Below are 144,179 nucleotides of genomic sequence, written 5' to 3'. Positions count from 1 at the left end.
TTAGACTTGCCAATGTACGAGTCATCAGTGGATACAGTAAGTTCATATTATTGTTTTCAAATGAAATATCTATGAAAAGGCGTTTCAGGAGTTGTGAAAATACCAATAATCATACTTACAATGGTTATTATTCTTATTTGAAGCAAGAATTTTAAGAAGCTTACTAGGCTAGGTTATTTGCAGTTTATTAAATCTAAAAAAGATTTTTTAATGTAATAATTATACCTTTTTTCTTTTCCCCAAATTATTCTAAGATGCTTAAAAAAATACTGTTTCCATACCCTGAGGGCCCATTGGGTGTCAGTTGCAGAACATGTCAAAATCCAAGGCTCTTAGAATTCCAGAAAAAAATGTATCTTTAATGCTTCTCACTGCAGGGGTCCTCTTTTGATGTGTTTCTGCCCTCATTTTCCATCAGTTAAATCTAAACCTGTGTTTCTTCTTAGAAAATTCATTATTCCACTGTGGAGCCTGAGGTTTGCAAGCCAGGACTACGGCTCCCATATATGAGAACTCAGATTCATTCTTATGTCCAACCATCTATTTGTATTTTATAAACCTATTCAGATCACAAGCCTTAGAGTCATTCCTCTAGGAATTTTATCTTAAATGGCCCTGACCCTCTGCATGGGCCTGTTACATTGAGGTCAAAATCTCTGGAAGACAAAAACACATTTCCCCCTGGCCTATGAGCTAGGTACATGAATGTTTTTAATGCCATAGACATTTAGTATTTACTCTTATTTATTTTTTTTAGTACTTACTCTTATTTTATGACCTTAAAAAACTAAGCTTTCAGGGGCCGGCCCAGTGGCGCAGCAGTTAAGTTTGCACGTTCCACTTCTGCAGCCCAGGGTTCACTGGTTCAGATCCCAGGTGTGGACCCATGCACTGCTTGTCAAGCCATACTGTGGCAGACTTGGCGGCAGATGTTAGCTCAGAGCTAATCTTCCTCAAAAAAAACCAAAAACTAAGCTTTCAGATTTTTATATAAAAATCAAGTAATATGCCAGTCAGTGTTTGCAAACCCTGTGCTGACCTTTATGCCTAGTCCTCTCACTCAGTTCACCTCTGACCTCAGGCTCAGGGAAGAGTGAGCAAGATGATGATGATGATGATGACGAACAGAAGGGGAAGAAGCAGCTCTAAAGTGCGTAGTTGGCTTTTTGGGTCTCCGAATGCCAGAGAGTCAAAAGGACCCCATTAGAACCTCCTGCTTCAGTTAAGGTAAGACGTATTCCTGGCATATTTTTCGCAAAGCAGTAATAAGTATGAAAACATTATTGCCTTTCTCTGCACTGAAGGGGCCCAGAATACTCCACCGTGGAATAAAAATTACGTTGAGCTGAAAGCATTTGAGAAGGCTTTTCCCTTACCTTCCTTGTCTGCCTAAGAGCACAGCCCCCCAAAGAATCAGGAGAACTCCGTGTCATGAACTCCCTCCCCAGGAGCGACCAGGGAAGCCTGGCTCTCATCACTGCTGAATAGAAATCAGCACCACACCTGAACAGACATTGTCCAAAACTATCTGTTCTCCTAAGGGTCCAGTTATCTTTCCTAAAAGTCATTCATTTTCCGATAAGTGTCTTTCTCCTCCTCCTCTTCCCCTGTTAAGATAGTCGATAAGCCCCAAATTCTAACTGCCTCCTTGAGTCTCATTTTTTTGTGAACTCTCATGTACATTGTACAAATGTGAATAGAAGTCTGTCTTTTCTCTTGCTAATCTGTCTTTTGTCAGTTTAATTTGCCGAGCTCCAATGACTGAACCTAAAGAGACAGAGGAAAAGGTTTTTCTCCTTGACAGTTTGGCAACGAGGATGCGATGGTGGGGACTTCTGTCCCTGTTTGCTCCGGAGACTGAAGCTGAGACCTGGGGACCTCTGATGAAGCTGGCAAGGCTAAGCTTTCTTTGCCAGTCTCTCTCCCAGATTTCTGCTTGAAGTCTGGCTGAAGACGAATGGTAAGAGCTTCTTTTTGTCTTTTCTTTTTAAACTTAGATTGGCAGGAGAAAACACTTGAAGGAACTAATTTTTAGGAATTATGGCTCTTGGGTGACTCTCAGTTTTGACCACTCTTGATCACAGATGCTTTCCCTCCCAGGAATAGCCATTGTGTCCCGTTTGCCTCATTTTATGTCCTGAGAGCTTGGCCGGGATTCAGTGAGAGCATCTCTCTGAGTCCCCACCTGCCAGCGGTGCAGATTGTCGGGCCTGCATCTGCAGGGAGCCAACCATCAGATCGGGTGCTCTGGGAATTTGTAGTCGGCTGAACAGAAATGTGGGAATCTGGGTACCCCATTTGTGTCTGGTGCCCTCCTGACCACTGCCAGCTCCCAGGGGGTTTCTGTGTCTTTCCTCGTCGCCTTGCTAGTGCTGAGATTGCATATGGCAATGAGGGCCTTTACTTTCTTTCTGTTTGGCTGTTGTTGGGGGTGACTTTGGATTGCGGGGGCTGCATCTTCTGCCTCCTTTCTGAGGATGCCTCTTGCATCCATAGTTAAGTCATTGGTTTTGGGTCACATTTTTCTGTGAACTCTTGCATATACGTATGTGAATAAAAATCTGTCTTTTGTCAATTTAATTCACAGGCCTCCAGTTACTGAACATAAGAGGGCAGAAGAAAAGCTTTTCCTCCCTGACAGCATCATGTGCTCCTAGAGAAATAATACTCACCTTTACGGTCCAGCTCAAATGCTGCGTTTTCCCTCATTAGCAAACGTTCTCTCCTGACCTTCCCAGAAAGTTGCTCAGACCTCTCATGGAGCATTTCCACAGGGATCACAGTGATGCACACACTTGGAGTCCTCCCTCGTAATCTAAAGGCAAAGACTGACTCTGCCCTGTCTTTGGGTGTCTGTAATACTGACAGTCTTTTGTGTACATAATGGATATCAGGTCAGAATGAAAACTTACCTAGTGGCCCAGCTTTAGGAATCTGCATAGTTCCTGAGGTGATCACTTCTTAACTGTTAGCCTGGGCAAGCCCCTTTCCATTCTCAGCCTTGGCTTCCTCAGTTGCAAAATGAGAATTATGGCGCCTCTGTGGAACCTTTCAATTCATGGTGATTAGATGTGTTATCCCATTGAAGCATCTAGCAGAATGTCTAGGACATCAAAGATACCCTGTAAGGTTAGTTCCTCCGCTCCCTCACACCCACCTGCACACTGGCTCCCTCACACCCACCTGCACACACACCTGCACACTGGCTCCCTCACACCCACCTGCACACACACCTGCACACTGGCTCCCTCACACCTACCTGCACACACACTGCACACTGCACCTCTGGATCCTACCTGAGTCTCGCTCTCAAGAGCCGAGCCCTCTCTCCTGCCCAGGTGAAAAGTCCCCCAAATAAGAGTTTCTCCTGACAGACAACAAATGCTGGGCTAAATCCCTTCCAGGGCCATATAGAGTTAAATTGCCACCGCTTCTGGAAGCTACTGTGCTCTTGTTCTAGGAAGATGGTTACATTAGCTTGGTCAGTAAGCTTAAAAGTCTCCTGTGTCAGCTGAGAGAGGGAGGTCTGAAGGGTGATGGTGGCGGGAGGGGACTGAGCTGGCAGAGCTGGGCATGGAAGAGGAGTGGGTGGAGGAGGTGGCCACACAAGATGGCGGGCCAGCGAAGGGAGGATGTTGGTCATGAGAGCAGTGTCCATCTCTCTGGGAATATATATGAGCATGTGTGGTTTGGTCCTCTGCATGAATCTGTGTGTCCAGGCTTATGTGTGCAGGAGAATCGCCCAAGAGGAATCCATGCATCTGTTCGTTCATTCATCTGTTCATTTTAATGAAGTTAAATGAGCTTTTTAAAATGCTCCAGGTCCTGGGGTAAAAAAGATAAATAGGATACCCCCTGCCCCAAAGGAGTGTGACTATATTGGTTTACAGTCTGTTGGAGGCAGACAAGTAAGTGCTTTCCAAGGGCTGCTCTGTGCTGGGTTCACAGTGAGCACCAGGCAGCAGGCAGAGGGGACCACAGAGTGGGTTTCTTCTCAGCAGGTCCTACAGTCATGTTGGGTTTCAGGTATTCCCATCCTGTCCCATCCTTTCCCATCCCCACCCCAGCAGTTGGTTTGGAAATAGAAACAAATTTCATAAGACCTGTTGTTTTCTTTTGCCATGAGCTAAAAGCCAGCACTAGGCAGCATTTCTGCTCTGGTCCAGGGGCCACCCCTTTCCTCCACCAATTTCAAATGAGCAAAATAAAAATGTGGCTTGTACTTGTCCCATTTCCCCTGCTAGTTGTGGTAGACTGGAAACTTTCTGAGGCAGCGGCACCAGGCCCAGCACATGGAAAGGGCTTTGCAAATGTTCTCTAACCAGTGGGTGAGGGAGTGATGGGGAGCCCCCTCCTGCCAACCCGTGCTGGGGTGACAGCAGCCCACGCTGGGCCTGGCCCTGGGAAGCACTGCATACAGGGTGGGTAGTGTTGTTATTATCATTATTAATATCAATAATTACAGTTTAGCGGAGTATACCAAAACATTTAAATATTTATTTTTGCTTTTAACCTGAAGGAAGAGAGAGAGAGAGAAAACACGTTTCAGCCCTAATTAAAGCCGTGTGGGGCGCTCCACCCCTCTTTGCCGGCCCTCTGCAGAGCACCACATGTCGTTTCCTCTCTGAGCCAGATCCCAAGATCTAAGAGTTACCCCCTGGAGAGGGCGTGCTGCTCCCCCGCAGTGGCCATTATCCTGCAACCTCTGTTATCTAAACAAACTGTCTCCAGGCTCCACTGCCTGAGTAGGAAACTACACCTGAGGACATCCCTCTGCTGTCTGCATCTGCCATCTACACAAGATTCCAGCCCCTTGGTCACAGCCTAGAGCTGAGGACCCAGGCAATGCCCCTTCCCAGGGCTGCCTCCCTCAGGACTCGGGACTCAAAACTTCCACTCCTTCCCCTTCCAGGCATTTGCTGACAGTAGACTTCTCCACGGCAAGAACACTCGGCTGGGACACAAGCCAGTGTGGCTCCCAGGTCTGGTCCTCAACCAGCAGCTCACATGTTCCTTTGCTGAGATCTACACTCTAAAGACAAAGGATGCGTCATCTGCACATGGCACTGTCGGATTTGTTAGTAATTGGGGAAGTGGGTGTAGAGGAAGAGGGAGAACCCGCTACACACACTTTCCCTTAGGATTCTCACGGCTGGTCAAATACTTAGAAAGGCAGGTTAGCAGGAGAAAATAAAACAGGCTGTAATAGCACGTACATATGGGAGAAACCCAGGAAAATTGAGCAACTCACCACAATGGCCAAAGTCATCCCCTTAAATATCATCTCAACTAAAGACAAAGGAGGATGTTGGGGGTAGTGTTTTGGGACTTCAAAGGGGAGGAAGGCAATTCACATGGAGATGGAAAAGCAAATGTTTGTTAGATGACTGTTGACTGGGCCCCCTGTAGAGAGTGTGGCCTGACAGACAGGATTTCGGTAACATGGGCTCTTGGTGCCTTTCCTATCACACCTATTTTACATTATACTGTAGTCGTCTCGTGGTATTAGCCCCTCCTGGATCAGGCCTTCTATCTTCAATTCTTTTCAGCAGTTTCGGGGAGGGAAGGCCACGTGTGCTTCCTGAGTCTTCTGAGTCTTTATCGTCTTCAGCTTAATCTGCATACCAGAGTGGCGCATCTTGGGGTGGCCCGCCCTGAACCCCATCTTGGGTTATTTATTAGCATTTGTGAGAAATATCTGGAATGCCACCTCACGTGTGGAGACCCCTTTAACTCCTTCACTCCAGCTACCTGGATTTTCATTCTGCAAAGCGGACTCCTGGGCCTGGTGCTACAGTTCTGCTCCCAGTTCAAAATCATCTCCACCACAGAAGGTGCACCAGAAATATTGTTTCAGTCAATGGAGAAAGTATCATTTGGGTCTTACCCTGAATGAAGACATCTTCCTAGTCTGGGTAGAGGGCTATGCCCCACAGGATCACTCGCCTCTCAGGCTGCCCATTCAGAATGAACAGACCTGGCAGGCAGTAGGCACTTTGAAAAAGTTTGCTTCACGGTAGTAGGACTAGAGGTATGGAGGACAAAAAGGAGCGTGTATATACACACATGACTTGTGTAATGGAAAATTCATGTACATCAATAAAGACTAAAGCAAATATGACAAAATCCTAACATAAATTAACTTTTCACTTGGTGGAAATATATATTATGTCTGCTCTTTATTCTATTTTTACATATTCCATATTTTTCAAAATTCTCAAAGTTAAAAAAATTATGTTGCCTGGATTTGGTCACCTAGAAGATGTGGATTGAAGGACACCAGAACTCTTTCACAAAGGTGGGCGTGACTGCAGCTGACTCTTTTTTTTAAATATAGGGCGGTTGCTACATCCCTCACAGCAACCTTAAGTGCCAGGTATTGCAATACTCATTTTAGAAATGAAAAACAAAGAGGCGCAGAGAGGTTAACGAGCTCAAGATCGCATAGCTGTACGTGGTCGAACCGGGCTGCAAACCCAGAAGCCTGTCTTCAGAGCCCTCCTCCTGGGCAGCGGTCATGATGAACGGGGACCACTGGAACTGCCCTCATAGAATGGAGCGGCAAGAAGAGGCCTGTCTCCTGTCTTCTTCCTGGAGTCAAAAACTGAGCTGGAGAACTTTCTGTTCTCTCTAAGGCAGTGTTTCTCAAGCTCTCTTCTTTTTCATTATCACCTCCCCTAATGAGCCTTTTTAGACTTTTTTTCCCCTAATCGTCCCCTCCCCGTGAACTTTTGTTACCACAGATCTAGTGTATATCTATTTAGATACTGTGAAGGGCCACCAACCATTGTAGTGTCTGGTTTTTCTCACCCCCTAACAACCAATTCTCACCTCCTTGTCCTCCAAAAACATTGTCCTCCGTGAAGAAGGCGTGTTCTAAAGAAGCCAATATCAAAGATTTCTATGCTGCCGTTGTTCGGCCACATGTTGCAAAAATATGGACAGAAACAAAAGCTGCCACGTAGGCTGAGATCACAGGAAATACAATAGTGGAAGAATTTCGGTTCTTTCTCCCTAGCTTCTGAGGTTGTGTGTTTGAGGGCCAGCTGCTGGTGTGTTTGAGAGAATGGGGAATGAGTAACGCCAGAGCGGCTGCCTCTGAGCTGGGGATTCCAGTTGTCCTTATTATCCAGAGCCAGTGTCAATTACGTGGGCTAATGAGGTCCAGCAGTAGGATGGGTAACTGAAGTCCACAAAGAATTCCCAAACCTCATTCAGAAAACTATTTCAAGCTCCCTCTTGAGCCTGTGAACATGAAGAAGCAGACTGGGATAACTGTTCATTTTCTTCTATTGTTTCCAGCCTCAGACAGCGTGGGACTAACAATAATACTGTGTTCAACTTGTATTCATATACTTGGCCCTTCTCTTTACCCAGCCCTTTGTGAGTCTCGTTCCCTGAAGGGTCTAGTTCAAGCCCACAGGCTCCATAGGTGGTGTCATTCTTTCTATTCTAAAGACGTGAAAACTGAGTTACTCCAGGTGCTGCCAGTAGGAAATGTGGCTCAGGATTCAAACTCAGGTATTTCTAATTCCAAGTACATTCCTTTGTGGTATCTTCACAGTCTTATGAAAAAGCTGAAAAATGTTCAATTTGATTGAATTCTGTGCATTTTGAATCAATCCAAATGTTAATTATTTGAGGTCTAAACTTAGACAAACTGGATTTATGCTCCATAAGCAAGCTTCTTAATGACTCTTGGGTTTCACTCAAGATCCTGATCAGTAAGACTGTGTTGTAGGGAGGGTGCAATGAGACAAGCACCTAGTACATCACCCGCATCAAAACATCCTGTTTTCTGCCCCATCCATCCATTTAGTCCTCAAGTCATTCATTTCGCTTTTGTCTGTGCTGCCCTGCATTGTTCTCTGTCATTTTACACTATCTGTCTGGCCTTCTTTGCTGAATTGTAAGAACTTCAGGATCATGAGCTGCTCTCATAAAGGTGGTTCTCAATTTTTCATATTTGGATCCTTTTAATGTATGAAATTGTATACATTGCACATTGACACTCCTAAAATGACAGCGCTAAGCTAATTTTAGACTTCTACACATCACCCAATGAGCGAGAATTTGAACTTTCAAATGGTGCTGACTCCTGCCAGGACGGTAACAATTTTGTTTTTCTTTTACGTGAATAGTTTATTGTATCTGCCCTTCTAATTTTATAAGGAGTGAAAAATAGTAACAAAAAAGCGATAAATAAAATTGTGAGATGATAGAAGATATCCCCTAATGGCAGATCGATAGCCTCCAATGGGTGTTTACTGGACTTCAGCCTGTATCTGTGTTCAGCTTTGAAGGGTAAGAAGAAATGAAAGGTCATTCCTGAAATATCGAGAGTCTGTCTTCCGAGACTCTGCCAAAAAGGAGAGGAGTGCTGGTGGGAGGCATGAAGAAATCTTTAGATGATGAATTGGAATGTGTGTCAAAAATCATTGCTAGGATTCAGATGCCCAAAGGAGTTCAAGGCTGAGGGAGATACTGCCAGGGGAAAATCTCACACAGATTTCTCACTCAAGGGGAAAATGCCAGCATTCAATTTCCTTCGACAAAAATTTCAAGAAAAAAATTGATGATACGATAAAATCATTATAAGCTCCTGCTCAATCTCTATAACCACATTTGCAAATCCTTTTTCCACAGTGATATGACTTGTTTTTTTCTGTTTACAAGAGGCCGTTTTTAGAAAGTGAGTTCTTCACGAGCAGGAAGATCTGTTTTCTTCACTGAGGTGCTCCAGCAACACAGATGGGTACCCGGGCACAAGGTCATCGCTTCGTAAATATTTGCTGAATTTAATTCAGGTAAACTGAAGTTGAAATAAGACATTACTTTATAAAATTATTTTCTATATTCAATGTCTCTATGTTTAATAATCATGTGAGCCTTGTGTAACCCAGGAGTTTAAGAAAATCTGAAATGGGGAATACAATTAGGATTTTATTATTTTAACTCTCTCAGGTCCAGAAAAGTTAAGTACCAGGTTAGGTTCCATCTTGCATTGTAATAGTGATCAAGTCACTAAACCTCCCTGAATCTGATTTAAGATGGATAAATAGTAACATATTTATGTAGCAAACTATTTATTTATCTATATATCTGCCTTGTGGAATTAGGATAGTTTATAAGAATACATACAATGAACCACAACAAAATAAACTGAATAAAGAAATATATGAATACATATAAGTTCCAAAGAAAATATACGTTAAATGAGAGGAAGATGTGACAAAGAAAAAAGCCTCTGCTTTTTCAGTTGTAAGTAAATAAATGGAACCAACCTCGCAGGTTGATGTATTGAATGATTTAATGTGATATTAACTTGTTAAGGTTGACACATTTTAGACCTTTTAGTTGTGGTATTGTTGTAACCATAATCTTAACTTCGTGTTTCCTACCTGCATGCCCTTTGTGGCATTAATCTCTCCTCCTCTGTAATCTTCATGGTGCTGTGGATGTTCACTGGGTCTTCAGTGGGCATTACTGAGGGTGACCTGCAGTGTGTGACAGATTATATGCAGAGATAGTCACCAACAACCCCTCCTCATCCTACACATCTGCTGGCCTCTCATCTAGAAGTGGTGTCTATTTTCCTTTCCCTTAAATCTAGGATGGCCTTGTGACTTGCTTTGACCAAGAGAAAGAACAGAAGTAGCACTGCACCAAGCTTTGTGAAGCATTGAAATGTATTTTCACTCTGTTGGAAGGCTTTGGGAGACACCATATAAAGGAGTCCATCTATCCTGCTGGACAGAGAGGCCATATGGAGAGAAACCGGCCCAACCATGCTTGGTGCTTCCAGCCACCCGCGCTGGAGCTCCAGCCATGGGAGTGAAGCCATCTGAGATCCTCCAGCCGAGGTGAGCCATCTCAGCCAATACCATACAGAGCAGAGATGAGCTGCCTCACAACCCCAGCCCTGCCAAAAGTGGAGAATTATGGGCAAAAATAGGGCTGCTGTTGTTTTAAGCCACTAATTTTGGGGATGGTTCCTTATGCAGTGATAGACTGACAGTGTCGTTTTCCTGGGCAGAACCCCAGCCTCAGAAGTGCCTCACCCAATAGCGGTTTGTTTTGTTAGTCCCCCCCTTTATCTCCTGCCCTGAGAAACTTCCTCTTTACTTCATCAATTACCACTTCACTATCTGACCTATCCACAATCCATGGATTTTCAAGAAAGATCAGTGATGTTGTGAAAAAGGCCTTGACCTTTGATTGATGCCTCAGAGAAGACCACCGGGTATGAGTACTAGATGAAGATAATACATAAAACTCAGAGTTGTTTGGCAATACAGAAATGGAAATATGGGCCCTCTATAGACCAAATACTAGAAATTGGATGTTGCAGTGGCTTGTGTGCATTAGGCAGGCAGGAAGGAAAATGACATCAGTCAGTCCCAATGGACCCCAATGAGATATTGGTATTGCACAGGAAATGCAACCTCATCCCCTTATAAAGTGATGAGGAAAACTAACTCACACCCAAACATGCCCTTTTTATTCCCAATTTGAATGCATTGTACAATCAATATTATAATGACAAAGAAAAGAATAAAATAAGCCACAATCTTACCACTAAATACAACTATTTTCATTTTGCTGAGTTCCTTTCCAGTCATTTTCCATATGCATTAACTGTAAGCCCTTATTTTTAGCTGGTTAATTACCCAACGTCTCTTGAACAAGAAGAAAGACCAAGATGAACCCAAAGCAATGAAGAAGGCAGGAAAGGGAAAATAAGGGTACTGTACTCCTTATCTCCATGGAGGCTTGGTGAGAAAGTGTTAATAGATAATTAATTTCTTCATTTATTCAGTAAATGAGCATTATTGCAAGTATTTTAAGTACTTTGCATTTCTTAACATTCTTCAGCTGTGTAATTGCTTGTTCATTGGTCTTCTGCCCAATTGGACTGTGAGCTGTATATGGCCAGATCTGTTTCATCTTATTCACTACTATTTTTCTAGCATTTAATATAATACCTAGCACTTCAGAGGCATTAAGTAAATATTTGTTGAGTTGAAGCAGAGGAATTGCAAGTGCAGAGAACACATTTACCAAACTAGAGATGGAAAGGAAGAAGTAAGGAGAAATGGTTGTTGTTAAATTAAATAGCGGGTGAAAATCTATATATTAAAAGAAGAGCATGCATGCCCTAATGTACTTTAAAATAAATGTGGTCTATTTGATTAATGCTGCTAGTTAGGATTTGGGTCTTCGGGAAAAAAAAATGATGAAACCATCTCCGGAGACATTGTGCATTCAGTTCATTTAATATTTATATCAAGCTTTTTAACTCAGCATCCTCATGGAGACCAAAAATGATTGTTGGAATGTGCAGAGTGATACTCAGGAGGATGGGGTGAGAGCACTCCCCACTCTCAAGGCCCCAGATAAATCAACATGGTTTGGGTTAAATTTAGGTTCTTTCCTAAAGGGTGGAGGGGACACTCCAGAATGTTCAGAAAGAAAATATCCTTTCTCTTCTTTCTCCACAAGACTCTGGCAGAGGTTTTAAAAATACCTTTGCTATTACAAGGCATAAAAACCTTTAAGTTAGGGTAGAGCTCAAAAAGAGACCCCAAAATTCAATGGGTTAAGTAAGGTAAAACTGTCTTGTGCTCTCTGATAACAGTCTAAAGATTGGAGGACCAGGCCGGCAGACACCTCTGCTCAACAAAATAATTGAGACCTGAATTCCTTCCATCCCATTGATCCATGACCCCTACAAAGGCAGTGCTTCTCAACTGTTAGTGTGAATTCAGATCACCTGAAGATCTTGCTAAAATGCAGATTCTGGTTCAGTGTGCCTAGAATGGGACCCAAGATTCTATATTTCTTTTTTTTTTTTTTTTTATTAATGTTATGATGGATTACAAGCTTGTGAAATTTCAGTTGTACATTTTTGTTAGTCATGTTGTGGGTACACCACTTCCCCCTCCGTACCCTCCCCCCACCCCCCCTTTTCCCTGGTAACCACCGATCAGATCTCCTTCTCAATATACTAATTTCCACCTATGAGTGGAGTCATATAGAGTTCGTCTTTCTCTGACTGACTTATTTCGCTTAACATAATGCCCTCGAGGTCCATCCACATTGTTGTGAATGGGCCAATTTCGTCTTTTTTTATGGCTGAGTAGTATTCCATTGTGTGTATATACCACATCTTCTTTATCCAATCATCAGTTTCTGGGCATGTAGGCTGGTTCCACGTCTTGGCTATTGTAAATAATGCTGCGATGAACATAGGGGTGCAACGGACTCTTGAGATATCTGATATCAGGTTCTTAGGATAGATACTCAGTAATGGGATGGCTGGGTCATAGGGTATTTCTATTTTTAACTTTTTGAGAAATCTCCATACTGTTTTCCATAGTGGCTGTACCAGTTTGCATTCCCACCAACAGTGTATGAGGGTTCCTCTTTCTCCACAACCTCTCCAACATTTGTCGTTCTTGGTTTTGGATGTTTTTGCCAATCTAACGGGGGTAAGGTGATATCTTAGTGTAGTTTTGCCAAGATTCTATATTTCTGAAAAGCATCCAAAGGATGCAGATGCTGCTGGTCCAAGGGCTGCACTTTGCATAGCAAGGCCTTAGGCACAGTCATTGTCCTCATGGTCAAAGCTGGGTGGCTGGCACATCTTGATTCCAGTACTCAGGAAGGGAAAATAGAACAAGTCAAGGGCAAGAATTTTTCTTTAAGCAAACAATGTAGAAATAATGCTCACATTCAAAAGTCAAAGACTTAAGAAGATGGCCATGCCTGGCTTCCAGGGGGCTGGCAAATGTGCTTAGTCTCTAGCTGGCAGCCATGTTACCAGCAAAAAAGTGTGGACTAGAGGGGAAAAGCACTATTATCATAGGAAAAGAGAGAATGGATGTAGGAGAAGAGTTAGCAGTCTGCACCACAAAAACTAAGGAGGCAGGAGCTTACAGTTGAGCAACAGAGATGAAATCAAACACCAAGAAGTAGGATGTATGAGCTAGCTATTACTATGAAACCTATGAAGACAGCTTTAGCAAAAAGCTGTTCGATCAGAAGTCAAGGGGCATTGATAGCATTCCATTTTCGGTGTTAACCCGAGCATCCTTTGCTAGCATGTTCTCTGTGATTGTTCTTGGGGGGTGCTGACAATGTGACACGCAACTGGGAATGACTCAGAGACTATTTTAGAGACACTGAGTGGGCTCTGACATCTGCCTATGGTTTGAGAAAATAAATGTAAACAAAAATCAAGAACATAGCTAAGATTTCATTAAAATCATTAAGCCAAATATTAAGATAATCCAAGCATAAACTAGAAACTTCTGGACGTTTTTAACAGAATTTATATCCCTATGACCATCAGTTTATCCAGGACGTATTTTGAAATTTCTGTGTTTCTGATGCTATCAGAAACAAAATTTATTGTCCAGCCCCTTGGAAATAGACACATTTTCTTAGAACATTCAGTTGAGTAATACATTTTAGGAGCTTCCAGCAAAGGAAATTGCATAACTTTTTCTGATATCCCCACTCCCTTTCAGTATTTAATTATACTCCATCTCACATAAGATCCCTTTTGCAACTAGTCTAGTTAGAGTGACCATATTGGAACACTTCTGAGCTTGAAAGGGGCTTTGTCAATTATGCCAGGACAATAGATGTAGACCAGGACTGTCCTGGGTAACCCAAAGGATAGGTAACTAAGTCTAGGTAATACCTATCATATTTTCTTTCTTAACGTATATACACTTATATATAAAATAACATTGTGTAATTATATATATAATTATATACAACTGATTGGGATATTCAGAAAGGAAATAACATCCTTTCTCATCTCTTTCTCCACATGACTCTGGCAGAGGTTAAAAAAGTAGATTGTGGATTGTGGTCCTTTATGACTGTAAAGCTTACTTGGTCATTTGATTATTCCCATGTAGGATTCTGTTACCAGAAAAAGGGGGTAGAATGAGTATGATGGGCAGACAAAAATACAAATACTATCATACTGGACAAGAGAGAAAAGCTGATAGAGTGATGGAGAACATGTGTGGAACTTACCCCAGTGATCCTGGCAGTTGGAGCAGGAGCTGCCCTCAGAGATGACAGTTTGAGTTGTGTCTGGAGAAGAATGTTACATGGAAGATATTAACTCAGAATCACCAAGCCTAGAGAACTACGAAAGAAAGCAAGAAAGCGTTAGGCAGGAAAGAGAGCTAACATGGATGGACCTTGAGGATATTATGCTGAGCAAAATAACTCAGAGAAAGACAAATACTGTATGATCTCAGTCATATGTGGAAGATAAACACACATATAGATACGGAGAATAGATTAGTGGTTACCAGAGGAGAATGGGGTGGAGGGAGGGAGGGCGAAAGGGGTAAAGGGGCACATATGTATGGTGATGGATAAAAACTGGACTATTCTCGGTGAACGCGATGCAGTCTATACAGAAACTGAAATATAGCGATGTACACCTTAAATTTATAGAATGTTGTAAGCCGATATGACCCCAATAAAATAACTTTTTAACAAATCAAATGCTGCCTTAAACTATAGAGACTCAAGTGGAGGCATAAATATGATGACACATAAGAGAAGGACAGTGGAGTGAGGAATGTGGGGTTGGGCGGTCAAGATCAGGCATTTCTGTATATGACTTCTCGAATATTCCACATCTGGTAGAGAATCTTTATTTTAAATATAGGCCCTGGCTTGTCTCACGGTAGAGGAAAATAATCCTTAAACAACTTGAAAGGAACCAAATAAGATGAATTTCTCACTTCAGGGAAGTACAAAACAGGTCTTGAGACAGGAGGTCCCTTCCATCATCTCCCTCTGCCTGGGGGAGAGAGGCATGAAGCCAGCAAAGAGGCCACAAGTAGACAAGAGAGATGGCAGTTTGAAGGGGAAATCCACTGGAGTACTCACTCGCCCATTCCTTGCTGCACAAAGTGCTGCCAACGCTGTCAGTAGCCTTCACCGGTGCTGCTGCCCAGTAGAGTGGAGATGTGCAACAAAGCTTTGGCGTATGAATGATGACTGGTGCTTTTATATCCCTTCCCCCCGCAAATGCAAACCCAGCCTGAAAGTCCAAGCATCCCTCTCGCTTAACCACCCTGCAGAAACCAAGCCTAGAAGTAGAAGCAAACCTAAGGAACGCCTTTCAGTATTTTCCGCAAACTAAGTCAACTTTCGTCTAGTCAACTTGCCACTGTCTAGACTCAATGAGTTCTCTTAATTATAGTCCCTTTCAGGGCAAACAGGACCAGCTGCTGGGATGTAAAAAGGAGCACATATAGTTAACCAACTTGCATGAGGGATACGGAACCAGCTCCGAAACATGGGCCAAGGGCTTACTGTGGCAGAAAGGGTAGCTGCTCACCAAATCTATTTTCACTTCTTCCTAGAACATTTTCCAGTCTTGTTTGCAATTAAATGTGATCATGTTTTAGCTAATAGAAGGTGAACAAAAGTGGTATGTTCTCATTGTAGACCTGCTCAATAACCTTCTCTCCCTCCATAACGTACAACCTTTATTTTCTTTTCTATTCCCCTGGCTTAGTGACAATAAGCAAGGTGACCTTGGAGGTCACAGGTTGAAGACAGCAGAATCACAAGATAAAAGAAGCCCTGAATCTTCATTTGGAGGAGAGCCACCTGCCAATCAGATACCTATTGTAGACTTTATATGAGCGAGAAATAAACATCTTTTATTATGTCACCGAGATGCTGGTGGCTATCTGCAACAGCAACTAGCATTACCCTAACTGACTCATATACCCTTGAAGAAAGAATCATGAAAATTAGAGCCAGAAAGGGCCTTAGAAATCATCAAATCCCATTCTCTCAATATTCAAAATTGGCCCAGAGAGGTGAAATGACTCCCCAAGACTAACGATCCAGTGCTAGAACCCATGTGTTATTTATTAGTTAGGATAAACTGAAACCATGCTAAACAAAAAAGAGTAATGTATTGGCTCACTTAACTGAAAAAGTCATGAGTAGGGCTGGATCCAGAGGCTGAGACATGTCATCAGAATTTGGCCTTGCCCTTTCTCTGCTATTCCTTCCACTGGGTGTTCTCAGAAAGGTTCTCCATTTCTGGGAGAAAAATGTCTGCTGGCACCTCCAAGATACAACCCCAACAGAATGTTCTTTACCTACACTTCAGACAAAAGTCCTGGAATAATTGCTTCTGATTGACCTAGCCTTTGTCATGTGCCCATCTGTGAACTAATTACTGTGGCCACTACCCTGGTTGACCAGCTAGGTGGCATCAACCCCAGTCATAAGATCCATGAAAGCCAGAGGTCAGGGTTATTATCTTACGTAACTAGATACACCATCTCTGTCTCACAAGAGTGTTGACCATGCATTTATTCACTGGGCATTTGCAATACGACAGGCTCTGTGCAGGATGCTATTGTGGATGGAAAGATCAATAAGACACAGATCCTGCACTCAAAACACTCAATTCTGTGTATCTGATAAAATATGTATACAAATAATTACCTGGCTACCCAACAACCATAGGAGCAAGCTGAGTGTCAGTCATAACTATGATATGCTTAGAGTTTATGATTGTGATTTCCTACTATGGGACCTCATCTTTGTTTAAATCCACAGAGAATTAAAGAAAGGTGAATGAAAACAAAGGTGGGGAAAGCAGAATAAACCTAGTCTTCACTTCCCATTCCAAGTTCAACTGCTAAAACAAAAGCCCAACTTATCAAAAGTAGTTTAAACAAGATAACAGTATATTTCTTTCTCATAGAACATTCTAGCAATAAAGGACAATAAAGCAGCTTCATAGGTTAAAGGCCCAAGTTATTTCTCCCTCTGCCATGCCTGATGGCGTTGTCCTCTCCTTGTGGTTGAAGGTGGATTGCCAATACCTCTCTGGTCAGCATCCAGGAAGCAGAAAGGGGGAAAGGTTCAGGGGAAAGACATGTTTTTGCTTCTAAAGGTGCACCCCTGAGGTTGCAAATATCTCTTCTGCTCATATCCCATTGATGACAGAGGAGGCTGGGGAGTTCTAGTAAAGGGCAAAGAGAATGGACACCAAGGGGCTACTAGCAACATGCCACACAGTAGGAATAATGGTCTAATCTGTCAATGAATGATGAGGGAGAACCTGTAGGCATTATTTAGTCAACTTGTATTACAGAAAACCAAGGTTCAGAGAGGTTGAGTGATTTACCTAAGGTCACATAGCAAGTTATTGGGGGAGCCCAGACGCAAATCTGCATCAGTCAACTTCAGATCATACACTGTTCCCCTCACATTGTGCCACCTTTCAAAGTGCTTTATCACATAAACTTGCAAAGAGGGAAGTAATACTACAAGGAGTCAATGAGAGTTTTTACAAGAAGCGTCCAAAAGCAGAAATACTGATTTTTTTCATTGCACAACTGATAGCATTTATATAGATTTTCAAGTATTTGCTTGTTATTTAATATAAACTGATACACAATCTTAAAAATTCAAACACTGCAGAAGTGTTTAAAAGTGAAAGTCTTCCTCTTCCCGGGAGGAACACTGCTAACAATCTGTGCAGATCTTCTCATGTCGATTTTCAAAGGTTCTTTCGTCTGTTCCCAAAGTGATGGGGTTCCCAGCAATATTTTTCCAGCAGGACCCAGGGAAAAGGAAAGCAAGCAGAGCAGCAGAAACGTTCTCAGTCACTGCACATGGGGGTTCTTTGGTGAGGACTTTGAGGGCACCTGAGGCCAGGAGCGTAAGGAGGGAGCCAGCCCTGGAGAAGAGGTGGGCACGCCTGTACTCGTCATCTTGCCAACACCAGGACTGGCTATTTGGCACCAATTCTTTCCTCCACCTCCACAGCCCAACTCCCCTCACTGAAGCTGATAATATCCCCAAGGCACTGCCTATTTCCTCCCAAAGACTGGCTCCCACAGTCAAGTTCACCAGGTGGAAAATAAAAAGGTGGGGGCATGGGGAGAGGAGGAGTATGGGATCTCTGTGTGCTTTCCTGACCATGCAGAGCTGATGGGCCCAGGAGGTCCCCTGTGTTCCCAGTTTACTCTGTCTCCCCATGAGATGGTGTGTGCTGGGAGGCAGGAGATCTGGCTTTTACACCTCGTGCCACCATTCAGTACATGTGCCTTGTAACAGTCCCTTAGCTCTCTGAGCCTAAATTTCCATGGTGACTGGGGACAATTAATCTCACAGCGTTGAGAAAATTTGTGAGATGCTGTGCATGAATGCCATCGTCACTCTAAGCCTTCGTGGAAGAGAAGTTTGAAGGCCCTGCTATGTCAATGGGCTAGACGACCTTTTATTCTTGATTCCAGTAATTCCTAGAATGAAAAAGAGTAAACAAACTCATACACCATTGACATCAGTGCTGACAAACCCATAAACTCTGATTTATAAAAAGATTTTGAGAAATGAGGACAGAACAACAAAAAGTATGAGACTAAAATCTAATATTCATAATTCTTTAGGGATTTAAGCTTCAGGTTATAGATTTGAAGTGCCCTGGATATATTTAACATTAATAATAGGATTCTTCTTCATGAGTGGCAAAAATTCTATCACATTACCTTGATCTCGCATCCAGTTCAGAGGGATTAGTCCTATTTTCTTTCTGATGATTTCTATTATTATTTCTATTTTCAGTTCTGAACTTATATGAAGATTCTCTGGGCCGTGGCTGTGTTGGCAAAAAGAGAGACAGATTGAGGAAGCCTACAGGTGGGGCTGACAGCCAGCAGGTGCCCTTCATGCAGCCTGAAGGCGGTGTTTTGAGGCTGGCCTTTCAGCTGATTGATGAATACAGGGGCTAATGGGAACCTTGGCACCAAAGAAGTCAAAGTCCATTTGGAAAACCAACTCTTTCTTGAGGAAGGTAGGGTAAATTTAACACATCTTCATTTTGGTTTGGTAGAGAGTTTTAAATCAAAGGCAGATATGTTATTCGACTCCCCAAAAGAATGTTGTTTACAAGTTGACTAAACTGCACAGACCGGCCCTTGAGTTTTGGTGCTGTTTTAATCATAGTTTGGGGTCGCTTATAAAATAAACAAACGAATGAATCAACCTTCTCCACTCCTACCCTCCCTACAAAGAAACCCGACAAACCAACCCAGTGGGTATCATTAATGCACTAACCATTGTTGCTCACAGACATGGGTGGCACGTGTCTCTCTTCCCAAGATCCATTTTCAACCAAGAATCCGCACAGATGCCTCCACCTAATCCTTTCTGTCCCCTTGAAGATATTACCGAACCTACGTACTCAGTTTAGGTTTGAAAAAAGTTCTAAACAGAGACAATATGTATATATTGACTCCAAAGGGTTTGAGGAAAGTGATTTGTGGATTGGTATATTAGTTTTCTTTTTTTTCGTTTTTGAAACATTTTAAGCTAGTGACTAATAAAACTAAAATTTTCCAGCTTTTTCAACCACATATTAGAAACCCTGCCCATTTCCTGGCCTCTGATCACTTTCCTTCCGTTTATAGGACACAAAGAAAAGACAGCATGGAGAAAGCAGCTAACTCAGAAATTATTTCTCTGTCATTTCTATCTATAGAAACCAGATATATAGACACATAGAAACTAAATTATGAGGAAAGCAAGAAATTCAGAGAACTCAACCGTTTCTATCATGACGGAGTCAAAACAATAAACTATTTAAGGCACTATATCTCGTAAGTCTAGGAACAACTTAAATAAATGAAGAATAAAGTTTGAATTACTCCAAACCATCATGTTATCCTCTTATTGATGTTTTTGTACAATACATTGAAATATTCACTTGTTATATTTTGGACATGAGATTGTGAGTGATCGGTTGTTTTCTTTTTACTTCAAAAGAATTTTTGACTCACATATTCTACTGATTGGTATTACTGTTTTAATTAGAAAAATCAATAAAATATTATAGTCATGTTTTATCATTAGAATGATCATTTTTGTATAAAATGTTGATTCCACTGCTTTGCAAATTTCAAAGAAATGTGAAATCTAAGAATTAATAGTTGTTGACTTTGCTGTTGTCCTCTACTGTTCAGTTCAATTAATCTTAGAATTTTTTGATGGAATCTATCTTTGTTGGCAAGATACCATAATTCTGAGCCAGAGTACTTTCATAAAATTGGAAATTTCTCTTATGCCTCTTAAGTCTCGGGGAGGTAAGAAGAGCCAAATTATTCAACCTAGAAAGAGACTGAATCACCTCTAGTGGAAGCTAAAATTCATGATTTTGTTTAATTTTGTTTTATTCTTATTTTATGAACTTTCTTTTCACCTAAAGAAGAGTCAGGTAACTGATTCTGACCAGGAAATGAAAGAAACTTAGGCACATTTGCCTTAAACGAGGTAAAGTTTCAAATTTCTGACAGTAATATAATGATTGATATAATTTGTTAATTTTACATTTAAAAACCAGATAATTTCTAAAAAAGATTAACTAAGTACTAACATTATTCAGCAGAAATCTAATACTCGATGAAAATCCCCAAAAGGAAATATCACAACAATCTTCCTCAGTCTGATTTATGAAATCAGTCATGAGACTGACATCAAAACCTGCCTTCATGGCAAAGATGGGTGGTTTATTGTGAATTCGGAATATTAGCAGTCAATCCACAGCAATAGTAGACAAGAAACAGTTAAAACGTGTTATCTTTCAGGGATTTAATTTATTCCCACCATTGAAATGATATTTCAAACTAGCATTTCTCCTAATGTTTCAATTTCCTAGGAAAAAAAGCCTATATTGACTATCTCACAAATGCAAAGTGTTTATGATCTTTTTCCCAAGAATTGAGGATAGAAGTTAGTAGAAATTTTTTAACAGTAAAAATAATACGCATGGCTGCAATGAAATCATGTTTTTTTCTGCGTTGTATATTTTTACTAGAAATTAGTACCATCTATGAAAAACAGAATAGCCTAATGTTTAAGAATACAGTTCTGGGTCAGAATCCAGGAATCAAATCTTGGCTCTCCCAATTACTAGTGGTAAAACCTTCAACAAGTTGTTTAACCCATCTGAGACTCAAATTATCCATAAAAGACTCCTCGTTCATAAAACGGTAATATCCTATTGGAGTGTTGTAATAATTATATAAAATGCAAGACTACAATTTCTTATCTAAAACAAGGCCAAATGTGTTTCAAAATTTAGAGAGCATGTTTACAAAGGAAGTATTGTGTACATACTGTATATTATGCAACACCCCCAACAGAGTCTGGGGTAGCTCTCCCAAATCATGTACATTGTATTAGTCAGCTATTGCTTTGATAACCCCTAAAAAACATTCCAAAACCCAATGCAAAAAGCAAACATATGTTTTTCTTCCTCATAGGTCTCCGGGTCAGCTGCGGTGACTGCTTCAGCTGCAGGTCATCTGGGCTCGGCCGGAATTGGCTGGGATTGCTCTAGATTGTAGTTTGGGGAGGCTAGTCTGCATTTCTCCTCATTCCTCTTGGATCAGCAGTTTCCGGGGGCTGGCTTTCTCAGGGTGAATCACAGGAAGGCCAGAGGCAAGCCAACCCAACCCTCACAGGCACATCTAAAGCCCCTGCTCTCATCACCTCCACTCACATTCCATCAGCCAAAGCAAGTCCTATGGCCAAGTCCAAAGGGAGGGAAATACACGTCAGGAAGAAGGAAGCGAATGACTTCTGTAAAATACTCAAATCTGTTATAGACATTAACATTTCTTCAGGAAAACATACGAATATATTCATATGAAGTGGGATAAGCACAAATTATAAATAACCTCGTGAGAGCTTGGTTTTCAGAGCCTTTTGGATTTCACATTTGCAGATAAGACATCGTGGATCAGTGATGTAGGCAGAGCCTCCAGCACAGTGCTTGATAATAGTTCTTTTCTGTGCTCAGGCATGTTTTATAATCCTTCTGGTACCTAGAGATTTAACTATGGGAAGCTTTTCCTCATGTCATGCCAAACATATTAAAATGCATCTCTATCCCCTCCTGAGTATATGAATGAAATCAAATTGCAGGGCCAGCCCCGTGGCCGAGTGGTTGGGTTCACGCTCTCTGAATCGGAGGCCCAGGGTTTCACTGGTTGGAATCCTGGGCGTGGACCTAGCACTGCTCATCAGGCCATGCTGAGGCGGCGTCCCAAGTGCCCTGACTAGAAGGACCCACAACTAAAATATATGACTATGTACTGGGGTGCTTTGGGGAGAAGAAGGGAAAAAAAGAGAAATATTAGAAATCGAATTGCAAGTGATTAGATGACGATTCTAGATTGTAAAGATGCCTAATTTTAATTAATTAATTTTAGTTTTATTTTCGAATGTTGAAGCTGGTAATGTTTCTTTAAATCTGAAATATGTAAATATAAATATAACTCAGTACTTACTATGAGCTGCGCAGTATTAAACTTCACATGTGTAGCTACTTTAATCCTCATAACCATTCTGTGAATTAAGCACTAGCGTTAACCTCAGTTTGATATCCTCAGATAAAGAAACTGGAGCACAGACAGCCTAAAACTTTAGTCAAGTGCACATACCTAGGAAGCTGCAGAATTGGGATTCGAATCCAGAGGGGCCACACTCTCTTCTCCTTTCTCTTAACTTTGTGCTAAGCATTTTTGTAAACACAGAGAAGCTCATAGTTTCTCAACAGTGGACCGAGAATCCATTTTGGATAAAAAAAAAAAAACACAATCCCTGTTTGTGTTTAAATCTAGGACTTCTCCAGGTATCTTAAAAAAGGATTTAGAAAACCAAGGCATTAGTTTACTTTTTGTCAATGCCCTTTATCTGTGAGCTCCTGAAAGTCAGGAAGGCCTTGTGACATATCATTTTATTCCAAGTGTCTGGCATAATGCCTGGCATATATAGGCACCAAATAAATACTTGTTGAACAAAATGAATGACCAAATGAATAAGCTACACATGAGTATCTAATGGATCCTAACCATGAGCCTTGAAGGCAATAGTCTGTAGAATTTCCCTCAAGTCCATGGTATTTCCTCTCTTGTCCTTTTACTCTGCAGTTCCTCCTCCTGAGACCAAAGTGCTGCCTAAGGACGGCCTCCCCGCTGCTCAAGTCTGGGAGCTGATTCTTAATGCTCTCCATGGCACCTCGGCCCCTTCAGATTTCATCTACATCTTTTGCTGCCCCCACAGGACCTAAGAGAAGCTCCAGCCCCATAGGAGGCCCACACGAAAAATGCTTCTTCAATTCGATGATAACGACAGTGAAGCCCACAGACCTAAGCAAGCCAGCTGTGAAGAGGCTTGAGGAGTTAGGCCCCAAGGACATTCCCGGGGCTCAGTTAGTGCCTCTCACCCTCTCCTATTCTGTAATCTCTCTGCTTAAAGAACATCTGGACAATTTTCAGGTGTGTTAATTAAACTTCATATTCTCCATTTATCAACTAATTCATACCACCATGTTTTTAACCAGAGTAAGATAGTTACTTAGACTTCAATGATATTGTCTTAAAAAAAGGGGAAAAAATGTTGGCATTAGAGTTATACTAACATCTAAGGCCGACTAATAATTAGTGCCTGTACCATTTCTCTATTCCCTTAGCTATCTGAGGATCATACCTCTAAGGAGATTTGAACTGGGCTGTTGATTTGTCTTTATAGTGGAATATTGCCCAACAGCAGGGCTGTCTCCTACGTATTTAGCCCTAACCCTTCTGACCTAGATTGTAATTAAAACGGAGTGTTATTATAACCGCCTGGTCATTACTTGTTTTGTGTTATATTACGTTGGATGATGTCTTCTCAAAAAATAAAGAACTCGGGGCCAGCTCCGTAGCCGAGTGGTTAGGTTCATACACTCCATTGCGGCGGCCCAGGGTTCAGATCCTGGGCGTGACATGGCACCACTTCTCAGGCCACATTGAGGCGGCGTTCCACATCCCACAACTAGAAGGACCTGCAACTAAGATATACAACTGTGTACGGGGGGGGGGGGGGGTTGGGGAGATAAAGCAGGGAAAAAAAAAAAGATTGGCATCAGTTGTTAGCCCAGGTGCCAATCCTTAAAAAGAAAAAAAAAGATAGGCAACAGTTGTTAGCCCAGGTGCCAATCTTAAAAAAAAAAAAGAAAGAATTCAACTTTAAGTTGAGGGATTTTTCTAAATACCCCAATGCAATTCTTGAGTGCACAAAGTTATAATTTCTCAAGTTTTGGAAGAAGATGAAATCAATGCAAAGATTTAGGAAAGAAAAACAAAAGAAAACAATACTCCTGAAATACTAGCAATTGAACCAACCAAAAGAGTCAAAATGAATTGCATTTATTTGTAAAGCTAGATCACGAAGAAATAGCAAATCAAAAATAAATAAGACGAGAAACTTTTTATGCTCTCAAGGGAGATTTCTTGGCAATTTTCCCAGGATTTAAAAAATTGACGCACACGCATCCACACAAAACTGACACAAATTCTCCGCTGCTTTTTAAAAATTAACTATTTTATTACAGTGGTAATACAGGTTGAATATTTAAAAAATTAATAGAACAGAAGGACATAATGGAAAACAAAGTTTCCCCGCCTTCTGTCCACCCCACTCTGCCATCCCACTTTCTGAGATAATCGCTGGTAACCTTGTCTTCCTCTTAGAGCCATGGAAAAGATTTCACATTCACTATCTGCATTAGTTTCCCAGGGTCCCCATAACACAACACCACATACTGGGTGTCTTAAACAACAGAAATTCCTTTTCTCACAGTTCTGGAGGCCAGAAGCCAGAGATTAAGGCGTTCACAGGGCAGGTTTGCTTCTGAGGCCTGTCTCCTCAGGTTGTAGATGACTGTTTTCTCTCTCTGTCTTCGTGAGGTCTTTCTTCTGTACACCTCTCTTGTCCTAGTCTCTTCTTATGGGGACACTGGTCAGATTAGATTAGGGCCCACCCTGACAGCCTCATCTTAATTTAGTCACCTCTTTCAAAGCCCTCTCTCCAAACGCAGTTACATTCTGGAGGACGGGGGGTTACGGCTTCAACATAGGCACTTTGAGCAGACACAGGTCAGCCCGTAACACAATTAAAAGCAAGACTACAATAAAATTGTGGCATTCCTGTACATGTACCTCTGAAAACTTTTGCAGGTATTGAGTAAGATAAATTTAAAGATGGAGGTGAAAGGATATGCTCATTAGCAATTTGGAAAGATGTTGATAGATTTCCTATAAGGGGTTTATAATAATTTATACTATCAACAATACATAGAAATACTGATTTCCCTTCAGTCTTGGGTTTACTTAATCTTTTAATTTTTTAATTGGATAGAAAAAAGTCAATTTTTCTTTTGCACACTTTAAAATATGAATATGGTTGAGTATCTTTACACGTGTTAATTATCTAATCGTATTTCTTCTGTCAACTCCCTTGCCCATTTTTTCTATGGCATTATCTTTTATTTACTTATTTGTGAGAATTTTTTGTTTATTAAAAATGCTTTGTCGTATGTATTGTAAATATTTTTTCCAATCTGTTTTTGTCTTTCTTTTTTTTTTCAAGATTTTATTTTTTCCTTTTTCTCCCCAAAGCTCCCCCCTACATAGTTGTATGTTCTTCGTTGTGGGTCCTTCTAGTTGTGGCATGTGGGACGCTGCCTCAGCGTGGTTTGATGAGCAGTGCCATGTCCACGCCCAGGATTCGAACCAATGAAACACTGGGCCGCCTGCAGTGGAGCGCCCAAACCTAACCACTCGGCCACGGGGCCAAGCCCTGTTTTTGTCTTTCTTTTTTCCCTTTTTTACTGCATAAAGTTTTAAAATTGATAAAAATTCAAAATATTAAGGTATAAATTTAGCTGTTAACTTTTCCTGTATAGCTTGAAAATGCTTAGAAAGACCTTTCTCATGCCCCAATTATTTATGAATTAATATTATCACATGTCCTCCTCTAGGTATTATATTTTTTCTCATTTAAGTTTCTTTTTCACATTTTAACGTAGAAGAAGAGGAAAATTCAGCTATATGTTCTTCAAATGTTCGACCAGTTTTACCAACACTATTTATTCAAGAATTCATATCTTTCTCATTTATTAAAGTGCTTTTACCATTTATTAAATTCTGATAATTATTCAGGATTATTATGGATTCGCATTAATCTGTTTGTCCAATTTAAGGTCAGGGAAACACAATTTTAAATACTTTATTGTTACACCCCTCATAATTCTTCTCCTTTAGAATTTTTTATGTGTACATTTTTAATATGAATTTTAGCATCATTTAGTTCCAGTTTCAAAAAAACCTCAAAAGTCTTGTTCACATTTGTGGTTGACTCAAAGATAACTGATGTCTTTTTAAATTTTGAGTCTTCTATTCAAATTAAAGATGTCTTTTCATTTACTTAATTCTTCTGTTATGTACTTCAGAAGAATTTTAAATTTCTGTTTTCTTGTTACATTCATTCCTAGAAACTTCAACTTTTCATAGTAACTGTGAATGAGACATTTCCTTCCATTCTACTTTTGGATACATAATCATTATTCTAAAATAAATTAATTGACTTTTATATTAAATTTGTGATTAGCCATATTAGCGAATTCTTTTATTGCTTGAAATAATTTTTTATTTGAATTGTTTGTATTTTTTAGGTTTATAATTATATCAATTACAAATAATTACAGGTTTGTTTCCTTCTTGCCTCTCCTTTTACTCTCTTGTCCAGTTGCACTGGCTAGCATTTCTAAAACAGATATCGAATAATAGTGGTGACTTTTCAACTCTACGTTGTACTGGAGGAACTAGCCATTACAACAAGGCAAGAAAACAAAATAAAAGCTATAAAGTTTTGAAAGAAAGAAATAAAATTATCATTATTTATATGTGACATGATTGTTCATGTAAAAAAATCAAAATAATCCACAAATAAATTATAAGAATAAATTAATTTTGCAAGGTCACCGGAGAGAAGGTCAATAGAGTACATTAATTGTATTTATATATATCAGTAACAAACTAAATAACAGTTTAAAATTTTTTTATATTTTTTAAATTACCATTTATAATAGAAGCAAAAAATCCAGATATTTAGGGGTAAATCTAACAAAAGAAGTTTCAGACTTCTTTCCTATAAATTATAAAATTTGACTGAGAAGCTCTAAAGAAGACTCAAATCAATAAAAGAGAGCCTATGTTTGTTGATGGGACAGCTTTAATATATTAAGACGTCAATTCTTGCCAAAGAATAATTAATTAATTAATTAATTAAAACTGTCCTTCTGGCAAACAACTCAACTTATCCTCAACACATCCATCCTGCTCCTTGTCACAAACTGGTCGCATAGTTCATCCAACATTTTCTGCACAGCTCATCACTATTTCTGATTGTCTTTTCACTCCTCCCTAGACTTTTCAGCTATAACATTTTGCTCTATTTATCCATGACAAGGAGAAAAATTGGGAGATAGTATGGAATTAGTATGATCTTGTTATTTTGGACACTTTGGTGAGCTGCAAATTAGAGTCTCGTTTCTAGATCCACCAATAACTTTTTGAGCAAGCCTGTTTTTCTGCCTTCCCTTTCATGTACTTCTGCTTTCCTATATGGAAAATGATGATAACTATAATTGGCCAGACCTCCAAGGTTGTGAAGATTACTGCGATATCATCTTAAAATTGTACAGAATTGGGGCTATACAAACACAGGAGAAGGTGTTATTATTCCCAGTCTGGTAGTAAACATGGTTTCAAATGAGAGCTTTCAAAGATCTCTAATCATAACGAGAACACCACCTCTTCACCCTTGCTATATTCCTATCTCCCATGGCTACAGGTCTCCAGAGCAATATGCTGGCGACACAATGACATACCATACCACCCATGTATGGGCTTCTGGAGTTACTGTCCCCTTCCCTGATTGTAACCTTGCCCATCTATATTTTCTTTTCGTCTACCTGGAGAACACCTACTCATCTTTTAAAGATCGTCTAGAGTTATTTTTTTCTCTATAGACTTATCTGAACTCCTTTCTTTCTCCAATATAAAATAAGCACTCTCTCTTTGTAAAGTACACTGTTTTCCAATGCCAGCGGATGCTTATGTGGTAATAGGATGACAATGACAACTTCTACCACTGCTAACTCTAGCTGCCCTTTACTTAGTGTTACCATGTTTCTGGCACTAATCAAAGTCTTTAAATATATTAAATCTTAAAATCTTGACAGCAATCGTAGAATGTCAGTGCTGAGAAAAAAAATGAGGCATAAATAGTTTAAATGTATTTCCTAAGGTCGCACAGGAAGGAAGTAGCAAAGCCAGGCTTTGAACAAAGTCTGTCTGGCACTAGAGTCTGTTCTCTTAATCTCTCTGCAATTCTACGTGTCATACTTCTTTGTACTTTTTGGCTTTAATGTCCTTTTCATTTGCTAGATTTTTATTTTCTTGAGAGAAGAAACATTCTCTGAAGCACTTAGTGTCTTGCATACAGTAGGAGCTCCATTAATGTTTGCTGAACGGGTGGATGGTCGAATGAGTAAGCAGACTCTGACTCTCATACTGGAAAAGTACCTGGAAGTTTGTATTAAACGATCTGAGAAATCTAAAATTCCAAGGAATTCTGCAACAAGCCTTTTTTGAAGAGTAAATGCATACTCTCTCGAAGTCAATATTCACTTCCAGATTTTTCTGGGTTTCCAGTTTGAATTTTTGTTTAGTTTTCTTTACGTGAACTTTATTTGCACAGGTAATCAAGGAGAAAAATAGCACCCACCTCTTAGAGGATGCTCTGAGAACTGAATGAAGTGATACATGTAATATATTCAGAGTAGTGCCTGCTACAGAGAGACCTTTGCGGGATGTTGCTATTACTGCTATTTGCGCCAACGGCAGAAGAGAGTAACTTAAGTGTGTGAACTTCGGTGCTACACTGATTGGGTGGAAGCTCAGCTTCAGTGTTTATTAGCTGTGGGACCCCGGGTAAATTACTAATCCTCTCTACGCCAAAACTTCCCCAGTGTCTATAATAGAGGCATAGCATGTATCTCCAACGCTTGTGGTGAGGAGAAAACGTTCTAGGTGATGTAGACAAGAGTGCATGTAGAACATTTAATTCGCACCGCAACAATCTGAGCTCCGTGTTTTTATTTTACTAGTTCTAAGTGTTATATATTTATATATTCTATCTGTCTGTCTAAATCACTCAAAACAGTGCCTGTCACATAGTAAGTATAAGCGTTTGGTGTTCTGATAATGATGTGTCATTTACGATGCCTGGCAGATAATATTCTCAGAATCTGTTAACTATATTTAGAAAGGAGAAGTCTAGGGTGATTTCTAGGTTTCCATTTGGGTCCCAGATAGCCAGACTCTGAAATAGTAATACAAGAGGAGGGATCTCTTGGAACCATAGCCTGGTGACACCACCTTGGGGTCAACTGGTCTATCCTAATGATTGTGTTATGAGGAGAAAGACGTGAACTAGACTGTGAATTATACATAATAAGGTAAAAAGAAGCGCCTTGGTGAGTCTCGGAACAAAAGGTAGTCCAAAGTAGCTGGATCTTAGAGTACCCAGTGAGATTTTGCTAGATACGGGCTTAAAAAGATAGACTTTATTTGTAGGCAGTAGGAATATATTGTGGAGTTATGTCCAGAAAGTGAGGAAAACAGATCTGTGTTTTCTCATGCTCACACTTCGGAAGCTGTGCAGACTAGATTATCTCTAGTAAGAAACCAGAGACTGGAGACTTGATTGGAAAGGTCTTCAGTAGTCCAAGTTGGAGAGATGATGAGAGTCTGGACTTAAAGAGAGGTGGGAGGATGAAGAGGAGAAGCTAGCTCATTATGAATAAGGGAGGCGGAATCTGCTCTGGATAACTGATTGGATGTAGGGACAATCATCAAGGATGGCCTTGAGATATGTGACCTGGGAGGGTAACTAACAGGTAACATTTACTGAGTGTATACTATGCGCTAAGTACTCTATCTAGTAAGTCCTTTTCATGTGCTAACTCACTTGATCCTTAATCTTACCTGGGGGGCAGGGGCTAAACAGAACACGTGTTCCTAACCGTTAGGTTGTGCTGGCCAGCTCTCTCAAACAGGTCTGAGAGCGTAAGTAAAGGCAGACGTGCACAAGCAAGTGTATGCTTTGCCCAGGACATGGCTCATTGCTCCCTGGGAGATCAGCCATAGGAACATATGGGTCAGTTGGAGGCGGAGAATGTTTACGCCCAATGGCTCCTTCCCCCAACTTCTCCAATAAAATAGAACACTTGTTTTGAGGGGAGATGAAGAGAGAAAGATCTGGAAGAATCACTAGAGAGCCTGGGATTCTACTAGAATTAAATAAATAGACTTCTGAGGAAAACACAGTCTTTTATCTTAAAAAATCTGTGACTTACTGGAGTAGATCTGACAAGTGCCCAAGTAACTGTAATATTGGGTAGCGTGTGGAGGGAAATAATAGACACAGCTGTGTGAGGGCTCCCCCTAGGGAGATCCCGCTCTGCCTATGAGGCAGGAGAACCAAGAAGTTTCTCCGTGTGTGTGTGATACTTGAAAGACAGAGTTCCCACAAGCAGGCCTGGAGGCTGCGTGTCCCGGCTGTTCGGTGAGAGAGTTGTCAACGAGGATACAGGGAACTGGAGTTGAGAGGAACGTGGCCGCCAGGAAGGGGTGGAACGGGGCCAGGGATAGAGGACATCGGACCTCAGTTTTCTAACTAAATAATGGCAGCCCCCTCTAAGGTTATCCCACTCCTCTTCCTACCCCCTCCTCTAGTTCTCATTACTGAGTGCTTATCAAAAGACTGGCACTTGGCTAAGTTCTTTCTTTGTTGTTTTTGTTAGTGCTGGCGCCCCCTATATACAGCAGGCCTGAAGCTGCCTGGTCTCTTTGCGTCAACTCTTTGGGTCACCGTCTCTACCAGACAATGCTCCACCACGATTCATGGGGTTTTCACGGACACGTTTTTCGGAAATGGGTGGCCAGGTCCTTCTTCCTAGTCTGTCTTAGTCTGGAAGCTCCACTGAAACCTCTCCACCATGGGGGACCCTGCTTGTATTTGAAATACCGGTGGCATAGCTTTCAGCATCACAGCAACATGCAGCCACCACAGTGTGACAACTGACAGATGGGTGGTGTGGTTCCCTGACCAGGAATCGAACCTGGGCCGTGGTGATGAGAGCGCCAGGTCTCAGCCACTAGACCCCCAGGGCTGCCCAGCCCCCATGCATTGAATGTATTCAGCCTTCAGCACAGTCTTTGTGAAGTCGCCATCATCTCTGTTTTACAGGGCACTTGGCCGAGGCTCTGAGAGGTCAAGTTACTTGTCCAAGGTCCCAGGATTCCACCCAGATCTGTTCAGTCCTTATCTTGCTTCTCACACTGCCTCCGGTAATTATAACAGCACCTGGCATACAGGAGATGCCCAATAAATTAGTAATAGATAATAGCAATGCTAATAATTACTAAGGGATAGATATCCAACAACATGTTTTGCTTTGGGGATTTATCAAGATGTTTAAGGTGAACAGAATCCAAGCTACCCTTGTGGGAGTGGCAGAAAAGGAAAAAACTTACTTTTTTCTTTTTTTTTTTAGCAAACACATTGACTTGCTATGTTTCAGGCACGGTTTTAAACGCTTTACACAGATTATCCCATTTAATCTTCACATTTAGGAAGGGTATTATTATTTCCATTTTGCAGATGAGGGTACTGAGTGACAAAACAATTACCCCAACTGGCCCCAGGCACACAACTAGAAGGTGGCAAAGCCAGGATTCAGACCCCGGGTGGCCTGGCTCCAGGGTGCACACTCTTCACGGGTACACTTGGCCGACTCTGAGCAGGTCAAACGGAGCCAGACCGGGGGACCTGCAGTGCATCCAGCCAAGGAGAACACCCATCCTCCCTGTTTCTCAGATCTGAGGTCTCTCCCACGCCTCCTAACCAGTGATTCTTCAGGACTTACGATCTTGTCTAATGTAACCACTGCATCACCAAGACCCTTTTACACATCTGAGATTCTAAGCTTCGTGAGAGCAAGAGCGTGTCTGTCCTTTTGTATCTGTATCCCTGCACTTGCCGGATACCTGGCATATGGTAAACACGTAACGAATATTTATAAAATAAACAAAAGAAAGCATCATCAAATAATTTAGGCTTCAGGTATCAGATTTCTTAGAAAGGTAACATGTATCAGAAATCGGGAATTGTTCCCCTCATGTATTGTTACAGTAAAATGAATAATATTGATAAAGCAACTTGAAATCTTTGGTAAAGAGGGCCTTTATTAGGGATTCATATCATGGCAACAAAATAAATAAAGATATTTCAGGAATCAATTTGCAGGCTAGCCAAGCCAAAGTTAATTTTGTGCACTGAATGTCTTTTGCTAACGTGTGTTCTTCAAGAATGTCCTCAAAACACTCTGAAATTATGCCTGACAATTACTTTCATGAGTCATTTGACTTGAAAATTGATCTTCAACTTGGAAAAGCCTTAGTGGCAAACAGCAGCAGAGAAGGAAGGGCAGAGACTAAAGGCTTTATGGGAGGGCGTTTAATCTGAGTGGGAGGAGGGCGCTGAGGAAGGAAACAGAGTCGACTGCATAAACAAAGGGGCAGTGGGAATCATGAACAGCCCGCCGTGTCTTACAACCCCGGGAGGAGGGGTTTCTGAATGGATGTCCCCTGAGGGCCCCTGGGATAGCAGGCAGGAGGTCCTCAGCACACCAAGGACTGGATTTCGGCTCACTCCCACAGCCTTGTGGGGGTTCTTTCTTTGGTGAGTTCAAAGAACACAGCTGACGTAAAGGAGATGAGAACCAAGGCTCTGGGGGAGCTTTCCAGTGTAGGCTGCATGAGGGCAAGGCCTGTGTCAGGCCCACTGCTCTTCCCCAGAATCTAGATCAGTTCCTGGTACTTGCAGGACCTCAATGCATATTTGGCGATTCAATGAATGGTGTGTTGCATCCACATTAGAATTTCAACTCCCCAGTTTACCAGCAGGATGGCCAAGGGGATATTCCTTAACGTCTCTGAACCAGCTTTCCCCTTTTAAACTGATGAAACCCGTACCTACCTCGTGGGGTTGTCGTGTGGATTAGTGGTGATGACACATGTAAAGTATTTAGCAGAGTGTTTGGTCCGTAGGAAGCAATCCATATAAGATCTTGTTATTCTTGTAATTGTTAACATTATTGTTAGGGCTATTGGCTGCCAGTGGATCTGACATCTGGGGGGTTACCTGCCCTCCCTCACTCCCAGCCATCCCAGTTTTCTTTGGCTAATGCAAAGAAGAAATCTTAGAGATTCTGGACTTTCATGTGTTCTATCCTCATAGAACTTTTCCTTTCATATGACACAGAGATGCCTGAGGCTGTTTTTATTGGAGATTGGCCTTCATGCCAAGCTACTCAGACGATTCTGAGCTGATTCGCAATTAGCACGGGTTAAGGATTGGGCTTGGGTCCACGTCAGGGCCTATTCTCACCCCAGAGGGTCTAAGACTGAGGTTCAGTTTCAGCCCTCTTTCTGCCATCGGCCATCTGTGAGCATATTCCTGAACCCCAGGAGAGCCAGGGACAGGAACATGTTCATTCATCATTCATTCAATACAATTTGTGTGCCGACTCTGTGCCATGGTGTTAAGTGTTGTCTACATACCACAGGATCACCATCCAGGGCGGCTGTGTCTCCGTCTGTCCCCGCTCTCCTCCCACGGCCACTCTCCTTGGGGAGGAGCAGATGGAGAGGAGCTTGTGAGCATGACAGAGTACATGGCGAGACAGGGAGGGAGAGCAGTCATCAGGGCATGGGGCTCGGGGAGCCGTCAGCTCAGACCCCATGAGGCCTATGCTGTGGAACCTGGTGAAGAGAAAAAGCCCTTTCCCCCACCTCTGCTCCAAGAACCCAGCGCACACCATCAGAGGTTGGCACCCTGGGGGCATCCCAGCCCTCAGTCAGCCGCAGCCTCTGTCAGCCTGGGAAACAACAGGGGCCCACTGGCTACTTGAGGCTGTCAGCTGCTCCCACCAGGGGCCTGTGTAAACCTATGAAGATTTTTCCCTGCCCCTTCCAAATTGCCTGGGTTCAAAGAGGCAATTTCGTAAGAGACAATAATTAGGGGTTTTATAGTTCTTTGTTTGGTTTGGTGTTTTTGCTATCTGGGAACAGAAGCCTCCTACCTTATAATATGCCAAAGCATCTGCTGAGTGTCCACTTGTCTCAGGCTCTGTGCTGGGCACTCTGTCACTTTCTTTCATTTAATGTTCACCACAACCTATGAGGTTGGTATTATCATTTTTTTTTTTTTTTGAGAAAGGGGAAAAGTAAATCTCAGAAAGGTAAGTAATTTTCTCCAGTTTATTTATGTAACCAGTCAGACTTAGAGCTGGGAGTGAATAAGCCTAATGTCTGAAATGCACATGGACTATAAAAGTAAACGAGAAAGGCAGATTTTCAGGGGGGGTGCTGATGTGTAAAAAGGGAGGGGCTGGTTTTATCTGCTGGTCAGGGTGAAGTAGAGTCTTCCGAATGGCTGTTACCTAAGGTTAGAGGATGAAAGGAGGTGCTAGAAAGGCTCTTGTATTTACGTACAAAACAAGACAATGGGGCTCTTAGAGAAAGAAGGGAAGGGAGTTCTGTTGGAAAAAAAAGAATAAGCATTTTAAAAGAAGCTGTGAATACATATGTTCATATATAGATATATACATACACTGAGTGAAAAGTGGCACTGAATAATAGAGTGTGAACCCAAAGTGCCTGCTCACATCCACAGGCACTAACTACGAGGAAATACCAGCAACAGAGGAGCATGGATGCCGTTTATGGATAAAAGCTCTTTGTGAGAATCAAGCCTCAGAGTGGGATTGTTACTCTTGTTCGGTCCCTCTGGGAAGGCGGTGTGTGCAGTTTTTTCAGATCTCTACATCGCATTTACTGCAATGACAATAATGATATGCTGCCCTGGGCTTCCCAAGGGGGCTTCTTCAACTCCAGGAATGGGGCCCTCCTCCATGCAAGGTGCTGTGCTGGGGCTGGGAGAGAGGCAAAGGCTCAGGTCACACTCTCCTTGTTTATAAGCAGCTTGCAAGCCAGGGGTGACACCACAGCACATATGTATATAGATACATGTGCAAACTATAGCCCAGGATATATGTGCCAGATAGGCATTTGGCAGTAAATGCTCTCTGGGATTGTGGGTGAGGGTGGTGGGGTGGGAGGAGATGCAGTTAATCCACCTTCCGTTAGATAATCATTTATTCATATATTCATTCATCCATCCATTCAATAAATACGCACTGAGCATCAATATGACCTTCCATATGACAAATCCTTCAAATAAAACGATGGATAACTCAGGATCTTCAACTTAAAGTCTAGAGAAATGAGCTGGAATGATCAATTTCTGTTGGCAGAGTTGGATGGCACCCTTGGATTATCCCAGTTTCTGGGACAATCTACCTGATGACCCAAAACAAGTGTTTTATTGGTGATTGGGAGCAGTTTTTAGAATAGAATGTTTCTATGTTTAAAGTTCACCGGGTGTTGTTCAGGGTTCAATATTAGATGTTGGCCTTATCAGCACCCTTGTCAAGTAGAGTTAATCACCCAGACTGCTCCTAAAATATGCTTCAAGAAATAATCATAACATGACAAAACTTGAGAGCTGAGAAAGAACTAATTAGTGACGAGTTTTACTAGTTTTTAGCACAAAGTTATTGATTCCCCTTAAGGGTTCCTAAATATAATCATCGTCGTCATCATCATCCTATCTTGCAAGAATACCAGGGGGTACATGCTATTATTATCTCCACTTTACAGATGAGCAAACTGAGCCTCAGAGTGGGTAGGTGCCTGAGTGATGGGCCACAATCACACACAGCAAGGGGCAGAGCTGGGATCTGGGCTCCATCCCACGTGTGACCAGCTCAAACATTCACGCTCTTTTCTACTTGTCTGTGTTATTCCTTTGGGAAATCAGGATTTGACAATCACTACTAATATTTAAGAAGACATAACCGAAATTGCAAATTTTTTAAGTGTTGTTCATGGTGATGGATACTGCAGGTGTCTGCGCCACACTCAGGGTGGCGATATTGGTGATCTCATGCAAGTTAGAAGCATTGATTAGCAACTAGAAGTATCTCTTTTTAATTAAAATGGTTATATAACCAGGACCCTTTCAAAATAGGGGATCACTTTGGTGGGGAACCAGTATTTTATTCCAAGCTTCTTGTTTCCAGATGAGGAAACTGGAACCTAAGGACTTAGGCCAGTTACTCTAAAGAGAGGCATTTGGGAGCTGATGGGGGGAGAGTGTGTAGCAGTTGATAGAAAAATGAGTTGAGGAGCTCACTAATCTTAAACAAATAAACCGATTCAACTAGCCAAGAATTTCTTGTAGATCCAATGCATATTTGAAGAGCGTGGGACACCATTTCTTTCTTCTGAAATAGTGAAACGTAGTGTCAAATGGAGAGTAAATCTTGATATTGAATCCTATCAACCTCATTTAAAAAAATCCCCTGGTATTAAAAAAGAAATTGCAACCCAAAGGCATCATTATTATTCAAATGTGTGGAAGTTGGCAGCTTGCTGAGATGAGGACACAGAATGTCTAGTTAACTAGCAGCAGAGGTGAGAAGGGCATTCTTGCTTCTTTTTATGATGTCCTGCAACTTAGGAGAAAAAGAAGGAGGTAAGTTTCTGAAAGGTAAAGAAGGAAAGAAATAACCCACACTGGTCTAGCTATGTTTGGGGACCAAATGCTTCTGAGCACTACTATTGACAACAGTTCTGTCTGCTTCTTCCCATCTGATCTAGTGTTCTCCAGAGTAAAGGTCACTAATCACTACACAGTGAGTAACAGCTACACCAGGGCTCCTCCAGGACAGGGGCCAGTGTCGTCACCTCTCGGTATCCTCAAGTGCTGAGAGAAGAAAGCCTGGAACAGGTTAAGGCTCAGTGCTTAACTGTTGGTTAAAGGGTTGAAGGAAAGAAGGAATAAACAATGACTATATCCCCAGAATTGTTAAGAACTGTTAGACTCCAGGGAAATGGAGTTTTATATACATAAGGTTCAGTACCTGTCCTTAAGGAGTGTCTAGTCTAGTTGGAGATGGGAAGTGAACACCTCTATTAAGTGTAATCTGCCTGGAATCTTCCAGAAGGGCAATGAAAGTTCAGGAACAGAGTAGAGGAGGAGCGAGGTCTTGTGCTATTCCCTTGGTGTGAAGAAAGTGTACGTCCAGGGGAGAGAAAGAAACCAGGGGTGTGAGGTGTGGTGGGTGGTGAAAATTGCACATGTGCCAAAGTGGGAGTCTTTCAGCAACGTAGTTGTACTGGCCAAGTGATCAGTTTATGAAACGAGGAGAAAGCAGGCCCAGGAATTCAAGGTTTCCTAGAGCAGGACATGTCTAAAGAGTCCCACACCGGCTTTCCCCCTGGAAGTTAAGTACCAATATAAATATATCCTCACAAAGAGCCAACAAACATTACAACTTACATGTGTACCATCGAAATCAACTAAGGTCTCTTGCAGGCTTTGGAAATGCAAACCGTGAGCTTGCTTTCACATTCACTTACTTACTCATTCCACAGACGTCTATGCAGGACCTGCTATAGCTAGAATTTTGTTAGGCACCACGGGGCATACAAAGATGAACAAAACTCGGTCCCTATCCCCGTGGAGTTTCCGGCTCAAGGGTGGAGACAAACCTGTACACACAAGTCCCTACATTTGGAGGTAAGCATGTAAACACAGGGATTGTAGGGGCTCAGTTCCCGGTGATATAACGTGGAGGTGGTTTGGAAAATTGGAAAGCTTTTTCAGACGAGTTGACGTTTAAATAAAGTTTAAAACTCCGATGGAGTAGAATGAATATATTTTCTTTTAAGGCGCGAGCCAGGTCAAGGCTCTGGAAACCTTGGAGCGGGGGATAACATGGCAATGCAAAGCGGGCTGATTTGGCTGGAGCGCAGGGTTCCTCCAGGAGGGCCCGGTTCCTCCAGGGGCGCAGTGGGGGATTCAGCGGGGTACGTGCCCAGTAACCGAGGCCGGGATCAGGTAGGAGGAAGCCCGAGCTGAGACTTTATTCTGCATCTCTGTGCTTTGGCTTAAGCATCTGTTGGGTCCCTTTAAAAATTCTCCTCCTCTTTCCTAAAGAGAGCTCTAGCATTCGGGGGTGGGGACCATTTCCTAAAGTCAACGCGTAAGTTAAAGGTCTGCAAAGCTGACCACGGGTGATTTAAATCTCGCACCAGAAAAGGAAACGTGTGAGAGGCGGAGTAGGGGGGACCCACATAACAACAACATCAACCCCAAAACGACACCAGCCCCTGGCGGGACAGGCTGCCCGCCAGCCCCGGGAGCGGGACGCCAGCCCCGCCGCAGCTCCGAGCCCCGCACGGGCGGGCCAGGGGGAGAGGAAGAGAGGGAGGTGGGGAGGGAGGGAGGAAGCGCGAGAGGGAGGGAGGAAGAAAGGGAGGGAGGCGGCGTCATGTGATCCGCTTCCCTGCTCCTTTAAGCGTCCACAGGCGGCGGAGCGGCCACAATCACAGCTCCAGGCATTGGGGGAGCCCGAGCCGGCTGCGCCGGGGGAATCCGTGCGGGCGCCCGGCGTCCCGGTCGGTCCCATCCTCGCCGCGCTCCCGCACCCCCGAAGTTTTGCAGCGCCCAGAAAGGAGGCGAGGGAGGAGGGAGCGTGAGAGGAGAGGGAGCAAAAAGCACACCCTAAAACATTTATTTTAAGGAGGAAAGAAAAAGGGGGTCGCAAAAATGGCTGGGGCAATTATAGAAAACATGAGCACCAAGAAGCTGTGTATTGTTGGTGGGATTCTGCTCGTGTTCCAAATCATCGCCTTTCTGGTGGGAGGCTTGATTGGTAAGTGCGAGAGCTGCAAACTTTTCCCCTTTCTCTCTTTCGGGCCCCTTCCCTCTTTGCCTCTCGGGCTACTTGTTACAGTATCACTGCCTTGCTTCTATGATCTAATTAGTCCGGCTATTGTGCTTAAGAAAGCAGAGCTCCATGGGGCTCCGTGGGGCACAATCCAGTCTAGTGGCTAAGAGAAAAGGAGGGGAAAAACTTTTGGCCTAGTTTCAGTATCCACTTGAAAGGAAGGAGGGGGGTGGCGGGGGTGGGAATCTTCAGCATGGCGACGGATCGCGCGAGGAAGCGCTGGGTTACAAAGTTGATTGCTGCTCCCCGTCTCCCCCCGCTTTTTCCCGCGTTCCCCCCTTTTCCTCTCCGTTCCCTCCCAGTCAGCTCCCGGAGGGCAACGTAATCGACTTTATTAGGAACAACAGAAGAGTCGGGGGAACAGCGCCCGGCGCAAACCCGGAGCCCTGTTACCGGGCTGCGGTCCCCGCCTGTGTAAATGCGTTTGGTCGTCTCAGCTGGGGGGTGAGAGTTGGCATTTTGGGTCCCGACCTCCGCGCCCTCTGCTTCCTCGCCGCACCTCCCCGCCCCCGCCCTCGCCCTCCCCGCCGTCTCGGTCGACAGGTCCGAGCGGTGGGCCAGGAGGCGGGATGGCGTGCGGGGCGGTGGGAGAAAGTCCTCGGCTGGCGCTGCGGGAAGTTGGAGAGGTCGGAGGGGAAAAGCGTATCCGAAAGGTGTTGCTTTTGGCCTTCTGCCCTCTTGAGAATCTCCCCTCTGCCACTTCTTAGAGCCCCGATAGCCGGAAAGTCTGGGGCCCCTGGTCCTCCCGCCGCGCCTGGGAGAGCGGCCCCCGCCCCCGCGCCGCCCCCCGCAGGTGACAGCTCCCCGGTCCCCAGGCGACGGCGCCCACCCTGGGAGACCTCCCCTGGCGTGCAACACCCGGACCTCTTGGAGCCAAACTGGCTTCCGGGTGAAGAAGATGGTCTCATGGACGTTCCACTCGGAAAAACTCTTCCTCTCGCTGTCTCTCCATCTCCATCCAACCTCCGGTCTCTGCACACTCGTGTCCCCCTCCCCCTCGAGATTTAGGACCTCCCGGCACAAACTTCGGCCCCAACTTTGCAACGCGCGCGGATGGGAGGTTTTGCTTCCTTATTTCGCGGATTGGTAAAACTTTGCGGAGTGGAGAGTCCACCGAGGGGCTTTTCCGCCGGTCCCTTTGCGAGAGCCCGCGCGGCGCGGGCGGCGGCGGCGTGGTGGTGGTGGTGAGAGCTGCACAGGCTTGGGCACTCGAGTCCTCTGTGTGGCGTTTTGTCGCCAGACTTGGGTTTGATGGGAACAAATTAAAGGGAGTCTGATTCTGTAAATCTCTGTAACATCCAAGCTAATTGTTTAAACAAAGGAGAGTAGGTAAAGCTTCCCGGAGGAGAGAGATTTCTGGAGGAGAGCATGCCTTTCTCTATGTATGTATCTACAAAGCAGAAAGGGCTTCAGAGTTTTCCAAGCTCATGTCCTCAATTTGGGCCAAACACCTTAATCTTTTTATTCCTGGAACCCTCAACCCCGCCAACGCACACGCGCGCGCACACACTCCGGTTGGGCTTTCCTGCTATGAGCTCCTGTTTGGCTACGTGCAATCTCCATGTTTCCCTGTATTGGATTTTTCGAGGCTCTTAATACATTGTCTGCTGGGAGCTGAAGGCTGCCTTCCCTGCGCCCTCACAGTGATTATGCAGCGGTTACAATTACACCTCTCGGCTCCGTTGATGAGCAGTTGCAGTTAGATGCCATTGGATCTTGTGTGATTTCAGTGGCAGACCATAATTAAAATTTCTTGCACCTTGTGCTTTCAGAATTAAATTGGCCTATTATCCCTGTCTGACCTTCATCCTCTTTGAGGTTTTCACACAAGCAGCGAACCATTACAGGTAGTTCCCTGGTGTTTGTTGGTGTATGTTTCTTTTTCTTTTCTAAAGCTGACCTGCTGGCCTTGAAGAGCCCATTATCCACTGTTGCAGGTTTCTTAGGGCGCTTCTGGAACTAGTATGGTTTCTGGATTCTTAGGACTGTGGAGAAGGTCCCAGGGCACTGGTGAGTGGCTGCTGGACGTTACAGTTGCTGTAGGATCCAAACAGTTGTATGTTCAAAGAGGCGTTTGTCTGCAGCGAGTGGTGCCCATGGTTGCTTTTCCCAGAGAAATTGGTTAGTGACCACACTCAATAACAATCTCAAAAAGTTAGTGATAGATCCTAACTCTAACTAGATTCCCCTCACTCAATAAACTGCTTTAGTTCCCACTTTCCTAGAAAAAGACAATATCCACATATCACACTTTTTGGGGCCAGTTGTTGTGGAAGTTTACTGCTCAGTTCTCCTTCTGCCGATACTAAGGCTGGGTCCCCACTTCTATCCAGAAGACCAGAAAGATCAGGTCCAGTCCAGGTTAAACACTTTGAACAACGTTCAAACGATACTAAGGCTGGGTCCCCACTTCTAGCCAGAAGACCAGAAAGATCAGGTCCAGTCCAGGTTAAACACTTTGAACAACGACTTCCCCTTTATCTCGTCCATTTAGAGAGTAATGTTTTTTTTGTGGTTAGAGAACCCTAGGAATGTGGGTATGCCACCACGACCCAAACATAGGAAATAAATGTCAACAAACGGTAAGTGATATATTTTCCCACCAAACTTCCCTAAACTGGAAAGCAGGTGAAACTGAGCAGAGAATACAACTTCCACAAAGTGGGTGAGTGGAGTCGGGGTGGAAGGAGCAGTTCATAGGCTGGAAAGTCGAAGTCAAGTTCAGAAACTCCTCTTCTGCTCTCCCCAGCAAGAAGAGGTCTCTTCACTGCTCCGCTCTGCTGCTGCTTAAGATGTCAGGGTCCTGGGTGTGAAGTGTCTTTCTAATACATCTGCAGAGGCCAAGTGAGAAAGTAGGATCTTTGCTTTGATTTGGCCATAAAATGTGTTCCTTTTTGATCACTGTTGTCCCCGATGAAAGGAAACATGGCGTCCTAGGAAGGGGCGGGACTAGATGGCAAAGCTCCTGATTTTAAGGATGTGGGTACAGCACACACATATACACAAAACCAAAATACAGCCCCCCCCAAACGATAGGCCTACCATGCACCCCAAAGTGACCACTTAACCCCAGGCTTCAGTGTCCTCATTGGTAGATTAATGAGTTTAAAGTCTCTTACAGTTATAGAATTGTACGAATTTTCAGTATTTGAAAGAGTTTTATATGATGTTTAGACCGATGTTTGGTTACAGCTTTCTAGAACTGACAGGGAAAATTTAAACAGATAACAAGGCAAATGGGAGGGATTGGGTTTGGGTTTAGCCGGCTTAAAAACACCGCTACCCCAATGGCCTTCTTAGAACCAAGGTTTTTTGTGTGTGCTTGTTTTGTTTGTTTGTTTTCCTCATGCCAGTGTCTGTATACTGCTAAATCTTTAATGAGATTTTGCATTAGCTTCTGTAGTATTTAGAATTCATTTAAAAGTTTAAGAACCCCTGAAGGAAAAGAAAATATTTTTAAAGATACAGCTTAATCTTTATCCTCCTTAAAAATAAGCCTGCAGAAAATTTAAAAAGTAATTTTCCTTTGATTTCACGTTTGGTGAATTCAGTTCATGGAGAGGCAGCTGCAGGTGGTGGAAGGGGGAGGCCGTGGGGACCATGTGCCCTGAAACAAGAGCGCAGCCGATGAAAAATCGTGAACTTGAGTCCCTGGCCCATTATGTGCAATTTGCTCAGCTTCAAATTAGGCATGCCTGGGAGATAGAATGGTTGAAAAGCAGGTCACTTCCCACCTGTTCTAAAACTGTTACAAGTATGAAGATCAGGATTGGATGGATGGAAAATCATTGCATTGTTTTAAGCATACCCATGAATGAGAATATTCCACATGTGAACTCCAAAGAAGTTTCGACAATTTGCCAATTACTCTTTCTTTAGACAGGATTGCTCTTTCAAAAGCTCACTAAGTGAGCAGCCTTTTTTTGTTTGTTTTTTAATGCTGAGAATATTACATGTATAAATATAACACGTATACATACACACATATGTAATCAGTTTTCTCAATTTTCACACGGACGTATTTACTGTCTTTCAATAGTGTAGCTCATACTATTGTGCTATTATTGTTTAAATGGGAACTAGTAAGGGTCCTGATTGTGGTCCATTCATGTGAATTTTTGTTTCTGCTATTATCATTTATTTGGAAGTTGCAGAATTTTAAGAAATTAAATAAAATTACAGGCATGCGGAGTACGTAATGGTTTGCTTCCCAGTACAGTAGGTTTTAAGCTTGTGTGGCATTTATTATATTTTAGCATATATTAATAATGCAATACTTGTAATCCTGTACTGTTTGGGTATCTGGGGAGAATCTTGAAAAGAACTAATTAATTGGCTTTTGGTTGATGTTAGCCACTTTTTTTTTGTATTTGATTCTGCTTTTGATTTTGTAAAATTTCCTACCTAACTAAACCATGGCATTTTTCCCTCTTTGTTAACTACCAGAGTATTTGACGTGGTCTGTAGGAATACTGTGAAACCTCAAAAATTTCTTGTGAAGGATGGGAAATTTTTATAATTGAAGTTACGTTATTTGACTTGTAAAAAACTAAACTATCTTCTTGGTTATTGCAACAGAATCGTGCTTGTGCCAACAATCTCTTACCTTGTTTTCGCCTAATTGTTCAGTACAGACTGTCTAGCCTTCTACTGGAACATTCCCTTTTCCCTGTTCAAAGTGAGAAATATTTCCGTGAGATAATAGTGTGATGTGTGGCTCTGTAAGGTTTGCAAGTCCCCTGCCTGGAACCCACGTCTAGACTAAAAGCCTTTCCTAGCTAGTTGACATTTTGCAATAGTTTGGCCTTTAAAAGTTTTAAAAATCTGTATAGACTGAGGAAAGATTCTTACCTTATCTCCTTCATAAAGGTGTTTCTATAGAGATTTAGAATTTGAAATTGGATGAAGGTCCTTAGCTTAGAGCTGACGTGTGTCACCTGCCTAATGTGTGACATATTGATCAGAGCCAGTGGTGTGCCCAGGATAGGCTACAGCGCTGAGACGGGGCCAGGAAAGAGGGCTTGGGAAGCCAGAGGTGGAAAAAAGCCCCTCTTAATCCTAGGTCACCGCAAAGGAGTTGCTATGATGAGGTCTCTAGCATCAAGATCGCTCTCACTCCTTTGCTGGGAATTTGAGAACATGTGAAATGAGAAGCCCTGTTAATTATACCGTCAAATAATTATATTAATATTTCATGTTGAAATAAATATATTAATGATATAATAGTTAACATGTGTTAAATGTGTGCTATGTGCCAGACCTTATCTAATTTATTCCGCGCAAAGCCTTGGCAAGTTGGTACTGTTGTACCCATTTTACACATAAGTAAACTGACGTGCAGAACGGGCTAGTAAAATTGCTCAAGAGACCTTGCTAGTCAGGGTCAAAGCTGGGATTGGACTCCAGTCAATCTGAGATTAGAGCCAGAATTCTCAGCCATTAGGTAATCCTGCCCCACATCCCAAAGCTGTGACTTTTAGGACTGAATAAAAATGATGTGAATGCAGAAAGACATGACAAGTAACACCACAAATGCAAGTGATTTCTCATTTTTAATCATTGGGTAAGATATCAAAAGGAAGAACTATCAACCAGTATGATAAAGGAAATGGAGTTCAGTTCTACATAGCAAAGCAGTGCCTCGCCCAGGCTGAGAGAGGACGCCTTTTGAGAAGTCTGCATATGCCAGTGCAACCAATGTCTTACAAGTTCTAACGAGTCCTTGTAATTCTATGAATCATTCAATTGGCTGAGCAGCCGAGTTCATTAACCATAATGTGTTTGAGTTCTGCTACTTTAAGGAAGATTGATTTTGTTTTCTCTAGTTCATGATTTTAACATCTTTATATAGTTATATAAGTCTGGACTTTTTCAAAGGAAGAGAAGGGAGAAATCAACTGAAGTTGGAGAGGATTTAGAGGGTGTGAATTGGCAGTGATGGAGAGCAATTGAAAGAGGAGCATCTTGTTGAATGTTGAAAATTCTGTTCCCCAAAGGATAATTTTGTTTATATACACACCCATGCATAATAATGAGGGCATTTCAAACTGGACGCTTCCATGCTGACACTGTGAATAGGTACATTTTGTTCTTTGGGAAAAATGCTGATAGACTTTCTCTATTGAAAGATTTGCTGCCCTCAGTTTTGATCGAGACTCTAAGAGATGGTGGGAGACAGGAGCATCAAGACATGAAATGATCATGTCTATTTCCTTTGGATCTTGTGTCTTCTCTGAGGTGCTGTAGTGGTGGCCTGAGAGACAAGGATGCCAGATATGGACAGTTTCCAGAGAAGGTGCCCAGATGGGGATGGAGATGGGAATGGAGGGGAGGAGCCGGAGGTATTGAAGTTCTCAAACTTGATGATGAAATGTTTTGCAATTTCCCTTTTCATAATAGGGCTAATCTAAAAAGATTGCTAAATAACAGAAAAGAGCAACTCATATGTTTTAGGATAAAAAAATAACTAAGATTCTTTAGCCTTGTACTACTGCCTCTCCCACCCACCCCTCCACACCTCTAATTAATCTTTCAGGGGAGCAAAAGCAATACTCAGATTGTCACCTGACCAGTAGGGAGAGATTTGGCCTCTTAGGATTCGTTGCTTTTTGAGGATTTACTGTTTGACTGTGGAAAGCATTTTACATGTTTTGATCCATTTAATGATCATAACAACCTAGAGAAGCAGGCACTGTCTCCAGTTTTCAGATGAATCTGAGACTGAAGGAATTTTTCCGAGGTCACAGAGATCGTAAATGAGAGGTCTGGCACTCAGGCCCACGATCCGTGACTGTAGTCTAAGACGCTCTCCTCCTGTCGTCCCTTCAATTTCTACAGGGGACAAAGGTCGAGTGTGATGGAACTACTGTGATGCTACACAGATTCAGCAGAAGATGAAAGCTGGTCTCCCCTTTTTCTGCTTCTCCCCCTTTCCCAAACCACATACCTCTGTCACTGCATGGGCACTAATCCGTGACCCAGTTACTTCCTGAGCAAATGATCCCAATTCCAAATACATATTAACTGCTTACGCCAGCCGATGTGAAGGTTGACTGGTGCTTGCAGGCCGTGCTGGGGAGGGCTGAACCTGAGAAAATTATACCCCAGCTCCCCGCAAAAAGAAATTATTACATACAGCGAAGAGCAACTGAGAGTTGTAATTGAAAACATGTCAAAATAACCGACGTCCTGGATGCCGCCTGGACGTAGCCTACACACTGGTCCTGAATATAGCTGCGAGGACAGGGGAGGGGCACGTGGGTGTGCAGAAGGGAGATGGCAGGAGAATATGGACTCAGGAAAGAAAAACTAAGGCTTTTGTAAACGTGTGACCATTTCTTTGGGACGCAGCTTCTACCTGGACTTTTAAACCCTACTTCCGATGCCGTCCACCTCCCCCAGCCTGAGCTCTGCCTGTTTAGATCCTGGGCCTCCAAGGACAGTCTTCTCCTCCATCTTTTTCCTTCCAATTCTGTCCTCCTAATATTCTCTGGTAAAGGGGTGTTCTTTCTTCGCTGGCCCACGGGAATTATAGGGCCTTCTTAAACTTCTGGTTAATTCTCTGGGTTAACTCGGAGGCTTTATCCACAAAACACATTTCCAAGAAAGCAGAGGTAATTGAAAGAAGAGGCCAAGTTATTACATTTGTTTTGGCAAGGCATTATGATTTTTCTTTAGCAAGAAAGTCTGTAAATGATTGGCTCAGTTTTTTCTTCAAGCCCCAGATTAATAAGGCTAAGCTCATGAGAGCTGGTTGGGGGCCAGTCAACTGCTGCCTAGTCCTGGCTGAGTCCCTCCCGAAGAGAGCACGCCTGGTCTCAAGGCAGCATCGTGTAGTGGAGAGAAACTTGACGACGGCCGATGACGTGTAGTCTCAGTGATCTCAAATAGGTCACAGAAGCTCCTTGGCTCTCGCCCTCAGCTGCGATGTGGGACAGAGCCCTGCCATGTCACGGATGACTCTCGTGAGGAATCTGCTATCTTGAGGACATGGCACCTGTTTGGGCGTCTCGTTGAACCAGGCCCACCAGAGATGTGATTCCCAGAGGACCTGTCCCTGAAACCGTCTGCTTCACCCCATATCCATCTCTCCTACTTTTCCTTCTCTGTCCCTCTCTGTTCTTAGATCTGGGGAAACTTAACCATGGCATTCTTTATTTTCTATCCTTTTTTTTTTCTGAGTCACCACTGCTTTGTCAAACACCTCCAGATTCATGGGTCTGTTGAGGCAGAGGGACTAGGAATAACCCAAAGCACCGCTCCGTGTGGGTGTGAGAGTGCACAGAGAGGCCATCCTGCTTTCCAGCGCTGACTTCCGTGTTCTAAGCAGATGTCGCCTCACGAGCCTTCCATGGAGAATAGGTATTGGTATTGTTGCAGAGAACTAGGAAATAAGAACACAAGTCTAAATCTTTCTCCTAAGGCGGGTGTATTTTACTCTCAAGAGAACCCCTCAAGCTTTTACTCAAGGTCTATCTATTAACTTTTGCTTTAGACACACTTTTACTAGAGCTTGGTTATGCCATTTTCTAAATCTACAGCAGTTGGGACAATTTGCCACAGAAACTCACCAGCAGCAGAGAGGTGTAGGATTATGATAGGTAACATGAGGACAAAGAAGAGAAAGGGGAGAACGCCCAGGCTTCCAGGGCCTCTGTGCTGTAGGTGGGTATTTTCCTATCTCAGCAGCCCCCTTGGAACCAGCCTGACCTGATAGGCTGATAGGATCATTGAATCTACTCTAAAGCTGTGTGATCTTTTTGCTTGCCATGAGTGTGGCTTTTTGGGTCCACTGTGTCCATCCACTTTGGTGTGGTTTGGCCTGAATGAAAGTGTGGAGCTTGTTGCTATTAAATTGTAAGGTTGGAAGGGCCTCGGAGACCATCCTGTCCTACCTTCTTTGAGGAGGAATCAGAGGCCCAGGAAAGGGAAGGGACTCAGTTTACACAATTAGAAGCAGAGCTATGGCTTAGACTCACATTCTAATGTCAGTCAGTGCTCCAAATGTATATGTGCTCTGAGTTTTCAGCATCAGGATCATCTGATTTCTGTCCAAGGCCGTAGAGATAACGTGCAGCAAATTCCCAACGTGTGGTTCCTATAGCTCTATTGACTTTGCTTTTACTTAAAAATAAGATACCAATGACTTAACGTCCTCTTCTTTTTCCTTTGTATACTTACTTTCTTATGGAACAATAGAATTAGATATGATGTTAAGCTGTTCTATGTGGAAGAACACTACAGAATTAAAAACACACACACAACTAAATTCCTTCTTGGCTTGCTGAGGGCGTGGTACATTCCCTTCCTCTTGCTTGAGAAAAATGTTGTAAATTTAAAACTTAAAAAAAAGATCCCCTGACTATGGTCCTTACTAATTCAACCAGAGTACCATCCTCGTGTTCAGTTTGAAGACGTCATCAATCAGAGGCATCTTTGACTCAAATTCTGTGAGTAACTTTTGAGCTTTCGGGGTCCGTTTGTGGCAAGCGTAATTCTGAAGTTGTAGTGATTTTGGGGGAAATGACATACCTTGTATTTTTTTTCAGTCTGATTTACATACAAAAGAAACAACATAATTGTTCATCCTTTGTTTCTACCATTTCTTCACTCTGAAGGTAATTGCAAGCAGAAAACTCAAATTGCCAAAGTAGGATTTAAAATGTTGAGGGCCCCGTGTGGCTGTATGTGACAAGCGTGTTTTTGTGATCCCGGAGCTGCAGATATTACACTGTAAATTCTTTCTTCTCTGCCTTTCTTTTTGTTGAAACTAAGTGGAGTCACAAAGGATGATGTTTTCCTGCCTTCTCTGATTTAGCCATAATGAATGTTGATTTTTAAGTCTCTGTTTAACATGCTTGCCTTTGGGTGATCACAACCAAGAAGTTGGGTTCCATGTTTATTAAATCCAGCCTCTTCCAAGGCAGATCAGGTCTTTTTGAGGCTCTGTTCCTTTTACTCTGGGTTCTTCTGTATTTTATCTGCTCTCATTTAGGTTGTAACTCGCCTGAGAACGGAATGCCTCAAATGCAGAAAAGACACGTCCCACATTCCTTTCTTTTCTCTGTTCTGTTGAGCTAGTTCTGGCTTGTGGGAAATGGGCTCCAGCTTTAGTCCCTGCGTGCCTGGGCTAAGGGGAGTTGTAGATAAGACTTTTACTGCGCCAGGGGCCTTGCTGTCACTTTTAGAACACACCTCTTCTTAGAAAGGATCAGCTTCTCCAGAGTGGTGAGGTGGGGTGGGTGGAGTGGGGGCGCTTGGCTGTGATGGGCAACTCTGGGACTTTAAACATCCTTTTAGTCACCCTTCCTTCTAATTTTACAGAATTGGCAGGTCCACGAAAGAGTTGGTGTTAAATTCCCAGCCCCATTCTTTGAACATGCCCAAACAGAACAGAGTTTCACTCTGTGAGATGTGGTATTTCTGAATAATAGTTGATGAAGTGGAAAGAAACAGGATAATTTGTAGATACCCAAGATTTGTAGTCTAAAAGGATACTAAGGTCACCTTTCAATTTGCATTTTTTTTTTTTTTACAGATATCACAAGAATTCCCCCATTCCCCTCCTCCCCTACCCCACCCACTTGTTAAAAAAGAGAAAGAGAGAAAATATAGTTTGGGAGAAGGATGAGCCGTACTTTTGGGCTTTGAACAAAATCAGCATTGGTATGTCTTTGAGGCGATGATATTTCTGGGTCAGACTTGAGTGAGGTCCTGGTACCGGCTCAGTCCAGAGAGGCCGTTCGCTCTGTTCGAGTCTCACTTTAGAATAACTCTCCTGGCTGAGCAGAAGTGCTACAGTTTTTTGAAAAGTTGGCTTTGATGACTTGGGCTTCTGGTCGGATTCCTAGGAAGCAGTCACACTATAATGCAACATGGTGCTGGCTCAAGCTTTTCCATATGATGTTTCTGTTCAGTGATAAACTTACTGATCCTTCTGTCCAAGGCAGTCAGATTTCTGACTGATGGCTTGTGGTTTTATGGTTGATCAAAGGGTGTGAACTGGTTTGTTATCACACTTGCTTTGTAACCTGGACAAACTGTTAACATGCTATGAGTCTCAGTTTCCTCATCTGAAAATTTCTCCCTTACAGGGAGTTGTGAGAGTAAAATGAGAGAATATGTTGCCTGTGCATACGTGTTAGATCAGTCAATATGTGTTTGCCATTTCCCTGAATTTGAAGTTGTCGCTAATTAATTTTTTTTTTTGTCATCCTATGTCTGGTTAGGCCTATGATGGCAGGTTATCTCTGCCTCTTAGTGTATTGCATAAAATTAGGAACCCAGCAACCCTGTCTGACAGCCTTCTGTCAGACATCCTCCATGCTAGCCAGCGGTTCGAGAAGCATGTTGTTTACACATTTGGTGAATTAGAGCCATTAACTTACTTTTTGATACAGTTAGTGGTAGTTTTCACCAGCGTTTAACTTGAGTCTTACATTTTGCTTTTTCAAATGCAAGACCGGTTTTCATGGCTCTTCATCTCATAGGTAAGCCCAGATAGCAAGACTGTTAAATGGATATCACCCAATACGTGGACGAGAGTTGCCATCCGTACTTGCTGCAGAGTGCATCCCAGTGGTTCTTCTGTTTTACGTTAGAGAATTGGGGTCATCAGCCATTGGAAAATTGTCTTTTTTGCTTCTAGATGTAATGTAAATCACAAAGACCTTTGCAAGTCAAACTTCGAGGAAGAAATGATGATCTTTTATAAAATATTAACTACTACTGAAATATTAACTAGAATTATAGTGCTTTAATATAAGAAATTATAAATAAAAATAAATATGACTAGGGGGCTGGCCCCGTGGCCGAGTGGTTAAGTTCGCGCGCTCCGCTGCAGGCGGCCCAGTGTTTCGTTAGTTCGAATCCTGGGCGCGGACATGGCACTGCTCATCAGACCACGCTGAGGCAGCGTCCCACATGCCACAACTAGAAGAACCCACAACGAAGAATACACAACTATGTACCGGGGGGCTTTGGGGAGAAAAAGGAAAAAATAAAATCTTTAAAAAAAAAAAATAAATAAATAAATATGACTATATAAACCCCATAAGACTCTAAGTGACCTGACAGCGAGGACGGCCTGATCTGCCCACCTTGGTCTCCTGCGGTGACCACAGGGGAGAACAGGGTTGGTGTCCAGTAGACTTGTTGAAGAAATAAGTAGATAAATGCCTTGCATTTTGGACCTAGTGCAGAGGTCGCTAAAACACTTCAACCTTAAGGCCTGCCCCAAGACTTGTCGCATTAATTCCAGGCTATTCTTTTATAATGTAAATGAGAGGAGGTTTCTTATTATTCGCTTGAACTTAAAAAGATTGTGTCACCCTCGTGGTTTATATGCTTAAATTTATAACAGTGTATAATTTTTGGAGTTTTGGAAAGGGACCTCTCCTATTGTATTGTGGAAACTAAGGCCCAGAGAAGTCGCAGTGAGAGAATAGATTTGGACCAAGTTTCCCGCCCGCTGGTGGAAGGCCTCCATACCTCTGCCTGCCATTACGCTGATTACTATTATGTTCGGTCTGTATATTTGGTCCTTCCTTGACCATAAAGGCAGAGAATGGACTGACTAGTTGTCTAGCTTGGTTGGTAAAGTTCACTGGGAGGAAGGGAACACACGTTAGTATATGTATTTCCAAATTTTGAATATTCAAATGAGAATGTTGAATGATCATTGAAATTTTGTGACTTGTCTTTAGGAAATAAATGTGTTTCTTCTGCTTCATGTAGTTTGCTTAATTTTCTGTAAACTTTTAAAGATGGAAAATTCATCTTTTTAAAGTTTCACTTCTAAGAATTTTGCAGGTGTATTTATGGGTCTTCTTAGAGATCAATAATGTATTTATGATGTCACCTTTTATACTGCCCTTGTCAAGAAAGCATAATACATTCTAGTAACCACCTCTGCATTCCATTGTGTTCAGCTTGCGGATCCGGTGGGCGGGAATGAATTCATCCACACATTCTTCCAGGTTCCTGAAGGAAGGGACTGAAACGTGCTGTGCTGAACATGTGCCTGCAGGCCAAGAGGAACCTGGGCCTGTTGACTTTCTGGTGGAGCCAGGTGGAGATGAGGGAACAGAGATTTAAGAAGCAGATGTAAGCTGAGAGGGAAGGAAGCAAAAGCCAAGGAGAAAGCCACACAAAGGCTGGACTTGGACTTCTCTTAGGCAGATCTTCCAGCTGGAGGTGCGAGTCTCGGAGGGGAGGGGACACAGAGACGGCACCGAGTAAGACGAGAGGGAGGTGGTGGTGACAAAGAGAAAATGGGGCTTGGAAGAAAGGCGACAGGAGGTCCTCCTCATCTGGGTCATCACGTCTTCATATACTGCCTCCCTGTACAATAATGACACTTTTTTTTTTTTTTTCCTATTCTAAATGTAAGCAAGAACTTTGGGGTCAGAAGGACTGGATACAAATCCTGGCTCCACCACTTGCTTGCTCTGTGGCCTTAAACAAGCTACTTAATCTCAGAGCCTGAGCTGCTTCATCTCTCAAATGGGTAAAGTGGGAGTAGTAGTGCTTGTCTCCTGACGTTGCTGTGAGGATTAAATGACATAATATGTGACAAGATTAAATGAGATAATATGTGTACACAATATGCCTGGCATATAGTAAACACTTTGAATATGCTAAGTACTATTTTATTATTAGTCTTATTCTTTTAACCCAGGAATGAGTTCCTTGAGTGAAATCACCCAGAGTTCTTTGGGAGGCTGGCATAAGAGGTTTTCTGCCTGCTCTGAACCTGGCTATACTATACTGGTTCTGAGAGATGTAGATGGTTCTAGAATCAGGTTTAGATTGCTTCTGTGAATTTAAAATCTAGTGACTAGAAACATGCATTTTGTCCCCTCCAAATTTTTATTCATATTTTAAAATAAGAATACAATGATGTTAACAGAATTAAAAACAAAGGAAAAAATCCTCCTGAAATCCGTCATTTTAATACAACAATTCTGTGTTACTTTTTTATTCTTTCACCTTCTGTGACTGAGTATTTCTGGTTTTGTGCAAAAGCCTAGTTAGCAGAGGCTCCAAGTTTATTGTTTATGCCTCTACCAATTGTCTGTTTACTTTGGAAATTCAGCAGTCAGTTCCTCCTCTCCTCCTTCTAAACTCTTCTCTAACACTTAGCTCAGGATGCCTTGTTGAGCCACTGAACCATGGGAAATTCATTTTCAAAATCTGCTTAATTGCTGTGAGACTTTTAATTTGTTCTGGATGATGGTGCTAATGTCTGGGAACTGGGACTGAAGCCCTCCGAAGTTGTTAATTCAATCAGCCCTGTGCCCTGCCATGCCTAATGAAGGGGGGCATCCAGACCCCTCTCACAAAGGCGGGGGTGTCCCTCCTGACCACCTCTTCAAAGATGAATAAGAGGGGCCCCACAGTTAGGTCGAACACTTGGGGCAAATTACCAGGGTGTCAGTCCACATTATCCAAACCTCTGGATTGTGCCTCCCCAAATAATTATTCGGTAGGTTTTATGGAGGACCCCAGAGCTTTAAGGCCTAGGTTTTGTGTGCCTGTTGTTCACACCTGCTAATCTGAAAAATTCTTTAATCACTGCAGTTCTGTTGTGGCTCTGTCTATAATCTGTAAGATCATAAACGTCACCCCCAGACTATTGATATTCACGTTAACACTGAAGTTTTCCGTGGCGAGACTGGTGAAAGCTTGCTCTGTCCTCATGATAAATTAGCTTGTTTATTCCTCTTCTGCTTATTTCTATCCTGCTGTTGGTTAGTGTAATGAAGCAGAAGTCCATTGTGTGTGTTCATTGGGTAGCGATCCTCTGGCACCAAAGGGGGTAATTGAGTAGAAAGGCAGAATGCTGTTGGTGCATGGGAGAAGTTAACACCACATGAGGTCACCAGGCTTCAAGCTTTAATCAATGTGGACACAATGCAATTGAGATTTTGAAAAGGGTTTGTTTATAGTGTGAGAGTAAGGGTCAGTAGTTAATTTGAAATGCTGTAGGTGTGTTTTCCTTGAACCAAGAAGGTACAGAGCATGTGTCATAGAGGATTGTAAATATCCTCAAGGGAGGGATGTAATTGGGGTGAGGTGTAAAAAGAAGGGCATTTAAGAACGTTGGTGCACTTACTGTTGACCCATCCGTGTTTATACTTTTACCATTCTTCAAAATGGGAAGAAGGCTGTGGAAGAAACACGTAGTATAGAGGCACAGCTCTACCAAGCAAGAACTTTTTTATTTTAAAGCAGTAATTTCCTTTAGGAAGATATTTGGAGTGCTACAAAATATTGCTAATAGTAGTACTGTGTGCTAATTCTAAAAGAATTCTCACTTTGAGAAGTTTACATCTTCTAGGTCTTTTAATTGCCATGGCTTGAATGAGATATTATGAAAACCATTAACCCCCTACCTGTTCATGCTGCTGACCTTTTCCATTTCAGGTTCAGGCTATACCAGGCATGTCTCTCTGCTTTTCAGATTATCTTTGGCATTTCCCCCCACTATTTAATTACCTAAGTTTCAACAGCCAGTAACACCATGGTTTTATAGTCACAGTTGCTTTGGCCAATTTCAAAGTAGAGAAGGTCCTGTCCTTTTGTGGCAGGGAAACTTTGCAGGCCAACATCTGGTTTTCAGAACCGACTACAGGAAAAGAACGCAAAGGTTATGGTGGAGCCAAGGCTTGATGTGACTCTGAGATGCTTTGTCAAGCGTGTATTAAACCTGGGCGATGAGTTCATACTCCTGATTCCACACTTTTACAGTGCTTTTATCCTCTTCAAAGCACTTTCATAGAAGTCATCTCACTTGATCTCACCAACACTCTAAGATAGGCCAGTCCACCGAGGATATTCCCATGTCAAAGTTTTGGAAACTGAGATGGAGAATAGCTGTGTTGTGGTGAGTTTTCTTTGAGAAGATTTAATTTGGTGAAATTTATTTATGCTGGGAATTACTCTAGGGATTTGAAGATTAGTTGCCATATGATGATAGGATGAAGAACAGGAAAAATGCTTAGTTTTTTTTATAGAGAATGGTTTGTTATAGAAGTCACTGTATATTAACCAAACATTACTTTTCAAGCTATCTTCCAGGACAAGTATATGCCATCTGTGGCTCGTCTTCTTCACTTTCCCCCAAGTAGCACTAAACAATTGTTAAACAAATATGTAGAGATTATCTATTTGAAGGAACAACAAATTTTAGCCTGCTGAGGGTCTCCAGATGTTTTGGTCTTTCCCTAGGCAGAATCTGGGTCTTTAGAACCCTTAAAAATCTTAAAGCAGCAGCCAGGGAGTGCCTGGGAGATGAGGGTGAAACTCATTGACTAGTTTTAGCTGGTGAGTGGCGCTGTGTTATGGCACCCTCTGGGTGAACTCTTCTGTGGTGTGCCTTTCTCCCTTATTTAAGACATGCCAGTAAATTTGCACTGAAAGGCCATTTTTGGTGTAGATATGCTATCCCATAGAATGGATGTACCATAATTAAATTACCCAATCTCGTATTGTTGGACATTGATGATATTTCCAATTTGGGGGCTATACAATAGCAATACTGGGAAAACCTTCCTCGTAGTTAAATATTTATCCATACCCTTAATTTCCTTAGCAATTTCACTTTGTGAATTTATCTTAGGTCAAAAGGCACATCCATTTTTAAAGATTTCTATAAGCGCTAACTTGCCTGTCAGTGATCAGTATAACCACCATGTAACCTATTAGTCAAGTCTAGAAGTGTCTGTCTCCCTGTGTCTTGGCCAGTACTGAGTGTTACTTTTATTTGAATTTTTTTGCCAGTGTGCCAAGAATATCTTTTTATTTTAATGTACATTTCTGTAATTACAAGTGAGGGCGAACCTATTATCATATGCTTCCCAGCTATTTATATTATTTTATGACTTGCCTGGTTCTTTCTTTCCTTTAGTATGCTATTTTCAAAGCTGATCATCCCTGTAATACAACTTCTTAGAGATCGGGGAAAGAGAGAAGACTTAGGGGAGAATGGTTCAGCTGAATTCTATTGGTGGCAGAACCTGAGTTTCCTCTGTGGCACTTTCCTCTCACCAGTCTCAGTCCCGGTGCTTGAAGAGAATCTTCACCTCTGACTCCAGTGATGGGCATGTGACCAAGCCACAGTAGACATGGGGCTCAAGTTAATCCAATCACAGTGTAGTCTGAGGATTGTGTGGAAACTACCAGGAAGAAAGGTCCTCTCTTTTTCTTACTGAACATGAACCCAGTTAATATGAGCCTGGAACTGCGCGAGTCCTTCTGATGAAGCCTGAGAATGAAGCTAATAATATGTAAGGTGGAATTCAGTGACTGTGGAGACGGGAGATCTGTTGATGCAATTTGATTTCTCAAAACGACCACTATCTAAAGACCATTCTGTCTCTGGACTTTTTTCAACTTCGCTTTACTAATTGATTGATTAATTAATTTTTGCTCAAGCAACTTTGAGTAGGATTTCCTGTCTCTTGCAACCAGAAGAGCCCAGACTGATGTACTTGCTATGTCTTTGGTTTAAACATAGGTTGATGGACACTACTACTCTGCTGCAGAAGGTGTATTTGGAGAGTTTGCTCGTGTTTGATGGAACAGTTCTTCTGTAACAATGAAAAAGTAAAATCAGGTGTGGAACCAACCTCTGTTAGACACAGTTCTTCCAACTAGAGCAGTGGTTGAAATGGGGTGTGTGTGTGTGTGGGTATGTGTGTGCTGTACCACTGTCCGAGCACCAAGTGGCTTGTGAAGATCATTAGTGACAATTCCTGGAACTTGGCCAGGTTGCTGGCTTTGAAGCGAAGCTCATTGTAACACGTGCTCCTGCTGGGCTGGATGTCTCTGTGAAATGGATGGCAACAGGATGTCCCAGCAGCTAAAATGAGGTTCTTGAAGGCACAAGAGAAGTTTTAATGACTGTCCAAGCAGACCAGTATTTCTGGGGAAGGTTGGGAAGCTTTGGTAGGCGTTACGATGTCTCTAGGTTTCTTTGGGACATCTAGGAGTCTGTGAGGAGGAACAAGGAACGAGCCAGCGCATGTTACTACCATCTCTGAACTGGATTAGTCATGGGCTGCAGAAGAAGTGCACACACAGATTTGCCTTTGAGCAACCTAAATTTGATTGGAGAGACAAGATCAGTAAAATAATGCAGTTTGTTGTTAAGGTCAAAGTTGGGTGAGATAGACGAAGTATTCTAAGCATTTTTTAGATCAGTTAAAAATATTTTTTTGAAGAATTAGGGAGTTTGACCTGGGCCTTTGAAGTCTGGGGTGGTCATTTGAAGCACAACTTGCTGTGCGTAATCCAGGACAAGATTAACCTCATTCAAGGCACTGAATGAAGAATGCACTTCATAGAGCAAGCCATGAGCCGACTGTCAGGAGAGCTGGCTCGGCCCCATGTGCCTTCTTAGACATATCATTCAGTCCCTCACACTGCTTCCTGCCTTTATTATTTGCTAAGTCGACCTGGTAATGTCTTGGCAGATAAAAACAGAGGCATGTCTTTCCTCAAAGCCAAACGTGTTGGTCTTTTCTACCTATTTCTTTTCTTTTTGTTAAAGGCACTAAAATAAATCCCCAGAGTCTTTAGGTTACCTACACATTAGAAATTTGTTGTAGATGGTGATTAAGGTATATCTTAGCACCTTGCTAAATTCTGGGGAATACAAAGAGGCGCAAGACATGGCAGTCTGCTCATTTGTGGTATTATGGACAGAAAGCACTGGATGTGAGACTAACGAGTTGAGATCTCAGGGAATCTCCCACTGCTGGCTCCGAGACCTGGTTTGCTTTTAGGATCTCATCTATAACTGGCCCTGGATCTGTAGGCTTGAATAAGATGACAGATGGGAAGGCACTTAGTGTTTGTAATGCACCGAAGACAAATAAGCTGGCACTATCTTAGCTGAGTAGACGGGCAGGACAAGTATAAAAATGTCATTAATAAAACAGAGCAGCATGTCATAAAAATATTTGGTAATATTAGTTGAGCATTTAGTGTGCCGGGCAATGTGCTGAGTGTTTTATATGTATCATCTCAACCCGCTGAGGTGGTTGTGCTGGAACTGTAATCTTTGTCTAACTTGCTGTTTTCATGTTTAAAGGTCTAGAGAGACTCAAGATCCTTAAAGCAGTGGTTTGGACTTCCTTAACTTGTTGATTTTCTTTAAAAACCCTCTGTTCTAAAAGTAATGGAGTTTGGGGGACAAAACCTGGAGGTGGCTATAAATTGATGAGAAGCTTTATAAATACCCATAGGACGGGCATTGTGTTAGACATTGTGGGCAAATCCATTGAGCCCAGGGCCTTCCGTCTGTGTTTCCCTTTGTGAACTCTTTTGCTGAATGTCCCGTCATTCTTTGTGAGATGAGGTCCTGTTCACCCTGTCTGCTTTCACGACATCAGTGTTTTAGGAACTCTCCACAGCCTGGCTGGATTGTCTCTTTGGGCTATGAACAGATTGTGTGGGTGATGAGACAAGTAGGAAGATACTCAGCAATCAACAAAGGCGGGTGGAAAGCTCTTTCTCTTGCTCTCAGAATGGAGCTGGGACACAAAGGGAACTTCGTTAATCATGGCTCCTTTGTCATCAGAATGCTGGAGGCATTTTTTAAAAACACTATTATTTTGTCCTCTGTCTCGCCTGAGTTAAACCAATTGTTAATGGCTAATCGAGGGGTTAAAAATTTCCCAGACGTGGTGGGGCAGAATCAGCGTGACTTGATGAAGGAGTGGGTGGATTCTGCCTGAAAAGCCATGTCACGTGTCGTGGCAGGCTTCTTGCACACATAGCACTGGTCTAGTGGGAGACCCTTGTCCAAGATCTACATGGTGGTAGATTTATGCTTAGATTGTGAAAATTTCATGTGTGTATGAGGATTGGGGGAAGAGAGGACTGAGACTCGGAGGTTTTGGTGAGTTTACAAGATTGGGTTACTTTGTAGGACCAAGTCCCTGAGCAAACGCGGAGTGGAAAACTCAAGCATCTCATTTTACTGAGCAACCTTGGACCACTGGGTTAATCTCTCTGTAGTTGCTTTCTTAGAAATCAAAGGAGGATAATAATCTTTGGTACCCACTTAACAGGTGTTGTGTAAAATAATGGGGCTGTAAATGCTTTGACTGCCCTGGAGATGAAGAGATAGGGAAAATTCTCTTAAGTATTATTCATATTTAATATGGAAAGATGCATCAGTCGAGGTGTTTTTTTTTTTTGAAAACCTGTTACTCTTTTAGGTTTAGCAGAGGTGCCTTAGCAGAGGTTGACTTTGTAACAATTTTATTTTCCGAGACAGGTCCTGCAAATTTACAAAGTGGTTGGTTTTCCAAGAGGAGAGCTTGAGGTGAGCCCTGTTCTGTCCCTTCCCTGAATCTAGTGGTGAGATGTTTTATAATGAATTGTTGGCTGAGGGCAAATCAAGGGTAGTGAAACCCCTCATCAGCTATTATCCTAGTATCCTCTAGCTGCGTGTCTGTTTTCTTTTAAAAATTAAATGCGGTTTTGAAGCCAAAATAGTGAGAGGTGGCTGTAAATTCCAAGAAAGAGGCGTCACAGTGTCTTAGGGTTGGAGGACGGAAGAAAGAAAAATCAAGCTGCTTGATTCTTGGTCTTCTTTACCCCTCTGCCCGGTCCTTGATCACCTATTCAGAACAGAGGGAAGAATGCCCTGCAAGGTCTCCCCTCTTGGCTCTGACTCACCTCAGTGATATTTCCTTCACAGGCAAGACTGGAATTTACCTCTCCTATTGTGGTGAAGAGCTGGTTCTTCTGACCAGTGGCGATCCCACTGCCCCCACCCTCCATTTGTCTGTTTTCAACAGGAATTCGCAATTTCCCAGTTCTTTAGAGAAACAGCTCCTTGTTTTGTAAGGGGCTTGGGAGTTCGTCTAGTCCAGCCTCACCCACGTGTCTCCCAACAGAGACGACCTCCCTGCCAGCTCCTTTCCATTCCATTGATGAGCTGCTCACTAGACAGCTTTGTTTAATTTTTCAAACCAGTTGAAATACTATGCTGGTTAAATGTTCTTTCTTATCATTCAGTGGAAAATTGGCTTCCATTACCACATTGTAATTTCCACTCATGAATCCTGGATTTTCCTTTTGGAATAATCTAGAACACGTGCTTCCCTTCTGTTAGATGGTGGCCTTTCAAATAATTGAGAGTGACTATTATTTATCTCCTTTGAATTTGTCTTTCCAGGTGAAAAATGCCCCTTATTTGGTTTAGACTCTAACTTACCATACTCGCTGTCCCTGTCTGGTGATTGTATTCCCAGTCAAGATTAAGTTTACCCCTGCTACCATGGCAACCAGCTACTGCTTGTGGTTTCTACTTAGAGAAAACCACCATTTTCCTGTTTTCAGTAGAAAATCCATAATTCAAAATTCAACTTGCTAGTATCCTTAGAACAAAAACATTGATATTACTGGTGGTCTGCTTATTGCAGAGAACACCAAGTTCTACAACAGTCGCTGCACCGGTCTTGCCATTTTAACTCATGTAACTTATGCCAGATGCATTTCCCATATGTCAGCACTGGTTTTTCCCATTGGGAGAAATAGTGTGGCCTAAGACAAAGAGAGACTCGGGATGGATTCAGGTTCAGACCCCAGTTCAGCCACTTGTTAGCTGTGACCTTGGATGAGTTATTTACATTTCAGAGCCTCATTTTACTTGTCTTGAAATGGAGATAATGATATCTACCAGTTACTGCTGTATAAGAATGAAAATCAATCGAATAAAATCCCCTAGCACAATGCCTGGCACATAAGAAATATCTAGCAAATGGGCGCTGTTGTAATCATTTATAATTTGTAGGTGACAGCCTGATGCAGCCCATCCAGCATGTAGGCAGCTGTAATGGGTATGAATTGTTGAGAATTTGGAACCCCTGTAGTAGCCGCAGCCTCTGAAATGAGAATGTCACAGAATGGCTTAATGGAGTATGAATTTTTCTTGTAATCCTGGGTGATTGAGGTAAAGCAGTTCTCAATCAGGAGTGGTTTTGTCCCCAAGGGATATTTGACAGTATCTGGAGACATTTTTGATTTTTACGACTTGCCGGGGAGGAGGATAGGTGCTACTGACAATTATACTGGCATCTAATGGGTAGAAGCCAGGGCTGTTGCTGAATATCCTACAATGCACAGGACAGCCCCGCCCCGCTGTCAGTCCACCCAAAGGTCGGCAGTGCTGGGGTTGAGGCCCCTGGTAGAGGGATCGGCAGGGCAGCTGGGGTACTGAGAGGGCATTGGCAAGTGTAGTTTTCTGACTGTGAGGAGCCAAGTCTTTGGACAAAACATTGAAATAAGATGATGATGTAGTGTTGCTGTAGCTCTAACCTCAGATAGTCCAGCCCTGTAGACCTAACATGCCTTTCTAAAACATCAGTCTTTTCAATCTTCCCAGTGTCATGTGCTAATGGTTGTACCTATCTTATTTCCTCATGCTACCCCTATTAAAGACGTGACTGATCTAAAAGGTCTATTCTCGAAGTAGTGATAATGTCAAAGAAATGGGCAATCAACCAAAAATGAATTTAAAATGATTTAATAACTTCAGTTCTTTATTCATACTGTCGAGAGACGGTAAAGCAGGCATATAATCTGTAGCAACACCTCTAGAAATCCCCCTTTTATTTCCCATCCACATTGATGCTTCCAGCCTCTCTTCTAAAATCCCCCGATTTCCCCTGATACAACTCCTCCCCAGCCCGAGCCTGTCTCTTCTACTGTCCCCTTTCTCTTGATTGCGTATCATGAAAACCCAAAGAATGCATCTAGCAATAGGTGAACCCTCATTGTATGAAGGGGAGGGCATGCAGCAGAGCAGGCCAGACCAGCGTTCTCTTTATCAGCAGGGAGGGGGAAGGGTTAGGGAAGACCCATGCTAACACTTTGGGCTGTCATTATTTTCTAATAATTTGTGAAAATAATTGTGAAAAAAGATGTTATAATCCCATTTCGCTGAGGAGAAAACTAAGGGCTAATTCTCTGTTCCTTCAAACAACAGGCTGCTTAGGGTGTCCCTGGGATATTTCTCAGGGATGACATCTTAGATGTTCAGGTTAAAATTCTGCGAGAATCATCTCTGATTGTTGGGACTGTTCACTGAGAGACAAGCAAAACCCTTGTTTTTAATGACTCAAGATCTGGACCTTCTAGTTCCTTGAGTGTTAATTAACACATGCCTTGCGGGGAGAGGACAGGAGAGACAGCAAGGAGTATGTCACCATCTCCCACCAGATTCTTCTCTGTCTGTGGGCAGCGTTGTTATTATCAATAGTTAACATTTATTAAAGCCTCAAGGCGTGCGCAGGGGGTGGAAATATGCTCTTTCTATCAATTCTTTTACCTTCACAACAAAGCTATGAGGTGGGTGCTCTCAGTAAAATTTTACAGGGGGAAACCGGCATTTTGGAAGGCTATGTAAATTGCTTAACTAAATTGCTAGGAAGTAACAGAGCTGGGATTTGAACCCCAGATTTTCTGAGTCTAGAGCCCTTGCTTTTAATTTTTCTTACTCTGTCTTTGTGGATGCCTCCAGCAACGTAAGGAACACTTCCTGTGGAGGCAGTTCCCTTGCTGCACTGTAATCGTTGTTTTCTCTTATGGAATTTTTCTGTAGACGGTAATCTGGGTAAATTTTGAAATATATTAAGAACCCAGCAGTTTAAATGAAAATCTGAATGAATGTTCTGAATTGATGTCTCATTAGCAAATTTTTCAATGATCTTTTGGCTTAGGGCAGGGTATGCCACGACTTCCATTTCTTCTGAATAATAGACTCGGCTCTGTTGAGCTTATTTCCATCGTCCTGAAAAATAGAGGTTGGACATGCTCCAAATTATTTCATTGTATTGGAATGTCTTTGTGTTGTTTTATACTGTGAGTGTATGTGCTATTGGCTGGAAGCTGGAATGGTGTTTTGTTTTTTTCCCTAAACATTTTTATGATGTCTGGATTGGACCCACTTTACCATAGTATATATCATGGGGGGGTTTATTTCATTGTGCTGAATACATCAGTATGAAGTTTTATGTATACAGTTGGCTGTAACTTCCTTGCTTTCTGGAATAGTTCATTGGTCTCCCCAGTTGTTGGAAGATAGACAATACCCTTCCCAACCCCTAACAGCAACAGAATAGAGTTGGAGGATTAAGGTTTCATCCTCTAACAGATGTGAAAATACAAGGAAAAGGAAGGAGAAGGCGCCTAGATGGGCAAGCTTTGGCAGCCTGTACTCTTGACATATAAATTGACCCTAATTTAAAAGGACTTTTCTTTAACTTTAAAAGATGACTTTCCTCACAGCATAGAGTATATAAATTCCCTTTTAGAGTCATAGAATTTGTAAGTTAGAAGTGTCTAGTAGTTAAAATACTGCCTTTTACAGTTGCGAGAACTGGGGTCCAGGCTTGGTTGAATCATTTGCCTGATTAGTGACACATCTGACATATCCAGTACTAGAACTCGACAATCCTGATTCCTGGGATGATTCATTCCTTCAAGAGTCTTCTCAAACTTGCAGTGGTTCAGGAATAGCAGACCAATTTGTGGCCTGGAATTGAAGCTCTAAATGAAGAGTGCTCGTGGAATGTTAACGATGGAGAAGGCCCTAAAGGCTGGCTTTCCGTCCCCAACCCGTGCGCACAGGTCCTCTGCACTGTGACTCAGCAGGTGTCAAGAGCAGGAGCACGTCCACTCACACAGGTGTGGGCAGCTCATTGTCTCCCACCGGTCAGGTTGACTTTGGATCCTCTGATTTTTATTGATCTCAGATTCCCTTCCCTAGAACTTACAGCTTTGGAACCACCTAGAATAAATCTAATTCCTCTTCCAAATCTTAGTCATTCACATGTTTCGCCTTTTGTCTGTAACCGCCTCCCCCAACATACAAACTGAACTCTTTACTAACAAGCTCTACACTTCCAGCTTCTACACATTCTATGTGTGATATGACATATCACTCCTTTTCCTTTGATTCCTCTCCTAGCAAATGACATTATCATCCATCTGCTGCCCGTGAAAGAAACTTGGGGACATCCTTGACTTCTTTCTCTCACCTACATCCCATGGAAGTCAAAGCACCTGCAAATTCTCTCTCCTAAATAGTTTTTCCCTCCAATGACAATGGCATCTGCCTGTCTCCGTTCAGAAGCTCCATGTGTCATCTCAAGACTTGATGCTCCACAGTTGCTTCCCCACCAGAAGTATTCCATTGCTTTTCTTTACTAGTTCTTTGAGAACTTTCAGATGTAATTCATTGCACCAGGAAGGAAAATTCGTTTCAAGCTTCTGGGTAAATGGAACATACGCGCAGCAGAAGATTCCTATGCCCAGGTCTCTGTCTGAACCTGTTTTGTAGATTTTAGATTTGAGACTTGTAGATCTGAGATTTTGACATTTGATCTCAAAAGTTGGACTTGATGCCTATAAAAGGGGGTGTTTGCTTTTCTCTGGGAGAACTTGTTTGGAGGGTGTTAATGAAGTGGCCAAAATTTTTCCTATGTATATTCTTAAGATGATAGGTTGTTATAAAATCTTCAAATATGCAGCCATTAATTATGTACATTTAGGGCTTAGATGTGAACATGTTCTCTCCTATTTTCTTTCATTGGACAGGCCTTGATCCCTCAAGGCAGTGCTGGGATAGCATAAATAACCCCAGTCCTGCCTTTCAGAACCTCAATTTCCAGGAAAAATGCTAAAGAGAGGTTATCTAAACATGCTCCCACAATTTTAATATTGGCTACAAACCCTTTGGGAGAAATTTTTCCAAAATTACCATGTTTTTGCTTGCCTGTTGTCTGTCTCATACACATTCTTTTGATGTGTAAATTTACTTTGTTTCCTGTGGTTTGGGGTGATAGTGTTCCAGTTTAGGACAAGTTCATTTTGATCCTCAAAATTCAGTATTCATTTTATATGTAGGTTGACACAGATCTGCAAGAACCATCAAAGGTGAAAATGAGCACATGTGGAAATGGGGGCACATGTGTAACGTTGGGTGGTTGGCATCATGGAAGGCAGCCACGACTTCTTCCCAAACTCTCTGAATGCTAGTCCTAACTGTACTTTCATATAGGCAGGCCATGGGTCCAATCCACTAGGGCATTTTTTGAATGATGTCTAATAGGTGTTTGATAAAAGCTCGTTAGGTAAGTCAAGCATAACTTAACATTAATGTGTTTATTATGACGTAGAGACCCTTTAATGTAAATAGTTCAGTTTGCGTTTGGAGGACTTACGTGTTCAAATCTCTGTGCTTGGTGCCATAGGAGGAATAAGACACGGTCCCTCCCCTGTGGAGCGATAATTTTGTAGAGTTTAGAAGCTATGTTTGCAAATAAAGGAGAATGCTATAACGAAGACATAGCCCAGGTGGTACTGGCATCAGAGGAAGTAGGGGTCATTCGTTACTGGGGGGAAGTTGGTGGCAGCCTCAGATGCTGGTCCCTTACAGGCATTGAACAGATCGAACGAAGGAGGTGGCATCTAGAACTGATGAAAATATTACAGTATTTAAAATTACACAGTGATTTTTCTTTATTTTATTATTTCAATATTTAAAAAACCCAATTCCTAAGCATATGGATGTTAAAACTGCATTTTACCCCTAACATTTGCCTCTCCCTCCAGTTCCAGGGACTTCACAACTTATAAGGTTCTACCTTTTCTTTGAATAATGGGAAGGGGAGATGATCATTCTTTGTGTTTGTGAAAGTCCAGATAAAGTCATTTACAGACCTTGCTTGACCTTGGCCTCAGCTTGCACTGTCCACTACATTTTTGACCCTGAAGAATGCCCTGTACTTTTAATTGCTTTTATCTGTCTTTCTAAAATGGGTGAGAATATGGAGAAAAGTACGGCAGTAATCTGCGTGAAGCTCTTCATTGGGCCTTTAGCCCCTGCGTGTGTGACAAGGAGCCTTTCTCCTCCCTTGTCACTGAGGAAAGCTTGTTTAGCACGGGCTGCTCTGCTCCGTCACTTCCCGAATGTCTCTGTGGACAGAGCCGCCCTTTCCTGACTCAGGCTGTGCTGTTGTTTGCCTCCCTGAATTCCGGTGAGTTCCTCCTTGGGTTACCCCTGCCTTGCATCCCTGGCCCTCATTCTGCCCATGCAGTCTGTTCTAGACCCTTCCATGGCAGCTGTCTCATGCGTTCTGAGTCGGAGCCTCTCCAGGCCAACATCCCAGACTGCCAGCCCGGAATTTGAAGTTACAACAAACCCCCATAAAATACGGGAGAGTGGCCATTAGTTTCAAGTGGGTTCAGTGCATTTTGGGGAGCCTGTTATTCCACCGTCCCTTTATGGAACTCTAGGGAGGTCTTCTGTGGTTGACTGCAGTGTCCCAGGTAGGCTGTCCTGCTGGTTCCCTCTGTGTGGTGCCCAGCCCTGTGCTAGGTAGTGCCTTGTCTCTGGAGCTCCTTACGGCCCCAGTCAGTCTTCCTTATCCATCCCTCTGCTCTGCACATTACCTCTCAGGTCACTTGGGAGCGCTAATCAATAAACAGGCAACTGAGAGGCAGTGTGGTGTATTGGAAGGAGCGCCAGATATGAAGTCAGACAAGGATTCCTGGCTGTGCCCCTTACTGGTGGCACGGAACCCGCCGATCTTCTGCATGTGCAATAGGGACCATTACAGTGACTTTACCTGTTTACCCTGAGGATTAGATGACCTGTGTGTGTGAAGGTGCTCTCTAAAATGTAATGTGCAATCACATATTAGTTAGTATTCATGTTTATTATTAACGTTAGTAAATTGGGAAAAGTAGAATATCTGTAATTTATAAGTAATAAATGTCTGATAATAATAAAGTATGAACAACAGATGTATGAAGTTGTTACAGAATAGAACAGGTACTTCAGAACAAAGCAGCTGTTTCTCCTGGAAGATTTAATTTTGATGTTTTCTGACCCTAAAATTTCAGTAGAAAAGTGTGTCCATGGTGAGTTCACCAGCTCCCAGAGCCAGTCCTCCCACTTTGTGTCACCCCTACCCCCAGAGCTCCCCAGAGCAGCTCTGGGGGCTCTGTGGGGCCTCTCAGAGATTTCCCACACAAGAGCTGGTTGGCCCTCCATGCTGGGTTTATGAGATCACAGCCAGGGTAGTAAATTATAAGATGCTGTAATTCACTTTCCATAGGTGGTCTTGGCTGCACTCCACAGCCTTTTGGCTGAAAGGTGGCTGATTTTGAAGCACTGGCACAAAGTCAGAAATTCCACCCAGATGCCTGGTTTGCCGAGCAGTGATCAATAGCGTCAACAGATGAGCCATTTGGTTCTTCTGTGGAGATCTTTTGTGCTCACTTCATATGTATTTAATTTTTCCTGTTTTGAGTATTTCTGGAGAAATGAAGAAACAGTAATTGCAGGTATTTTTCGGGGATCGAGGTTAGAATCTGTGATTCCATATACTCCTGTCAAGCTTCTTGATTTAGTCTCTCTTTGCTGCTGGACACCAAAGGTGAGGGTCAGTGTATTAATCTGAATTCAGGATCAGGATTGCTCCCCCAATTAGCACATCCAATGGTTGGCAGATTTTATGTGCTAAGTCTCTGGCTGGGCCCTTTATGTGCATTTTATTATTATTTCAAAAAGAGAAAAAAAAAAACTGGCACCAATCGTGAGCCTAAAGTAATTTCATGTTTACCACAGCATTTCAAATACTATGTAAGAGTTTGGCTCAGTGTCCCAAAGCACTCTAATTTTTTTCCTCTTGGTTCCAAGGCTCCTCAGTTCCATGGGATACAAGCCAGGCAAATAATGGAAGCCAAGTGGCACTGCTTGTTTGCCTCGTAGATTCTGACAAATATAGAGTCATTCTTCTATTCTTCAAAGCTGCTACATCTTTGGCTACAGAACAATTGAGGTTGCAGGCCAAGCATTTAAAATCCTCATCAGCCTAACATGTAAACGTATAATATTTTTCAATATTTTTTTAAGTCGGAATGAATTGCACAACTGTTGGCTACAGTTTCTGAAACTTTACTGTCAAAATGTCTGTCATTTCTTCATAAGTCTGTGTTGTATTGTTGAATAAGTGCTTGACTTGTGTGTGTACAGTACAAATTACTTTGCATTCAACTCTGCTGTGTGATGTCTGTGTTTGTGTGTTTTGGTGGTGGTAGTTTAATATAGAGGAATGTTGTGCTGTGTTTAAAAATTTAGCATTCCTCGAACAGATGTTAGTGTAATTAACTACTTCCTGAAAATTGCTGGCAAGAATGAATTACATTGCACTTAGCGTACCCCATTACACGCACTAGGGCACAGCTAGGATAATTCCGAAAATCACACCCACTTTCAGGTCTCCAGTAATTGAGACTGAATTGTGAAATAATATTTCACTTAGTAATCTAGTAAGATTTAATTGGTAGGGTTGACATATAGGAGAATTTCATCTTCAAAGTCAGTGGCAGAGGTAGAGTGAGTGTCTGACTGTTACAACTTCAGAGCAAGTTCAGTAAAGGAATTAACAGACTGAGTCAGTTAATTCCGAAGCACCAAGTCAGTTTAACGCAAGTATTTACACTTTCTTTAGCTGAAAAATTTGAAGCGGTCATAATAATGAGACATTCTAAAATGCAGATACATGTTATGGCAGATACTAAGAAATCTTTTTAGGAGCTTCCCTGGAGGGAACGGTGACCAGAGAGGCTCAAGGAATTCCTGGTTGTCCAAAACGCCACAGCTCAACCAGATGATATGACCTGGCCATGTCGATTGTTCAGCATATCCCACACGTTTCCTTTTAACTAGAATTAAAGTGTGAGGTTTTTGAGCTTAAGAAAGGCAGGCAGAATGTCTGAGGGAACTCGGCTGAACAGATTTAAAAGCTAATTTCTAAATTTAGTTGAAGTTTCTTTTATGTTAACTCAGTGTTTGGGGGGGGGGCCTTTGGATAAAAATTCTTGTATAAATAACAGGACTTCAGCTGGTCTCCCTGGTTTCTGCCACCTGTGTTCCTCTTCCCCTCTCTCCCCCCTCCCCTCCTTGAGGCACATCCAACAGCCTAAGCAAACTCTGGAATTAGCCAAGGGCCTAAATGCCCAATACATTTCATATAAATTATTTGACTTTATTTTATAGATGTATTCACGTAGTCGAAGCTTGGGACCAATTTGAACAGACAGTTGTTTATGAACCTCTTATAGACACCATTCACAGCCAGGCAATGGAAGTTTTCTCTACATTACAAAGTGAAATGGATGTTGAGGCGATTAGCTTTTACAGGTCAGGTGAAAGTGGTGGGGTTTACCTTATCCACCTGTTGCTTTTGTGCTCTATGTTTGTAGATACAGACATAGGCCAAGTAGTTCTTAGTGCCCCCAAACAGTAATTCTGTCCTTTTAAATCAGCCTCAATTGCTTTCCTAAAATGAGGTCTAATATTCACTTTCTGGTAACCCAGAATCTTTTAGAGAAAAAAGTAGATAATAAATAAATGAAATTATAAAAAATAGATAAACCAAGCATTCATGATTTTGCAGGTGCAGAAATCATGATGACAGATTTTAAATTGAGAGTAGGTTTCAAGACTTTGGAATCAGAGTCAGCCCTGAGGGCCTTGTGGTTAAAAGTTGGGTGCTCATCACTTTGGTGGCCCGAGTTTGCTTCCCGGTCACAGAGCCACACCGCCCATCCTTCAGTTGCCATGCTGTGGCGGCGGCTCTCATTCTGGAGGAACTAGAACCACTTACAACTAGGATATACAACTATGTACTGGGGCTTTGGGGAGGGAAAAAGAAAAGGAAGATTGGCAACAGATTTTAGCTCAGGGCAAATCTTTCCATGTAAAAGAAAAAAAAGAGTTAAATCAACCTCCCTCTTGAGTCGGTAGAGGAAAGTATGTGCTCACAATTGTCTGTAGATTTCTAAATCAGTGTGTCGAGTTTTGTTTTGTTTTTGTTTTTGTTAGCCAACTGTTGTTGTAAAACTAAAACTCTTTAAAATATTTCTGAAACGTTTGACCATTTTTCTTTAAAATCTTTTCTGTTTCGAATTGAGGGGTGCCGCTTGTTAATGCTTGTAAATGTGAATTACCCTTTTAACTGGTCTCTTCTCCACATCCCTTCCCCTTGTAGCCCAATGTAGATTAATCTTTAAATATCATCTTTGTTGCAAGACAGACAGACATTCTTCCTCTAATTGAGGCGAAGGCTGTTACCTGGTGATGGAGACTTCAAAGGCTCTGCGGAGGCCCGGTTGCCAGAATGGGAGGCTCTGGGAGGCAGAGGAGCTTCTTCGTCTCCCCCCCACCCCCGCCTCCTGCTCCTCCTCCTTCCAGCAGAGCTCAGCTCTGGCCTTGTGGCTACCTACAGGACAGACATAGGTGTCTTAGAAGGAAAGATCCCCCCAGTAAAACTTCCGTTGCTGTGGGTCTCTTTATTGTTCCTTCTTTGTGTTCTCTATAGAGTGGAATAGAGACTGTGGGGAGCAGAAGCCAAGGCACCCCAGCAGAACGCTGGTTAGAGAAGGCAAAGGGTGGGAACAAATGCTGCCTCTCACCTGTTCAAGGATCTCTTGTTAGATTTTCATCCTCAAACACAGACATCTGCAGAACATACTGTGATCTTCTAGATAGCCTATGACCCAGCACGTGCTCTTCTTCAGTGCCTTCCCCCTGGGCTGCCCCCTTTCCCCTCTGGCTAACGAACACCAGCTCTCTTTCAAGGTGAAGTCCAGGCCTCCTACAGGCGGCCTCCCAGCCCTCTTTACAACTGAATCATCCTGTGCAAACCTCTGTCCGAGCAGGTTTCAATCAGGATGCCCTTCCCTGCCAGCTTCCCAGCCTCCCACACTGGACCATGAGCAACTCGGGGTCTGGGACTGTCATTTGTCTCTGTCTTTAGTTAGCACAGTGCCCGCATAATATAATACTCCTAGATAATTGCCCAAGGAATCTTCTTTACTTATAATAAAGCAAAGAAATAAATAGTCTGTGTTGGCTTAAACGGAGACCGTGTGTCATGTCAGCATGTTGTTTTAATTTTATTTTAACTTTTTTAGGAGGCAACCAAGTCTTGTATCTCTGTCCAACTCTTTAATTACAGGTTCTGCAGGGAGTAGGGGCTAATGATTTGGTGTTGACTCAGCTTTGAGCATGATAGCGGTAGTGGTTGGCTGGATAGTAATTTGTGACCTGGCCAGCCATTTGAGATGCCATAACAGGAAGCTGACTGGAGTCAATGAATATTCTTTCCAAAGAAGTACAGGCTTAGTCATTGTTCACTTACATTTTTATTCAAGGTGACATTGTAATGATGAGTGGAATTTTTGCCTCATTCTAGTGAATTCACTTCCCCTACCTCCCAAATATCTGACTGTTGCCCTTTCTCAGGTAATGTCAGGATAAATATGGCACCCACCATAGTTATAATTACTTTTTCTTGTAATTATTTATTTGTCGTCTGTTTTCCTCATTATTTGTACATTCCACATGGCTAGTGTCTATTAGGTTCACTCCAGCACCTAATAGTGCCTAGAACATAGTAGGTACTCAAGACATTTGGTGAATATAGTGTCAGCCTCAGGAATGCATGTAATTGAGGGGCTACTGAATTTTCCAAGAGGCTTCAAGTTGTGTTTGTGCAGTTTTTCACAACCTTGAATTAGAAGTCTTGTTGAGTTCATATCACTTTAAAATTAAAGGTCGTGTAGTATCACATTTCACAATTTTCTGCTATATGCAGGGGTGGAGGCCAGAGACACTGTGTTGAAATACAGATGAGAGAAGAAAAAATGGCCTATGTTTGACATATTAAAGAGAGCTGAACTCAAAATGTGCCAGAGTTTTCAATGAGTAGCTCGTGGCTTTGTGACTTCTGTACCTACTCTAAGTGATGTCTTAACCTATCGTAAGTTAACCAGTCCACAGTGCCTGGTATATTCACTTTTGGCCAGATTGCTCTGTCTCCCAAATTATACTGATGTCGAAGTAGCTTTGGGCCCACTTTTTTCCCACTAAATGCTACAGATGGTAGAGGGGACATTTATAATGTGTGCGGAGGCAGCTGGGTGATATTGCATTACTATCCTAGGAGTACTGAGGAGTGGTTATTTTTAGCTTTCACCTGAGCAAACATGACTCAGTTTGTTGACCAGAATCCATCCAGCCCCTTCTTAAATATACAAACTCTATTAATCCCCAGAACCGTCCGCCGACTGAGTAAGGCCTTCATTACATATACCTGTTAGTTAGTTGATTGTGGCTTCTTCAAAAGTTGCAATTTCAACTTCTTCCATTTCTCTCTCTTCTCTTCCAATAAAATCCCTTACATTTTTTTTTTTTCAAATTTAAAGACAGAAATCAAACTTCTTTTGATTTTAGACGGTTTTGTGATCCATGTAGTCACACTTTTGGCCATAGCTAATGAAAACACCTTCTACTATCTATTAGCTTTGTTTTTAATTTACTTTGGTGGGCTTTCTACATAAAGAAACACGTGGGAGTTCACTTTTAGCTGGTGTAGGAAGTTGTCTTGAGCTGTAGATACATTACTGGGGGCACATTAACTGTCCATGTTTGAAGATCAGAATGTCTGTTTACTTTTTCGAACAATACAAGTATTTTGCCTTTTGAGCATTACTAGAAACGTTGAAAATGTTGAATTATCTTTAGGTTTTTAAGTTATACAAAAGGTTTTTGAGACTAGAGGACTAATGTATTCAAGAGAAGAGAAATATTTGTGATTCTCATAGTATAGCTTGAGACGCACTCGAGGCTTCTCCAAGTTCATTGCCATGATCTTTATGAAAATGTTAGTACTCCTGGGATTTTTTCCCTTTATTCAAGAAACACTAAACTAATGAAAGAATGAGAATAATTCAGGCAGCTACAAAGGCAGGCGTTCACTGTGTCCATTAAAAATGCAGCCTTTGTGCCTGTGAAGTGTTCAGCTTCTCTGTGATGAAGTTTGGAATGTGGTTTTGGAGCTCAGCTGAGGAATTCAACTAGTTATTTTTCATTTTGGTCTAAGGAGGGAGAGACTTGTTTTTCAAAAGGAAAAAATAAAGAAATGAAAAAAGGTTAGGTTCGTTTTGGAAGAATAGAAGTTTTAAAATGTAGTAACTATTTTCTGCAGCAAATAGTCAGTTTGAGTGTGTTAGCCAAAAATAGGATTCATGAGTTTTGTCTCTCTGTTTATTTCTCCAACCACATTAAAAAGGGGTCAGTTAAATGTGCCAATTTGTCTTTCTAATGTCAGTGAGCTATTTAGCTGAGTCAGGATAACCAAAGTTTGATTGATTCATATTTCTAATAATAAATGGGATGTCTGATTTTAGATGGATTAGGAGTGACACAATTTTGAGTCTTAAAGAGAAACTTCCCTGACGTGGATTGGTGGTGACTCCGCGTTGCAGTGTTCAGGATACCACACGGGAGGATTTTCAGCTAGAGCTCCGTACTGCTGTGTTTTCTGGTAGTTTTTAGTAGGCATTGTCACAGCTTTCTGCAAGCATAACATTTTCCTACTCAAAATTTATCATGAGGATAGATATTTAGAGAGAGAAAAAAATATGTAATTGAGCATTAGAATTAAGGCAAAATGTTCATAATACACCCTTCTGTCTCCTGTGTGACTCTCCTCTTGGTTTATATGCTCCTCGTTGCTGCCTGATCTCTATTAAGTAAGAGATGATTTCTGTTTATAAAAAGTCTGAAAGCGCAGGATGCCGAGTATGGTATGCACAGAATTAAACATATTTAAACCATAATTTATAATGTTTTCCTTTCACTACTGACTTTCAGAGAAAAGTTTTATAAATTGATTTAAAAACTATGGTGTACCAGCAGGACCCACGTGAAGAAAATTATGAAAATTTTCAGAGAGATATAAAAATGGACTTCAGTTAATGGAGAACCAATCACTGTTCTTGGATGGGAACACTAAATGTTTGGAAAGGATACTGATTCTATCCATGGTAATTTATAGATTTAATGTAATTTCAATGAAAATCCCAGCAAAAGGATATAAATTTGAAATGGACTAGGGGAGAGGATTTACTCTATCAGATATTGATGCAAACCATCAATTACAGGATTCAAAACAATTATAGGATTCAACACACCAAAGTTGTGTTGGGCCATGAATTGACAATCCAATACATGGAACAGAGCAGACTGTCCAGCAATATCTATTGGTATATTGAAGATAAAGGTGATGTCATAAATCAGTAAGAAAGGAGACTCTGTTCCGAAAAGAATAATTTAAATATTTAGAAAAAATAAAACTAGAACCTCACGTCATCTCTTATATCAAAACAAATTCCAGATGGATCAACTATTTAAATATTAAAAAAAAAATGAAGTTGTAAAACGTAACTAGAAGTTAATAAAGGCAGCTGTTTATTGAATTTGGAATAAAGAACTTCTCTCTAAAGATAAAAGCATGGAAAAAACATAAAGGAAAAGAGAGATTCTATATAAAACCTGGAACTTCTCTGTATTAAAATATACCATAAACAGATTTAGATAGCAGATGGAGAAGTTAAGATAAATTACTAACAAAAAATGTTAGACAAAGAATTATTATTTATAGACAACTTTTACAAACCAAGGGGGAGGAGGTAAATTAAATTTGGTATATCATGTGATTGATTATTTTGTAACCAGTAGTTGAAAAATTTATCATATAATAGCTAATATTAATTTTATACTTTTTATGTGCTCAAGCACTGTTCTGGGTACTTTTCATATGTTAACTTGTTTAATGTATACAATGACTCAAAGAGTAGGTACTATTATTATTACCGTTTAAGAGATGATAAAACTAACACACAAACAGCTTTGGTAATTCACCCAAACCTTCTAGCGTGCATGAGTGGTGACACAAGTAGAAATGAGAGAGCCAGGATTTGACACCAGGCAAGTTGGCTCCATGGCTGGCGTTATTTACCACCGTGCTAGTCTGCTTCTCTGAGTGAATAAGAAAAAACCCTACAAAACTATGGATAGTAGAATCCTATTTTGTAAAAGTGTATGTTAATATTAGTATGGATTTTAAAGTTATACAATTTCATTCACGTTTAAATTTTTATCTGATTACACACTCATAGAAGAGACAGATAGTATTTCGGTATTTTTCCAACAGTAGTTACTTCCTTCTAGGGGGATTTTGGGTAAATGTTGTTTTGAACTTTAAAATTTCTATATTATGCAGATCTTCTATTATCATATAACCATTTTATAATCACGAAATAGTGCTTTTGAACGTTATATCATTCAAATGGGATGCCCTCTCTTGAAATGCGTGGGGTCATATTTCAGCACATGCACCTTTGCAGTATCCGTTGATGTTTGAGTGCCTACCCTCTCAGGTACCACCCTAGGTGGGGGCTCCAGGTCAACATAGCTTTTTCTCTCAGTCAAAAGCAGGGTTGTAGAATTTTAGAGTGAAGAAGAATCTTACAAAACAACCACCTTGGTTGAGTCTTAGAAACCAGCCATTTTGTTCTTCTGATGAGGGTCCTGAAGCTGCTGTAGATTTAACCGACTTACCCAAGATTGACTAAGAGTCAGTGTTCAACCAAGTTTCAGACCCTGGTCTTCTGACCTCAGGCACGGTGCTCTGTGAAGCACCAGAGACCGCCAAGCCCTCAGGTTTTTGTGACGTTTGTTTGGTGTGAGGTGGTAACTGAACCAAACTGGTTACAAATATATTCTTTCAATAAATAACAGTGATTGCAAACGTGATGGGAAGACTCTCAGGAGCCCTTGATGACACCTCTGGAGGTCACTGAAGGATCCTCGCCTGGATCTGGGAGATCCCTAGGAGTACTGATCCCAAGTTATAAAAGGCAGCACGAAAAATGGAAAGAAGAGAGGAGTGGAAGGAATGTTAGCCAGAAATGAGCACCTCACTGGCTGATTTATCTAAAACAACAACATTCTCTTTTCAGCTCCGGGGCCCACGACGGCAGTGTCTTACCTGTCAGTGAAATGCGTGGATGTCCGTAAAAACCATCACAAGACAAAATGGTTAATGCCTTGGGGACCTAACCAGTGCGACAGGATCCGAGATATCGAGGAAGCAATCCCAAGGGAAATCGAAGCCAATGACATCGTGTTCTCTGTCCACATCCCCCTCCCCACCATGGAGATGAGTCCTTGGTTTCAGTTCATGCTGTTCATCCTGCAGCTGGACATTGCATTCAAGCTGAACAACCAGATCAGTAAGTACACCCTCCTCTCGGCCCCCTCCTACCTTGGGGCATTTCTCTCTTCAGGTTCTTTCAGAGTCAGTTCCAGTAACAGTAAAATCATATTAATAGCAGACAATTATTGACTGCTTACTACTTACTAGGCATCTTTCTGAGTTACTCTACCTGTATTAACCCATTTTGTCTTCCCACCAATTCCTAGAGGTAGGTCTCATTATTTCATTTTACAGATAGAGAACTTGGGCACCAGCAAGGTTGCCCAAAGTCAGAAGGCTGGATAGCTGCCCTAACCACCGAGCTTCCGCACCTCTCCAGGGCCATGAGGAAGCTCACCCCGATGGAGTGATTTGAGGATTCCTGAAAGGTCCCATGTTTCAAAATGTCTTTTCCCACTGGGCTTTGAGGAAAGCCATCGCCTTAGGAAAAGACTGCTGTCAAAATGGGGATGCCAATCCAGGGGTACTCATTTCACCACAAAACCAGGTTTTGCTTTTTTTTTAGCTTACCCACCTGTGATTCAAGACTGAGGGCCCAGGGCATATAAGCGTTTCCTGAGGAGGAGATTATCGGGTGATCTCTGGGAGGCAGGTCCACGTGTGGCATCTGGGGACAGTGTAGGGAATCTTCGGTTGAGAAGGAAGAAAGTATTTTTTACTGAAGCAGGATCAGGGGTAAGATGGAAAGAGAAGAAAGTGTGTTGAAGACAGCTCTGCCTGGGGCCTTTCCATCGGGTAAAGCAAGTTTTCTAATTGTAATTTTCCGCTATCAGCAGTCATCGTGATATACAGTCATGTTAATTTTCCTCTGTTTAGGAGTCGGAGCAGTATCTGTGCCTGATTGACTTCTTCTCTGGAACACACAAACAGATTATGCTGAGATATTTTTCCGGAATACAGAGTGTTCTCCCCCGGTGCCCATTCATTCGATCTCTTACGGGTTATTTCAAACTGTTTTTGAGTGCCTGCTACTGCCAGTCACTGTGCAGGTGGCTGGACATGCAGATACAGATGAAGACACTGTCCTTTAAGGGGCTTATAGTCAAGTGGAAATAACAGGGAGATAACCAGCCATTACAGTATGGTGAGCTGGGTGCTGCCACCCAGGCGTGCCCAGGAGACTGTGGGAGCATAAAAAGAGGCTTAGAGCAGGGAAAGGAAGGCTGCCTTGGCATGTGTGTATGTGCATGTGTGTAAGGGGGTGTGTGTGTGAATGTATGTTTGCGTGTGTGTGTACGTGTTTGTGCTTGTCTGTGTGCAGAGGTGAGCAGACAGATATAGGAGGTGAATGTTAAAGTGTGAACACCCTGACGAGTTGGGGGTGGGGTAGGGGCAAATAGGAGAGCATTCCAGGTAGAAGGAACGGCTGACAGGAAGCTCCAGATTTGCACAACAGCTGAAGCCTTCGCATGGTATTTCCCAGGTCCCCCTTCTTTTGGCTATTGACTTATTCCTTGGCCGCATAACACGTTTATTCATTCACTCATTTAGACTTTATTAAGGCCCAACCATGTGTTAAGCACTAGTGCTGAGGGCACAAGATTGAACAAAACGTGTTCTTGTCAGGGGTTGGGAAAGATGGTGGTTGGGAAATAGACACTTATACCTACCAAAAAGAAAGACAGATGCTGTAATGAGAGGAATATGCAATCTCGCAATATTGTGATTCATAAGTAATATATATATTTGGTCATTCAGATGACCAAAATGTTTTTCTCATATATGTTTGGTCTTCGTCCACAGTTCCTGACTCACAGCTCCCAAAACCCTTGGAATTTCCTGAGCTATAAGAGCAACAGGAGCATCTTTTGTTATAATATTTGGTCTCGTGTCCTCAGTTCCTGAAAATTCTTCGGAGCATAAAGGTGAAATGGGTGTCTTGTTACTCATAACAAGCCCCTTTCCCCCACAACTGGGTTTATGTTCATGAGGTGACTTTAGGGAAGCACCTAAGGATGGGGCTGGTTGCCAAGGGAACCAACCAGGAATAGAGGGTGGGAACTTGCAGTCTCACCCCTGATTTCCAGGGAGGGGAGAGGAGCTGGAAGTTGAATCAATTGCCAATGGACAATGATTTAATCAATGATGCCTGTATAATGAAGCCTCCATAAAAACCCAAAAGGAGGAGTTTGGAGAGCTTCCAGGTTGGGGAACCAGATCACTTCCATGTGCCACCGTGCCAGGCCCCAAAGTCCACAAGCACAGAAGCTCCTTCGTTAGGGACCTCGCTCTATGTATTTCTTAATCTGCTGGTGATTCATATCCTTTGTAATAAATCGGTAATCTAGTGAGTAAATGGGTCTTTTGAGTTCTGTGAGCTGCTCTAGCAAATCAATCAAACCCAAGGAGGGGGTTGCTGGAATCTCTGATTTACAGCCTTCAGTTAGAAGCACAGGTAACAACCTGCCTGCTGTTGGCATCTGAAGTGGGGGCGGTCTTGTGGGACTGAACCCTTATGCTGTGGAGTCTGATGCTCTCTCTGGGTGGATAGTGTCAGAATTGAGTTGAATTGTAGGACACGCTGCTGGTGTCCTACACGTCTTAATTTGTGGTCGGAACCTATTACTTACATATCTTAATAATTGCACAGATGAATTCCTTCCCAACGAATACTAATCGCATGTTGGTGAGGCCTTAACTAAAACACTTCTATATGTAAATGAAGTGTGAATGTATCTTACATTTTTTCTCTCTCAAGTATGTATTCCAGCTCCAAAATATATTTTATCTTCATCTAGAAAAAGATTGTACTAATGATTCTTATCTTTTAAAAAAATCCTTAAATTTCTGAGAACCTGAGGGCCTGCACTTAAGAGGGGCAGACTAAAAAATTAACAAGGTAGACCACTAACAATTCCTCAGTAAATGTATAAAATAACTGAAGCTGTACACCCATCCAGAAAACCAGATCGAAAAATACTTTTTCTGAGCAGAAGCGGTGGGTGGGAGCTATTGACTTTAGTATGAGAAGGTTAAATGTTAGTTTTGTGGGAATATTTTTCTCCTTAAATGTCTTCTCTATACTTTTGTGTTTGGACACTTAGGAGGGCATCGATTAAAGAATGATGGTATGTTTTTGCTCACTGATATATATAGATATATACATATATACATATATTTTAATTATAATAATATTTATAAGATATATAGGTCTGTTTTCTCCTCTGATCCTTACATTAAGAATGCATGAAACTGCCTGTCTACTTTCTCTGTTTTATCTTTAGTTTGGATGCCTTTCTGATAGCAATAAATGGGACAGGAGAAAAGAGGCTGAGAGTGTGGAGAACAAGATCCTATTATGTGTGGATGACTTCCTGTTTGTGAAAGATTCAACTATAACAATATTACCTCAAATGTAAGGAAAAGTCAGGAACAGTCCAGTTTTTTCTTTAAACTTTCCTAGAAGGTCTATGAAATTAGTTTCAGCTTTCAAATAATGAGAAGGCATTTTACATTTGGTTGATGAAATCAAAGTTGGGCTTTCCAACATATATATGGTCGGAGTTTTCACCTACCTTTGAAGCATCTTTGAGCAGATAAAATAATCTAAGGACTATATATTTTAAATGACTTTTAGTCATTTGGTGTTAAATGTTTATTCTTTTTAAACTTTTCAATTTAAGGTGATACAGGTTTTAGCTAGGGTTTGAGATCTTAAACTCTCAGAAAGCAAGAAAAGCGTTGACCTACACTTTAAAAGCTGGTCGTTGTTTCATCAGTTCCAAGATTTAATCAGACCGATGCCTCGGGGGGAGGTGATGACATTATAGGGTAATTTATAGTAATAAAAGTGGTTAGAGAATGTGTATATTATATTTGATTATTGAGAAAGAAGATAATTCCATGCATATTATGCAAAAAAGTAATCAACATCTGAAAAAGTAATTTTAAGCAGAATCCTACTTCACCTTTTAAATATAAACATTTTTAAAACCTGCAATTGTCTGGGGCTGGCTCCCTGGCCGAGTGGTTAAGTTCACGCGCTCCGCTGCAGCGGCCCAGGGTTTCACCAGTTCGGATCCTGGGCGCGGACATGGCACCACTCGTCAGGCCGTGCTGAGGCAGCGTCCCACATGCCACAACTAGAAGGACCCACAAGTAAAAATATACAACTATGTACCAGGGGACTTTGGGGAGAAAAAGGAAAAATAAAATCTTTTTTTGAAAAAAACGAAAAACCCCCTACAATTGTCATTCACTGATAAGTTTGAAAAGTAGTAGCCAGGCCAACTTTCAAATGGTGGCAGTTTTAAAACAGTCGTCTGCAAGAGCTGGGAGGGGAGGCCAAGTGAATGAGTCTAGGAACTTATGGATGCTTGGAAACAGGAGTAATTGACCTGTCAGTGAATACCAATTACAAAGTTTGAGCAGACCTATCTGCCAAAATCTATGTTTGGGTCAGTGCTGATTTTTTTCCTGAACACTTCAGAGGCATGGCATTAACGTTTGTCAGGGCACAAACATGGTGCTTCTGTAAAGTCCTAAGGGACATGGGACTTCAGTTTTTATGCCAAAGAGTTAGGAAATGGAGGGAGTGTGTGTAGGCTTAAAAGAGTGTCAGAAAAAAGCCAGCCTAAACATCTGGCCTATGGATGTCTGGTCAATCATTGGGAAAAATGCATGGTTATCTATGGGGTGGGCTTAGATTTTTCTGTAACAGCAAAATCTGTTCTTTGAAAATATCCTCTCGAGGGGGTGTACCTCATTCTTTTGCAAGTGTGTTATCAGTCACTCAATTTATGTATGTATTTGTGAAATACAGATTTGGATTGCTAAAATGGTGCCCACTTGTAAAGAATGTCATTCTGCTGATTACAACTGCAAGTCACATAACCTCAGACTCTCCATGGGGCTTCTTTTGAGGAACCTGGGTGCAGAGATCAAAGAAGGAGGGATTTTTTTTGACATGTCTCTGCCCAGCTTTCAAATTTACTGTTGAAATAGAAGCCCTGAGATTCATTGGCAGAAAGCCTCAAGATGGATGGATCTGTCTTGACTAGTAAATCTAGGATTTTCAGGGGTCTAAAAATCCCTTAGGCTGGAGAAATCTTGGTAAATGGTGTGCAGTGGGGACAGCCAGGATGTCTATTCTGTTCTTAGGTAATGAAGTCATTATGTTTGCCTTGAGTCCTGTGCTGTAGCTGCAACTGTGTGTTCAGTCTCACTTGCTTGTTTCATTATGGCAAATGACTGCGTGAAAAGATGGAATTATTTCTATAACTGACAAGTGATTTTTCTTCTTTAAGACATTTCTGTAAAATGTATTTCCAGTCAAAAGAATAATTAGAATGATATTATTATGCCCAGACAGTTCTTAAGTTAGATGGCTGAGTGTCCTGGAAGAAAATTGCCTGAATTTTTATGAAGTGATTGTGCTCGTTCATTTGTGAGTCTATTATGCAATGTTAGACAGACACCACATGAAGACAATGAGAATAAAACAACGATTTGCTGACTGTAAAAAATAAACTGTCACATTATCCAAAATGATTAGAGATGAATTTATAGAAGGAAGAAAGTCACGGAATCCTTCTATGAATTTATTCTTGGCCATTAACAAGAGTCATGGTTCTTAATTCTATGTTTTCAGATGCCTCTTGGGAAGAAAGCTTAATGGGGCATAGGATTCCATACACCCTAAAACTACACGGCCATGATGGAACAGGCCATTGGTGATATGGTATTGACATGACTGGATTTCCACGCTTTCTTACATAGTCCTCTTTAACAAAGTAGGTTGAAGCAACCACTGAGAAGAAATCTGATTCTACCCTCCCATTCCCTCTTCCACTCGCCTCAAAAAGAGACCTTCTTGATTGTGACCATGTTACAGCCTCTGTTTATAAGAAATGCTTCGGATTGGATAGTTTTTATTGCAGGCTGGTGTCACCAAGAGTTTTAAAGTTACCTTTTAAATTTCTTTACCTACCTCAACCAGCATCAATGTGAGCAGAAAAAAAAACTTCAGACTTTTCCCTATACCCTCCCCTCCTTCCTCCCCAAAAGAGTTGAGGTGGAAATGCTCAAAATATGCCAAAAACCAGGAGACTTAAATGGAGTAGGATTTGTGGTGCTGGGTGAAAGATAGGCGGTCGTTAGCATCTGCGATGAGCTTACGTGGCCAGTCCTCTTTCTTCTTATGGAGTCGTGTGCCCCCTTCAAAACAAAGCGAGAACCTAGAATTTGCTAGTATGAATCAGTCTTACCTACTGACTTGGGATAGGAAGAAACTAAAATCATGGAAGAAGACCGTATTTTGATGATTAAGCCAGGATAGTGAAGATTAAGGACTTCGTGTCTGTTTGCTTTCATTCATTGATGATCTTTGCCTTTGAGGGACTCTTCAGGCATGACTTTGGAATGAACCATTGTGAACATGTTTGTATTGGCAGGAGCATAAGAACCTCTGGCTTTGTTTTCTTTGGGTGTGACAATTGGTAAGCTCATTTCTTGGACAGCATCACTAGAAAGCTCTCTGGATCTCTCTATCTGTCTCGATGGTTTTGTGTTCTGTTATGTATTTCCAAATAAAAAAATCCAATTGGGAAATAGTTGGGCTCCTCCAAAACCTTCCCAAGACTTTTTGTTTTATTTAATGTTTATAATTTGTTATATCTCGTCCCTCCTACTTCCTTCTAGTCATCTATTGGCTTACTGGTCAATTTAGCAGTGGAAAGTAGATTGCATTGGGTTGGTCTCTAGTCTTAACAGAACACCTATCTGTGGTGTTGAATAATTCGGAGGAGTAATTGTTACTAAACATCAACCATGTGCTGCAGACTTTGGGCACTGGAAGGAACATTAGAATGCTGCTGTCTAATAATCTTCAACCAGGAGGCCTATAGGTAGAGTTCAAAGGCCAAGTGAGCCCCCTGATGTTCTCTATAAAATTTCAGTCATATTTACTTAAGGGCATTTTTGGAGTAAGAGGGTTTGTGGTTTTTGTAAGGTTTTCAAATGGGTGCTTGACTCAAAAATGTTAAAGGACTAATCCTTCAATTTACCCGATGAAGAAACCTTATACCCAGTGATACTTGCCGACTGTAGCACAGCTGGCTGGAGACAGAGCAGGCTCTCTTAGCTGTACATCAACCGTGTAAGTGGGTGGATGGTACATAGCAGCAAGTACACTACCATAGACAGGTTGGGGAATACTTCTACTGAACAACAGCCTCCAATATTCTTGGACAAAAGTTGCACTGGTCTTTCTAAAATGGTGTATTTTCTATTTCTTTAAAAATCTCTTAATCTGTAGTTCAGGGAATGTAGTGCTGTCTAGAATCTAGACTTAGGAGGTAGGCTGGTCCTGTTTATAGCGCCACAGCTGCAGATCACCCACGTGTCTCACTTCCTGCTCTGAGTTTAGAATATAAATGAGGAGATTCTCTTTGCATCCATAACAAGTATATCCTGGTTACTAAAATAAAAGCTTGGTGACATCAGTGAAAAATGTCAACAGCAGAGCAGCCAGCAGCACCAGATTCCTTAGCAGAGCCCCCAGTATATGAAAGGTGTTTTTGCCTGCACCTCCTCTTCTACCTTTGGGGACTCTTGTGAGCACTGAAATGCTAGTCAGCCATCACATAGCTCAGGTGAGACTATTTTATGGGGAATCATACTTTTATTTGGGGTAATGTAAGAAAGTGTTATGAAGTAAAATTGTTTTCTGGGTTGTGCTTTTCAAAGCAAAAGAAAGTTAGTTGGGGAAGAAAAATCCTCTGTTAATCAAGGCAGAATTCTACTTGCAAAAGTGCCTGCAGGGACTCTGCACTGGAAAAAACCATTTCCTTCAACATCTACCCACTGTCTACTCACTCACCCTAGAAACGGTTCCAGTTCCCCTTTGACTTTAGTAAGTTACTGCTAACGGCGTTAGTAGGAGAGGTAGCATAATTCTTTAAAGGAAGAAGGTTTTTTAATCGTTCTGGTCTAGGTTGTTTCCTAAAATAATTGTCCAATGAGTCTGTCTTTCGTGCCTTAGTGGTTATTCATCTTATGACCACAAAGGAAAGCCCAGGCCTGGCCTAACATGCAAGATTCTACCTTCTTTAACAGTAAGGGTTGGGGGAAGATGGAAAAGGTTTAAATTTAGTATCTTAAGAAAAGTTGCTGTCACATAGAAAATAGTTCTAATAGTTGGAGTTCTTCAGCAATGAAAAGGCTGTCTCTTGAAGTAGTAAGCAGCCTGTCACTGATAGTAATCAAGCAGAAGCTGATTGAGGGGAATCATAATGATGACGAATGACCGTACTGATAGCTTGCATTGGGTGGTAATTTCTTTTCAAAAGACTTTTGTACCAGAGATGCTGGTGCTTGTCTTTGTCGCCAGCCATTTGCTTTGGCCTCATGTCGCTTTCTTGCAGAACTTGCCTACGTCTCCTCCTCAGAGTGTGGGCTTCCACCACACCTGCTGAGTGGGCAGCTGGCCCCACGATCAGTCCCCTGGCCACAGCTGATTGGATTCAGATGGGCCCTTGACCCAAGGGGGAAGAGTCAGATTCTCTCTTAGAGGAAATTGGGATTCAGTATTTCTAGGCCCACTTTCATTGGCATTTAAACTGGAAGGTCCTGAGGGCCACCTGAGCAGCCATGATGCACCACATTCAAGGAGGAGCAGAGAAAGTTGATTGGCAGAGTGGGAAAACCAGATGCAAAGAGGAAAGTGGAGATGAAGGACCATGGCGTGTACTTATGATCAACTGCACGTGCTGACTTTCTTCCTGACGGCTTTCTCTCCCTGGTTCCAGTCCTTCAAGTTTGTCAGCACTTTTCTGCCCCTAAGTTTCTTGAGATACCCTTGTATCCTTCCCACTAATTTCTACTTAAACTGGTGTGGGTGAGTTTCTGTGACTTGCAACCAAATCGTATCTGGTTAAGACACCTTTACTCTTATTTCGTCTGATCAGCTCAACAGTTCTCCCTGTCATAAAGAGGAAACTGAGGATGAGAGAGGTCAAATGGCTTGTCCAAAGTCTCCCAGTGGGCAAATAGGGGGTTTATAAGGGAAAATGATCTTGGGACTCCAATGCCTTGATCCCACCCTGAGTCTGTGGATAGTGCCCTGGAGTGGCTTCCTGTTCTGAGTGGGAAATTACACTAGATGACCACTAAGGTCCCATCCATTCCGACTCTCTTTGCTGAGAGTCCATGACTCACTTAAGATTCTTTGGCTCTATAAAAACCTCATGAGTGTCCCTTTGCCTTTGTAAATATATGACATCAGAGACCCTCAGGTGTGAATCATTTGAGAAGATGCTGTTCGGTGGGGATGGACGCCCCTTTGTTAGTGGGTGAGCTTAGTGTTGAGATGAGCAAGTTTTCTTGTATTTTATTTTGTTATGTGTTACTGTGTGTTCAATTCTAGTCCTTGGGTAGGCAGACAGGGTTGGTGTACTGGAAGTGTATTTTTAGTCTGACATTAAAAAATGTATCATAGACACCAACACAGGAAGCAGTTTTCAGGTGAGTCAGTGTAGAAATAACCTCAAAGAGTTTTCATAAAGGGATGGTGGATCTTTTAATTTAACAGTCCGGCTTCTGAGGCCCCTTCCCAACCTCCTTCCTTCACTCAGTAGTCATTTATTAGGCTTCTACCATGTGCTGGCATTTTCTTCACTCAGGACTTAAGATCCAGAGGTAAGTCCCTATCCTTCATAACACAGTTTCAGAAAACCTCCTGGTCCTTCCTTGTTGACTTCTCTCTGTCCTGCAAGACTGAGTTCTGAGGGCAGGTACGGATCTTGTTCATCTTTGTGACCCCATGCTCAGCACGGTAAATACTTGAGATGTTCTCAGAAGAATGAGTTAGGAGCTCACAGTCCAGTTCAGAGAGAAAGAAACAAAAAACAACACCAGTGTGTTCAGTGCGAAGAGCCCAGAGTATTCCGTGAACATAGAGGGGAAATGATTAACTCACTGAGAAGGTAACTTTTAGTTGAGTCTTGAAGGGTGGAGTCCTAAAGGAGATGCTGGAATTGGTGACTGTCTGCTCTCAACGGCAAAGAAACAGTCCCAGGGGCAGCCTGAGTCTGTTCTGGGAAGCCAGTGTTTGGGCAAATTCCTGACCTGCCACTTATCGATCATGTGACACCTTTGCTAAGTTTCTGAACTTCCTTGTACTTCATTTTCTTCATCTATAAAATAGAGATAATAGTAGCACTGCCCTTATAAGACTGTTTGAGGATGAAACTAGAATAATGCATATGAGGCTTTTGCGTAGTAATTGCTTGGTACATAGTAAGTGCTTAATGAAGGTGAGTTATTATTATTCTTGGCCTTGAGCAGAGAGGAGGAATGTGAGTTCTGGAGAAAACGTAGAAGCCCCAGAAAGGGAGGCGGCAGGCTCAGGTGTACAAAACAAGGACCTGGGTGGATACTGGCCACGGCTTTTCATTTCTGCAGGACAGTGGTTCATAACTGTGGATCAAGGACCTTGACCTTGGGAGAAAAATGTGCATAGGCCCCATTCACATATTTTGTATTCGTATTTCAACTGAAGTTCTGAAAATCATCCATGCGATTCAGAGGTTTCTGAGTCTCAAGGTGAGAGCTGTGACTTCATGGTATAGGTGGACCCATGAGTGCCAAATCCGTGTTGATCGGCGCTTAAACAACTGGAGAACACCCTGAAAGAGAAGATGTGGGAACTTCGAGCATCCTTAGGGGATTAGGCCCACAAGGCATGATTTAATTATATTTGACTGTAAACATATTAACAGGTAACTTAAATGTTTGGGAATAGATTAAGAATTCAAGATGGGGGCAGAGGTACCTGGGAGACAACCTCTTGGAGCTCTGCAAACTGAAATTACTGAAGTTAAGAGACTTTTCCATGGTCACCTGGTTTGCAGATGAGAAAGTCAGGACTTAGACCCATATTTTTCCGCTGTGAAGTAACATGTTGTATGCAAAGGGCAGTCAGCCATTTGTTAGGCTGTAGAAGAATTCCATATTGGAGAAAAAAGATAAGCTCCCAAATGACAGAGGGGGCAGACGGTGAGTCGCCTTAATGGCCAGGTTAAGAAATTCGGAGTTTGATCCTTAAGAAAAGGAATTGGAAATCACACATCTAGTGCTGAAATGAGATGTGGAATTCAGGATTTGAGACTCGTAGCTTGTCCTTTGAATTATACAGCGGCTGGAAATCGCATTTCTCTTTTTTCCATCTGGACTCCTCGCATGGTGGTATTCCCAACAGGAGGGCATCTGTGAACTTTTTAATGGGAGACGTCGTAAAGCTGAGTTAGGGCTGTGTTCCCACAGGCTGGCTTCGGAGGCAGGTAAAATCTGACTCGTCTTTTGCTTTTCAGCTACAGACACAGCCATCGCTGCCACCACCAGCTGAGGGACTCGGAATCGAGGGGTTGCCAGTAATTGTGGATTTAAGTCACAGAGGAAAAAGATAAGAGGAGAGCAAGGCTGGTTTTTCCACAATTAAATGCTGCCTCTCGGGCTTCTCTGACGGCAGGAATCCAAGAGGTCAGGAACCACCAGCCGTATTATTTTTCTCCCTGGCTGCCTGCTCTCATTTGTATCCCCTCCTCATTCATGGGAAGGAAGAAAAGGTGGGTTGGAAACAAAAAGCTTGTTCTAGCCTACTTTTTCCTCCACGAAACTTGTCGGAAACAAAGCTGTCTCGTGAAACAGACGGCATTTCTTCTGGTAGCCGGCTCTTCCTGCCAGTGGCATCACAGATATATTTGGGGGGGGGGGCGGAGAAACCATTGTTGAAATGGACTATTGTCCTTTTATAATTATGACAGTGTTTGTTCTCAGGTACTGCCATGGCCTCTGGTATTTTTGTATTTGTAACTGTTTTACATTAGTCAAACTCAAGTTTTCATCCCTTGTCACTGCAACTCCGTTATAAGTGCCCTGAGGGCAGGAATTGTTTTATCGTTCTTTGTTTTGGCCGCAGTGCCTCCAATGTGGAAGGCAGTGACGCAGCTGGTGGTGTTTTAGATGTCTGCATTCTTGAAATGTCAGAACTGGAAGGACCTTATTCGTCACGTGACCCGACTTCATTATTTAATGAAAGAATACAACACGTAAAGCAACGGACTCAAATCGAACAGCTAATTAGTGGCTTTCCTCCAGCAAGAAACGGGTCTCGTAGCTCTCCTAACTTGTGACATAATGGGAACAAACTTGAGCTGTGGAGTCAGGCGAGCCTGGGCTCTTATTTGCCTCTGTCCCACACTAGCAGGATGGCCATGGACCTCAGTTTCCTCATTCTGAGATTTGTATCTGGCCAGCATCTGTGTGTGGCTAAAAATGTCTGTACATAGTAGGCACTCCAAACTGTGAGCCTTTAGGAATCATTGTTTTATTTCTTTCTAAAATACAAGACCTCCTTTAGGAAAAAACTCACATTTTTGTGATCTCTTCAATATCAGAAAATATAGCCCGATTGCTCTTGGTGAGAAGAACTTAGGAGGGAGAGCAGGCTAATAGGGCTCTTAGGGGGATGCAGTGTAGAATGGACTAGAAACAGAAACTGGTCCTGTCCACAGGAAATAAGGGTCACAGATACGATGCCTTTGTCTGTCAGACACCCCTCAGTGGGAAGGAGTTGGGCTAAGCAGTTGGTAACCGAGCACCTACCATCCTGGGCGGGAGGCTAGAGATGTGGGGTGGCGGGGAGATGAACAAGTCAACAGGCCCAACTTGCTTCAGACATGATGGGAACGTAAATGACGGTAAGTCATGCAATGAGAGAGGGGGCAGCTGGGACTGAGGGAGAAGCAGGCAGGAGGCCCATGGCCTCTAGACTTCATGTTCTGGGGCATGTTTGTGGAGAGATGCATTGAGGGAGAGACAGAGGCAAAGCGGGTGCCAACAACACCTGAAAGGAAAGGGAAGCCTGAGGTAGAGAGCTGGAGGGAAAGAGAGGATGAGGGAACCAGCCCAACACTCCAGTGAGCACCTTTTATCCAGAGAGGGGCAGTGGCCATCTTCTGGGGCTCCACCAAGGGTCGTGGTTTTTGATTATGCTTCCTTCTCTCTCTCACGCGGACACACATGGCTTCTCCACCCTCTTTGTGGTGTCATGAATGTGTCCAGCTCTGGAAGCCTGGGCAGCAGCCAGATATTGTCCCATTGCCACCAGGAGCACGAGTTCAGGGAATGCCGTGGCTGATTGATCAAGGGGAGGACCTGATCTGCCAATAGAACCCCAATCTCGAGTGCAAGAATTCCCCACATGAGCTGTACGAAACAAATCCTCTGTGTGAAGAACGCTGGCCTGGCTCCAGCAATAACACAGCTGTTGAAACAGCTTAGTCACCAGGGCGATGGAGGTGGCGGGGCGCGGGAATGCAGGGCTGCAGCGATCTGACATTTCTCTGGCTGGCAGCAGCCCTGAGAGCCAGCCCCCGTCTGTGGGAGAGCTGCAGAGGGAATCTGCTTCCCATCCACAAGCATTCCCTTGTTCCTTTTGAAGCCCAACCATAATCCCCTCCCTGGAGAGGGCAGACTGAGGAGGGAAACTGAAATGTTTTCGGACCAGGAGAGGAAAAGAAATGGTTTGCTTCTTTCAGACACCTGGTTTCTCCCCCTTAAAGATCCAGGTTTATTTCCTGGATAACTTTTTTTTCCTGCTCCAGGCAAGGCAGAGTGTAATTTAGATATGGGGAAGGAGAAAATAAAAACGCTCATATGTCTTGTCTAGAAGATGTAGTGACTTTCTTAGCTTGCAGGTGTCCAGGTGATGTGTGACGTTAAGAGGGCATGTCCTGGCCCTTCTGCCTGATCTTGCGTGGAGCCGTTAGCAGCTTCATCCCCAGAGCTCTTGTCTGAGGGACTCTGGGCAGATCTGGGCAAATCCTTGGCTGGTTTCATCAGGATTTGGAGAAGGCTAATAAACGGCCACAGAGTGACCCTATCCTTTTCCAGCTCTTTGAAGAACTGACCTTTGTGTTTCCTCTTTCTCCTGGACCTCTGCACGGTTTGTTCTGGAAGTTGTTAAGTTGAATTAGCCACCCCTTCCTCTCAGGTTACTGTATGGGAATGTGGCTGTCAGTCTGTGAACTCGCCGTCGTCTATTTTTAGATTCACTGTGAATGAAGCTCTCCTCTCTAATTGCATTCAGAGAGAGAGAGAGGCAGGTAGATTTTCGTAACCATCAAATCAGCTGTTCCCAATGCTGTGGGTCCTGCCGGGGTCCTGGGGGGAGATCAGAGAAGCTGTTCCCCTCCCTCAGCCGTCAGGTTTGTTTTCTCTCCACATTTCCGTTGATTCTGGTCAAATGGGGAGGAGCTGTTGCCACACTGCTTTCCAGGGTTCCAACACCTGCCAGCGTGGATGGTTCTGATTTCTGTAGCTTTGTTAGGAAAAGAGTTGTTCCTTGTTAAGTTCAAATTCCTTGGAAAACAGGGAAGGTCCTTTTGGTGATATTTTCTATGAGATTAAAGAGTCTAAAGCCTGCTGGGAACTATGTAAGCACAGTGGGCCTCAGTTTCCTCTAGATCCCCCCATCCCCCTCCCAGTCTGCCTTTCACACATCGGCCAGAGCTCCTTGCTTAAACATCCTCCTGAATAAAATGATACTGCATCCAGAGCAAGCTTCTTCCCTTCGCCACTAGACCCCTCCTGCCCTCCAGCCTCGTCTCTTCTCTCCACTCCTTCTCCCATTCCCCACCATATTGAATTAGTTGATTTCTCTGACTGCACTACACTATTTTGTGCTTCCGTGACATTTTACACACACAGCTTCCTCTGCCAGTAACTGCTTCTCCTACTTCGTTATCTAGTGGACACTTACTCACCCTGTGATTCACAGCTGAACATCATCTCTTCTGGATGAGGTGATCCAGAAGATCATACATTCCGTCCTACGTTCCTTGTCTCCCTTCCTAGCACTCTTGATGTCTTCGTGTTGGCTGTATACTTTATATTTACTTCTAATGTAGTACTACCCACATGGGATTATATTTATTTATGGCTATGCCTGCCATCCCCACCCTACTGTGAACGATTGAGGGCAATGACTTTGCCTTGTATGTCTTTTTTATTCCCACTATTGTGCATGGAAACTCGAAGGTGCTTAAAAATATTTGGTGAAGGACTGGATGGTCCATCTAGCATTAAGGAATTTGGATGTATATTGATTCCATCTTGGTGGCAATGTGAGCCGTTATGGCTTCTCATTTCCTGTTGGGCTTCTTTTCCAGTCATGGTTGGAGTAGACTACCAGAAATGTGACCTGTTACACCACATCTTGTACCCAGTGAGTGCTGCACAATTTCCCTTCTCTGGAATCTCTTGCCAATAGTTCCATCTATTCTTTTATCCCTGTAGACTTGGACAGACATGAAACACACCTAAAGGCCCACTCTTTCATTGCTCTACCTAGCTGAGACTCTAGACCAGGTCAGAGAACTCTTTGGTTTCTAGCCCTTGTGGTTACATCCTGTCTCCTCCTTTGCCCCTACTAGCGCTCTCAAGCAGAACACTAGCATAACCCCATATTATAATTCAGATGGAGAGGACAAAGGAGACAATGCCTCCCTCAGGATCACTTCCCTTAAAAGCTCCCCTTCCAGCCAGTCCCGGGCAACAGGCACGTTGTTCCCTGATGGGACCGTTGGGTCAAATTTGAGGACCATCCTTTTTTCAAGGGGTATGCGTGTGCATGTACGTGTGTGCGTGTGTGTGCGTATGTGCCAGGGTAGGGAAGGGAGGCAGGCAGTGGGGAAAGAAAGTGAGTGCCACGAAAATAGACTTCACCAGTGTGGTACAGAGGTGATGGAGAGACTGGGGAAACTTTGGGTTGTAGGAGTATTTGGAGGAAGAAGGACGATGTTTATTAATTTGGCAAATGCTTAGCGAATGTCTCTTGTGTACAGACATGGGTAGTAGAGCTGTGAACAAGACAGAGGCAGTCCCTGGCTTCTGGAGCCTCGCAGTCTGAGCGGGAGGTGGGTAGGGAGAGAGATAAGGTGAGAATTCAAGTGGCTGTGCTGAGGTTGGGTAAGTGTCACAGTGCTGGACGCACAGGGCACTGTGGGAGCCACAGGAGGGGCACTCCATCAAGCTTTAGTGATGAGGGAAGGTGGGAGTGAATCTGGAATTCCAGAAGATGAGCAGGAATTGGTCTGGTACGAGTGAGGGGGGGCCAAGCCCTGTCTGCAGAGGACTGTCTGCACCCCAGAGGACAAAAGACCTTTTGTAATTCACCCTCTCGAAGGGGGCACCTTTAAAAACTTGGCGTGTTAGCAGGGACCCTGAATGGAGGCGGCAAGTGTAGGAAATCTTGAGTGACAGCCGTAAAATAGCAGTCAGTGTTTACTGAGCGCCTGCTGTATGCCAGGGCTGTGCTGAGTGACTCACACATGCTTTCTCTTATTTCTCACTACCATGGGAGATGGACACTACTGTTATGCCAAGTTTATAGGTAGAGAGGTTCAGGGATGTGCCTCCTGTTGCTCAGGCACCAGGTGGCCATGATCCCAGGCCATTTCTCTTCCAAGGCTGGAGGCAGGAGGTCGGGCCACATTCGGGGTGACCAGCTTGGGTGGCAGGAGTAGAGAAGGATCCATGAGATATGAACCTGGGATGCTAACCAGGAGCCAGATCTTGGTCTTTTATGCCATTTAAGGCGTTTCAGCATTAGAAGGAGGATAATATAAAGGCCTTGGAAGAATTGTAGAATTCATCTCTCTGGCTACGGTGTGAAGGACAGGGGCCCATGTGTGAGTCCTCTAGGCCTGAGATGGGGGTGGCCTTGAGCAAGGGGAGTGCAGCGAGGGGCATGGGATCAACCTGCAGCACGTGATGAGCAGAGAGCGTTGACAGGCTTGGGTGGTTTGCCTTTCTGAACTGTGGACGCAGAGTCATCCCCTGGAAGTGAGCATGCCGATGTGAAACTCAGGAGGGAACTCTGCACTGGAGAAGGTGACCGCCGTCCAAGTGCAGATGAGACCCCTCAGGGTGAGTGCCCCGAGTTGGAAGGGGAGAGAGCTGCTCTACAACCTGGCGGACGCCAACAGAGGTGGTCGGTCTATATTCTGTGGCCCTTGGATTCACGTGTTAACGAAACAGTTGATGTCCTGCCTACTTGTCCAAATGGATAGCCTTTAAGCAGCACTGTAGGGTACAACAGTGATGAGTAGCTATTTTCTAACGAGAAGATGTCACTTGGCAAAGGGCCTGATGTGAGGAATGGTCTCCGTTGTCCTAGTCGTGTTTCATAGACAGCCTACTTCAACCAGGGGACACTGCTTCAGAATACAGAAAGGGACCATTTTGATGATGCTTGGAAAAGTGTCTTCTTACTTGTGGAAAGAATTTCTCCACAATGCAAATACTTGACATGATGGGGGGAAAATGAGAGAGGTGATGTGAACTAAACCCAGGGTGGTTTGCAGAATAATTGTACTCATTCATTTTGTGCCTGCTCACACCCAGGCCTGGAGGACATCTTCAGAAAACAGCCAGGACCAAATTTATAATTAGCTGAGTCCATTTTTGCCAGACCTAACCATGGATACAGGACAGGGTTGGTTTTGTTATTTCCTTAATTGAACGCGTCAAGAAAATACAAGCCAGGTCAGAGAGGGTTTAATCGGGGCAGGAAGGCTGGCATAAATAACCCCAGATTATATGTCTGCTGGAGGCTGGGAGGAGGCTGGTCCGCACACTCTCCTTCTGAGGTCACCCAAACAGACCCCGGTGACCGGCTGCTCCCCTGTGGAACGTGGGGATACATATGAGTATTTTGAAATCTCTTTAATTTTTTTCCCAGGGCAAGAGCCCAGGAAAATCAAGGTTTCTCAGGGAACCTAAAAGTCTTTGACAGCCATCAAATAATTCTTTATTTCCTCTTAATGTAATTTGCCCTCCTCCTTTTCCCCTTTGTTTCCAGCTAATTGATCAACAATATAACCGAACAGTCCTGGGACTGGTTGGAAAGAGAGCCAGTATTTTTAAGGGCCCCGAACTCGTTGTCCTCTCCTGCCTGGCAAATCCCCATTTCAAAAAGCGTAAGTGAGAAGCCTTCTGATGACTCGGCTTCCTCAATGAAGCCTCATCTTTCATCACTTCACCCCCCTCAGGGACCGTTCTTATATTAAGCAGCTGCTCTAGGTTTCTTGGGGGTGCTCAGAGCCTTTTAGAGCTGTTTGTCTGCACACCATTTTTGGCTTCCTCGAAGGCCTTGCTCTCCTCTCTGGCTTTCCGTGTATCTTCCGGAAACCGATTGGCAAAGGGTTTTTCTCTGATGGGACAGTACAGTTGAATTAGTACAGAGATAAATGCTTCCTACGGGGGTGACTGGTCGATACTTCCGCATACGGGAAGGCACCGATCTTTCCACCTGTAATGATGCTCTGCAGTCTGGGTCTGCTCCTACAGAACCCTGGAGCACAGGTTTCCTCCCGCAGAACAGGATGGAAAGAAGTGTAAAGAACCAGAGTGCCTTTCCACACCTCCCTTCCTAGGATTTTGCCAGTGAATTGTCCACCCAACCAAAATGCGTCTCTGCCACCATTTGAGAAACGTGAAGTTTGGACAGCCCACAGGATAGCAGAGCTGCTGGTCTGGGACAGGTGTGGGAAGCCATGCATTTCAAATCCATAAATGCCCTATGCTGATACCCTTACAACTTTACCCCATGGAACTGGTGAAACAAGTGTCCTGGTTTTATAGGGAAGATTCTCCAGGTGCCAGGGGTAGCCTTGGCCTTCCCGCCTTTCTCCAGGGAGTTCTGACTGGATTCTTCACTTGCATTATCTCGGGGGGTTGGCGGGGGCAGGAAGGGGAGTATTGCCCATGCACTATCCCAGGAGCCATGAAACCGGTGTTTACTACATACAACGTAGTCATCAAAGGTGAACTTTTTCCCAGTCCATTGGAGGCAGAAGAGAAGATGATTCAGGCGGGCGACTTCACAGCTTTCCTGGCTTCCTCTGCCTAGTGCCTTGCTGTTTCTGAGTTTTGTGTTCCGGCTTTGGATAGGGGTTCATAGTGGGAAGTTCCGTGTTTCTGAAACCTGAGAATTATTTTGTATTAAAGGTAGATATAAGACTTTCACTTCCCTAATGAAATGATAAAAACAATAACTAACCTTCGTGCTTTTCTGCACTGTTCTAAGCATTTTTCATGTGGTAATGAATCTAATGATCCCCAAATCCTAGGAGGCAAGTCAGTTCCATCAGGGTGAGGAAGCTGAGCGTCTGTCTTGGGGGGTGATGTCACAGTCCAGTGAGGGAAGGTCAGAGGGCCACTTAAAGTGGCCAGTCTCCCTGTGGTCTCTGTTGTTTATGTAAACCATGAAAGACAGCAAAAGGCTTTAGGACTACGGGCCATGAAGCCCTAGAAGCTTGAGTCTCATGACTCCAGGGGTGAGGCTTTCCGAGTCTTGACTTCTCCACCCCACAGACAGGAGTGATAACACCTGCCCAGGAAGTAAGCAGGTGACGGTGAGGGTTAGGCAGAGCACGTGATAAATTTCACCAACAGGCGCAGAAACTGTAGCAAGAACTTCACTTGACAGTGAAATGGAAAGAACGGTGGTATGGCGAGCAGTTTGAAAGGTGTCCCCTCCCAGAGTGACTCAGGTTGTCTGTTGTTTTATTAGCCGACCTGCGCAGAGATTTTGTTTCATTTTGTTTTAGTTTAGTTTTTGTTTTTAGTGAATTAGTTACTGACATTTCAAAATAGAGAGGTGTTGTATAACAATCTGAATTTCTGGCTTCTCTTGAAAAAAGCAGGTCTGGGAAGGTGGCCCTTTACTGCCTCCTGACGGTCATGGGCTGGAGCTGAAAGCAGCTGCCCCCAAACCCAGCCTGTCCCTGATCACACCTGCAGCTGGGGCAGAACCCTGACCTGAGCCCAGGGCCCCGGGCTTCCAGCTCCGTGCTGCTGGGTCAGACCACACTTCTCCAGGCAGTTTTCTGAAATGCTGCTGGGTAGGTTTCAGCAGTTCTTCCCTCAACGCTCAGATTAGAGAGTTCCAGACATGTTATCAGCCATGCTTGCAGCCTCCAGGAGCACTGCGTATTTCTCTCCTGTGGACAGCTGCGAAGGGTGTTCAGACAGCGTTGAGCGGCCTGTTGCGTGCAGTGTGCTTGACCCTTTTGAATTTTACTGTTTGTTTTCTACCAACAAAGGCAGTAGAGGGGTGTGGGGCTCTGGAGTGATCCAGACCAAGCATGAGGTCCCGGCTCTGGAACAGACTAGCTGTGTATTCTTGGGTGATGTACACAACCTCTTATTCGTGGGATGGGCGTGCGGACCGAAGGAGAGAATGTTTACATGGAGACTTCGTTTTTATTAAAGACTTATGTATTCATATTTGGTGACTAGTTTGAGGGGCTTCTTTCATCACAAGTTCACCAGTTTTCTTTAAGCAATACAAAAAAGAGGGTTGTCTTTTAAAACAATGGCAAAAGAGTCATCTCTCTCAGGTTACCAACAACAACATGACTTTAGACAAGTTTCTTAATATGTGAGGACCTCAGTTTACTCATTAATCCAAAGGAGATATCCACGCCCACTTCATAGGGTTATTGGGAAAATTAAACGAAAGTGTAGAAGTCTCGGGCTTCATATGGAGTGGTTGTGCATGAAAACAGTGTTTAAAATGTTTGTTTTTAACAGCATATTTTGAAACAGTTTAGGGATTCCCAACGCAGGAGAATGACTCTTAAAGCTCCAAGCAGGCCAGGAGGGAGCCTGTCTGGATGCCTCTTTCCCTGAGGCACCGGCTTTGAACCAGCCCCACCCCTAACATTTGTGGGGCTCAGGGCAAGTGTACCTGTGAAGGCCTGGCTGCCATATGTTTGCATATTTAAAGGTGATCGATCAGGCCAATAAACTGAAACCAAATAAGTTCTATCAACCAATTGTAACAAATTGACCTTCATAATGAACTGGAAGGCCAGGTTCGAATTTAGGATTCTTAGAATTCTGTGCCAAAATGTGACCGACGAGGGAGTGTGGGCCTCTAGCTGCCTTTTTCCCCATCCATCCTGTACAGAGAGGGCCTTGGTGCCCATGCAGGGACACCCTAACTTGCCCACCCCAGTCTCTGTTCAGATCCTCTTACAAACAGCAGCCTTTTGAGCACTCCTGTGCCCAAGGGGGCATGAGTGGTTGTGCAGTTCCCCTTGGAGGCCAGATCTGGGGAAGAGGCCCCCCCAGGCCATGGAAACAGGCTCAGAGCTGTCTGGGTGGGGTATTCTGGGGCCCTGAGTTCCTGGAGCATGGTCTGGAAGTGGAAGAAGTGGTTAGGCTCTGGGTGAGCACATCCCCTTCACTTCAGAGTCTTCTTGTCCAGTGAGGAAGGGAACAGCTGGACAAGGACCAGACATAGCGGGACCCTTTAAAGTGTGGGGCCCAGTTTAGGGGCCCTTCCTGTCTGTGGCTCAGCCCAGGGCTGCTCTGAGCCCTAGTGCTCCAAGGAGCACAATCTGTGAACTGATGACTTCTTTTACAGCTTTTCAGATTTGTACTCTTGAGTCCTGTGGTTCTGGAAGTGCCCTTTCAACAGAGTTCAAAGTCCCACTTCCTAATCCCAGTGCTACAAATAAAAAGGATGCACCTTGGGGCCTAATGCTGGAGCTCTGGCTAGTTCTTTCTGTTGATCCCTGAGGCTGCCGAGCGAGGAACAGTTGTAGCCATCCTGGCCCCTGACCAAGCGGAAATACAGACTCTGAGCATGGCTTCCGCCAGGCTGAGTGTCCCACAGTTTCTTACACAGACTCTTCCGCATTTTCAGCCTGGGGTCTCTGTACTGCCTGGTGTCCTCAAGTCCAGAGTCTGCCCTTGGACTGTGCGGAGATGGAAAGATATGGAGTACTGGGAGTCCACTGATTCTGTGTACAGACTTTGACCCTGTCACCCTATTGTCAGTGCCATGCCTCACTTCTGTCTTCTGCAACACCTGCTACTTTCAAATTCTGAGTGGCTTGGGGGTCTACTGGGCGTGTTGGCTCACTTTTCCAGAATATCCCTCTGTGGGAGTTTAGGCTGTGCCCATCGCTGTGGCTGTCAGGAAACCCTACTTCATCTGTTTTTCATCTGTAAGAAAATTGTTGAAATCTCTGGTCTGCTCATGTCTCTACAATTTTTTCCCCTTGTGATTTAACAACCGTTGTTTTCCTTTTCTGTCTTTTTTGTGGAGTTTCAGGAGGGAGAGGAGGAAAACACAAGTGGTCAATTCACCCTGTTTAACTGAGGATTTAACTAGTACTGATACAGTAGCAGGCGCCGATGTTCACTGAGGCCTTTCTCTACATCAGAATGGCCTCAGAGCCCTTCTTTGTCCATCATTTCTTTCTCTTCCTGGATTTCCTCAGAGAATCAGGGATTCACCACATTGTCCAGGGGGGTTCCAGCCACACTGGGTCAGTGGCTAGAAAAGCACTAATTTCCCAGACGGTGGATATTCTTAGCTGTTTCCCTTGTGACCTGTACCTATATGTGTCCACAGGTTCCAGAGCCTAGAATTGAGCTCAATCTCATAACCCCGGTGGGAGCTGGCTCTCTGATCACTCTGGAAATGTGGTCTGTGCTTTTTTCATTCCCCATTAGGACCCCTGCGTTCTTGAACTTGCTCAACATAGTATAAAATAGGTAAATGGATAGATGCAATTTTTCTTCATCTAATCTCCTTAATGAGTTCTGTGGTAAGTTAAACCCCTTCATGGTCCTTACTGATAGGGAAGAATGTGTGAACATTCATTTGTACAATTATGTGCTCATTATTATATTCCCATCTGTGTAGAAGTCTTTAATTTGAGAAAAACCCTCATCTTTTACATTAACATTGTCCGTAATGTGAAGAAGGGTTTTGAGTTTTGGAAAAGTAGCAGATCCTATATTTGAGAGCTTCCTGGGGGAAATTTTAAGAAGGTGCTTTCAGGCGAGAGTGTGTCCAGAAGACAGCACCAAAGGTGCTGAAATCATGACTCCGAGGCACGGTTGAAAAACCTGGTCACGTTTCTCAGAGAGGAGAGAAGAGACAGGCAGATGAGGCATGGGCTTCAATACCTAAGGAACTATGGGCAGAACTAGGAACACTTAGTGGAGGATAAGTGCTGATCACAGACTCAGAATCTCACCATCTGAGCTGCCTCAGAGTGAGGCCCCCATCTCTGGAGGAGTTTAAGCGGAAGCTCTTTAACTCCATGGTGGCGTAGTTATAGCAGAGGACACCGCATCCAGCTTCGACATCCATCCTGTGACTTTTAAGCCTTCAGATTTGGAGTTTGAGAGGAACTAATATATTTCTTTTGTCGTCTTGGTTTCCATGGCAGAGGCTATAAGAATTTTTAAACTCTTTCCAAAGTCTCTTGCCAGAAGCCATTTCTGAATTGTGCATCCTTTATCTTGCAGGAGAAAATGCAGAAGTTTCCATGGATGTTTCCCTGGCTTACCGTGATGATACGTTTGCTGAATGGACTGAAATGGCCCATGAGAGAGTGCCCCGGAAACTCAAATGCACCTTCACGTCCCCCAAGGTAGGATACCTTGATGGCTAGGTTGATGGAGTTTTTATTTGCTCTCCAGGTCTATGGGAGATTTGCTCTGCAGTTAACAGACGTGTTTCTTATGTCTTAGCATGCGGGACCCACAAAAGTAGATGGTTATCTTTTGTCTTAGAGAAAAGAGCAATGTAGATATTTCGTGTCCCTACAAAGGGGGCAAGAACAGAAGGACTGTCTCTGTGAAGTGATTTAGTTGTTTCTCTGGAATACCTCCATAAAAATAAACTCTTGATCCTTTGCTTAATAGCTGAAAGTGTCTGAAGAACATGGCTAAGTTATTCTGAGGTGTGAGAATCTGTGTGTGTTGCATCAGAGCTTGTGTCTGCTGCTGTGTTTCTTAGCTGTCTCTCTGTTCCAAAGTTAGTGGGCCGGTGTGAAGACCAGAACGCCCAGTGAACACCACAGACAAAACGAGCACCTGAGGGAGGAATCTAGTCTCATCTTCTGAGTCTAGTCCAGTCTTCTGACCCATCTTTAAGACTCTCGCTCCTCTGCCTCTTCCAGGAGGACTCATTTAGCCACCCATGGGAGGGAGGTTACTGTCCTGCACTGAAAATAGGGAGACACTTTTGGGCAAAGGCCTTAGCTTCCTCATCAATGAAAATGAGGGTTGATTCAGTGACCCTCAGAGGACAGTTGGATTTGATGGTATAAGGAACAAATGAAAATTAGCAGGGGGCTCTTTTCAAATGCCAAGGCTTCCCTCTCACACTGCCCCCCGAGATTCTGATCCCCCACCCCTGCTCACCCACTCACTCCTGAAAGTCTCAGTGAAGGTGAAATGGAGCCATAGTTACTGTTGCTCAGGGTTGCTCACACTGCTCAAGGCTGGAGACATGGCGCACCGTCTGCTCGGTGGTCTCTGATGTGCCTTCAGGTACAGAGATGGTCTCATTCTCTCTGTGTGGGGTGCAGGAGAGGCAGGATGGCATTGAAGCACATTCTTGATCGTGTTGTTTGTCACTTGACATCTTCAGATCAGTTGCTCCTGAAGGATTTGGACAGCTTCCTAGTGCCCGCTCCACTGATGGATTGAGTTCCTCTCCTCTCCTAGCACTGGCCTCTCCTAACTTTGCTCTTGCCTATCACGGCAAAGTTAGGGTTCCCTGTGGGATGGTAAGAATAGCAGGTTGGAGCCTCTGAGGACCGTGTTCCAGCCGGGTCCAACCTACCCTGAACAGGAGTAAGATGGGGTGCAGCAGGTTCACAGTATTAACATTAGTTAAAGGTGTAGATTTGGAGCAAAACAGCCTTGGCCTCAATTCCAGGCTGTATCACTTACTGACCGCGTGGTCCTTGGCAAGCTTACTTAATCTGTCCGAGCTTCAGTTTCTCTTCTGCAAAATGGGAGAATAATACCTGTCTTGGAAGTCTTAATCAGGACTAGAAGAGATAATGAACATAAGCAGGGTGACCTTATCCTTTAACATCCAGTCTGGGACATGTTTGAGAATGAAAGGAGATGCTACCCAGATGGGCCACCAGGATCTCAGGGGCAAACCACACACCCTACACAGAAGCACCTGTCGGGACACCTGGAGTTTGTTAAGCCTCTCTTCCCCGGGTTCCCTAGACCAGAGCTGCAGAAAGTGGTCTGAGGACCAACAGCATCAGTGTCAGCTGGGAGCTTGTAGGAAATGCAGATTCTTAGGTCACACTCAAAACCTGCTGAATCAAAATCTCAGTGTAGGACCAGGAATCTGTGTTTTAATAGGATTTCAACTCCTCCTCTTAAGCTTGATGAAGTTTGAGAGTCACTACCCTAGACCCTCTGCTGAGGACCAAATATAGCCCCCCACCCCAAAAAGCCATCTGGAATTGTTTCAGGTAGGCCCTTGGGGGCAATCTGTAGGTAAACATGGACGGTAGAGAGAAACTGGAGGTAGCAGGAGAGGGGGATAGCTAACATTTTCAGATCTTTGTAAGCAACGGAGGAAGTTAATTAAAACCTTTCTAGCTGTCACTGCAAGTTGACTGCATCTTTCTGAGGTGAGACTGGTTGAATAGCTACGCTGAAGGATATAAATCTCTGGGATATGGAATTTCATCCTCAGAAAAGGGAACAGTCGTTTCTCACCTTACTTCCCCCCTTGGAGGGCGCCGAGCAGCAGAGTGAGGGGGAGGTCATCAAGCAGCCTGCAACTGCTGCTTAATGATGGCAGCTTAATTATCTTTCGGATGTGTTGATTCCTTTCAAGAAAGATATTAAACCTTGAAAAGTGTGAAGGAAATGAATCATCAAATCTCTGCTTTTTGATTGCAGTGAGATTTCGTCTTGAGTCTGAAGATTAAATGAGAAATTGCTTTAAAGCTTTTTAGTCCCTGGTGGATTGTGAAGTTAAAAAAAAAAAAGGTCTAGCTGCCACCTGCTGTAATTTGTCCTAATTAGCCAGTCTCATGCTGGAGTTGGGGGAGGTGGAAGGGGGTAGGGGAGGAAAGGAGGGGGGCAGCGTCTTTCTTCCTAAATGCCCTAAATGCTGATGGAGGCAGAACCTCGGTGCATGAGGAAAAGGCCCGACAGGATACAGTGAATTTGTGTCTGAGAAATGCGGGCCAGGTCAGGATCCCAGAATCCAATGCATCTAATTTGTTGACCTTGGATAAATTCATGGGGTGGTGGTGGTCCCCTCTCTGTAGGGACAGGGAAGTGGAAGACACCCAGAGGCGCATGATGGGGAACTAGAAGGCACCTGAGAGATCATCTTATTTCACCTTCCTGTTTTACTTAGAAGAAAAGTGAGGCCAATGAGGTGGGTGGCCTTCGTAAGGTACCCAGCAAAGGACAAGGTCAGGACTAGAATCTGTCCCCTGCCTGGTTGTTCAGTGCCCTCCTTGTCACAGCATAACGCCTGCCTTCAGGCACATCTGAGGCAACACCAGTCCTTTCTTCCTGCTATTCTCGAGTGTCTTCCTCCCCGTCAGAGCTGGGGGCTGGACTGGGAAGGCTGCTGTTACTTTTGGGACCTTGGGTGAGACGCATAACCAAGTCAGTGGCATTAGACTAAATAAATTTTGTTCCCTTCCCACTTGAACTCTGTTTCTGGAAATCCAACAAGACCCTGAGTGGAAACACATCAGAAAGCCCTCCTCGGAGGGTAGTCTGCCTCGTCAGTGCAGCTGAATCTAAGGCTGGTCTAGAGCCCATAGCATATTTTCAAGAGTTCCTGCACACCCCAAAACTAGCCCTGACTGTAAGGATAAGAGAGGAAGGAGCAGAGGGGAGAGGAAGACAATCTGCACAGGAAGAACCATCCAGCCTGCAGCTGAGGTTTGGAAAAGAAGCAGGATTCTTTCCACAGAAGAAATTTTTCAATCTCACAAGCCACGTCTAATTGCTGATAGTTCTGATCAGAGCCCCTCAAACCTTAGAGGATGAAAAACTATCACGATTGATTGGTGATGTCTGCTGTGGATGGGGAAGGGAAGAGTGGAAGTGCGTAAGCCAGATATATGGCTGCCCTACCTCTGCTTCTGTCATGTGTGTCTTTTGTCTCTATACAAAGACTCTATATTATTCTAACCTCTGGCTGACCAATAAAGAACACCCCAAGATCACAGAAGGGGCAGAGGCCCTTCACATACCAGTTAGACTGTAGCCTGCTTGTTATCTTCCTCCTGATTTCTCCACTGGACATTTTGCTCTGAAAATACACCAAAAAAATTATGGAAGTGCTGAGAATTCAGGCTTAGGAACAACAAATTAGGTCTCCCCTGTCACTTGATCAGGAGGTATACACCAAGCAAACATTGAAGCTGCTATACAAACCCAACGCTGATGGCAGACACTCATCTCTTTTATCAGGGAAAAGTCCTTGGCTGCTACAGCTCATGGCTCTACATGCCCATATTTACCCCCTCTCCCTCCCCTTGACAGGGACACATCACCAGGAGTCCTGGTGAGGTAGAGCAACCTGTCCCCCTACTCTCTAATCTCCTACCGCCGTGCTCTGGGCAGTACCTCTTTAGTCATTGGACAGGAAGTCCAAGAGACTTTTCCAGAAACTGGGCTAAATTTTTGTTTAATTAAAATTTCTGCTCCCCTCTGACATCTTGCTTCTTGAGCAGTTAGGAAATTTTGGAGGCAGGAAATTCAGAGTGGGTGTCTCTAACAAACTAATCCCATTATTACCTTTCATCCCTTTCTGTCTTCCCCAATTCCAAGGGTCCCTCTGAGTTGCTTCTTTTTCTATCAAATCAATAAAAAGAAGATGTTTTCAGCTTCTTGTAGTTTCTCCTGCAGGCCAAAACTGTGAAAATAATTAGCCATTGTCTAAGAATGTGGTGAACGTTAGCAAGGGCTTCCTCCCGAACATTGATGAAGTTGACTGTTCCACTGAGCCTTGGAGGTCCCCAGTGATATGCTCAAATAAAAAGCTCTTGTAGCGCTAGGAGACCAGGTTAGTCTGCTGCGAGGCTCGAACGAGGACTGAAAAGCTGAGAAAGATATTAAGAGAAGAAATTTCTGCTTTTTACCTAAAATTTCTGGTTCTACCTGAAAGGTGGCTGCTTTTTCTGGGGGGAGGGGCTGGGGGTAGCTGGTGGACACCACACTTCCAGTGTGGCCTATTGCCTGGACCTCTAAAGTACACATTTAAGCATTCGCTGTTCAGAATTGGTGACAGGAAGCAGAGGCGAGACAGTTCAGATGGAGTCTCTTCCTCAAACCTCTGCCCTTCCTCCAGACCCCAGAGCATGAGGGCCGCTACTATGAATGTGACGTGCTTCCTTTCATGGAAATCGGGTCTGTGGCTCACAAGTACTACCTTCTAAACATCCGGCTGCCTGTCAATGAGAAGAAGAAAATCAACGTTGGCATCGGGGAGATCAAGGATATCCGGCTGGTGGTGAGTGAATCCCCTTGCTCCAGGTGGCCTGTGACATTAGAGCACTTGCTAGGAACACTCGTTCTTGAGCGTGGGCATCGGAGGGGACCTCCGTCTCGCTCTGGGCATCTCCGTGTCTGTTGTCTCATCTGAGAGACAGGAATAATAACATACCCATGACAGCTGAGATAGGAAATTTGTGTGAGAGATTACAGAAGCAGACAAAAATGCCATTACTGTGCCATTTAAGATTTTATTGTAATGACCACGATTGCATAATGAATTACACCAAGGTAAAAGTAATTTATTTTTCACACGTGTCACCTTGCAAGCACGAACGTTACAGGGAGCAGTGTGTTTCAGTTTCTTTCCATTTTATTTGTTTAAAGGGGAAAAATTAGGACATGGAGTAAGGAGACCATTTTATTTAATCTAAAAGAAAAATCACACAAGAAATATATCTTTATTGTAGAAAATTAGCACGAGTAAACACACAGAACAACGTAAAAATTACCTGTAATATCCTAGAGAAATAACCAACGTTGAGGTTTTGCTTCCAGAATTTTTCTAAATGAGAGCTTACTCAATTGACTCTTTTGTGCCTTGCTTTTTTCATTTAATGGTATATAGTGAATATTATACACACACACACGCACACACACACTTTTGCAATACTGCTTAGCATTCCACTGTATAAATTTAGCTTAACACATTTTACCAATCTCAACCTTTTGGGCATCTAAGATGTCTTCAATTTTTCAATGAAAACCTTACGGAAAAATCTTTGCTCATGTTCTCAATCATTCCCTTAGTATAGAGTAGGTCTATTTTATCCCTTTTGATTTATATTTCTACAATGCCCGAGGAGGGGCCAGGGGTGTATGAGGACAGTACCTGCTGTGAATGTGAAAGCTCTTGATCTTGAAAGTTCAGCAGACAATGTCTCCCCTCGCCTCTCTCCAAAATGCATTTGCTGGTAGAAAATAACACTAAGATGTCTTCACCTTCGGAATTATGATTGGTCTCTGCCTAGGGAATCCACCAGAATGGAGGCTTCACCAAGGTGTGGTTTGCCATGAAGACCTTCCTTACGCCTAGCATCTTCATCATTATGGTGTGGTACTGGAGGAGGATCACCATGATGTCCCGACCCCCAGTGCTTCTGGAAAAGTAAGAGCTGATTTCGGAGCACTCTTAAGGAACACTGGCCTCGCATGATCTACCTGCCGTGGTCCTGGTTGCTGGAGTCTAGTACAAGTGGTCGGTGTGTCACTTGGGCTGGTGATTTGGCCAGGAATCAGCTGAATCATTTCTCCTTCAGCTTTCACATCACATTACTACTAAATCCTAGGGGGTTCCACCTCGCTCATACATCCAGCTCTCTACTCTGTCTTTGCTCTTCATTCCCATTGGCTGAATCAGGTAATTCTCTGTTACAGTGGACAAACTGCCTTGCTCCTAACTGAGCCCAACCCCTCCCACCTCCAGAAGGATGATGCTCCTGTAGATAGATATATCCCCTTTCTCTCCCATATTATTGACTTTTCTCTTTTTGCTAGATTGTCCCCATTAATATGTAAACTTTAACTCCATACCATCTCCCATTCTTAAAACTCTTTCTTTTCCCACTTTCCCCCCTGATGCCACCACACCATTTTTCTGCTCTTCTTTACAAAAGAACTCCTCAAAAACTTGTTGGTATGTTTTCTCCTCCTGTTCTTTCTTCAGCCCATTTTGCTCCCCATTGAAACTGCTCTTGACAGGATCGCCAGTGGCTTCCACATTCCAAATCCACTGATCATTTCTCAGTCCTCACTTTTCTTGACTCGTCACCAGCATTTGACATCTTCGAGCACTCCCTTTTTCTTCACAGAGCCTCCTCCGCCCCTCTCCTGCTTATCCTTTGCTGACCGTCACTCACTCTCCATTGCTGTTTCCCACCATCTTTCCAACCTCTTAAACTTTGGAGCTGGGGCTCAGGCACTGGACCGCTTCTCTTCATTAGCTTTGCTCATTCACTGGGTCATCTCCTCTAGTCTCATGGTCTTAAAAATCATCTACACTCGGATGACTCTTAATTTATATCCTCGACTTCAGCCTTTCCCAACTCTAGACCCAAATATTCCAGATGTTTACTTAATATCTTTACTTGCACTAAAATGTAGCACGTACAAAAAAACAACACTTGATTTCCTCCCACTTCACACTTGCTCCTCTCCCAGGCATTCCCGCCTTAGGAAATGGTAGCTCCATCCGTTCAGCTGCTCAGGCTACACATGTTGGAGTCACCCTTTACTTCTCTTTTTTTCATCCCCTCATCCAACCCACTAGGAAATCTCACCATTTCCATTGCTACCCCCGCATCTAACTCACCATCATTTTGCATTTCTCACCTGGTTTATTGGAAATAGCCTCTCAACTGCTCTCCTTGCGTCCACCATTTTCCTTCCTGCACTCTATTCACACAGCAGCCAGAGTGTTCCCTGTTAAGTATAAATTAGATCATGTCATTCCTCTGCTCAAAGCTCTCTATTGGCTTTTCATTTCCTTTGCCCTGGACCCTGGCCACCTCTGATGTCATCTCTTGTCTTCTCCACTACTCACCATCCCCCTTGGTGGTGTTCAGACATGCCTGCATGCTCTCATCTCGGGGCCTTTGCACTCGCTGTTCTCTTTATTTGAAATGCTCAATTCCTCATTTCCTTCAGGCCCTGCTGTAACGTCTCTTATCTTAGAGGCTTTTTGCTGTCTGCCTTATATAAAATAGCACCCCGTTGCCCTCCATTCTCTTACCTTGCTTGCTTTTTCTTCATAATACATACATTTGTTTTTCTCTCCTCACCTGTCTGAATGCAAGCGTCACTGGAGCAGGATCCCTGCTGCTCTGTTTCCTGCTAGAGCCCCAGCATCTAGAATAGTGACTGGCACATAGTAGGAGCTCAGTAAATGGAAATTTGTTGACTGAGGAATGCATGAATGGTGTCACCTCATTGTTTGACCTTCTTATTGGGTCCTCAGTCCTTTCAAGATAGATTTCAGCTTCTCCAATGAGGTATACAGGTTTCTTCCCGAGCTCAGCCTTTTTTACTTCTCTGGTATCATGTCCTGTCATTTCCTGATGTGTGCTGCGTGCGGATCCCCAAATGCTTCAGGCTGTCCCAGGCTTCTGTGCCTCCGTCCAGGCTCTTCCCTCTGCCTAGAAGGCCCTTCCATCTCCCTAACCTTGACTCACAACTCCGGTCAATTTCTGCCTCTGTCACAGTCTGGAGTCCTGTAGCAGCCTGTGCATGCTTCTGTCCTATTGTTTGTCACACTTGATGTGGCCCAGCCACTAAATACATCTCTGTGAGTGAGAGAACTGGTCCTGTTCATTTAGGTGTCTACAGCCCTGACAAAATGCCTGATACGTTATCCATGCTTAATAAACACATATATTTCATGGATATCAATGAAAATATGAATAAATCAGTGATAAAATGAATGATATTTTGATAGAGAAAGGGCAATTAATAGTGTGATGGGGAAAAGCAAATTAAAAACAAGCCGCTAAAAGAATTTGCATTTCATATTGTTTGGAGTCACTTATTATTGAAATAAATATGCTTATATAATTCATAGTTGCTGAGGATATCATAATAATAATAATGACTTTTCTTAATGATCAGGTTAACAATAATCTGAATAGGTAAGGGGATAATTATATTCAATGAAGTCTGTTTAAGAAAGCAAGGGAGAGTAAAAACGTGGGAAGCTCTTAATCTGAGGTGGTACCAAAATAAAGTTCAGAGCACTGAGGAGTTTAGGTTCAATTACATAGAACAGTCTATTTCTTCATTCTGCAGTTGGTGCCAACAAAATAAGGCACTTTGCATCTCTGTGTAGAAACCCATCATGAGAGCTAAGAAACTGACCATATGGCTTCAGTCCCAACATATAACATCTCAATTCCAAAAACTGGGTCCTGATTTTTGAAAATCTGCCTTCCAGATGAATAACGTGGCTTTCCTGATATTTTCTCACCATCAGAGTCATCTTTGCCCTTGGCATTTCCATGACTTTCATCAATATCCCAGTGGAATGGTTTTCCATTGGGTTCGACTGGACCTGGATGCTGTTGTTTGGCGATATCCGACAGGGCATCTTCTATGCAATGCTCCTCTCCTTCTGGATTATCTTCTGTGGCGAGCACATGATGGTAAAAGCCCCCTGGGGAAGGGACAGTGGGTGAGGCAGAATAAACTAAGTGGATACAGGAGTGAGTTCTGAACTCAGACCCTTGGTTCAAATTCCTGCTTTATCACTTACTAACTAGCTGTGTGGCCTTAGGCAAGTGACTTATTGCTCTGAATCTCAGTTTCTCCATCTATACATGGGACTTAGACACTAATGTGTAGGGGTTTTGTGAGATTTAAATGTAATACTTAACAGAAAGTAAACACACAAATGTTAATGATTATCATTATTTCTTGTCCTCCGGCTTGGATTTCTTGTCCTTCGGCTTCAGCTCTGCTTGTCCCCAGGACCAAGGTAACCACCCAGAGAATGTGGGCCCAGCTCTTTCCAGCTGGCGGTTTGTCCAGGTGGCCTAGTAACCCCTATCACCCGGAAATAGTGACCTCCCTGGTCTCAGTTTGCACAGATACCAAGTGATATTTCAGGAGGGACTGGAGGGACCGTGGATGAAAATAAGAGTGGTGCCATCATCATGTTGTGGCTAAGATGATATGCCAGCTGGAGCTTAGGCCTCATGTCAGGCCCATGGGCTTCATGGCTGAGCAGGCTGCTTTTAAATTCCATTATGGTGTGATCATTGCTTCCGAAGCCTTGCAGCCCTTCCAGGAGAGAGGGAGAGGAAAAAAGCAGGAAAAAGCAGCTTTTGCCTACTGCCGGGTGGGCATGAGGGGTCCTCCAGCAGTGATGCACTGAGAATGAGCCCTCGGCTGCAGGGACTGGGAGTGGCGGGGACTCAGGGACAGCAGCAGGACAGCCAGCCAGATGATTGCCCTGAGGGAGCTGGTGTGCACTGTCCCACCTGGGTCCCAGCCTGGAATCTAAGATCATCTTTTACTTTCCCCCTTTTCTCACTTAATATTCCTTCCTTTTCCATCTCTTAGCATCCTTGTATGTCTATCCAGAGGAGCCATTCTATTTTGAATGAAGATAAGGGGAATGCGCATCTATTTTCCTAACCAGAAGAGACCTCTCACACTTGACGTCTCTGAATGCCTTCGAGTCTCCATTTCGTCCTCTGGAGACCACCCTGCCTTAACAAACACACGTGATAACTCACATAGGAATTTAATTCTCAATGAGTTATTTTGTGGACCATGAAACTTCCACCGCCTGGGCCTTTCTTGATGTTCTGTAGCATCCTGTTCTTATTACTGTGAGAGCCTTATGGATGGGCTGACAAGAGTGAGCTCCTTAGGAACAGACTTGGGTCTTACTCATCCTTGGAGCCTGGAGTCTGGCATGATGCTTGATACACAGCAGGTGGTCAGCAGGGATTGCCTGAATGACTGACTCACCTGTAGCCTTGCTTGCTCTCCTCATGTTTATCTCATTTCTCACTTTGGTTTTCCTCAGGATCAGCATGAACGGAATCACATAGCAGGGTACTGGAAGCAAGTTGGACCAATTGCTGTTGGCTCTTTTTGCCTCTTCATATTTGACATGTGTGAGAGGTGAGCAGGTGCCTGTGGGACTCTGGCCTGAAGTGCACATCACTGTGTCCACTCCCAGCTCTTTCGAAGGAGGATTTGAAAAGGAGAATGGTGGTCGGGAGCCTGTGGGATGAAAGCATCGGACAAGGTCACATCCTCCATAAGGACTGGATTAAATGAAAGATTAAGGTCCTTAGAGATGCAAAGTATTTGGGCTGATCATATTCTTCAAACTCTGTATCTCTTTAAGTCCTTTGTGACTTTTCTTAGTCTCAATACAGTGCAGCGGCCACCCCTGCAGCTAGAAAGCGAAGACTATGTAGAAAGGAAAGTTCTCCTTTTCCTCTGTGTTAATTGTGTCTTGCCTTTCCATGTCGCTTCTCTTTGTAGAGGGGTACAACTCACGAATCCCTTCTACAGTATCTGGACCACAGATGTTGGAACAGAGCTGGCTGTATCCTTCCTTGATGGGCTCAGGGTTTTATTTCTTCCCATAGCCGCCCGGTCCCCAGGATCATTTTCTAAATCCTGCTAATGTTCTCCATATGTGCTCAGCCAGAGCTTTGATCCTTAGACCAAAGATAACAGCACAATTAAGACAAATAATGAAAGAACTAATGCTTGCTTTCAAGCCCAAGTGAGAGCAGGCAAAATGAGGAGGCTGCACCACGTCCGCATGGCAGAGGGATCGGAGTTGCCAGTCTGAATTATCTATTCTACACTTGTTTACCGCAGACTGAAGCATGACTCGCTTTTCCCTGGAGCCACGGAGGTGCATCTCTGGGCCCCTGTGGGAGGGCCTGTTTCTGAAGCGAGACTTCTTACAGTGACCTTGGTGTGCTGGCATACCACGCTGCTGCTCTTCATTCTGAGACCAAGTGGAGATAAGACTAAGGGGATTAGTTCCAGAGGCATCGCTGAAGCCTCTGGTTGGTTGGCATAAACTCTGTCTGAGTCATCTTCATGAAGCAGAAGCGACAGTCTTAGCTTATCCCTTTAGGATGGTGGATTTAAATATTTTATCTTCCTGAATAATAGGTTAAGTGCTTCAAGAGAAAAATACTCTCCTCTGGAATGGGGAGACAGCCTTGAGTTGTATTCTTTCTTGATGGATAATATCTTGTCCTGTGCTGGGTGGATGGTACCACTGTCCGGCCATGATGTGTATATTGGCTTCTTAGTGTCCCAGAAGCTTTGTGAGCAAATGAGATCAGTAGTATCATTACCTTAAAGGTGAGGAGTCGAGCTCCACTCTCCCCTATCCCCCACCAAAAAAAGTTAGCTGCCCAACATGGGGAGTATCTATAATGTTAAGCCTACCTCAGCCCTTTCGTTCTGCAGATATGATGGAGGTCCAGGGAGGCAAATTCAGTTTCAAGTCCTAAAGCAAATAATTGTATTCCCTTCACTCCAGGGTACTGTTGTTTTCAGGAAAGAAGGAGGAACTGCATTAGATAGATTATTTAATGAAACATATGTGCTGAATTCACACTTGTTAAAATATTTTAAAACATGCAACTTGGGGGCAGAGTTGTAGCAGAAAGGAGTTGGGATCAAGTTGCCTGCCTCCCAAGCCAGCTCTCTCTACCGCAAGCCTGGTTCCAGATTGAGCTTTCAAGATAGGTCTTGGAGCCACCCTATGGGGTCTCAAAGTATATTCCCCGCCTGCCCCCCGCCACATGTGTCCTTCTGCTCCTCGTTCCATTTGACAGGATTTTTCTTGTGGCGACAGAAGATTGCAAACAGAACTTCATCTCTGGTTTTCCTTGAAGACCTTCAAAATTCCTTGCAGCTCCTGCGGGCGCACCTCCCACACTCCATCCGTCCTGATTCCAGGGTCTCAGTCTCTTCCTCGTGGAATGCACGAACTAGCCCATTGGGTCCCAAACGTGGTTATACTGGGTCTCCTAGCCCTCGGAGAATCTGAGTCCCTAGACCCGCAGTAGGACCTGGACCCTGTATTTTAACTCTTCTCTTGAGTTCAATGCAGCTTTTTCTACCTGATCAGTATTTTGCAACCAATATCCAATATTTTAGTGCTTTTCAAATAGATTGTGCATATGATTCTCCTGGGGACTTTGTTACAAACAAGATCCTGACTCAGTAGGTCTGGGGGCCGTAGACTCTGCATTTCTAACAAGCCAGGCTCCATTCCTCCTTTTACTGGGCTTAGAAAGCAATGAGGAATATTCCTCTCCGTGGTACTTCTGTGTCAGAAAACCTCTCTAGCACTGGCATTAGAATGACCCATTTTAATACTTTATCCCCCTGAAAACTGCCTAAATATTTGGAGACCAAGAGTATTGCCGACAGAGCTGAGGAGGCGTGTTCGTGTCCTCAGCCAGCTGCCGTTTCCTTGACTAGGCCCCCGTCAGATGGCCTTCATCATCGTGGCTGGGATCTGCCTCTGCCTGTACTTCCTGTTTCTCTGCTTCATGGTGTTCCAGGTGTTTCGGAACATCAGTGGGAAGCAGTCCAGCCTGCCAGCCATGAGCAAAGTCCGGCGGCTGCACTATGAGGTGAGCAAACCTCCTGGCTCGTTCAGGAACCGGTGCTCCGTATCTCCTGCTTGATGTGTAAACAAACACACACCAGCACCTGGAGATCGGAAGCCTTTATTTCAAGTATACGTTGAGAGGTTCTTATATAATGTGAGATCTCTGGACAAAATAAGAAGCTCGGTTCTACTCCGAGAGGCGTCTAGCTGGCCTGTCTCAATCTTGGGGTTTCCTGTGGTCTAAATCTCTTTCTCTCCCCAGTAAGCAGGAAACTTGTTCGGCAGGTTCTGCAGCTTGGGGATGGAATGTAGGTGCACTCTACCTAGAGGGGAGATGTGACTCAGGTCCACGGGGTTGTGGCTTGGGGTGAGGCTTTAGTTGAGGTTCCCTTGCTGAGAATCAGCCTCAAGACGGGTTCAACCCAGGTAATTGATTTCCAGACTCCAGTAGGCCACATTTCCCCTGCAATATCCAGCAGGTGCTCAGAGAGAGTTCAGTAATCTGTGTTTATAGATTATGTGCCTCATTCACGAGACACCTCAAATCGCTCATGCAGGCAACACGTTCGTAATTTGTCAAGTATCCCTTGGGCTCCCGCCTAAATGGCTGTCCTTGGAGACATGGGCCTAATTCCTCTGTGAGAAGAGAAAGAGAAACCGCAGCACCACAGGGATTTTTCATGCAGTGGATCTGCACATAGGAGCCCCCGAGTGAGAGGCGTCCCTCCCTGAAACACGGGTTCCCTTACGTCCTGCTCTCTGGGGAACCCTGCACTTTCTGCAGCTCTGCCCGTCCCTGGAGCTGGAAATTCAACCAGATCCATTTCGTGTTGATTAATATGCACATTTCTTTTTGTTCACTGGAGCAGAATTCTATTACCACCACAGAAGACTTGGATTTGGTAACTTTGAGCCCTTGCAGAGAAGCATAACCAGCCTAGCAGGGAAATTAGCGGCCTCTGGGCGTGCTGTGAATCTAATCGGCAGGCTGCGCGCCCACTGCTTCAGGAGAGGGACCAACAGAGGAAATATTTGGCCCAAGAAGTTTTCAGCCGCATCCACCTCTGCAGGAGATTATTATCCCGCGTGAGATGATTTTACCATCACACTTAGGGATTTGGTTTTATAGATTCCTTTAAAATTAGCTTTGTATAGATTTCTACATTGATAAAAGGATTGGTGGTCGCTGGCGGAATGTTAAACTACTTTTTCTCTCTTTCCCACTAGGGGCTAATTTTCAGGTTCAAGTTCCTCATGCTGATCACCTTGGCCTGTGCTGCCATGACTGTCATCTTTTTCATCGTGAGTCAGGTGAGTGGACCCCGAGAGGTCAGGCGAGACTGTCCCTGGACACCTGCACAGAACGTTCCGTGGAGCTACTGAGAAAGGAGCAGGAGGTTATAATGCTGGGCAGCGGATCAAGCCGTGTTCTTTTAGGCCGCTCCAATCTAGGACTTGTTATCACCTCGCCAGAGGTGAACTGAATTTTCCCTTTCGGTACAGCCTCTAGGAGGAAAAAGTTGCTAAATAAATTAAAAGCCTGCTGCCGGATTGAAGGGTGCATGTGTGGCATTTACTTAAGGGGAATAAACTTTTCAAGCTCTGTAGCAGAACACCAACAAGCAAGTATTAATTTGATCTGATCCCTATCTAGCATTAACAAGATCCTTTTACACAGTCCACCAGCCACCCTTTGTAATAATTATGTTGGCACTTAAACATAAAATGTAATTCTAAAGTCCCCTTGATAGAATATTATCTTTTGCTGGTTATTCTCAAAATTCAAAATTTTGCTGTACAATCGGCCCCTCTATATCCACGGGTTCTGCTTCCGCGGATTCAACCAACCGCGCATCACGTACGATGCTTAACCATCCACAGTCGGTTGAATCCACGGATATGGAACCTGCGGATACGGGCATCCGGGCATCAGAACCTGAGCATCCGGGGACTTAAGCATCCTATCCGTGTGGGGTCTCTGGATACTGAGGGACAACTGTAGTATCTCAATAATGGTAATGATAATAATTGTAAAATATTGGTGACTTGTTTTAGAAAATGGAAAGTACTATTTAAATCTAATGTATTAAGTATCATTCATTTGAGCTTCACAAAAATCTTATGGGTAAGTAGGGTAGGAATTATTATCCCAGTTTGCAGAATAGGAAATCGAATGGCCTTAGAAATATTTCCCATTTATGCTTTTTTCCAGCTGGGTGGGACTGTGGATGGATTAGGTGACAGTTCTAAGGGTCAATTTTCTTATCTGTAAAATGGATAGAATAATAGTATGCCACCCACAGAAGGTGGCAGTGAGGATCACAGGAAGTAAATGCTCCCAGAGCGATTTGTACAGAGCCTGGCACCTTGTGAGCACAAATGGCTGTGCTCTGAGAAAGAGCCAGAAGGGTGAATGTCGTGCCAAAGGACATGTGATACGTCGGGGACCAGAACTTTTTTTACGTTTTTGGCCACTTGTTCTATCGTCCCTGTATTTGGCCAGCATTGAGCGTGTTAGTATACTGTGCAGGTATAGCCTTAGGACAAGACTTGCCCGTTCCTGCTGCACGTTTCCTTCTAGTAGAGGGGCTGCTGAGCTCTTCTGTGCCATGGACCCCTCGGGCAGCTGGTCAAGGGTATGGAGCTCTTCTTTGAACATTTTTACACGAGTAAAATAAAATACTTTGAATTTCAAAGGGAATCATATAAATAGACAGGTGATATGTATTTGCAGTTATACTTATTACAGAGAACGAATATATATCTATAACTAATTGATATGAAAATAGCATGATTTCTCTTGGTGACAAAATTTCAGGTACTACTGACATTACAGGGATTAATACATTCAGAATTGAAAGAAATGGGTAACTTTCAGTTAGCAACTGGCAAAAATAAAGATAGACATTTTTCCCATTCCAGTTCATGGACCCGTTGAATTCTATCCAAGGACACCCAAGGGTGCCTCCCACCCAAGTTAGGAGCCCAAGAGCTCTGTTGGCTGTGCCCCCTGGGCAGTGTTCATGTTGGAAAAAACAAAGCAAATATACACATAGATCTTCCTAAGTTCTGTTCCCCACATTGGTCTTGACCTACAACAGTGCTGTGTTTGTATCAGACTGTTTGTTTATAAAAGCTTGGAGCCTTCAGTCTCCACTCCAAATGCAGTGAAAATATTTCAAATTCTGAATGAGTTTTTTATTCAGCCAGTTGAGGCTCAATCGAGGGTGTCTGAGGCATAAATTAACCCTTGATTGATTCCCTTGTGGGACCAGATGCTTTCCAGTCCTCGTGTCCCTCGGTGACGTGCCGTGACACCTCATACGGCCAGTTCTGCAGGGCTGGGAGAGCAGGCACGCTGCTCAGAGGATCAGAGCCTCAGGAAGGTGGGCTGAGGAGGAAGAGGCCATGTCGGGACACCGCATCCTCAGGAGGGCAGCAGGAAGGGACACTTTGGGTCCTGACATGCGCTTCTGCCTCGTTCGAAAGTGGCAGTCACTCTCCCACTTTCTCTCTGGTCTCTGCAGAGAGTCCCTTCCACCTGAAGTCAAGAAGGGACCTTTGGCTGAGCTTTAAGGTGCTACATGTTGCCTGAATTTAACCTTGTACATATTTAATTAGTGCACCTTTTAAAGCAAAGGAGGACAATCTTCCTCCTTCCTTCTTCCGAGGAGCCGAGTTTGTGGCTTTTTTTGGAGAAAAAGATTAATGCTCCATTGCCCCCGTGTTTTCTAACACGGCTCCAGCCCGTGGCTGGCTTTTTTTATCTGCTGCGACAGTCAGCCTGGAGTGGATTTCAAGTCTAAGGGGTAGCAGCGAGGTCTTTTGGATTCCATTAGCTCCTCACATTCCTCCTGCTGGGTTATTTTTTTTAAGGTTTATTTATAGATATGTAAGACGTTCTCAGGCATGGCTCTCAGTGTCTCAGGTACTGTATTAATACAGTCATCAGAGGATTTATTTTTTAATGTCATTTTGGAATGTCTCAGCAACGAGTTCGCCTGAAAGAAAACCTATTGGGTAACTTTTTGAAATAGATCCCAGCCTTAGGTAAAAGGAAGGTATTAAAACTCCCATTATAGTTTCGGGCTTGCTGGGAGAGCTTGCATTTAAGCCCCATGAAATATAATGCGAGGGGAGCTCGCCGGGATATTGCTGCTCGGAGGCCAGGAATGAAAGGCCGACGGGAAGCTGTGGAATGCAGTGACCTTGCGGCTTTGTAGCTGGGCACTGAGGTGCCGGCTTTTAATGCCTGCCATTTTAATGGCCTCAGTCCTAGCAACCAAGGGCTGATATATCACAGTTGGTATTTGAGTCCCTTCCCCCTGGAAGAGAAAGGGGCGTTCCCTTTAGAGGTGGCGGGCAGGAGGGAGCAGAAGTGTGGGGCTGGGGAGAAGGTCGCCGACCTTCACTGAGGGGACCCCAAGGTGCCTGACAGTCAGGTCAAACCACGTGCAGCAAACTCCCAGAGAGCTTGTCCCCGGCTCTTTTTTTGTGTGTAATCACTTCATTCTGTTCTTACAGAGGAAATGTTTCCAGTAAGAGAGCCTGTGTGTGGGATTTGGAAATCTTGTTGTTAAGTGGAATGTTGGTTGTCAAGACTACTGGGTGTAAAGGGAGCTGACCTTCACTTGGCTCCAGGGGTATAATTGGGTGGTTTCACACAAAAGTAAATTGTTCAAATGTTAAATCAGGAAAAACCAGGACTTTTAGAAATAAGACTTAGGCAGAGGGCAGATGATTTTCTTTCCTTTTTTGGTGGGGGGAGCTACCTGATTTTTCTCTCTTAAAATTGAAAGGGGGTGACTCTCACCTCTCTGCCTTGGCATTAATAAGATTTTGGATTTACAAGGCCTGCTCTGTGGAGGCTGCTTATTGTGGTGTGTGTTGGTGGGAATGTACTCAGAGCTCAAGATGTCTCCGGCATGAATAATTGAGAGAGGAGAGGAGAAAGCACAGTCGAGTTTCTGAACAGCAGAATGACACTATGTGTGCAGTTCGTTTATGCAAATTCAACTTCTTGCCCTCAGCAAGATATAATACATTTAGAGATTGCAAATTAAACAGTATGGGTAATTCTGCATCTCCATTCTAAACAACATGCATGTGTCCCCAAGTAAGCATGAGATACGGGGGCGTGAATCTGCTGTTCCTCCATCACTCTCAGTCCTCTGTGCCCCTCGTAGTATGAGCATCTCATTTCAGCGGTTGTGCTGTAAAATTGTATTTTGCATATATATCCAGTGTATTATATACCATACATTGCTACATCTAGGGCGTATAGTGCATATAACTATACAGATTTGAATATACAAGCCTGTGTGTGTATATATTTATTGTATACATAATGTGCATTATGGTCACTTCAGTGAATTTTCAAAGGAAATTTGACCTTACACAATAGTTGCCTCATACGCTAACTTCAGAGACTTACCCTTGTTTAGAATAGTATTCTTCCTGTCGTGTTGTATAATGATTAAGAACACTTCTTTTGGAGTCAGAGCCACGACTTTCTGGCTGAGTGATCTTGAGCAAGATACTGCATTATTTCTGTGTCATGGTTTACCCCTGTGTTGAGTGGAAATATTACCTACCTACCTTATAGAGTGGTAATAAAGAGCAAATAACATCTTGCATGTAAATTTCTTATTATAGTGCCTGACACATCATTAGTACTGAATAAATGTTAACTATTGTTATCCTTGTTATTATTACAAAAGAATCTTAGCTTTGCTAATATCTGTAACGACTTGTTTTAAGTGATAATAAAGGAATACAATAGAGAGCGATATTTAAATGAAAAAACACTTATTACCTATTGACCTCTCCTCTTACTTTTACATGCAATTGTTGTGATTTACTATGGACTGCAGTATTTTCTCTCCTAAGAGTGACTGTTTCTATCCCCTGTCCACCTCCACGTATGTGCGCTGGCCTTCCTGCACATCCCTGTACTTTTCCCCACAGTCACTCAGCAAACAGCTGTCTGTTGAGCGTCACTGTGTACCAGACATGAAAGTGGGTGTTCCCTAGGTGGATCAGTCTTGCCCATCCCAGTGAGAATGAAGTCTACCAAAATTGTCCATACTGAGTATTCTCAGATTGCATCGCAGGAAGTAGCGTCTCTTTCAGGACCTTCCTCTAGCTGAGGGGCCCGCTGCCTTATCGGGTGGAGGAGAATAAGAAGTGCCATTCTCCATCTTACCTGTAGTTCACCCAGCCTCACCTCCCCCCTTACTCACATCTGGAAGAGTTCCCTGTGTTATCACCACATAGTTTTTCAGGAACTCTCTTAAGGCTTCCTCTCTCCTTCCATTACATGCAAAAAATCATCTTAAGGTGTCCTACTTACTGTAATTTTATAAAGTTAGGATATTCTGTGCTTAAAAGTAAGAAGGGTGACATTTGGAGACTTTTCTAAGAAGTCCTAAGTAGCTTGAATACTGGTACCCTGTTCTGAAATCAGTAATGGTTATGAAATCCTTCTTTGCCAATAAACATTGTTAGGCAGATCATAGAGTGCATTATTTTCCAAAATAGAGAAGAGTTTGTGGCAGTGCTTTGTTATGAATCACAAAAACGAAAAATTATTTATTACCCATGCCAAGCAAAAACTGGTAAGTCTATAATCAGTTAACCTGGTTAACTGACACTCCAGGTCTTTCAAAAGGAAATACCTGTGTTTTATACCTTGATAGTGCCTGGGCCCCCAGTGGGTCATGGGTTGTAAAGAGGGTAACCAAATGAGTATAGCCACCCTGCCTCATAAAGGACATGAAATCAACCTGCTGGGGAATGTCATTAACATTTAGATGGGGCTCCTAGAGACGGTTCATGTAACCCAGCCTCATTAAGCTATCCCAGGAACGTTGGTCCAATACTTTCTTTCACTCCCATTTAGAATTTCCTGTATCAAGTAGAAGTGGTCAAAATCATTCATTGATCTCAGAGCTGGCACAAATTATTAGCGCTCGGCTCAACAGTTCTGTTGATAGATGGCGTCATCCATATGTCATCAGACAGCCCTTCAAACTATCACCAAGTTGTTAACACAGACAAAAGCAGCTTCAGAACATTCTTGCAGAATTGTACAGCATAGGAAAATTCCCTAATTACCTTCGTGAGTGACTTCTATGGAGTGACATTGTATAAATAAGTAAGATTTATTGAGTGTTTACTGTGTGCCAGGAAATTTCTAGAAATATTTTTACTTAATTCTCCTCAGCAGCCCTGCAAGTTTTTATTTTTACACTTAAGGAAACTTCAGTTCAGAGTCTTATCTACTTGTCTTACAGCAAACAGAGAGGGAGTGGTGGAGCCTGGCCTTGAACCCGGGTCTCTGACTGGAAGCCTGGGTCTTTCTGCCTCTCCACACTGCTCCCCATTGTGCACTCGAAGGGTTCATCTGTTTGTCTAATCAGCCTTCTGCACCGAGCCCCTGGGTCTGTCAGGCACTGACCGTGGAGCCGTGGATGAAGCAGAACTGGTCTCTGCCCGCAGGGAGTTCACAGCGAGCAGGGTAGACAGACAGCAGAGGAAGAATTATAGTTTTGGATACTGATTAGACTCAAACACAACTTCTTTAAATTCCGGATAGCAATGTACTGCCGTTTTAGGAAGAGACTTTCCCCCAGGTGATTCTAATGTGCAGACAAGACGAGAACCACTGACTTTGTGCCTGACCATGGTAAGCCCCCTATTTACTCGTCCTAGTGTGATTCAGATTAAAAGATGGAGGCTGACATGGCCCTTCGCTTTGCCCATATGTAAAAGGGAATTGGTTTTTGTATTGGTTGGTTCCTGAGTTGGTGTTATGTTTCTTCTTGGTTCCAATCGAATGTCGCTGTCCTTTTTCCATAGGTGACTGAAGGCCATTGGAAGTGGGGCGGCGTCACCGTGCAAGTGAACAGTGCCTTCTTCACGGGCATCTATGGGATGTGGAATCTGTATGTCTTTGCTTTGATGTTCTTGTATGCACCATCGCATAAGAACTATGGGGATGACCAGTCCAATGGTGAGTTCCAGTCTCTCGCACAGCTTAACTCAGGACAAGTAGGCTGCTGTTTCTGTAAGACTTAAATAGCAAAGGCTCCGGGTTCCCCAGTCAAACTTTTCCTCCAAACGTCTCCTAATACCGGGAGACAGTGAACGAGCACCCCTTGGGACTCTGGAGCCATAAGACAAAAAGCCAGCACAAAACACGTATTTCTTTGTCTTCATTTGTCTTTTTATCTGTAAAATACACTGGGAATATTGCATTCTAGTCTATAGTATGCCCCGGTTTTAGTAAAAAGTTAAATTTGCTTTCCTTAGATTTTTGAGCACAGTTGGCCATTGGAAAGTATGCCACGTTATGCTTCTAGCTTGAGCATCCCGATCCTAAGACATCAGGTGGAGTGGGCCCTGAGCGCTGAAGACAGAGCTGGCTTCCTTTTTCTCCTGTTCATTTTCCTGCAGGGGTGTTTGTTGACACACATCCAAACCACTAGCTGTCCTCCTGTCCCCTATCTGGTCCTAAGTGCTTGTATGTGCTGTCTGATGTTGATCCTGCAAAGAGAACTCAGCCAGTCTGGTCATCTTAGAGATGAGGCCCAGAGAAGGGAAGGGCTTACCCCAGGTCTATCCCCAGCCATGGCAGAGGGCATGCCACCACAGCCTAGGCCAGTGCTGTCAGCAGGGACTAGGTGGCCTAGTGAACAGCTGATCTGATCGCTCCTTTCTCTTTGGAAGCCAGTCCTATCTGTTTGGCTCCGCCCTCATTCTTTCTGTCTTTTTCACACCTGCGTTACCCTAGCCACAGACTTGCTGTTCCTCAAATATAAGCTGCTCTTCCTCAAATCAGAACCAGTGCCCTTAACTCTGCCTTGGAGCAGAGGCCAGGGCCTTACGGCCTGCATGTCTCCTGTGGCACCAAGGGTTGGCCTCGCTCGTAGGCAGTGCTGCACGAGTGTGTGTGGAATGAATTGATGCCTGTCCTGCCTCCATCCGGGCCTGATGAAACCCTCCCCTCTTGTGGGCCCATTCAAAATGCTTCCTCCTCTTTGAAACCTATTCCTGATCACCTCATTTGGAGTCCGGCAAACTACTTCAATCGAATATTGTTGCCATGGGATGTGGATAGGTTTTAATAGTCAAATAAGTTTGAGAATCATTGGGTTTTTATCAGCATTAATGAGGTTTTTGCTGCAAGACGTCTTAATGCCTTGAGTACATTAATTTGTACTATAAGTCTTTTAAAATGCGTGGGATAATAATAGCATTTCCCCAATGATTAAATCCTTTGGGGACTCCCCAGTGATTAAATCCTTTGGCTCGGGGACCCGTTTCCCAGATGCTGTCCTTTGGAACTAGTGTTCTACGGACAGGCTGGGGGAATACGCTTACACTGTTCCCATGACACTCACGTGTAGACGTGGTAGATGAGTTTACTGTGCCTCCTCTCTCCTGCTGGAGCACTAACTCCCCCAGGGCAAGGACTGGGTTTTACTAGTGCATTGAAAATGTTGAGTGAAATAATGCTTTAGAAATAAGAGTTCTAGATTAGCTTTCACATTTCACAGATGGGCCAATGATCCTGAGAGGGAGGTACAGGAAGGCAGGTGATGATGAGAGAAGGAGCAGGGAGAGGAGGGCATCTGTGTTGAGGGTGTAGCGTAGTGGGATGGTCTCCGCTCCATCTCTCTCTGGTACTGCACCTGCCACTCCCGTGCAAGAGCATCCTAGACATCGGGCCTCTCTTCCTCCCTACTCCTTGACTTCTCATCACACTCACCCTCAGGTCCATCTCTGGCCATGGGTCTTGGGCAAGAATAAAGACTTTTGGCTTACCTACCCACCTGCCCAACTCTTGGTTTGATTGACTTCCTTTCTAGAAAGTTTGTCAGCTCGGCAGCCTTCAGCTTCCTCTCCTGCCAGCACTCAATGCTTTACTGTATGCATGGAAAATGGGAGGATATGGCCTCTCCAACTTGGACCTCCATAACGCCAGCAGGAAAGGATTCTGGGCTTGTGAACAAGAATCGTGATTTCATTTCATGGTCATCTGGTTGGACTTTGACAGAAACCACAGGGTCCTGTCCTTGACTTGAGAGTATTAAGCAGGAATCCAATAGCTGGAGTTCCTGCCTTCCAGGAAAATACCACACAGAGCAATTGCTGGACTTCCTGGGATGTGGAATGGTAACACTAATGGGTAATAGGTTCGCAGTGCTGACCGTGTGCTATAGTAGCACTTGATGTACGTAAACTCTTCTGGTTGTTTTTGCTATGTAACTATTGGTAAACTGCTTAACCTCTCTGTGTACCACTTCTCCCCACTGTAAGCGATCTCTGAAAGTCCTTTTGAACCATGAAATCCTCTGGTTCTCTTTCTTCCTGTTAGCAAGGAAGGGGCGGAAGAGCACTTGCTATCACAAAGTGGCAGCCCACAGGGTGATTCTCTCACAGATAAGGGCTTCCCAAACACTGGTGAGAATTTGCCCAACCCCAGCACTTTCAAGAACATGGAAGGCCAGAGCCATGGCCAGCCCTGCAGAGGAAGAGTGCCAGCCTGCCAGCCTGTTGGGCTAGATGCTTGAGTTGCAAACCAAAGTATTAGGCAGCTCCCATTGGGACTTCTTACTCTGCACAACAGCCACCCTGCTGGGCTTGAAACCTTGCAGTTGAGGATAGCACTCAGTCTAGTCCCCATCAGACTTTTTTGTTGAAGACAGCTTGATCTGTAATTTCACAGAAAGCTCCAAAGCAAATTCTCAGCAGGACGCCATATCCCCGAATCCCTTGCCAAGCAGTGTTTGGAAGCGTTCGTGGTTGTTCTGGATTGTCACTATGGCTGGGACATGCTGCTGTCATTCAGTGGCCACGTTCTAGGGATGCTAAATGGCCTGCAATGAGCAAGACAGTCCCTGGCAGTAAAGAATTGTCCTGCCCGAAATGCCAATAGGGCCCCAGTTGAAAAACATTCTTCAAGCAGTTCTGTGGGCAGTCTCTTTTGGGACCCTGTCCTGATCATAAACACAGAGTCGTGTGATTTGAGCAGGTCCGCAATGGTGACATGATCAGCTGTGACGTCACGGCAGCCCGTGAGCCCCCGGCAGCCTGTTGTACCTTCCCCTGCCCTCCCGCGTGGTCTTGACCTTTGCATTTGGAAGGGGGCTCCTGCACATTGGGTTCTCTGGTTATTTCCTTCTCTCCTCCCTCTGACTTTTCGTCTCTTCATCTGCTGCAAGACCACACAGTATCCTAGGAGTTGTGGAGTGGCTGCCAAGATGTGCAAACTCTTTGGAAGAAGCTTGTTTGGAATATTATACCAAAACCCAGCAAATGAACTCTCGGGGGAACACACTGAGTTTGTAAATTCTCCGCGTCTCTGGATGGCATTCCTTCTCCCGCAGGCTTCCCAGGCTCCTTGTCCTTTCTCGTGGAAAGTTTTCGTTTTTAAATTGCTTTGGACCACCTACCCCGCTTGCTGTTAGGGTCCAGAGCCAAGAATTCGGATCTCTTGCTGTGGAGAATGAGTCCCAGGTGCATGGTGCTCTTGCCTTCATGAGATGGGTCCTGGATGGACCTCTGGAAAAAGCTCATTTTCAGGAGCTCAGCAAGCAGTTTCTGATGAGCGGAGGTCAAAGGGGTTAAGGAAAAAGAACCACTGAGTAGGGCTGTTTGGGAGGCGGAGAGGGAGGCTAAGAAGCGTCAGGAGGGCCTGGGTCGGAAGGAAGTGAAGGCGAGAGCATAGACTTGGCTTCCTCTTTTTGGTCAAGGAATGGACAGAGAAAACCAAAGCAGACGTCAGGTTCAAGAGAGGCTGGGTTTCCAAAGGGCATTTCCCTTCATGTATTCCTGCTTCTCTTTTATTGTGTGGATCAGAAAGTGACCCTTAGAACCACTGAACGCCTTAGTACTTAGCACTGGGCTAGGTTTAATAAGATGGGGTGACGTGAAGCCCAAAGGAGTGACAGAGACAGTCCTTGTGCTCAGGGAGCTGGTAGCCTGGTCTGGGAGATAAGACTTCTCTGCTGCCTCCTGAGACATGTGACAGGACAGCTCCAAGCCAGAATGTTTTCATGTTTCAGGAAGCTGATGGGTGCCACAGGGCTATGGCGCCCTGGCTTTCTTCTTGTTGGTTGACTGATCGTAGCTGCAGTGCTGGTATAAACATGTGCACGCCAGTCACTGTGTCTATATGACTACATATGTGTATGCTTACGTATAATCATTTTATGGGTGCAGGTTCATACACACATCTATCTATACATACATCCATAGACACATACACATAATTTTTTTTTAATTTAGCAAAGCTATTTTAGACCTCTTTCTTTCGAGGACCATTCACATTTTCTGTCCTGCTTCTGCTGGCTTCTCATTAAAGTTGTTCTTTTTACCTGTTTCCATAGCTAATCTGTGAATCATTTGGGATGTCTTCGCAGGCAGAGGGGAACTGCAGTAGGCTGCTGGTAGCCCCTAGCTCGGCGCGAAGGCACCACCTCCCAGGGGCACAGCATCGATGCCCTGCACGTGCGACCAAGTGCCCAGACCTCCTCAGTCAGCAATTCGTGTGGAAAATAAAGCTGGAGCTGCTTATGAATCAGACAATTCTTGATAATAGCTTTCATTTTTGTGTTCTTTCATCTGTGGAATTCTGGTCAGAAAGTTTTAGGAAAAAAGTGAGAAACGGAATTCCTGACTGGATGACTGTGACTAAGGGGAAAGGAGACACTCGAATTGCCAGCCGGCTCCTTTCTATTTCTGTTCGCACTAAATGTCTTCCGTCTGGCACATTCATTCTGCTGGAAGCCACCACAGCAGCCCCGGGTCCCATGTCTTGGTGGGTAGCTACCACTCGGTGTCAGTTTTACTTCCAGAGGGCTCGAAGGTCTCCTGCTGCTTGTTTCACAGGAAAGGTGGCTGTGGCTTTTGTTGCCTCAATAAATGTTAGGTCTGAGTCATGCGGCTGCCTTTTGTTGAGGGCTCTCCCCTGGTTGCATGTTCGATGACCCACCCATGGCCATCCTGGCTTCTTGATGTCTGTGAGCAGTGATGGGACTGGTCTTACCACCAGGGTTGAAGTGGATTCTGAAGTGGGTCTCCACAGCCTTTTCCCGTTCCCAGATGAAGATGGGGAGCAGGAGACAGGCCGTCACCAGCTTGGTACCTCCTGGTGTGCTATTTGAACTGGAGCATTTTCTGCCTCCTGCCTCTACGAGGGCTGCTGTACTGCCAGTGACCTGCCCTCTCCTTGGCCAGGCAATAAAACCACCTTCTCTGAGTCTTAGAATTACTGTCACCCCACCTTGATAGATGGTACCTCAGTCACCTTCTTGGGAGGACCTTTTAGCTTTCTAAATGCATTAGTTTTGTAGGGCAGCTGTAACAAATACCACAGACTGGGCAGCTTAAACAACAGAAACGTATTTGTTTTCTCACAGTCCTGGAGGCTGGAAGTCCAAGATCAAGGTGTCAGCAGGGTTGGTTGCTTCTGAGGCTTCTCTCCTTGGCTGGCCTTCTCCCTGTGTCTTCTCGTGGTCCTCCTCTGTGTATATCTGTAACCTGATCTCCTTTTCTTATAGGGACATAGGTCATATCGGATTACAGGGCCCACTCCAATGACCTCATTTTAACTTACTCACCTCTTTAAAGACCCGTTCTCCAGATGTAGTCATGTTCTTAGGCACTGAGGGTTCGGGCTTCAGCAGGGGAATCTGGGAGAAATATCATTCAGCCCACAACACTGAGGTTTCACTCAAAACTTCTAGGTTTGATTGTGTCCACCTCCTTCCAGTTGCCTGGCACTGGCTGTGTGGAGGTGGAGGGGAAGTGGCTCACCCCAAGCCTGGTCTAAACTACCTCAATGGTCGAAAGGGATTGAGAGCTGGCTGGACCCAGGATTCCGGAACACTGGTCCACCAAGGCCACTCTGCCCCATCCCTCGGAAGGGATCACCAAAGCCGAGCATCCCAAGGCACACCCATTTCCTAGCTGAGGGTGTCTCCCTAAATCCCAATGGGGACACCAGTGCTGGTGCGCTGGGCTAGACCAGCCATGGGGAGCAGAGCAGGAGGAGGTGGACTGGCCTGTACTAGGCGAGTCTTGGGGGCGCTTCCACAAGCACTTACATCCCAGGGACTGTGTTGCTCAGAGTCAACAGTAGTCCTTTGCATGGAAATAATTTAGCTTTAGAAATACTACAGTCTCCTGGACTTTCTCATTCTGATATGAAGCAGGACTCCATTACAGAGAGTTATCATTTGAGCTTAGCTTTGAGGGTGAATAGGAAGGAGGTCATTGTGGGACTGGAAACGATTATATGGAAAAAAATGAAGTCAGGAGTGTTATGGAAACAACATCAGCTTTGGAGGTAGACCCAGATGGTTTGGAATCCTGACTCCAATATAGACTGTGATGACTTCGAGAAACAAATAGGAGCTCATGGCGTGGGAGCTCTCTGGCTTCCACGTCTGGGTGATGGGTGTTAATTTGTCTTACCGGCTGTGAGGACAGAATTAGGTAGCCCTTATTAATACTAGAAGACTGCTGGTCGTTCCCAGATTCTGGGAAACAGTCTTGGAATTATCTTAGCAATTTTCCTTCTTTTTACTAAAGTAGCCACAGATACACAAATCATTAAAATGCTTCTAATCTTAGGAAGCTGTGCTGCTCATTGTGTTATGTCTCTCATTATGTCGTTAGAGTGCAGCTTATGTAGCTGTCTGTGTCCCCAGGACACAGTTAAAATTGAGGCAGTTAAAATCAAGTAGCAGCCACACACCTGTGGATGAGATATGCATCTATGATAGCCCTTTGAGATTAAATCCGAAGCCAGATATTGATCTCATTTTGCAATGGTTAGAAAGAAACAAGCCTTCATCTTACTGTTAATTTGCTGAGATGAATTGACATCATAACCAGGGAACCCGACTTCCTGCAAACTGAAGAATTCTGTTCTTTTCCTTTCTTAATTTATTTTTTTCTTTTTAGTCTTCTCCCCACCGCCCCCCCAAATAAGAAATGTGTCGCATTTTTGGAAGGGTTTTTTTTGTCTTAGATGAGAAGAGACTTTGAGCGTATTTGTGTACTGAGCAGCAGGAGCCAAGAGAGGGAGAATGACAGATGGAGCAAGACCTTGGCAGGAGTGGGAGTCGATGGAATGTGGAGACAAATGGAGGGATCCCCACTCCTGCTATGTTACTGCCATATTCCCTCATCCATTCCCCAAGGGAAAAATTTGGCCTTCAAGGTACAATAAAACCACACACTGAACCTAGATTTTGCTAGCCAGAGTCCCATTGATCTGGATCCTCGTCCCAGCTCTGCTGGGAGCAAGCTGGGTCACATTAGAGAAATTAATTGCTTATTTGAGGCTGTGTCTTCACATCTTATAAGGAAATACAGGGCATGCTAAGCCCGTAATAGTGCAGATGGTAAATATTCATGAAAAACAGCTCTCCTTACTATCAGTACCCTGTATTGTGTGCTATACATTCTCTTTCATCCGATACAAAAGCAAAATTAATATGCTGAATTATTAATTTCATGATCATTGAAATGGTCTTGACTGTAACACATTGCACGTTGACTCGTATTTCCCTGGCAGTCTCATTGGCTGCTGGAAACCAGAATATTTACGAAGAGTCAGCACAGCTAAAGCTTGAGAGCCTGGATTCTGGAGCCTCATTGCTCCGATTTGAATCCCACATTACTATTTACCAATTTGGGCTTTGGGCAAGTTACTTAACCTCGCTGTGCCTCAGTTTCTTCATCAACACAATGGGAATGATGACAATAGAACCTCTGTCAAAGGACTGGAATGAAGATTGCATGCATTAATATTTGTAAAGTGTTTAGAATGGTGGCAGGCACATGGTGAGCACTGTGATATAGGTGCCTGTCAAAATAAAGAAGCCAAAGTAATTTAGGCTGTTTCTCCAAGCGGTCTGTAGGATCATACACATTGTGCAGGACCTGCTAATCGGAATCACATTTTAAGCTGAAAGAATTAGGATTTTCTGTTCAAAACCTGAGTAGAATCATCTTCTAGCGTGTATTTCTAAGAAGTCTTCAGTGGAAGGGCTTCCTTAGGTAAACACGTGGGGGTGTTAGCGGGTCTCCTGCGGTGGTCAGGACTCTGAAGTTTTGATGACTCGCAAACATTGCAGATCATGAAACTGGCTTTGAAGTTCTGATGGCTCACACAGATATGCAGATCCAGAACTAGCTTTGACCAAGAAATTGGAGGCTCATGCGTGCTCTGGAAAGAGGAGTGGACTAGAAGTGAGTGAGAACGCAGTGAGAACGCAAGTCAGTGGCATGTGATATCTTGCTCATTGTATAAGGAATGGTTCAGCATGGCCACAGGCATCCCCCAGAAAAACCCACAGCAGGCTTTGCACCCCATTCGCCATGCCCTGGCCCAAGGGCGGATGAGGCTGGGCTGATATCCCTTTAGTATCTGCTCTGCCCCAGGCCTGTGAATGAGACCTTTGCCCAAACAGTCCCAAAGGCCATTAGCCATCCTCTGCAACTGCTAATGACCCTACTTCTGAGACTAGGGAATCTCTCAGGTACAGAGTCTCAGGCCAACATTTAATAAGAAGACCGATGCAGCTGCGCTGAGAAATGGGTCTACAATGAAAAACTAACACCAGGTGGCACAAGTGAGGGGGCACCAGCCAAGTAGGCCCAGTGCGTGGGTGGCCCCTTGGGTCCTAAGGCTGTCAGATTCACTGACGCCCAGCAATTCTCAAACTAGTGACAAGACATTAGTTGTAAGGGTAGGGCCAGAGCTTTTTTCTAAGTTATGGTATGGAATCCCAATTGAAAACAGCATTTACTTATTTAATTCCATGCTTTGAACTAGGCAAAATTTCACTCCCAGAAAATATGAAATCATATGTGCACAATATAAATATAAAAACCACAGACATAACTTTAACCTCTTATTCTCCAGCTCATCGTTCTTCAAATATGCACAGACATGTGCATCCCCCCACACCACAATCTGAGCACAACTGGGGCCTGGCATTTTCCATCTTCCCTTTGCCAGATATACATTCCCTTAATTGTCTTATGAAAGTTCACAGGCCCTAAGGGTTTAACTTACAGAAACTTATTTTTCTCCTGTTAGTTGAGAAAAGGCTGCATTGTTCCACTTTCGCAGAAGAATACTTCTGTCCATGGATGCTCAGTCCAAAACACGGGGGTTGTGTCCAGAATCCTGGGGGCAGCAGAAAATTCAGAGCACATTTCTGGTACTTTTTCCTAGAGAAGAAAACCCTTAATGGTCCCTGAGTGGATGACACATGGTACCTGCCCAACCTGTTGGTAAATGGGGGTAGGTATTGTTTGCCTTCACATGGCGGGCCGCTTGGTAAATTATTCACAGTGAGTGCGTCCCGTCCTGCCTGCCCTCCCAGCACCAGGGCGGCTGTGTTGGCTTAGCCCATGGGTGCGGCCTTGAAGTCAGACCTTCCTTCCTTGCCTCGTTCCCACTCTGTCGCATGTCTGCTCCCACCTGGGACCATTACCTTCCTTCGCTCCCAGCTGACGGGATGAGAGCAACCGCCTTGGGGGGGCTCTCGTGAGGATCAAATACAATCGCCTGTAAAGCGTCAAGAATAGCGTCAGGCACAAAGTAAGTGCTTGTTAAATGTTAATTACTATGAATGGTGGAAGCAGTGAGCTGATTCATCTGTTGTGAATGTCTCTTCTCTGGGAGACAGAAATGCTATGAAATTACCACAGAGTCCGAGGGCAAAGGTGGGGAGTTCACCCTGGCTTTCTCTACGAGCTCAGAATGTGAAAGAGGGGCATTGTTCCTGAGATGAGTCCCAGCTTTCTTCTCCTTCCTCCTTGAACACGTCTAACCCCCCAAACCCCTGTTTCAGGCGATCTGGGTGTGCACAGTGGGGAGGAGCTCCAGCTCACTACCACCATCACGCACGTGGACGGGCCCACCGAGATCTACAAGCTGACCCGCAAGGAAGCCCAGGAGTAGAGCTGCAGTACCCGGCTGGGACTGTCCCCCGGCTCCCAGCTCCTCGAACTAGAGTGGGGAGCGTGCCAGAGAGAGCCCAACGTGCACACGGATGCTGCTGTCTCCTAGCTGCGGCTTCGTGGAGCGGCGGCGTGGATGTTTGTCAGTTTGCCTTCTGACCGTGGCTCTCAGAGGAAGCTTTCTGCAGCCACTAAATGCGTCGTGTATAATAACACAACCTCTGGGATGACACATTTTCTGTGATCATTGTTAATTAGTGACATAGTACCATCAGTAGCAGGTGGTTAGTAAACCTCATGTGTTGGGGGTGTACTCCTTGGGGGATGGTTTGGGCCAGATGGGGTCTATATGGAGTGGAATATTTGACTCTTCTTCCTGTTTTAGATTCCGGGATAGATTTTAACAGCCTTTGCAGTCCAAGATGGGCTGGTGTCCTAGTCTTCTCACTCCTAGTCCATGACCACTTTTTTTTTTCCTATTTATATCACCAAGTAGCCTATTGAGTTAATATTTAAGTTGTCAATAGAAATGTGTCCCTATTTTTTATCGCATAATATAAAATGACTGAGTTTTATGAGGAGATCTATCATACTAGGGGCATTTCAGCCTTGAAACCAAATCTGTATATCTAATACTAACCGCTCTGTTGGATGTGGGTTTTAAAAAAACATTTGCTAAATTACCCAAGTAGGATTTATTGTATTAAATGGCCTTTGGGTCTGAAAAGCTTTTTTAACCTCTTGCTTAAAATGTGTTTTCTTTTGATAAGATGCTTCAGACAGCCTCCAAAAGTGTAGATCCAATCATATAAATAAACCTGTTATGTATATGCACAGATGTGCATGCACACGTCATCCTGTTCCACCAGTTCGCATGCGTGCAGAGTCTTTTTCACGTTGAGTCCGTGGGGTGGGGAGTGGGTAGGGGAAATAGCTTTATGAGAAATTAAAATATTTTGCCATCAAATCGAAGTGTTTGGGGGGCAGATCTGTTTCTGGAAATAGGGTAACATCCCCCGCACTGCATGGTTAACCTCCCGAGGCTGGCATGTTTGGAAACAGGGTGGGAAAAAACGTTCTATGATTTAGAAGCTGACATCACCCCCACCTTATTCCCACTTCCCCAAAAAGTCTGTTTCGTTGTTCTATTAACTCTGCTGTTGGAGAGGCAACAAGGTAGAGCAGAGAGAAAGAACACCGGGTCTCAGGGGAGAAGGCGCAGTCTCCTGTTGAAGGTCTGTCATTTGCTAGGGTGACCTTGTTGAAGCCACCTGACCTGGCTGCTCCCTCACCTGGAAACGTTCACTGCTTCACGGGGTTGCAGTGCAAATCAAATCAGTTAACGTATGTGGAAATGCTTTTTAAACTCTAAAGCCATATAACTGTGTTCTTCCTGGAGTCTGAACACACCTTCCTGAGCGTCCTGTCTTCAGGCATGCTGCCTGGAGGTCTGGGGCACGGTTGACTTCACTCACGCACTCAGGTCCCCCATCCTTTCTTTTCCCTGTTTTGTGACGGGAGGAGATGCCCGGGCTCTGGCTGTCCGCTCAGGCCGTTTCCTGTCCTGGTGAACATGTGATGGTGGGTGATCCAGTGCGCTCTGCATCCACTGCTGATCAACCACTGTGGCGCCAGGAATTCAGTGTAGCCCGTGCCTCACAGTCTGGACGGGAAGATGAACTTAAAACTCGGTGAGTGATCCCCTGACCCAGAGGATGGCGAGAGTTTCTCCTAAGGACTTGGGGAAAGGGCCTGAGGTAGGCCTTCAAAAAGAAGTGTGATTTTACCAGGGCCAAAAAGCAAAGAGAAGTACAAAAATCACAGAGGACGTGAGGAACAGAGACTGTCTGGATGTGGCTGGTCATCGGGCCTGGCTGGCACGCAGAAGGTGAGGAATTAGCAGAAGATGCGCCCCACACACCTGGGAGCCAGAATGAGAAGGGTCTTTAATGGTGTGGTGAGAGCTGTAAGACTTAGCCTAGGGTTTCAGGCAGAGAAATGATGTGATCCGAATTACCACCAGAGCACAGAAAGGCTGGACAGGCCCAGCAAAGAGATCCCGAAGGCTGGAAACAGGGCAGCCGTAGACAGCATGGAAGGAGGGGAGTGATTTTGGAGATAGAACTGACAAGGTCTGAGCGTTCTGAACATGGGCCTCAAGAAAAGCAAGAGCAGAGCCCAATTTCAAGCCCTTGCTGGGCGAGGGAACGGTCTGGCCCTTGACTGAATCAGAGGTTTCCAGAGAAGTGTCAGTGGGTCTACAACATTTATCAGTAGGAAAAGCCAAGTCTAGCAAGCTTAGCCAAAAGAGGGACTTGCCTAGAACTGGAGTATCTAATGGGTCCATGGGCGAGTTGAATTAACCAGAAAGCTTGGGAACCAGGACAGCCCTGAGGGATCCCAGCACCAGGAAGCCATGGGCCTTCCCCCTAGGGCAGTACCATTAACGGCTGGGCCCAGTCTTTATCTCTCTCCACTTCAAAACTAGCAGAGAGTACGTGAGCGGCTCAGCCTCAGGCAGGTGCCTGTGCCTGTGCCAATCAACTGTGCTCAGGAAGTCAAGTCAGATGGCTGCTAGCAGCTTACCCTGTGGATGGGGCTCAGTTTCCAAAAAATGGAAAATCCATCTGGAGTTGGAGAAACAATCAGAAAAGATCTATCACAGGGGGCGAGATGATAGGTTTGGATTTGCCTGGGCTGGGCTTTAAAAGCCATCTTCTGGAGGAATTGGTAAGCTAACAATTAGAAGTGATAAGCGAAGCAGACCACTCAGGGCAGGAGATCTGGCAGCCATTGTCGCAGCAAATGAGGAGTAAAGCTCACTCCTCGGGCACAGCATCAAAGTGTCGGGAAGAGGACCCGAGTGTGAACCAGGCATGGCCACATTCAATAGGTGAGAGGAAGAAGATGAGGTACACTTCTCAGGAAAATGCGAGATGTTAAAGAAGCCAAAGAAAGAACCAGATTCATGGGGGGAAAAAGGTGTGATATCCTGAGAGATTCCACAGCATTTAAGGATTGAATGAAGCCTGCTGGATTTCATGGTTCCTGTGTGAGAACTTCTCAAGGGCAAGGGCAGAAGTTAGAGAGGGGTGGAGCAGTCAATGGGTGGTCCTGATGGGAAGGGAAGAGGTGGGGTGGGGGCTCCAGGAGGAACCAGAGTAGAGGCTAGGCTTGTGTTTTTTAGTCTGGGGAGAGAACTGGACTGAGTTTGTAAACCTGAGGTGGGGAGAGCCAGCCATGAAGTCAAGATGATAATGAGGCAACAGAAGCCCAAGGAAGGTGCCCCAAGGGAGACCAGAAATTTGGGGTTAAGGAGACGGGTTGATGGGTTGGCTTTGGAAGAGTGGAAGGACACTTTCATTGTGAGACAGAAGAGAATAGATGGATGTTGGAGGAGAAACTCGAGGTTGAAAGGAGAGAGGTTGCAGCCTGTCCCTCTGTGTGTTCTGTCTTCTCCACAAACATGGAACGCCACGCAGGAGTTCTGCTCAAGAAGTTTTCAGTTTCAAGAATGCAGGTTGAACACAACCATTTTCAATCAGTGGAAAGTTCAAGAAACTCTTCAAGAGGTAAGAAAAAGCCCTTATTAAGAACCATCAACCTGGAGAAAATAGTCAATTATCGGCCGTGTATACCACTTTTACAAATCATCATAGAGTTTTTCAGGTAACTTCAAAAAATATTATAGAAAAGCATACGATTTTCCAATTATCTGCTTTTAAAAAATAAGAAAATTCACCAATATATCAACAAATAAAATACAATTGCTTTTGCAAAGAGAAAACAAAATCAGTTTTGTGTTGGTCAACTCATTGGGTATTCACTAAGTGTTATTCCTACATTTCTTCCTTAGGGGAAGAAAATGTCCATAATAATGAAATAAATGGCTCCCCATATGACCTCCAGGTAGTTTAGCATTTCTCAGAACCGAAGTTAAACACTGGAACAGTTCTGATGCCTGAGTCCTTCAGCGCATCTCTCAGAGCTGGTGGAGCCCTGGCAGTCTCGCCCCTGGGGGCTAGGCAGGTAAGAGAAGGTTGAAAGAAACTCAGAGGGGAGATTGGTCTTGGGTCTCATCCTCCTCTTGGCAGTTCCAGAAACCATGTTTTATCAGCTCATTCCAGCTGATCAGGCTCTGAGAGGCTGACTGGTCCCACTGGGGAGTCTCAATAAACTACAGTTCCCACGCAATCGTTACAGCGCAGTGTTCACATATGCTGTGGCTCCATCGTCCCAGACACGTTCTTCATTGCCATTGTTGGGTAACCGTGGAGGCTCAAAGGAGAAATAGAGGAAAGAGGGAACATCTCGACCACAGTGAAGCCTGAGGGATCCAATGAAACTACCCCTCCCTAAGAAGTGCCAGGCGTAGCGTTGGTGAGGGTTGGTGAGTGAGGAAGGGAACACACCCCAGCTAATCCCATCTCTGTCTGCTGAGGAAACAAGTTCTTTGGGACCCCTGCTTTATTTGATTCAAGCAGACTTTGCTCCTTCCGCGGACGGTCATCATCAGGACATGTCAGTACCGCGGCTGTGGCTTAACCGGCCGGGGCAGCCTGACTTTCCTGGAGTATTGCTTTCTCCCCTGTATTTCAAGGGCCTTTCCTCCCGTTGCGCTCCAAGAACCATTCCGACTGGGCAGCTGGCTCTCCCCACCACGTTCTGATGAGCGACTGACTTCGTGGTGTAGGGGCCACCTGCTTCCCGAGACCCGTCAGCAGCGCCCTTTCTCCTGACATTGAAGGGCCTTCCAAGCATCCTCGAACCTCTGGTGTCCGGAGCTTCCTGTCTCTGGGACCTGTGACGATGCTCTCAGCTTCGGCCGTCGAGAAGGCCCTTCAGGTTGAGAGCAGACCCTCCTTGTGACCACGACCTCTTGTTCTGACTGCCCTCCTTCCTCAGGTTGGTCCCACTCGGGGCTGCTCTTCTCCAGCTCCGGCTCGGTTCCTCCACGCCCCTCGCACACTGACACGGGTTCGGACCGCTCCCTCCCACTGCCTGTTAACTGCATCCTGGTTCCTCATTGTTCCAAAACATCATCCTCAGACTCCAGTGTTGCTCCTGCTGGCACAGATTGGGGTGAAACTGATGCTTCTACCAGGGCTTGACCTCCTAAGAAAGCGGCGCTAGATGTTAAAAAATACTCACATCTTACTTTTTTGCCTTTCATGACAATGTAACCTCTCAAACACTTAAAGATTTAAAGTTGAATATCATCAACACCTTCCTTTTTGCATTCAGCCATATTTATCAACTTAATTGTGGGACTTGACTTGTATCCCTGTGATATTTCACTTTCTCATACGCAGATTCAATAGGTAAAACACGTCTTTAACTTTTAAAATAAGCACAGTTTGAGGGGCTGGCCCCGTGGCCGAGTGGTTAAATTCGCGCGCTCCGCTGCAGGCGGCCCAGTGTTTCGTTAGTTCGAATCCTGGGCGCGGACATGGCACTGCTCATCAGACCACGCTGAGGCAGCGTTCCACATGCCACAACTAGAAGAACCCACAACAAAGAATACACACTATGTACCGGGGGGGCTTTGGGGAGAAAAAGGAAAAAATAAAATCTTTAAAAAAAAAAATAAGCACAGTTTGAAATATAAGTAAAAGGAAAGTGCTTTCCAGGTGCAAAATGGACTGGTTTCAATTGCCTGGGAATTTACAAATATATATTCACCAGCGACCAGAAAAGTGTCCCGCCGCCTGGACCTCTCTCCTTTGTCCAGGTCCCCCCACACACACTCACACGTACACACACCCCATTGCTGTTAAACTGCTTTTTTTGTGTGTATGTGTTCTGTAACATGGGACTTTACAATTTGCATATTTTCCCCTAATTTCACCTCCTCGTAGCCACACAGCGCGGATCCTCCTCCACATAATAAAGAAGGAGGCTCAGGGCGGTGAAAGGAGAAAATCAGGACTAAGGAGAGGTCTTCAGTCTCTGAAACCACTGTCTTTTAAGGCAAATTTGCAGGAGAAGAGGCAAAGATTTTGTTTTGAGCGGCAACTCTCCTTGGAGCAGAATGACCTTATTGGGAGATGTTGTTCCAGCAGAAAGGAGTATCAGCCCGCTCTCCGCCTCCGTCGACGGCAAATGTCTGCCCTCTCCTGGCCAAAGGGAGGATGACAGCTATCGCCCAGCCGGTCCTCAGGGCGAAGTCAGGCCTGGGAATCCGGGACATTTGGGGTTGCTCCATAACAATTACCGCCTGTTAGGGAGTTCTGGTCCCGGCTCTCCTTATAACTTTGCTCTGCGACCCTCAGGGCAGATGTGCCCTCAGCCCTTTAACAGGTGGTTGAGTCTAAGGCTCGTGAAGGAGGCTGTGTGTTCGTGAGGTCCTGCAGCAACTGGGGCGGAGGTGCTGGCATGGGGGTCTGGGGTGCTGGTGTAAATAGACTCCAGGCATCTATTGATTCCGCAGCCCCGCAGACCCCTTCTCGTCGCTCTGCCCGGCTCCTCGGAGGCTCTGAGCCCCCTCAGGCGGCTCCTGTATCCAGCAGCTCTTTGACCGGAGTGGGTCAAGGTCGGGGTGGTCTCCACTCCGGGTTCAGCAGGGCCTCTCTCCAGTCCAGGGACACTGAGAGACGGAAAGTGAGCTACAGACAGGAGCGGTCAACACCGAGCATCCTTCCGCCCCGCATGCCTGGGCCCCATCCCTCGCGCGCGGGGTGAAATGCTGCTCCAGCCACGCCAGGAAGGCCAGGCGCTGGAGAGCTGCCTCCACGCTCCGAGAGCCCCCTTTGTTGGTGGAAGGCCTCGTGTCAGTGAGGTTACGCAGCCACTCTGTCCTCTGTCGACGCAGGTCCCCCGGGGCTCTTAGCTACCTGGAACCAGGGTCCCCTTGAGGAACGTAGGCGCTACGTTTATCTGATCTCAGACGCAAAACGAGCTTGTAACAATGTTGGAAAAATACATAAAAGAATAAAGAAAAAAGGTAAATTTTTCATAATCACACCACCCAGAGATAAATACTGTTAAAATGTTGGAATGTGTTCCTACACAAGTTTTTAATGCATATATGCATGTATATATGCATATTTCATATTTTATGCACGCATATATCAAATCATATATATATATATATATATGAATTAGGATCATGCTATATACAGAAAATTTCTGGAGAATGTCTCCAGAAATTCTCTAGAAAACAGTCTTATGTAACCTGCCTTTTTCACAATACACTATATCTAGAAAATCTTTCCATGTCATTATATCATCCACAACATGATTTTAATGACTTTACTATGGTAGTCTCTAATAAGGATGTGTCATAATTTGTTTATTAATCCTCTATTATTGGACATTTAAATGGCCTTCAAAGGTTGACTATTACAACATATGCTGAAGTGAACATCTCAGATGTAAATCTTTTCGTAAATCCCTGATTGTTGCCTTAGGATCAGTTCCTAAGAGTAGAGGTACCGGGGCCAGAGTTCAATCCTTCATTCATTCGTTCAGTGTATGTCGAGCATCCCATAAGCCAGGAGCTGTTCTAGGCACGTGGGACAGATCAGTCAGCAAGGTCTCTGCCATCAAGGGGAATTATTGACCTGGAGGGGAAGGCGGGGAGGGCAATAGGCAATAAATAAATGCAGTGATGGGGTTAAGGCCACGGAGAAAGCAGTTGTCATGGGCACCTGTTAGCTTAAGTGTCCTCCAGAATGTGCCTCCAGCAGAATGAGGGGGCCAGTGGCTTTGCCTCCTCACTGACACGAGGCACTATTATTTTCCACTTCAAGAGGCAAAAGACAAAAAAAGTTGAATTTGCATTTATTTCATGAGCAGTGAGATCGAACATGCTCCCTATTCCTGTCAGCTTATGCTCTCAGGTAGTCAGTTCAGACTCTTCCTCCGTCGTCCTCTGATATCCCGATTTAGGATAGTCATCCTTTGTCTCTTGTATGAGTAGCCAAATTTTTCCCAATTTGTTGCCTGCTTTTAATTTTGTTTTTGATGCTTCCTGGGGCATAGAGCTTTTGAATTTTTATGTAATCAAATCTCTAAGTTTCCTGAAGAGTTTCTATCTTTCCTGCAATTCCTAAGGAAATCTTCCTAATCTAAGATGAGACTAAGGCACCCATAGTTTTTCTAGTTTTTAAATTTTCTTTCTTTAACTCGTCCATTCATATGGAATTTGCTTTTCAGCAGGAATCTCAATTAAATATTTTTTCTAAATAGTTACCCCAGCATGACTTTTTAGATAATAATCGGGAAAGACAAATTGGGGGAGCATGGCCGTGGGCCACCCCTGGGCTGAGACTCTGGAGCAGCTGTGAGGCTGATGGGGGGGTGGTGGGGGCTTCCAGCCACCAGCTGTGCCAGCAGCTGCTGGTGACAGTAGAGCAGTCTGGGCTCCATCCCTGGGGGCTCCCAGGGAGCGCACCTTTGATTTTGCCCAAGTGGCCCCGTCAGTGCCGAGGAGGAAACGCACCATCCGGGGAAGATGGACTTGCACTGGGTCACAGCGAAAACATGAGAGCTTTGCCCAGTGAGCTGGAGAAAAAGCAGGCAGTGGTGGCCTCCTGTCCACAGTCCCTGGACCAACCAGGGAGCTGCCCTGGAAAGCAGTCTTCTTCTCTGTGCCAGAGCCCAGGGGAATCCGGGGCCAGAAGCTAAGGGCTACGATGATTGGATCAATACACGGAGCCCACTTGAACCTCCGCTGTGGGTAAAGAGAAGCGAGTGATGCCCTGGTAGGATGGACAGAGCAGAAGACCCTGGCTTGTGTGCTGTCTCTACAACTAATTGCTGTGCATCCTTAGCCAAGTTACAGGACCTCTCTGGGTCCAGTTGTATCGAATCAGATGTTCTTCTTAGTATACCACATTTAGCATCACTGGTTGGTTGGGGGGATACTGCATAAGGATACACACTCCAGACTTCGTGATTTGAGGATAAGCTGCAGTTGTGCAGATATAATCTGCGAGTGTGTACAGTATACTAGCTTGATGTGGAGAAGTCGGGGTGTGTGTGTGTGTGTGAGAGAGAAAGAGATAGCTAGAGAAAGAAAGGAAGAAGAAGAGAAAGAAGGAAGAGAGGGAGCGAGAAAGGAAGGGGGAAGGACATTGAAAGCTGGTCCTGTGAGAAAAAATGGAAACCATTTGTGGACAGTTGGAATTTCCACCACTCACTCGAACCTGCACAAAAGCGAGTGGGAGGGGTGGGGCTACTCCTACAGGTGCAACGGCCACCTTTCAACCCACCAGCTGGCTCCGGAGGGACCGTTCGGTGAGCCTTCAACGTTAATGCTTAAACCACCCTTTCCCATAATTAATGTCAGTCATGGCTATTTGCTGCCATCTGCTGGCCAAAATAAATATTGTCTGCATGACAAAAGTTTTATTTGATAATAATAATAATACATATTCACCCAAAAAATACTTACGGATACTTATGGAGAGCCTATTAAGTACCAGGCACTGTTCCATAACAGACAAGTAACCAAAGAAAGATTCCTACCTTCATGGAACTTAAGTCAATAACAACAACAATTAGAATATCTAACACTGATAGACTTCTTGCTATATATGGGCCGGGTAGTATTTTCATTGCTTGAAATTTATCAACTCATTTTAATACTCACATTAGTCCCATGTAGTAGGTATGATTATATTCCATTTTACAGATGAAGAAACTGGTGCACAGAGAGGTTGAACAATTTCCCTGAGGTCACACAGCTAGGAAGTAACAGCCTGGTTTAACTCAGTGTGGCTCCAAAGCCTGTCCTCAGCCCCTCCGGACGCTGCCTGGACTGGTGAGCTGCTGTAGACATGCTTGTCTTCCCGCCCCAAATACCGTGCGGACAGCCGCATTATTAGATGGAAGGGCAGACACGACGCTGCTCTCGTGGCTCAGCCACTCGTCCATCTGAGCCACTGCGGCCGCGAGCCAGTCCCTCACCCACCGCAGATGCCTGCTCAGGGCAGGGCCCTCCGGGTGCTGTCCTTGTACCGCTCCCACCCCACGCTGGCCGTGGGATGGGAGGTCACAGAAGCCACGGGAGGGGCTGACCCTCTGCCCGCGGATTCCTGCCTCTCCAGGCAGCGCGGAGGTGGGGTGGGGTGGGGTGGGGTGGGGTGGGGGTGGGGGTGGGTGGGGCGGCCTGGGGTTAAGGATGACACGAAAGTTCTCCCCTGCTTGGCCTCGCTCCCTGGGGCAAAGGGACAACGTGCAGCAAGAGGGCTTCGTGTCAGGTCCGGGAGAGCCGCGGCCACCGCCAGGGCTTGCAGACAGACCCCCTCTCCAGCTGCGGCCGCAGGGGAGGCTGAGGGCACGACCCGGGGACGGAGGGAGCCCTCCAACTGTGAGAAGCCCTTGATTTCTACGTGTTAATCTTTTTCTTTATCGGGTGTGCCCAACCTCATGCAAAATATTGACTTTATAGGCAGGGAAGAACAGGCTTTTTAATTTTATTTTTTAATTTGTTAAAGTTTTTCAAAGAGATTTTAAAAATATTCTGTTACGGCATCCCCCAGAATCCCCGCTTGTGACCAGTATCCAAATAAGAGCAATAACAGTAGCTCCTCTTTAGGAAGCGCTGATCGTGTGCCAGCCCCCGACAGCAGCCTCATGACATAAGTACTGTTATACACGCCAGTTACAGATGAGCGTGATGATGCTCAGAGAGGGTAAGTCATTTGCCCTGGGTCACACAGCCAACACTCGAGGCTGCGCCTGGATGACTCCACTACCACCACCCTACGCTGTGTCCCAAAGTCAGGGAAGCATCATAAACTGAGTGACTAAGTGTCATCCCAAGAAGCAGAGAAAATTTATCCTGGGTTTTGTCTGATCGCACAACAGGGGTCTCATCCTCATGTCTGAGATTCCATCGGTTCGATCTGGAGGCTGCAGATCTGTGTCTCTGAGAGAGGGATGGTTGGGCCAGCTCTGATGTGATCTGGATCTGCCAACCTGGGGCAGCACACGCCCAAGGGAGCCCCGGAAAGGACCTGTAGAGAAGCAGGCACTGAGCCATAACGTGAGGTGCCGGGGCCGTCCCACACACTGGGTGTGGGCTCGCAGCAGCCTTCCATGGGGGCAGGGGGAGGGTACCATTATTCCAGACACTGAAGAGAAGGGGCTGAGGCCCAGGGAAGAGGCCTGCCAGAGGCCACGCAGCAGCTGGGGGCCAGAGCGGGGAGCAGAGCCCAGCCTTGCAAGTGCCAGGTCAGTCCCACCCGCAGCCCAGCGCCGGGCCCAGCCTGCCAGCACGGCGTGGGGGAGCCGTGGTCCCCGGGGGCTTGTGAAGGTGCAGTTTCCTTCGGCAGGTCTCGAGGAGCCTGAGGCTCTGCTTTCTGTGATGCTCCCAGGTGGTGCTGATGCTGCTGGGCCACAGACCATACTCTCAACAGTGGAGTCGGAGGAGATATTTCTGAAAGGTGCGTCTGCTGTGTTCCCTACCAGGAGCTCCTGTCACAGCCCTGACACCTGCTGAAGTGCTTGGCTCATGTGAAGAGCAGACAGGGCAGTATCCCACGAAGGCAGGGAGGTCTGTCTGTCCTGTTCCCAGCTGTGTGTGCCTGGATCACAGACGGGCTCTCAATACCTGTGGAATGTTGGCAGGACTCGAGGAACTCAGAACAGACACCCCTCTCCAGGCACCTTCTGAAACATTTGCTGGGCGGGGGTGTGATGGATTTGAGTCCTTATTTGGTCCAGGACTGCTGCAAACTCACCAAAGATCTTAGAAACCATCCAAAGCACGTCTTTCTTAAACTCGTAAATCTGACCCAGCCACCTTACACATCAGGCCGCCACCTGAGCACACGCGGCTGTTTTTCTTGTTACGGGAGCTTTGGCCAGCGTGGTCTCCAAGTGGCACATGGGAGAGGGTACTTCCTGCTCTGACGCTTGGGCATGTGGGCCACAGAGGGGCCAGTCTCCAGGATGAAGTGCTTTCTTTAAGATGGGGCCAAAGCATCCCAGGTGAGCTCCTGGCCTGCTTAACCAGGCTCACGGATTTGGCCTGGTCCTTGTCCTGACGCTCTCAGGGCTGGTCCAGGCAGGGAGCCAAATGCCTTGCTCTTCCACAGTCTGTCTGTTTGTTTTGATCAGAGAGAACGGGAAGAGAAACTGTTCGTTACCACGGTAACTGCTTAGGGAGTCTTAAGTAAGGAAGCCTGGGGTCCAGCTCTCCTCCGATGAGGGTCCTGCCTTCCAGGAAACTATCATCTTCTTAGGGAGCAAGACTCCCAGAACACTAGCTGTGGAGCCAGGACCAATGGGAGGACTCCTCAGCTGGGGCTAACGCAGAGGGCTTCCCAGAGGAGCAAAAATGAGCCAGGCCTTCAAGTAGTTGGATAACAAGGAGGATAAAGGAAGAGCATGAATGTGGAGATGACATATCCCGGCATTCTTTCAGAGGTGATGACTATGGCAGGCTGCCTAGAAGAAAGTCTGGGGTGTAACGGGTAGAAAAGCAAAGTGGATGCAGAGTGTAGACAGCCTTGGATGTCAGGCCAGAGGACTGGAAGCCTGGACCCATCCCTTTGGAACTAGAGTCCGGGAGGTACATTCTGTTAGGCTCAGGCTGTCACAGGACAGTCACAGAGAGACAGGCTCCGGAGTGAAGCCAAGGCTGGGTCACCAGATAGATGGAGAGCACAAAGATCCAGCCACTAGGTACGGCTGTACAGTTTGTGCACTGCACAAGAGTGCCTGCCGAGGGAGCAGGTAAGCGCTGAAACCCAGCTCTCCTATCATCAAGCTATGCACCCTGGTATGGGCTGCCTTCTCCTAGGGGCTCCTCCATCCACTGCTCACTAAGGCCCCCCTACAGGCCAGCAGTGGGCTGATCAGCTCAAGTCACAGCCACGCGGTGTTTTCCCCTTGTGGCAAGGCATTTTCTCAGAGCAGCCAGTCGCGTACATTCCCCGGGTGTCCCAAGGAGGGCACTGCTCAGCTTTGCACAGGATGACCAAGCCCTGAAGGCACATTCTAAGATTCTAGAATGCGTCATTCTAAGGATACGGTTGGAACCCGAGCAGGCCAGTGTCCTGCTCCTGCTGCCGGACAGAACCAGCGAGCAGGTGGTCTGTAATGGCCCACTTCAGCCAGGCTCACCCAGATCTCCCTACTGCAAGGACGACTGAGCTCCCACGCAGGAATACGGGCAAACAGAGCCTCTGCAGCCCTCAAGATGCTCCCGGTGGGGCCAGCAGCTGTCCGCCCCGAGCGTTTGCTTCACAAAGTGTCCCACGGTCACCCTGGCGGCAGCCTCCAACTTCACATGTGCCGACGACACAGAGAAAGGCAGAGGGCTCCAGGACCCTTAGAGCCGGTGTTTCTCTTTAGGCCACCATAGGCTTTTTGGTTCCCCGGTCACTGTGACAACCAAAAATGTCCCCCTACATGTGTCAATGGCTCCCTTGGGAGGAGTGAATCGCCCCCAGATGAGCATACCTGAGCCCCTCCCAGTAGAAGAGAAAACTGGGGCCCAGTACCTCGTGCCGGGTCCTCCTGCTGGGAGAGGCACAGCAAGAACTGGCAGGCAGGCTTCCTCCCCCCTCGGCTCCAGCTCTCCCACTCACTGGCAGTGGTCTTTCATCCCTCAGCCTTCATCGTGCCCGAGCTTTCTGAATGGAGACCACAGGACTGACTGGGCCAAGCAGTCCAACTTCATCCTCTGCCCCCAGATGCTTGTGACAGCTACATGGAT

General features: G+C 44.3%; 1 protein-coding gene across 2 annotated transcripts; it reads left to right on the top strand.

The window, feature by feature from the left end:
- The first annotated feature begins 38,231 nt into the window (after nt 1–38,231).
- WLS (Wnt ligand secretion mediator) lies at nt 38,232–131,372 on the top strand. Of its 2 annotated transcripts, none has more exons than XM_014867276.3 (12): nt 38,232–38,812; nt 75,788–76,060; nt 99,382–99,506; nt 104,216–104,377; nt 105,390–105,526; nt 108,383–108,551; nt 109,943–110,040; nt 110,410–110,473; nt 112,395–112,538; nt 113,744–113,827; nt 120,377–120,530; nt 130,399–131,372. In XM_014867276.3, exons 1-12 carry the CDS (start codon nt 38,707–38,709, stop codon nt 130,506–130,508), a joined length of 1,626 nt encoding a protein of 541 aa, XP_014722762.1. In that variant the 5' UTR covers nt 38,232–38,706; the 3' UTR covers nt 130,509–131,372. The 2 variants fall into 2 exon arrangements, with proteins under 2 accessions (XP_014722762.1, XP_044605519.1); XM_044749584.2 differs by lacking the exon at nt 130,399–131,372 and adding an exon at nt 124,945–125,462 and having other exon boundaries at nt 38,446–38,812.
- The last annotated feature ends 12,807 nt before the right edge of the window (nt 131,373–144,179 follow it).

The sequence above is a fragment of the Equus asinus genome, chromosome 16 (assembly GCF_041296235.1).
Source record: "Equus asinus isolate D_3611 breed Donkey chromosome 16, EquAss-T2T_v2, whole genome shotgun sequence".
NCBI lineage: Eukaryota > Metazoa > Chordata > Mammalia > Perissodactyla > Equidae > Equus > Equus asinus.
The sequence above is the reverse complement of the archived record's forward strand: the minus strand, read 5'-3'. Positions and strand labels throughout refer to the sequence as shown.

What these genes read in the sequence shown, in the direction of transcription:
- WLS (XM_014867276.3), top strand. Translation starts at nt 38,707, where the DNA reads ATGGCTGGGGCAATTATAGAAAACATGAGCACCAAGAAGCTGTGTATT. An exon ending in TCTGTGGCGAGCACATGATG is followed by an intron (nt 108,552 to 109,942) that starts GTAAAAGCCCCC and finishes GGTTTTCCTCAG; the next exon opens with GATCAGCATGAACGGAATCA. An exon ending in ATATTTGACATGTGTGAGAG is followed by an intron (nt 110,041 to 110,409) that starts GTGAGCAGGTGC and finishes TTCTCTTTGTAG; the next exon opens with AGGGGTACAACTCACGAATC.